At 36.4% G+C, this 142,901-nt stretch overlaps 11 protein-coding genes, 3 long non-coding RNA genes and 1 pseudogene across 22 annotated transcripts in view; 9 read left to right on the top strand and 6 right to left on the bottom strand.

Moving 5' to 3' along the window:
• Positions 1 to 28,299: 28,299 nt before the first annotated feature.
• On the top strand, positions 28,300 to 29,249 carry LOC138137398 (uncharacterized). The gene is made up of 3 exons (XR_011161716.1): positions 28,300 to 28,626; positions 28,682 to 29,064; positions 29,117 to 29,249. It is a non-coding gene; the product is annotated as an uncharacterized lncRNA (long non-coding RNA).
• A 13,631-nt stretch (positions 29,250 to 42,880) lies between these two features.
• LOC138137224 (uncharacterized) lies at positions 42,881 to 44,163 on the bottom strand. The gene is made up of 5 exons (XM_069056535.1): positions 43,926 to 44,163; positions 43,730 to 43,877; positions 43,600 to 43,682; positions 43,405 to 43,546; positions 42,881 to 43,080 (listed from the first exon to the last, which is right to left on the bottom strand). Exons 1-5 carry the CDS (start codon positions 44,010 to 44,012, stop codon positions 42,911 to 42,913), a joined length of 630 nt encoding a protein of 209 aa, XP_068912636.1. The 5' UTR covers positions 44,013 to 44,163; the 3' UTR covers positions 42,881 to 42,910.
• Positions 44,164 to 48,786: 4,623 nt separating this feature from the next.
• On the top strand, positions 48,787 to 49,213 carry LOC138136457 (B1 protein-like). The gene is made up of 2 exons (XM_069055651.1): positions 48,787 to 48,837; positions 48,884 to 49,213. The coding sequence occupies exons 1-2, from the start codon at positions 48,787 to 48,789 to the stop codon at positions 49,211 to 49,213; spliced, it is 381 nt and encodes a 126-aa protein (XP_068911752.1).
• Positions 49,214 to 49,720: 507 nt separating this feature from the next.
• LOC138137110 (B1 protein-like) lies at positions 49,721 to 54,459 on the top strand. 3 transcript variants are annotated; one of them, XM_069056395.1, is made up of 3 exons: positions 51,311 to 51,625; positions 53,715 to 53,987; positions 54,040 to 54,459. In XM_069056395.1, exons 2-3 carry the CDS (start codon positions 53,937 to 53,939, stop codon positions 54,400 to 54,402), a joined length of 414 nt encoding a protein of 137 aa, XP_068912496.1. In that variant the 5' UTR covers positions 51,311 to 51,625; positions 53,715 to 53,936; the 3' UTR covers positions 54,403 to 54,459. The 3 variants fall into 3 exon arrangements, with proteins under 3 accessions (XP_068912497.1, XP_068912496.1, XP_068912495.1); XM_069056394.1 differs by having other exon boundaries at positions 51,311 to 51,799; positions 53,694 to 53,987; XM_069056396.1 differs by lacking the exons at positions 51,311 to 51,625; positions 53,715 to 53,987 and adding an exon at positions 49,721 to 49,824.
• Positions 52,323 to 52,902, top strand: LOC138136488 (B1 protein-like; annotated as a pseudogene).
• Positions 54,460 to 56,867: 2,408 nt separating the features above from the next.
• On the top strand, positions 56,868 to 57,488 carry LOC138136768 (B1 protein-like). Its single transcript, XM_069056066.1, has 2 exons — positions 56,868 to 57,019; positions 57,072 to 57,488. Exons 1-2 carry the CDS (start codon positions 56,966 to 56,968, stop codon positions 57,429 to 57,431), a joined length of 414 nt encoding a protein of 137 aa, XP_068912167.1. The 5' UTR covers positions 56,868 to 56,965; the 3' UTR covers positions 57,432 to 57,488.
• An 806-nt stretch (positions 57,489 to 58,294) lies between these two features.
• On the top strand, positions 58,295 to 60,010 carry LOC138136769 (B1 protein-like). Its single transcript, XM_069056067.1, has 3 exons — positions 58,295 to 58,454; positions 58,507 to 59,533; positions 59,589 to 60,010. The coding sequence occupies exons 2-3, from the start codon at positions 59,483 to 59,485 to the stop codon at positions 59,940 to 59,942; spliced, it is 405 nt and encodes a 134-aa protein (XP_068912168.1). The 5' UTR covers positions 58,295 to 58,454; positions 58,507 to 59,482; the 3' UTR covers positions 59,943 to 60,010.
• A 5,153-nt stretch (positions 60,011 to 65,163) lies between these two features.
• Positions 65,164 to 66,672, bottom strand: LOC138136490 (uncharacterized). The gene is made up of 2 exons (XM_069055684.1): positions 65,734 to 66,672; positions 65,164 to 65,686 (listed from the first exon to the last, which is right to left on the bottom strand). Exons 1-2 carry the CDS (start codon positions 66,505 to 66,507, stop codon positions 65,255 to 65,257), a joined length of 1,206 nt encoding a protein of 401 aa, XP_068911785.1. The 5' UTR covers positions 66,508 to 66,672; the 3' UTR covers positions 65,164 to 65,254.
• Positions 66,673 to 66,777: 105 nt separating this feature from the next.
• Positions 66,778 to 105,508, top strand: LOC138136489 (probable ATP-dependent RNA helicase CG8611). Of its 2 annotated transcripts, XM_069055683.1 has the most exons (8): positions 66,778 to 67,561; positions 68,866 to 69,036; positions 69,085 to 69,942; positions 81,209 to 81,399; positions 82,048 to 82,196; positions 83,653 to 83,854; positions 92,838 to 92,959; positions 103,141 to 105,508. In XM_069055683.1, the coding sequence occupies exons 1-7, from the start codon at positions 67,016 to 67,018 to the stop codon at positions 92,956 to 92,958; spliced, it is 2,238 nt and encodes a 745-aa protein (XP_068911784.1). In that variant the 5' UTR covers positions 66,778 to 67,015; the 3' UTR covers position 92,959; positions 103,141 to 105,508. The 2 variants fall into 2 exon arrangements, with proteins under 2 accessions (XP_068911784.1, XP_068911783.1); XM_069055682.1 differs by lacking the exon at positions 103,141 to 105,508 and having other exon boundaries at positions 92,838 to 93,024.
• Positions 82,732 to 83,315, bottom strand: LOC138136491 (uncharacterized). Its single transcript, XR_011161312.1, has 2 exons — positions 82,918 to 83,315; positions 82,732 to 82,865 (listed from the first exon to the last, which is right to left on the bottom strand). It is a non-coding gene; the product is annotated as an uncharacterized lncRNA (long non-coding RNA).
• A 6,440-nt stretch (positions 105,509 to 111,948) lies between the features above and the next one.
• On the bottom strand, positions 111,949 to 113,630 carry LOC138136297 (box C/D snoRNA protein 1). 2 transcript variants are annotated; one of them, XM_069055442.1, is made up of 5 exons: positions 113,447 to 113,630; positions 113,148 to 113,268; positions 112,836 to 113,100; positions 112,331 to 112,787; positions 111,949 to 112,283 (listed from the first exon to the last, which is right to left on the bottom strand). In XM_069055442.1, exons 2-5 carry the CDS (start codon positions 113,216 to 113,218, stop codon positions 112,126 to 112,128), a joined length of 951 nt encoding a protein of 316 aa, XP_068911543.1. In that variant the 5' UTR covers positions 113,219 to 113,268; positions 113,447 to 113,630; the 3' UTR covers positions 111,949 to 112,125. The 2 variants fall into 2 exon arrangements, with proteins under 2 accessions (XP_068911543.1, XP_068911542.1); XM_069055441.1 differs by lacking the exon at positions 113,447 to 113,630 and having other exon boundaries at positions 113,148 to 113,411.
• A 166-nt stretch (positions 113,631 to 113,796) lies between these two features.
• Mvb12 (multivesicular body subunit 12-like Mvb12) lies at positions 113,797 to 119,644 on the top strand. Of its 3 annotated transcripts, none has more exons than XM_069055445.1 (6): positions 113,797 to 114,315; positions 114,370 to 114,465; positions 114,537 to 114,678; positions 114,733 to 114,958; positions 118,807 to 119,161; positions 119,211 to 119,644. In XM_069055445.1, exons 2-6 carry the CDS (start codon positions 114,394 to 114,396, stop codon positions 119,295 to 119,297), a joined length of 882 nt encoding a protein of 293 aa, XP_068911546.1. In that variant the 5' UTR covers positions 113,797 to 114,315; positions 114,370 to 114,393; the 3' UTR covers positions 119,298 to 119,644. The 3 variants fall into 3 exon arrangements, with proteins under 3 accessions (XP_068911546.1, XP_068911545.1, XP_068911544.1); XM_069055444.1 differs by having other exon boundaries at positions 113,797 to 114,318; XM_069055443.1 differs by having other exon boundaries at positions 113,799 to 114,193.
• Positions 119,645 to 119,699: 55 nt separating this feature from the next.
• Positions 119,700 to 121,880, top strand: LOC138136296 (fidgetin-like protein 1). Its single transcript, XM_069055440.1, has 5 exons — positions 119,700 to 119,902; positions 119,956 to 120,785; positions 120,889 to 121,250; positions 121,360 to 121,551; positions 121,637 to 121,880. Exons 1-5 carry the CDS (start codon positions 119,715 to 119,717, stop codon positions 121,754 to 121,756), a joined length of 1,692 nt encoding a protein of 563 aa, XP_068911541.1. The 5' UTR covers positions 119,700 to 119,714; the 3' UTR covers positions 121,757 to 121,880.
• On the bottom strand, positions 121,814 to 123,924 carry Neb-cGP. 3 transcript variants are annotated; one of them, XM_069055448.1, is made up of 4 exons: positions 123,800 to 123,924; positions 123,410 to 123,746; positions 123,261 to 123,356; positions 121,814 to 121,952 (listed from the first exon to the last, which is right to left on the bottom strand). In XM_069055448.1, the coding sequence occupies exons 3-4, from the start codon at positions 123,348 to 123,350 to the stop codon at positions 121,878 to 121,880; spliced, it is 165 nt and encodes a 54-aa protein (XP_068911549.1). In that variant the 5' UTR covers positions 123,351 to 123,356; positions 123,410 to 123,746; positions 123,800 to 123,924; the 3' UTR covers positions 121,814 to 121,877. The 3 variants fall into 3 exon arrangements, with proteins under 3 accessions (XP_068911549.1, XP_068911547.1, XP_068911548.1); XM_069055446.1 differs by having other exon boundaries at positions 123,414 to 123,746; positions 123,800 to 123,920; XM_069055447.1 differs by having other exon boundaries at positions 123,414 to 123,742; positions 123,800 to 123,918.
• An 18,306-nt stretch (positions 123,925 to 142,230) lies between these two features.
• The window catches only part of LOC138136623 (uncharacterized), a 2,105-nt gene continuing 1,434 nt past the window's right edge, over positions 142,231 to 142,901 (bottom strand). The window contains exons 1-2 of the long non-coding RNA XR_011161369.1: positions 142,521 to 142,901; positions 142,231 to 142,461 (exon numbers count right to left, since the gene is read on the bottom strand). The exon at positions 142,521 to 142,901 is cut by the window's right edge and continues 1,434 nt beyond it. This is a non-coding gene — a long non-coding RNA (uncharacterized lncRNA). The remainder of the gene's footprint in view (positions 142,462 to 142,520) is intronic.

Genomic DNA, 142,901 nt, shown 5'->3' with positions numbered 1-142,901 from the left:
CTCGAGTCTTGATGTGATGGTGTAATGGTGCTAGCCTGTGTGACTCCTGAAAGATCAAGCTGTCCAACGCTGAAAGAATTATGGAAATCAATCAACAGGTTCTCAAGTTTATCGGGAACATGTGAACATACAGAGAACTATTTTTATACGTTAATATATCGGGTGTTCATTTAAATTTCCGGTCACTTTGGCGTTGAAAAGTCGATTGTGAACGCACTACGGATTACAGATCATGGATCAGCTGTTTTGAGCGGAAATTTAAATGAACACCCGATAGATAAATCCATTCTTATTAGTACAAAATATAAAAACATTAAAATTATGAACGCATAGTAACTTGTAATACTCGATTTGACACTTTGGCATTTACAAATCGAAGTCAAATCTTCATTTCATTTCATCAAAATTATGTTACAAACATTGTACCGTATGTTACAAAAAATTTCTGGTCAAGTGGGTCATGAAAATCAAAAGCATTAAAAACGTATTGCTCAGCTTGTCAAATAATAATTGAACTGTCAGAAACGTCATTAACCGCCATAATAATTTTGATAGCGAAATTTTATCTATGAAAATGGTTTTCACTCCTAAACAAAAGATATTTATGATTGAATCTTATTTTCACAATGCTAGGACAGTTCATACATTTCGAAAAAGTGGCAGTGTTCAGCGGAAGCCTGGAAGTGGTCAACCTAAGGTTCGTACTGAGGAACATATTGAGACTGTTCAACGTCAAGTGAAAAACGAACTTCAATTATCTCTCAGGCAACTGTCGCAGGAGACTGAGTTATCAGTATCAACTTGTCAAAGAATTGTTCGAAAACATCTTGATGATTCAGTAACAGCTGAAAGGTACCGGAATAACATTCTTGATGTTTTCATCAATCAACTCCAACGGGCTCAGGTGTATTTTCAACAAGACGGGACTACAGCACGGGAGACTCTTCGTTATTTGAAGCAATTTTTTTACAATAGGTTGATCAACTGAAATCTCTGGCCTGCACTTACACCGCTTGATTATCACCTGTTTCCTCATTTAAAAAACACCATTTTCAAGGAACCTGCCCACACAATTGATGATTTGAAAAGCAGAGTAAGGAACACTGCGAGCGAGTAACACCTTAGACATTGGTGCGGGTTTTTGAGAACATGAAGAGGCGTCTTATAATGTGCATTGAAGCTCAAGGCTATCATTTTCAACACTTGCTCTAGAGTAATTTAAAACGTTATTGTTAATTGTTGTTTATTTATTTATTGTTATTACATTACTTGTTTACGCATATTGCGCGGATTTATTTGTTTTTGTTGATCTGGGTACATAACCTAACTTTAACCTGTTACGTTATACCACATATATGACGAACGGCGGAGCGCGAATCCATTCGCGGCGGCAATATTAAATCTGGGGTCAACGCCAATTTTCGTAGAATCGTAGGAAAGGAACCGTTCTCAAGCTTTTCCTGAAATTGTCATTTTATGACAGTTCGTTCAAAACAATTATTGTGATAAACACATTTACGCCTGAATTATTCAAGTTACGCCATTCGTTTTTAATACTTTTGTTTTTCATAGCCTATAGGTATTTGAGTAGAAATATTTTGAAACATACGGTACTATGATCGGCAAATAAATGTACACATTTCAGAATGTTGAAGCTAACAGTTGGCGAAATTGAGAATTATGTCGTAAATAGCTTAAGATAATTCACCTGGTACCGCATTAGTCAAAACACAGCTGTATTTCTATGTTACAGAAGAATGTGATGATATGAGTATAAGAAATACGTACCTGTACCTATATTTAGCAACATTATGGCATAACGCATTACGGATTTTTAAATATTTAAGTTATTGAAATTTCAAAATTGTAATTGATTTGACATTTATGTGAAGAAAAGGTTAAAAGGATTGGAAGAAATAAATAGGAAAAATGGACAATTCCGACATGATCTAAAATTATGTAACACGTGTTATATAAACAACATCCAGTAGAAGAGAGGAAAGGAAAGATTTTCAGGCGTTATGCCGTACATCTGACATTGCCAAATTTTGACGTAATTGACCAAGGTTGTAATTGACAACTTACTGAGGTTAGACTATGATCGGGAATATCAGACTTCAGTGTTTCTCCATTAAGCATCCAATTAAATGGTATAACTTTTGATAACTGATTTATTTATTATTCTCAAACTAGGCGTCAGATTTGATAAAAAACGTATTGAAGGCATTTGTGTAACATGTATGTATCGGGTGTTCATTTAAATTTATCCTCAAAGTTGGCATAGAAGAGTCGATTGTGAATACACCATTCGTCAGTCTGCAAATTAAAAATACGGACAATGCATAAAGTGAGGTTAGATTTAAATACTAAACTTTGACGAAAAATTTAAATGAACACCCCATACATATTTTATACAAGGTGACTGACGAAAAATCTTTGATGCTGTATCTTAGTTATTTTTTATCCGATTTCAATAAGTAAAACATCAAATGAAATAATTCTGAAAACACTTCAATACCACCTAATTTTTTTTTAAATTCTTACGTCCAGTTTTTGACAGATAAACATCAACTTGTTTTTTTCAAATGGCACTGTACTTTTTTTAATTCAATATTGTAGAGATTTGTTTTCTGAATATAATAGTGTAAAGACCTATGGCCATTCATTAAACAAAAGTCAAGAAATTAAAGAGTCAATGTGCAAAATTTCAAAATCAAGTTACAATAAACACTAGAAAATTTGTTCTAAATGCTAGAATTTACTAAATAAGCTCTGGATATTTGTCAATCACGTCATTTGTCACAATAGTTTGATAATAATAGTAATAATAATAATCATGTTGTTGTGGAAGAAAATTTCCAAAGACGATTTACTATTTAGTGTTAACGTGTGGTGTGGCATTTTTGGAGGTAGATAGATAGATCCCTTTTATTGATGGCAGTCTTAATCAAACAAAATATCATATTATTTATTATCAAACGAAATAAGCAACTTTCTGGATGAGATGCCATTAGTAGTGCTGAACAGAGTTGTGTTTCAAAAGGACGGCGCCATACCACATAATGCACGCATGAATCTTGTATTTTTAAATAATCATTTTGGTGATCGATGAATGGGTACTTACGGACCTATTCGATACCCCCCTAGATCCCCAATCTATTGGATTTCTTTATATTCATTGGAAATATTCGGGACAATGTTTATTTGATTCCACCGTGAAGAGTTAAATAAAGGATAGTGCAATCTGCCAGGAAATACCCTCACATTTTTTACTGAATGCAACGCTGGGCATTTTTAGAAGGTGTCGACAGTGTCTGGAACGCATGGATGCAATTTTGGGCAATTAGAATTGATTTTGCATTGTTTACAAATTTGGTTACATACTTGATTTTGAATTTTTCAATTTTTTTTCGATTAAAATAAATGTTTTGTTCTTTCTTTTATTGTACAGATATTTATAAGAAAATTCTCTATAAGAACGAATAAAAAAAATATATGTATACAATCCAATTGGAAAATAAAAGTTGCCTATCTTCTGTCAAAAAATAAATGCCGAAAAAAATATCGAATCACGTATTGTTGAATTGTTTTTCGAACTAGGTATTTCATTTGATGTGTCATTTATTCAAATCGGATAAAGAATAAGTAAGATACAGGGTCAAAGGTTTTTCGTCAGTCACCCGGTATAAGTAGGTAATATTTTTATCGACTGTAATTACTCAAGAGCATTTTTATTCGAAGGTAAAATAACAACACCTAATTTTTTTATCGGATACATTTTTCAATTTTACCAAAACTTTTTGCTTTAACTTTGAATTTGGGCATTTTTATTCTGGTTAGACTCGAGAGCTTTAGCTCGAGGGTTTAACCTTTGAATAAAAATGCCCAAATATCAACCAGTAAAATTGTCTAGAAATTTATCAGATATAAAAAATTAGGTCGTGCTATTTTTGGCAAGATTAACTCCAGAATACAAACTTTAACGTTAGGTAATTATTTATTCATAATACAGTTATTAAAAACACAATTATTAAAAACAATTTGAGAATCTGACAGGAGCAGCATGCAATTTTAATCACATTTGACAGATGACAGAGTAGTAGGAGGTTTTTATTGTTGATTGGATAAAAACAAGCGCTCTGATTGGCTGAACACACACGTTTGATGTAGGCACATACGTGGGAATTAATCGATAACACTGGTCTACAGTGAACAAATATTCTGAGTAATTAACTAATTTTTGCTTGTCTACCCATGCTGAATACGAGTTGTTAAGTAAAAGTCATTTATTAGTTTAAGTTTTCACGATACCTGATATCAATGACATCTTCCAAATTTAACGATCCTAACTTTCTTGAGCTTGATAATACTGATATTTACTAGTTAGTTGGCATCAAATTTTGAAAATATTGTATTTTAGTGCTCTGTTCTGTATATTCTGATAAAAGTGTTAAAAGTAAAAAAAATAATTATATTTTATAGCAAAATGTCTCTTTTAACACTCTTATCAGTATCACTTAGTAATACAGAACAGAGCACTAAAACACAATATTTTCAACATTTGATGCCAACTAACTAAGTAAATATCAATGTTATCTAGTTCAAGAAGGTTAGGATCGTTAAATTTGGAAGATATCAGGTATCGTGAAAACTTAAACTAATAAATGACTTTTACTTATGAACTCGTATTCAGCATGGGTAGACAAGCAAAAATTAGTTAAAATTATTCCGAATATTTTTCCACTGCAGACGAGTATTATTGCGAGTATTATTGCTGGACTGTTTGTCGAGATGCTACAGAAGCAGAATACAAAATAAACTAGGCAAAAATGAATAGGGAATTTTTGCATTTTTGAATTTTTTATAAATGTAGGGAAAAAGTATGCCATGCCTATGTCAACATCATCTAATATTTCTCTTGACGAAAATGATAGTTTTTTTGAATTTAAATATCCTCAAGACTCAAGATTTCGTTTACGAACTACCCACTGGAAAATTAGTGATAAAGATTTAACCGACGCAGGTCCTTCGAACGTTAATATAAATCTTGACGAAAAATTCGGAAATGTCAAGAAATGTCAAAATACAATTTATGAAGATAAATTAGTTTTTCAATGTGAAGAGTGCAACAGGAACTTTAAAAATGAAAAGGGTCTTAAAATTCATAGAACAAGAATCCATGGACTAATGGGACAATCTTTTTTGTGTGAATCATTTTCATCAAAAATTGATAAAACAAGAAGGAAAAATGAAACAATCCATCAATCTCTACTTACTTCCATGGACTATGAGAAACAATCCGGATCACAAGATAGTCAACCTGATGGATCTCAACGATTACGTTGTACTCTATGTCCTGGAAAATCATTTAAGGATAACAACAGATTGAAAATTCACGTAGATAAGTATCATGTCGATAATAATCTATCAACTTTTTCTACTTCTTCTTCAACCGATTCAATAACAAATTTGCTAATTAATTTGAAACTTCAGTTACCAACTATTAGAAGAATTCCAAAAGCTTGCAGACATTTAGCTGCAGATAAATTAAGTTCCATTATTAATAATTGTCTTTCGACCAAATCATTATCATCCTTTGAGAATCTTTTGCTTTTTTCGTATAGAGCTTTCAATGTAGCAGAGAAATCTGATAAGTCGTTGAATAAGCATATAAAAGAAAATCTTTCTAATTTTGAAGTACCTCAAATACGAACTGGTTCTAAGAAACGTACAAATTTATCATTAGCTAAGAAAGTAGAAGCAAAAGTAGCCGATTTTGATATCAGAGGAGCTGTTAAATTATTGTCCTCGGATGACTCATTAGCTTCATTCAACGAAGATGTTGCTGAAGAACTTAAAAAAAAACATCCTTCACCATCTCGCGAACTTTTTTTCCCAGACCCTTTCAAACCAGGAGACATTAGTTTAATAGTCAATGAGCAAAACGTTCGAGAAGCTATCAATTCATTTCCTGCCGGTTCTTCACCAGGTTTAGATGGCATGAGACCACAATACTTGAAAGATATCATATCTTTGTCAGCGGGTGAAGCAGGTCAGAAGGCACTAAGAGCTTTAACCAAACTGTGCAATTTTTTATTATCTGGGCAACTTCCTTCAGAAATCTGCCATTTATTGTATGGCGCGTCTTTATGTGCCCTTAACAAAAAAGATGGAGGAATTAGACCGATCGCTATCGGAAACTGTTTGCGAAGATTGACCTCAAAGCTAGCCTGTTTTCAAAGTCGAAATATTGTAAATTCGTATTTATCTCCACACCAACTTGGAGTTGCAACTAAACTAGGATGCGAAGCAGCAATTCATACCACACGAACCTTTGTTAATAACGATCAAAACCGTGGCAAAGTTCTTCTTAAATTAGATTTCAAAAATGCCTTTAACTCAGTCGAGCGGGATTGTATTCTGAAAGAAGTCCAATGTCATACCCCACTTCTGTACCCTTATCTTTATCAATGCTATAGAAATCCTTCAACTTTATTTTTCGGTAATCATTTAATTTCTTCTTCTGTTGGAGCTCAGCAAGGAGATCCCTGCGGTCCCATGATTTTTAGTCTTGCCATTCAACCAATTATTTTATCTTTGGATTCTCAAATGAATATATGGTATTTAGATGATGGAACCTTAGCTGATTACCCAGAAGTAGTTTTATCCGACTTTAAGAAAGTTATAAATTTATCTCAGGAAATTGGCCTTGAATTAAACTTTAACAAATGCGAGATCTTTTGCTGTTCTGGAGACACAGATTTAAAAGTCATAAAGGAATTTCAAAATTTAGCACCAGGCATTAAAATCTGTGACCGAGAAAGTTTATCTCTTTTAGGCTCTCCAATCTTTGACCAAGGTTTCAAAAACACCGTCGAAAAAACTATAATTACAGTTGAAAATCTTTTAAACAAAACTGAACTCCTTAACAGACACGTGGCTTATACTTTAATCAAAAACTGTCTTTTCATACCAAAATTTAATTTTTTATTAAGAACAACTCCATTTTGGAAATTTTCTAATTATGTTAATTCAATTGATTCTTCTTTAAAGTCTTGTTTAGAGAGAATACTTAATTTACGTTTAACTGATTTACAATGGCGTCAGTCCACTTTACCGATTAGATTTGGTGGTCTGGGAATTCGTCGCATTTCATTTTGCCTCCCTGCATTCCTATCTTCAATTAATGGGGTTAAAAAGCTTGTTTCTTTATTACTAAACTCAAAGGATAATGAGCTTAATATTCACCATTATGATGAAGCTTTAGCAGCCTGGGGTGTAGCAAATGAGAACGAAATACCAACAATTCCACAATTTCAGAAGAATTGGGATAATATTAATATCAAAGGAATAATTGCCAATGACTTAATCTTTAATTCACCTAGAGACTTGGCTCGTTTTAAAGCTTTGCAATGCAGAGAATCAGGATCTTGGTTACATGCAATACCTTCTCCTAATATTGGTACTCTTTTAGATAACACTTCCTTCCAAGTTTGTATTGGTTTAAGATTGGGTTGTAATCTTTGTACACCTCATATTTGCAAATGCAATGCGAAAGTTGACGAAATTGGCACCCACGGTCTAAGTTGTTTCAAAAGCAGTGGTAGATTTTCAAGACACACTGAAATTAATTCAATTATCAATCGGTCTTTAACTTCAATTCATGTGAATTCAACTTTAGAACCAAACGGACTGTCTCGGGATGACGGAAAACGCCCAGATGGGATGACTTTAGTACCGTGGATTAAAGGTCAACCTTTGGTTTGGGACGTTACTGTTGTAGATACACTTGCAGACAGTTACGTATTGAAATCATCTGAAGTCTCAGGTTTTGCCGCTGAAATGGCTTGCAAACGCAAACATAGCAAATATAGTTCAATCATTTCGTCAAACTACGTGTTTAAAGGTTTAGCATTTGAAACCTTAGGCCCTTGGTGCAAAGAAGCCATCGATTTCATTAATGTCATCGGAAACCGACTTATCGCGGAATCAGGCGATTCAAAATCAAAGAGGTTCCTTTTCGAGAGGATTTCCCTTGCCATTCAACGTGGAAACGCTGCAAGCATTCGAGGCACTTTTCCAGATTCCGCAATATTATCGGAAATTTTTGTATTATAAAACAAAAATGTTTATGTAATTATGTTATACTTAATATAATATTCGTTTAAAATTTGTAATGAAATGTGTTAGAAATATAAATATATACACATTAAATGTAATGTTTCAAGTACCTGTAACATTTTAAATTTATCTAGTGTTTAAGAATACGTGGGAGGATTGGGGTAATTATTTTGCTTTCCAAGAAAAATTGTGGAATTCCCTATTCATTTTGGCCTAGTTTATGTAGAATAATGTATAGAAGAACAGTATGATTTCTGTTAATTTTTGCAAAAATTTTGTAATTTTTTTTTCTAAAAAACTGAAACTAATTTTAAGTATATATTATAAATTTTGTATTCAGCATATGAAGATTAATAAAAAAAGTACTTTATGCGAAGAATACTTTTTTAAAGTCAAAATTTATAGACTAGTGTAATATTCTGTATTTGACGGAGAATTGTGCCCTAGAAATTTGACGAGAAAATTTGTTAGGACAAAGTCATGAGATCAAAGATCGAACGATTTTGTCAGTTGAGAGTGTTTCGAGTTTTGCGTGATTTATTAAAATAGAGCGTCTACTGAACGTGCCAGATTAGTTACATCAGCGACATTAGCTGCCAGTTGTGGAAAATGTTTCAAACCAAATTGTGCAACAAAATCCGTACATTCCGGTGCTTGGTTTATTTCAACAAATAGGTAGATCTGAATTAACAATTCACCTTTTTACATCTAAAATTTCTTTCTTTCATTTTAGGACTTTCCTATGAATCCTCAACAGATATTCCAAAGAAACATTTACATTTTACAAATATTCTTTGTTTCAATAACTCAACAAAACAAATCTAATTTTGTCTTTGGTACAACAATAATTTACTTAACGATGGTACGCAAGACGTTACTTATTTTTTGATGAGGCGTGGTTTCACTTTTCTGGTTTTATTAACTCAGAATTGTAGAACTTGCTCACAATGTTATTGAGGTGTTACTGCATCGAATTAAAATTGGTTTTTGGGTTCCAACGTCCCGAAAGCGAATTATCGTCCCGACCTTTATTAATGAAACTATTACCGTTCAAAGATAGTAAGGACTCCTAGAATGTCAACTGGATGATGTGGAACTAACAAACGGTTATTTCCAACAAGATTCAACTTTTGCTCACACCGTACGAACAACAATTAATTATTTAGGGGAGTTCTTCTTGGGCCGATCGATAAGTGTAGGATTATAGCTAAGCTTGACTTGACCCCCTTGATTTCCTTCTGTTCTCCCATTTAAAGAAACTAGTGTTTATTAATCCAATTAACAATTTGCAAGAACTGCAACAAGCAATTGAACAGGAGAGTTCCATGTTGTTTGCAGTACAGCGGACATCATTTCGAAAATGCCCCTTCTAAGCACGGACGTCTATGTATTTCTATTGTCAACAGAAGGACCAAAGGACCAAGATTTGCATTGCCAACATTATATCATGCGTTCATTTAAATTTATCCTCAAAGTTGGTGTTGAAGACTCGATTGTGAACGCACTATACCGATAACGGATCAAGGTTTAGCTGTTTAAATCTCTACGCTTTTACACGAATGGTGCGTTCTCAATCGACTCTCCAACGCCAACTTTGAGGATAAATTTAAATGAACGCACGATATGTCACAATCTTTTATAATCACTCGGTAATAGAGCAATAAACTTATCGTAATAATTTTATTTTCCAAAGATGTAGTAAACAACTTGTGCAACTTGCGTATACCCCGTATACTCGCTGCGCTCGCGTATATAAACCTCCCACTTGTAACAAAAGTAGAGCAACTATTTAACGAAATTTATTATTGCTATTTTTCCGTTCAGTCTCTTCAAATTTCATCTAGATATAACTCATCTTCACATTTTACATCCTGTCGGTTTTGTTTTTGTAATATTATGCGAAAACTGCGAAAAATAATGATCAGAAAGGAGTTCGAATTGGCTATTCTGGTTGCCGCTTCCAATAGGGCAGTAAATTCGAACGCAGACAATCAATGCTAATAAACAGTCACTTAGTCGGGGTAGTTGGCTGATCCTCCGACAATCCAGTCCATAAAACCGCCATGAGAACGTTAGCGAGCTTTTACGGCGTAATTGCCTTTCCGAACTGTCGTATCCGAGTTGTAAAGCTCGCCTGATAGATTTGCACACATCGCTAATTCTTTATTTTATGCGGCGGATAACCGGAGTTTTTATTTGATGAAGACCGGAATTGTCTCACAACAGAGCTGTTTTCGGTGTCTCTTTCTGCCCTCGTAAACCCGTTTCTTCTTGCTCTCGTTCGGGGATCGTTAATGTGCGATGATATTACACCAGAAATGGAATGGGCTCCCAAATTTACCACAGATAAATCACAAGCAACATCACATTTTAAATTCCGAACAAAAACTCGTTCAGCTGTTATCGCAGAAAGGCACGTCCGAGCTTGAGTCGGCGCCACGTCAAAATTGACATTTCTAGACAAACGTACCGATTCATTCTCTTTTTTTAATCTAATTTACCACTAATTCGGTTCATCACTTCTTTCTTCTTCGTTTTCACCCTTTGTAATGGAATACTAACGATGTACTGTATTTGTTGAGAGCCCTAATGTATCCATTAAGGGGTGCATTTAAATATCTACCGATAAAATTTACTGATTTTATCTAGTTTAAATTAGCATGTATTAAATACTCTGTTGCAAACATACCATATGGTATCTACAGGATTTGAGGGATGTCTGTTACGTGCTAGCAAATCACATTTTGTTTTATCAGCAAACGTTTTGTTTATGAATCTGTTAAAAGCTTTTCTTTTCAATTTCTGATTCTTTTGGGCACTGGTGACATTGCCGCACCCACACGTAATAAATTTTTGATATATTTAAAAATTACAAAAAATTTACAAAGCTATAGAGATTTTGAAGCGAAAGTTGTCACGTCGCGGCATACGTGATATTTCATCCCGCGCCCCCGTCCAACCCCCCCGTGAAGGTGCAGGATCCAGGATGGCGTAAAGTATGAATATATAAAGTGTGTATCTCGGAAACGCTTTTAGAATTAAAGCTAAATATTTATGGGGCGCTGCAAATCGGCTGCTTTTATATTACTTATACAGTAAAACTGAGCTATAAAAGCTCTCTAAAGCTCCGCGCGCCGGAAGCTGCTCTGTATACTTTACACTCCTCGGTTCTGTGTAATAGAAGATAATGTTTATAAATATGCATGTGTAAATGTAAGGCTTTAAGTGAACCCCACACCTTCGCCTGCTGAGAATACGTAAAAACCACCCTGTTCCCGCTTTCCCACCCATCGCTTTCAGCATAGATAAAACGAACGGTGGAGCTTTTTTCGCAGCAAATACGCGACACTCGATTCATTATTTAAAAAAAAGTAAAGAGAAAAATGAAAGGTCGAGACGTGTCAGTCGAAAAAGCTTTTCCGTAGTTTGCAAATGCTTTGGTGTTAAGAGTTAATTCGAGGCTTGGACTAGACAGAACGAAAAGGAAGCGTCCACATTTTCCCACAATTTGTAGCGACAGGATGTCGACCATAAACCTCCATCCTTATTTTTACCATTTTTATCGCGGTCTCCACTAGGTTCACTAGGAATCTCAGGTATTTTAACTGAAAAGTTTTTTGAAAAACTTGCTATCAGCTTGATCTTCTCAGGCTAGCAGGAGCCTCGGTTAATCAAAATCGTAAAAATACTTTTCCGAATGAGTAAGACGCCTGGTCCAGACGGAAAAATCGCTCGACATTTTTAGAAAAAGAAGAGGTCGTTAGCAGGCACTTTGAGACCATCCAGAGAAAGAACGAGACAACTCTCAAGTGATGGACACTTATCATCGGGGTAATTTACATTTATTAACGGAATGGTTATGCCACACTTGCAATTTGTGCTAAAACGAGGGACAAATGAATCACGACCGACATTTTTCTGCAATCATTACCATTATTCAAACATTCATGAATCAAGCGACAACGACATTTGATGTGCCATTAAATGATACCGCGTACGTTATAAAGACCACATAATGCCAACATTCAATACAGCTTCCTGTTGCAAATTGTTGAAACATTGCCGATCTACTTTTGTGCCAGTTCCATCGCAGGTCATAAATTTCGCAGTTCCAGAGCGCTCTTCACAAATCAATACTGGAGTACTTGTCCATGTCGATGTGGACGAGACTTGAAGAGTGACGAAGGAGTGACTGGTGGAGCGTCGTTTTGTCACTTGTCCAAATTTGTATTAGGTATCTGTTGGAAAAATCAAAACGAAAAAAAATTTCTAACGTGAAGTACAAGTGACAAAATTTCATAGAGGAATGACTTTTACTATTTATGACAATGATAATTAGTACAGCGGGTGTAGCTCATTAAAAGTGTTAATTATGATTTGATTAGAGTGGTTCAGCCACACTTTCAGCGGTTAGTACTTGGACGGGTGACCGCTGGTGCTACCCTCGCGTTTTGCGTCAAAACGTGTCTGCCCAATCCGAAACTGACTTTATCTGTCCATGAACTATTTAAAGTGTAACGAGCTAAGCGGTCCAAAACGTTGGCATGGCGATGATTCAGTCGGAGGACGCCGTGGGGATTTTTATTATTATAGGAAGCGGGGTATAGATAATGCTATTAGCATTCATTCGCTTTATGGCCCATGCATAAAAGTTTCCGCAGTCGGGGAAACGTCCGTAATGCGCTGCAGTTTCGAACGTTAGTCGATTCCAAAACAAATCATTTACTTCGCAGTCGGCGACTGGAACATTCTGCAGTTGGTAGATGGACAGGTAGCTGCCCAGCAATGCTGCTGAATAGGTAATAATGAGTCGAGGGGAGATGGTGGTGTGAATTGTTCCAAACAAAAATCGTAACAACTAGATTGAGAGCAATTTACTCTTGTTGTATAATAATAATGATAATAATCCTTCACGTGATTATGTACTTGCTCGTTATTGCTTGGTAGCAATACCTGTAATGACGAAGTTCATTGTGAATGACGGTTAAGCGATGGGTTTATTAGTAGTAGGTGGTAAGCGATTAAAGAAATAATCGAAAAAATATTGAAAAATAATGATAATAATTATACTCATGTCATATCGTGAGGAAATTCCTTAACATTGACACAGAACATAAAACACAAAAAAGTCAAAATGTGGAGGAAAGACGCCGGTAATTATGTTGATAAGCACTGCACTATTACTTGATAGTATTATCCGTAATAGTGTATGTACTCCGGCAAAATTGCCGTGCCGCCGGGTGGAGGTGGGATACAAGCAATGTCGAGCTTGGTCAGTGTTTAGGATGGGTGACCACGGAGGAAATTCTTGTTACATAGCTTCATTACTTGATTTCAGTATTGTATGAATCCGTAATGTTGTGTGAACAAACTTTGTTATGGATATCGTGCAAAAAGTGGACGTGTAGCAAAATAAATCACAATACAGCGTGTTCCAAAACTATCGCCAAGCTATTAACACGAAATCGTAGTCAAACGTTCTTTTTTATGCATCTGTATAGTTTTACAGAGGTTTAAATTCCTATAAAACTGACAACATTGTACAGAAGATGTTCTGAATATGATAATAATTAGCAGCAGAAATTACAGCAACCATTTTATTATACTGTACAGTCATAGTAACGATATATACATTGCAAATTATAAGGTAAATCGATGTTGCCAAATGTAAATTAAAAAAAAAATAAATAAATAAAACGAACGTTTAGAAAGCCTAGTAAAAGGGAAACATTTTTTTAATGGAACATGAATACCTACACATACACACATACCTAGAGTGCTTAGATACATGATCTCTTTGTTCCAGCCTTCACAACTCTTTATTTTCTGGAGACCTACAAAAACTATTTTTTTTTGAATGATTTACGAGTATTATTTAGTATAGCACATTTTATCATGTTCTGTAAAATTTTGTCGGCAGTTTTGAAATACCCTGTATAAAAAATTAAGCTTTCTAAGGAATTGTCATTACTTGATACAGGGTATCCCCAAAAAAAAAGACGAGTCCATAGCTCCCTTATTTATCGGAGGATTTTAATTATCTATACACCAAATTAAATGGTTGCTAATAGGCTACAAAATGGCCTAATAAATTCAAGTATAGCCCTATGGGCTTTAAGGGTAAACTGTCAAAAAAAATTTTTCAAATGGGATTACATACCTTTTATTAGTAATTCTGATCGAGATTTTAATTCTGAAAACAACAATGTATCACAAGTATAACTTCACATTAAAAAAAATAACACTAACTTTTGAAACAAATGACGAGCATCAAGCGAAAAGCTATCAAAATGCACTGCGTTACAGTGTAATAACCAAATTAAGGTAGCTGAAAAAACAAATGACAAATAATAACATGTGGGGTTGCGCAGATATGCCGCCAACGTTTAGCGCAAAATGGAACATAGACGATAGTAGCGTTTTTTTACAATTTTTTTTTGTGAATTTTTGGTATTTAAGTGTATATTTGTGATACATTGTTTTCACAATATAAATCTCTATCAGAATTAGTACAAAAAAGTATGTATTCCCATTAAAAAAAAATATTTTGACAGTTTACCCTTGAAGACCATAGGGCTATACTTGATTGTATTAGGCCATTTTGTAGCCTATTAACAACCATTTAATTTGGTGTACAGATAATTAAAATCTTCCGATAAATAACGGAGTTATGGACTCGTCTTCTTTTTTGGGGACACTCTGTATATGTAAATATTCACAATGGTAAAATAAATCGGGCCTCGATGCCGGGTCGCCTTTTATATTATTATTATATTATTATATTAAAAATATTTATTATTGTAGAAGTTTATTTTAAGGAAATGATAAAAGGTGAATATACCTACTGTCATTTCAAGACATTGCAGCAATTGGAAGACTAGATGAAATGGATAAAATTCAAAGTGCCAATAAAGTAGTAATACCCAATTGGCAAAAATGACTCAATGATAATATTAATGAAATTTAAAAATTTTTGATCAATTAATATCTACAGTTTTTGAAAGATCTTAAAAAAATCATCTAAGAAAATGTTAGATGAGAACAAAATACATTGTAAATGGTACAATGAGTAGAATGGTTCGTGAGTTGAAATTAAAGACAGTTTAAAATAAAGATGAGAGTTTACTCTAAAAGGCTCAAAAAGCAAGAGGTGTCAAATCTGTGCAAGCAAAAAAATTTTAGACATAGACAATAAAACACAATGGCATTTCTAAGAAAACCGAAACTGATTTTTTTTATCCAAGATTTGGTCAAGTGATTTTAATAAAAATGGTACATGGATGAAAAATGAATGTAGACGGAATGAATACCATAAAGATAAAGTAGTACATATTCTCAAATTTTATAAAATATACAGGGTGATTCTGAAATAAGTTTGGAAAAAAGGTGGAGTATCCTTGATACGAAATAATTCTGCGGAAATGACTTTTGGGACTGAAATCAAAAAAATGGGGGGAAACTACCCCATATCCTTGTATTTTCGACGGCTATGAATAGGGAAAATTTGTCAGAATTTATTCACTTCATTAGTAACCATTGTTACATCAACTCCATAATAAAGTCGTAGGTGCAAGCACACTGCTTTGTATATGTTTCTATGAAAATGATCGAAAGGAGTACCTAATGTCACGTTTGTGACTACGGGCACCTTTTACCTTTGATTATTATTGTTGCTAAACTACCAGGATAATCAATTAATCATTTTTAACTCAGCAGCGTACTAGCAATTTTGACCAAATTTTCAATCATTTGTATCTCGAAAACGAAAAACGTTTTTTTGTCTATGACTTCTTGTCATCATCACCATTGTTTTTGTTTATGTTATTGTGTTTGGTTTAATTGTTATTTTGTAATTGTTCTTCCACTGTTAAATGGTGTTTGCCGTTAATAAACATGTATCGTAATCACCAATTACCGGTTTTTTTTCCAAACTTATTTCAGAATCACGCTGTATAGTTGGAAAACTTTTGAAAATGATAACCACAACTTTCAGATTAAAAATTGAAGTGTATGTATTCATTAACTAACCTCTTTAATAAATTTATCACAAAACCTTCAGAATTTTTGGAATTTTTGGTACATGGATTAACATACATATTTAAAACCAAAAATAAAATATGTTGAGTGGAATAATGCTCGCTGTGGACTGCTCGAATTAATCCATAGTTCATAGTTTTTGTTGCTGTAAAAATCAGGAATTATTTAGTTAACCAAAAAAATTTCTCCATATCAACAAATTCTCCTCCAATAAATTCAGCAATGCGATGTAAAGATAATGTTCATTGCATTATATGTACTTATTTGAAAAATAGTATATTATATACCAAGGTGGAGAAGTTCATGATTATAGCCAGAGCGCCAAGATTAGAGCCCGAGGCACGCCGAGGGTTGTAAGGCGCGAAGGCTATAAGGGACTTCTCCGCCGTGGTTTATATACTATTTTTTTCACTACTAGATACGTTAAAACCCTTTCTGATAATAATTATTAATCAAATTATTTTGTCGGATGCGACGGGTCCGAGTCTTGACAGTTGGTATGAAAATCGTCTACGTTAACTAATGAAATAGACGACAATCTTTCGTTGCTAGGTGACGGTTGTTCCATTATTCACCACTGGTTAATAATGAAAAATTATTTACCTGTCACTGGGCCAACGTAGGAAAACGAAACTTCTCAGTGTTCTATGACAACCGATAACGCTAGACTTTATTACTAGTAGTGAAAAAAATATTTTTCCTACTTTGGTATCATAAAGAGCATTTTGTGAAAATAAAAGTTGTGTCATAAAGGAACATTTTGTGAAACTGTTTTTGGGGTTGGTACGTTGGTATTGCTGTAATAGCACGCTCGATGGCGCGGCGTCCTGTTAACAATTAAAACATTTGACATTTGACATAAATTTCACAGAAATGCCACCATAACTCATGCCCCACAAAAATCCCTAGCACTGTGACACTCATTCTGTTGGACCACTCCTCAGTGCGTTCGTCGTGCCTTAACCAACTCGTGTCATAATCAAGCCTCTTATAAAACTCGTTGATAATATACTATTGTGTGTTTAGTAACAAGTAAAAATTTATTGTATCGTCCCATACTAAAGTGGTGGTAGATCTTATACAGGCTGTTGTTAAAATAAGTTTAGAAAATTTAAACATCATCATAAATTAATTTTCTATTTACCATGTGTATTATGCGAATTGAAAACTCCATCTCGAGTAAATCCTGTTTCATCTGTGGCTAAGACGACGCTTAAAAATTTAGTTCTTCGTCGATTTTTTGAAGAAGCCATTGACAAAATGCATTTGACGTGATGGATCTTCTGGTTTTAAGTATTGGACACGTTGAAGATGATAAGGATAAGGATGTAATCCCTGTTCGTGCAGGGCGGCAGCGGAGTTCCTCCCGGCGGTCAGAAATTCTCAGGTCTTGTAGCAGGTAGTGAACGGTAAGGGATTAGCGCTGGTGATAAGAATGATCGGGTTGAGTGATGAAAGTATCATTTTTATAATCGATGGTGGAAAAAATTTTAGTTTAATTATTTCTTTAAAAGCGTCAGCATGGAAACTGAGTGAAAAAATGCGAGATGTTTTCAAAAGTTTTTTTATTACAAAAATAGATATACCTTGAGTTTTTTTTTTAATGACTAGATAATATTATTGTTTAATATAAAAACAGTGCTAGGCTTTGTAATTTCCCAAAAATAAAATTAACAGGGGGTTGAAAAATTAGCATATAAAACCCTATGGCCAGTCTTAAAAAAAACTCACTGTATTACTTATATCATGTACACAAATTTTAATTTACCCTTTTAAATAAAATTGTTTCTTCCTCTCATCAGTGTATTTATTGCCAATTTCAAGCAAAATACTCGCCATGATAATCTAGTCCGGCTACCACTCGTCGACTACGTATCGCAGTAATCTCCGATAACCTCGGGAGGAACTCGTCCGTTAAAAAGGGTTATGCAGGTAAAGAAGTGACCACCGGGAGGAACTCGGATACGCCCTCGTGCAGCGTTCTCCAAATTGTGAAATGCGAATTCGTAATGCGAGTCGTCGGCAACTAACATTCGGTTCTTCCCCAACAGCTTGAAACATTTTTGGCTCCGAATCCGAAACACGGCGAGTTCTTGAACGCCCTCGATCACAGTTAATAGGACGGGTGTTGGTCAGTAGCGCGCCGCGGTCAGTTTACTCTTTGCTAGAAATTTGATGGCCCCAAAAGGTACAGGACACTTGCGCGCAAATGAGGGATTAAGATAATAAAATACACTTATACCGTTAAACAGGTAGGACTACTTATTGCCCTTTGCATTGCACATGTTTCTTTTCATCTTGCTATTCTTAGTAAAATCTGTAGGTAAAGTCGGGTTGTTTTGTGGAATTCTGAAATTTGAGAAAATCTTCAGGGGATGGATAAATACAATAAATAAAGTTTTTACGTTCCACATCCAGATATTTTTAAGTATTGAAGGATGTATAGTTCTCCCAGAGCTGCAGCGATTTTATGGCAGGGCAATAGTAATTATTACGCCTGTTGAGATGCCGATAAGCGACATAAACAGACCCCTGTCAATCATCATTTTCGTTCTAAACCTGTCAGTTTACAGGGTAGTACTTGGACGAATCTACGATTAGGGGTTGTACTTGCGGTTTAAACCTATTATCGGTGTTGTTAACGTTTATACAATGGTACCCTGCCATAAAATCGCTGCAGCTCTGGGAGAACTATACAACCACATCCTTATCTATATTCAAATAAATAGCACTGATTTACCCGTTTCGGAAAATAGGAAGCGTTACAACTATGTGACCAATTTAATTACGTTCTACATGTACGAATAATGCTATCGACCGATTTGATTATGTAAAAAGTGTTTGTTACCAATATAGCAAGAAATAGTATAAATATTTCCCCTTATATTTCAGTGTTTTATATATGTATTATATTTTCAAATCTGTTACCTAGGTGTGATTCGCAGGTAAACTGACCGCCGCGCGCTACTGATCAAAAGCCGCTTATGTACTACTTGGCGCGCAACTGTCCTGTAGGATTAAACCCACCCGTAGATTTTTCTGAGCGCGGCGCGCAAGTGACCCTTGCCCAATAGGATAAAAGTACCATAATCCCTCAAATGCAGGATAGCACTCACAAAGGTATGTGCAGAAGGAAATTGGCGACCAGGAAATCTAAATTTAACGATAATCACGGAAAATTTACTTTCTACTAAATTGTAAAGACAGCTGCATGCAGGAGAAGAACGTGACTAAATTGTGTCAATAAATTTTGCAAAACCTATCTGCCTAGGTTTTTTCCGTATTTACTTTTTGTGCGTTAATCTTTTTCATACGCAGCCGTTGTTCTTTCACTGTCCCATCCATAAACGATTACATTACACGAAATATGGTGAAAATAAATTTGAGTATAAATTTGAGTTTTCAAAAAAATGGTATACCTAATGGTTATATCATTGTATAAATTTTCTCGAGGCATTTTAAGAACATCCTGTATAACACTTTACTTATTAAAATGCCTGCTGGGATTGATGCATTGGGTTTTAGATCATCAACCACATTTGCAACAGCTCTCTGCATAATTTCGGTGATTTCGTCAATACTAACATACAAAACAAATAAATACAGGCTGTAATTAAAATACGTGGAGATATTTTAAATCGTAAATCACCAAGACATTTAAAGACGATTTGTTGAAATTGCGTATTTATAAATTCAAAATTCACCTCATTCCGGCCCATGGTCGGTGGCAATGAAGAGTAAATGAAGGTAAACTGGTAAAAAAGTTACAACGAAAGTGATTACCACGCTGGAAATTTGAACGAATGAATTGTGTCGAAATTTTAGCGTACCTACCTACCTTATTCACAGTCAATGCTGAAAATGTTGTCCTCCGCGCCACTGATCCACGGACCCTTGAAAAATCTTCACGATTTTCCCGAATTTGGGCACCATAACTGCCACGACTCGTTCAGTTAGTTCTGCGACCGAATTTATCGGCTGACTATAGACTAACGACTAACTGATTTAAATACTCCCATAAAAAACACAAGGATTTAAATCCGAAGATCTTAGCTGTCAAAGCTTTGGATCGTTTCATGAAATCCACTTTAAAGGGTAGTTTTGGTTAAAACACTCAATAACTTGGTGGGCATAATGTGCTGGTGCGCCATTATGCAAATACCACATTCTTTGCATGATGTCTAAGGGTAGGTACTTCGTTCAGCAACTCAGGCAAAAAATCATTCAAAAATCAAAAATATTTTTCACCATTTAAACGATTCGGCAAGATGTGTGGTCCAATTAAATTATCACCAACAATACCTGCCCAAATACTAACAGAAAATTGTTGTTGATAACGGGCAAAATAAATTGCATGTAGATTTTCATCACTCCACACGTGCGTGTTATGTTAATATAGGTACATTAACACCGTCTCGGGTGAATCCTGCCTTATCGGTAAATAAAATAGGAACACACAATAAAAATTCTGGTTGTTGTACACATTTTCACAGCATTTGTTCACAAAACTGTCGTCGCCGCACGTCATCTCCTAGTTGCAGGGCTTGTACTTTTTGATTGTAAATTTTGAGGTTATCTTTGACAGATTTCAAGTTCGTATCTCAGGAAACGATCAAAATTGAATTTTTAGTGTTGAAATATTATTTCCGCACTTGTTAGGAAATAGTATTCCACTTTTCCTAACTAAAATTATTATTCAAATACCTATGTTAATTTTCCAAACTCTAGTAGAAAAAGTATTTTTTCGCATTTTATACAGTAATGAATTATATTACTGTACAGTGATAGGTCAATTTACAGCATAGCAACCATTACAGCATAACAACCAACCATTTTGCATTTAAAATATCTGTTCAGTTATTTCCCGCGCTATTTTCGCCTTTCAAATCCATCATTTTGAAATTCGTTTTCAAAAAATTGTTATTTACAATTTTTCTTAGGTTGCTATGTTAATGAAAATCTACCTACTAAGGTAGTAGGTATACGCTCCTCGTCAGAAAAATGATTTTACTGGACTCGTATGGCATTTAAGTACTCGCTAACGCTCCTACTTAAACTTGCCAAACTCGTCTAGTGAACTTTCACTTTTCTGAACTCGTAACGTAGTCTACTATTTCTGAAAGTACCTACCTACATACTTCAGAAAATCACAAAAAATATCGAAACAGAAAAATTAGAGTTAATGTTTAAAATTTTGTCTCTGCTTATCTCTAAATCTGAACTCTTCTTATAATAATAATTTATATTCTTTCAAGTATTTTTTCATCTGCAGCACTAACTACATACCTATTTGTAAAATTCTCTTTATTATTCAGTCCTGCTCCAATAGAATGAATGTATTACCTAGTTGGTGCTACGCTTCCTATTTTTTTTATTTGTCGGTCCAGTCTTTTACATTATTGCTGAGACGACTTCTTGATGAATAGGACCTATCGCGACAAACTCTAGCAGCAGTAGCATTGTTTCAACATTTTCAGATGTCCACATGCATACATGGTTTGAGAAAGGAAAAAAATGTGAATCTTAAGTAAGGTAAATCTTGAAATGAACAGAAAGACATTGACAGTCACAGTGACATATTGCACATTGTGCCTAAACAATTTTTATTTTTAGTCATTTTTGTTGGAATAATTTATAGATGAGTTCAGAAGCAATGTTGCCAAATAGCTTTCAGTCATTTATTGGAAACGCTGCAAATCGCACTGTTAATATATATGTATGTAGTTGCAAACCGGATTATAATCCTTCAAAATTATTATTCTTTTAGCTTATAAAAAAGAAATCATCAAAATCTTTAGCAGTAATCAAATAAAGTCAAAGTGCATATAACAATGAAGTAGGTACTTAATCTCAAGGATAAAATAATCCGGCCTGGAAACCGTGCTACCAAAGTTTCTTTTACATTAAATTTCCACAATACACTCTCCACAATTAATAAAATACCCCATTTTTCTTTTTAATAAAAACAGAAAAGTCGAACCAGTCGACAAATACACTTCCTGACGGTTCAATTCGGTATCGAAAGCTTCACTCGCTAAAGGTAAATTTTAGCAGAATTAAGCAAACTAAGTTGTGTGGCTGATGAATAAAACATTGGGATGAGAGGGCGCCAGAGCGATGCTAATATCGTCAGAGACGAGGGATGAAGTGTTTTAAACTGACTCCAACCAGTATGTCCGCTGTTCAGAACGTTTATTTTTCCACTCAAAATATCAAGAAAGAAAGAAATTCATTCTCTCTCCGAGCCAAACACTCTTAAGCTCTTGTTTAAGTCACTTACGAGACTTGAACAATTTCACGGTTGAGATAGTCACTTGAGAGGGACTAATTTAGTATTTTTTTTTATTTAAAATTTTCTCAGAAACGATAAAATACTTAGTCTTGATTGCCCCGCTTTGAATTAAGAGTCCAGTCGCTCTGTCATTTACATTCGAAATGACACAGGAAGAACGATCCCAAACGAGTACTCGGAGGTAATACCAGCTCTCCGACTTGGAAACAGTAGTTACACTCTTAACCCTTTTTAAACCCTCGACTGACTTTCCCTACGTAATCGAGAAATAAACCACCAAACCGCAACAAACACGTCTGCTAAGTAATGTTTTGTCCGACTCAGATAATTGCTCAGCAACAGCGCGGTCCTCCCTCTCGCTAGGTGAGTCCCCGAGTGAATTGGCGGAGCTGGTGGAGCGTGTAAGTACCGCTAACGACCAATAGAGCCGTCCACAGCGACAAGCGTCTCCCCGCTAACCAATCCCATCGTCCCATTGAGACTACCTGACGATCTCACACACGCCCATCGAATTAACCACGAACTGATTTAAGAACGATTCCGCGGCCTACTCGACGGGAGCGATCAATCCTGCGGCGGCGAGTTGTGCGAGATTAGTTCGGACGGCGTGGACTCCACAATCATTTATAATAATCAAAAAGCTAAAACTACTAAAAGTAGTCTCATTAACGAAATAAATATGTATAAACGTTGTATCATATTGTGTATGAAAAGGGAGACGCGGTATCCAGGCCGGTCAACTAGTGACAATTGCTTCGAAAGCACTATTTTTTACTTTGATCTTTACACGATATCCACACCGTGTATTATTATTATTATTATTATTACAGGGTTATTATAAATGTTTTTCTACTTCGGTGTCACAACGAGCATTTTGTGACACCGAAAAGAGTTTCACAAAGATCAATTTTTGTTAAATGTGATGTCATTTGAACCTGAATCCATGTTTTGGTTCAAAATAAACTATTAAGAGGGTAGATTATTATTGTAACAACATTTGAGACAATTTGAAATTAAATTTTCAATGAAATGACATTGCTTCATCAATATCAACCCAATTCCATTAAAATAAAAGTAACTAGATAATTATTTTATATTTAAAATAATTACATAAATTAATGAAGCCGAAGTAGAAAAAATAGCATGTTACACTCGTTTCACAAGACATGTTGTCGAACTCGTCATGCTCTAAACCCTTTCGTTCGACAATAGACTGTCTTGTGCAACTCGTAGGTATAACAATATACTATTCTAACATTGTAGGTGGTTGTGCACTTTATTTAGCTGTGCCGGTACACCACCTAGATGTTAGAAATAACCCTGTATTATTAATTTATTATCATCATTACTTACTACATACTTATTTTAGTCTTAATTTTCTCTCACAGTTAACTAACGAATGTAATGTTTCTATCTTACAGTCATTAATAGTTATTTGTATATTAAGGCCGCGAAATCATTCTTTAACGTTCCGAGAGAAAAATTGTCGCCTTGGCCACAAGCGGCCGAGGCAGCACAATCTCAAGGATGAAAATGACATAAATGAAACAATTTATTTTGTAAATATGTAATCGTAAAAAAGTGATGTTTCAGTTTGGGGTGCTCCTCCAAAGTTAAAAATCTGAACGGCAGTCTTACGTGGAATCTTTGATTTGTATTCAATATTATGACGTTTACTTTAATGTCCGGCGTTAAAAGCAACGGCCGCGAAATTGGATCTCGCGGGTGGTTTTAGGTCTGCGAAGTGCTTGTTTCGCGTACGATTGCACAAAAAATATTTTATTATAAGAATTATTTTTAATGAAGTATGTAATTATGTACCTAATATAAATGATTCTCTTTCTTTTTCTTCTTCTTTTATTTTTTTACCCAAAACACTATTTTTTTTTTTTTGTTCTCCTCTATACACTTGTAACAATCCAAATTACACTTACCTACCTAGGTAAACTTGAAACTTTAAATTTGTTTCTTATTAAAGCTTTTTAATTGATTTCCCAATTTTTCCTAATTGAATTATTTCCCTCACCGAAGCTTCTCCTATGATTTTGATTTTTTTTTTTGATAATTTCTAACAACAGCTACACCTAAATTAAACAGTCATCAGGAGATATCAATGTCGAGTGCAACAAATGACTCAATGACTCTTTCAGGAGGCTGTCATGTAACCTCGCTACCGGCTACTGGTTAGGTAGCATGAGCGTTCGTGCTCACATCTCGTGTATAAATGGCTTTTAATTGGCCCCCGAACAAAAATAACGAATTCTATTTAGGTAATTACGCTGATGACGTCTCGTCATGTTCGGTTTTTAAATCCGTTTAAATTATACACATCATGGCGAGCTTCATACGTGTGGAATACGCCTAATTTCGGGTCGTACACGTCAAATATGAAAAGCGGCAACTTGAAAACCGGTAATTTAAAAATGTGGTGCACACCGAATCAAATTATCTCGACGGGATGAAGACGTGCTTTGTATAATTGCACACCATGAAAAGACATTGTGTTTTATACTCTTATGGGATGACAATAGCAGAATTAGTTTTTACGACGGTAATGCGTTCGTGGAATGAAGGTAAATGGCTAATGATCACGTAATAACCACTTGTTAACAGTAACGAGGCCAATGATTGTGTATACACATAGGTACGTCGGGCGCGTATACCACGGGAAATGCGTCCAGCAATGTGCTTGAAAAGTCGAACGCAGAAGTTAAGTAAAACTCGTAGCGGTTACAATTTGGATGGGTGGCCCAACTCCCGCGAATAAAATGTTTGGGGTCGCGTTTCGGAATTTTGCAGGGATGCGGTTGTGCAGGGGCCGAGTCGCGGGGGTCCCACCCCCATAAAAAGGATTGGAAATTTTATATTTGAATAACGCTGCTCAGTGAATACGGCTTCGGCCAAATTGATCCATATTTATCTTTTGAAAACATTTTATAGGTTCGGGTCGAATCTGACGTTATGGAGCTCTTAAAGTCGAGCCGGCGAATATTTCAAGCCCTAATATGTTTACCATCGGAGTTGTGCAAGTTTTGGAAGGTGGGGCGGCGACGTCCGCGCGCGTATAATGTATGCCGTACAAAAGCTTAATCAAAGCAAAAGTGATTACTCGATGAAATTGCTTTAAAACGCCCTCCCGTCACATTTGAGCTTTTGCCGCTTACAAGTCATTAGCATGCTCCTGTAGTGTCACTTTTATACCTACGCTACTACTGAAAAACTCTTCATAAATATGCATGTGTATATTAAATATTAAAACAACTTACTTAGTACGAGCCAGGAACTGAAAAGAGAGCCCTGGAGACTTCAAACGGCGCTAAGTGGTGGAGGGCGGATGTTTTCGACGCTTCAAATTGGATCCGGATAAAATTTGCACTTTGTACAAATTAGCGACACCTCGCTTCATGGGAGACGCACGCTTCGGAGGGGCGGGGGGAAAAGGGGAGAGGGAGATTTTTGCAAATGCACTTGTTGGTGGTGATTTCGCATTCGGATCCCAGAGAAAAATGAAAGTTTGTTGTAAAAGAAGCTTTGGCATATCTGTTTGACGCTATAAATGAACAAAAACGGAAATGGCGATCTAAAGTGGTGAAATGCAAATAAGAATGAAGAACATTGTGGAAGACGCTAACGTAAAGTATTTTCATTGAAAACCTTACCAAAATATTTTTCTATAAGTCAGTAGGAAATGTTGTGACATTTATTCTCATGTTAGCAATGCAACTTAATTGGTTGGTAATTCTGATGACAGTTCCATGTTTGACAATAGGCACAGGCGTACGTGATTCAAAAGGGGACGTGAAAAACGTGTAAAATTGTGAATCGGTTGGATTAATTGCAAAAAGAAAAAGCTTTATACAGGGTGATTTTAAAAGTTGTGCCGATATTTTAACCGGTGATAGAACTCCACAAAAGGTATCGATTGAGCCAATAATGCCATATACAAATGTTGATATTTTTCGAGAAAAAAGAGCCATAACTTTTTCAAAAAAAAATTGAGTCACTGAATTTTATGAGAAAATGGCTCAAAAAAAACCATAGTAGACTTTTTTTGTTGTCATTTAGGAATTCAAAATTAAGTCACTTTGACAAGAACCTCAATTTAAATCACCTGGAAAAAACTGATATGGTTTTGATCTAGGGCGAAGCCCGTGGACATTCCTAATGCACGAACCTTTGTCAACGCTGTGGAGCATTTTCGCGATTTCGCGTATCGAAATGAATAGCTAAGCGTGATCTTGGCCGCCAAGAGAAGATCACATTTTAGTTGCATAAGAAGAAATTCTTCACGAAGCTGAAAACCAGCCTTTCTTGGACATATCGTGCTGCAAACGATTCTTTGATGTTTCATTTTACACTTTTACTGACAATTACAGCCTTTTCATTTTGTTGTTTAAGCCTTTGTTGTTTTTTGAATAAGTTGCAGGCACTATTTTATTATCAGTTTATAAATCTTATAAAAAATTCGTGATGAAACGTAAAAAACTTAAACGATAAAAATCAAACTAATCGGCGAATGATATAAAAACTTGTCTTTTTTAGGTTGGTCGTACGTCACAACTGCCTGTGGTTCCCAAACAAACTAATTCCTTTAATTCTCTTCGAGACCATTAACATTTTTATAAGGCAACTTGGGTTATTTTGTCATCTTTTAATACGTATTACCTCAGGTTAAAATATCTGCTAAACTTTGAAAATCAGACTCTATTTTAACAATAAACATACCTAGAAAAGTAACTGATTAGAAAAAATGTTCGAAATGACATGCAGATTGCAAACAAATTATATCTTTCTCCGAAACGTATGTTTTTGGGCCTTTGATCCTACAATCATAACTTCTTTTCGTCCGAAAACACTACACTATTCCAAAAATTTTCCTCCTGAAGAAGTTGAGGGGCAAAGTAAACTCTTTCTTATTTATGAAAATTGGTGAGAAAGCGATTTTTAACCGCATAGTAGTTGCCTAATTCTGATACGAAACACGGTTGATCTAGACGAAGAGAGGTGAGTCTCATTAATTGCGTTTGCAGCAGTATTAATTGGATTTTGTAGGAAAAAATTGATTAGCTGTCTGTCTTGATTTTCGTCTGTCGCTTTTGATCGACCAGAACACGTTATTCGTTTAATATTTCTCTCATATTCCCATTTTTTAAAATTTGCTCCAACTCTAAATTCTGCGGCCAAATTTGCACTTTTCCTATCGCGTTCAAGGTAGGCAGTTATTCTGGCCCTATCTATTTCGTTCAAATGAGGCATTGTAAAAATAATGTAAAATCTGACATTTTAAAAAATTATTTGATAGGTAGGTAGGTATTGTCAAGTAGATAAATAATTGATAAATGGACACCAAATTTACATTAAGAAAATTTTCATTTCCAGTTTTTTTTGCAGCCAGCTGTAACAGTAACAATAATACTGTAGAAAAATTTAAAGAAAGACATTATCAATTTAATGTACGACTTTATTATTACCGAACTATAAAGACCTAGTTTTCTGGTACGTTACTATAGAAATAATCCCCTAGGGCATTATCTTTAAATAACAGGCTCTAGGGCGTTATAAGTTCTTTGTTGCGACCAGGTTTAATGTACAGAGTGATCAACAAGAATCCAAATCAGAGCAAGCGTTGCAAATTATCGGTCACGTCGTAGCAAAATCATATGCACATAAGCGGTGAAAACATGGGCGTAGACAATTTATGGTCTCAAACGCTATTTAATAAAAAATGATACCTTATGAATTTTAGACGTTGGAATTATAATTGTGCATTTTATTATTATTATAAGATAAGGGAAACAATTTATAAGATTAACAAGGGCAACATTTTACATTTGTAAGAGTAAGTAAATTATCATCTTTATAGCCAAACGCGACGCCACTGGTACGGAGATGCTTCGTTGAAATGTCACATTTCAAAATCCAAGGTTGTTGTTGTTGACAATTTAAGTGATTTAACCTAGAAAACAAATCTTCGATTTCGGCAAAGTTTACAGACGTTTATTGAAGTTGTAAGCAATAATTATCCCAGAATAAGTTGTAAAATGGGTTTTACCATTAAAGAGAAGGCATTTTTATTAGATTATTTTCGAAAGAGGGTGAAACAAGAAAATGAAGACTGGCCTTACTTTGTACCCCCTTACACCGAAGAATTTCAAGCCAGATGTCCGAACCTGATGGTATTGGTTATCAACAAGTTTATCAATGTCTTAAAATTATAGTGCCTAATTTTAGCACATCATAATCCATCATTAAGAAGAAGTCAGGTCAGTCCTTAGTTCAAATTTTAGAAATGGTGCAAAATGTTCGACAAATTATCAAGGAACATCCCTCAACTTTCATAAGGCGTTTAAGACAGCAAGTTAAATTGTGTTATGGCAATTATCAGAAAATTTTTAAGAAGGATATTAATTTGTTTCCCTTTGTGTGTTGCAAGAAATAAAACCCACACATTACCCTAAACAAATCGACAGATTCATAAGGGTTTTTGAAATTATGAGAGGCGAGTTTGATTCTGTCTGGACCACAATGGAGAACATTTTGAGCAGTTTTTGTGAAAACTTATTTTTTGACCTTGGAGTAATTTAAATGTTTTAAACATTGCTAGAAAAATACGAGTAAGTTCTCAATTACCCAAAAATGGGAGAATAATAACTTTTACACTTACAGAAAATAACAAAACAAAGAATTGTGAAAAATAATAATTTTTAAAATTTTGTAACTCAAGATTGTGCCTTATGAAGGAATTTTGTGTAACTGTGTGTTTTTTCCCTAATCAATAATAAATAATAATTAATTATAACTTGCTTTTAAATCTATTATTCATGAATTACAAAAAATTTATAAAGGCAATTAATAATAGATTTTTGAGAGGTAGGCAACCAACAAAACGAGTGTTTACAGCAAGTAAATAAAAGCGGCTGATCCATGATAGAAATATGTTTCGATAAAACAAAAGATGAGGTAGCACTCTTGATTTGGTTTCTTGTTGATCACTCTGTATTTGCAAACAACTTTTGACTGATTGGTATAAATTAATCAAATTATTGTCAATTCAAAAACACACGAAACTAGTCGAACATTAAATGTTGAAGGCACCACGAGTATCATAATGATACGCCCTCGGTCGGCGTGCTCCTCTCGGGCCAGAGGCCCTCGGGTTTCACTCTGCCGACCTCGCGCGTTATCAACCTTATAGCACCCTTAATATGGTTAATACTTATGAAATAAACTAAAAAAAAATCATATAAAATTGCAAATGACTGTATATGTCACGGGAGTTTTCTGAATAAGTTATATGTAAATTGCTATACACAGTCGTTTTATTGGTTACCTCTAGAAAAATCTATTGTTATTAATTAATTCATTATTAATACCCATTTTACCACTTATTCTGGGATAATTGTTATTTAAAATTACAGGAAACGTCCGTAAACTTTGCCGAAATCGAAAACTTTTTTTCAACGTTAACAACACGGTTGCTTTAAAATTGACGTTTGTTTGACATTTCATCAAAAAATCTGCTTTGGCAATAAAGCTGGTAAGTTATCCATTCTTACGAATGTAAAATGTTACTCTTGTTTATTTTATAAATGTTCTCCATTATCACTTATCAGATAATAATAATAAAATGCACAATTAGGTATAATTCCAATGTCTAAAATTCATGGGATATAATTTATTATAAAGTAGCGTTTGAGAGCATGAATTGTCTACGCCCATGTATTGAACGCTTATTTGCATAAAATTCCGCTACATAATTTGCAACGCTTGCTCTGATTTGTCTCCTTTTTGATCACTTTGTACATGTGTAAAGAATGTCAAGTGCATCTGCATGCTAACTGTTTTGAAATTTTTCATAGTCGGAAGTGGTAATTGTTGCTATGCGTTTTTGTTTGAAATTAACGTAAACTTTTATTTTTTATGTCTAACTGAAGAGAAATAAATGGTTTCAGTATTAAACTTTTTTTCTAATGTTGGGAATTAATGGGTTAAATTATTATAAACATTAGAAAGTATTTCGGGTCCCACATTTGCTGTGGCATCTTCAGTTGCAACAAAACATAATACATACAAATATTAAAAGTAAAATCGCAGCCACTGAAATTAGATTACTAAGAATAATAAAGGATACCACAAGAAGAGACAGGAACGAGGTATTATAAGACGATTGACATAGAATAGAAATTCTTGGAAAAGGAAGAAACGGGACATTTAACGAAATAAAATTAGGTTAGAAAATATTTTTAATTTTTGTAGTGCATTCTCCCTATTCCCCCTCCACGGAATATGACAATATGAAATTGGGAAAAAGCTTACTATGTAACCTGTGTAACTTCGGAGATTAATTGGTTATCTACTAAAATTACTTTACACTGTTAACAGAATTGTCGCCTACGCCTACTCTAAATATATATTTATTTGAAGGCCCGATACTTCCGTCTTACATATAACGGTACATTAGACTTACTGGTTAAATAAAATCTTCAACTCCTTGTTGTACCGGGTCATTATAAATGATTGTCCCATGGTTGGTAACGTGGTTGAATGTACCGCAAGTTTCATAACATGAGTGAGACTAGTATCGCCGATAGGTGACGCTACTGGCGGTAGTGGAAATCTGTCTAGCGATGCGAGGCTGGCGGCACGTTCAAAATTTGTGTGGGTTTTCAACGCTAACTACGATGGGACAATAATTTATAATGACCCTGTACTTGTAGTGAATTGTTAATCAGATTTTCAAACACTACGCTTTTTAAATGAACGGTAGGTGAATCTTTTAAGCAATTGCAGTTTCTTAGTTCCACATCATTCAATTGATTTATAAATGGCTCGAGAAAAAGCCAGCTGCAATACGTCCATCTGACTTATTTGTAGGAAATTTTGTCCTCAACAAAAAAAGTTTTATCCAATTTTGCTCTGTCTGTCGTAGTTTTCGATGGGGAGACGAATTAATTTCCATTATCGTATTTCTCAAAACTTTAAGTATTTCAGTAAATTATTTGAACTATTTCCTGATTGCTTGTTTCGTCTTATGCAAATGAACCGGGATATCAAAAATTATCTTGGTCAAAGGTGGTCATGGATTTTCAAATAATTGTCGAAGCATTTGTGTTAATCATTTTTTGAATATCAAAATCTGTCAAACAGTTGTATTTTTTAATTGTTTTTCTCCCAACAACTTCTTCTCTTTGGCAGTTTTGTACAAGTCGACAAAAAAAAATCAATCTTCCTGCATTTCGTCGTTTTCCTATGCAAGCAGTCACGCCTCATCTATTGATTTCCAAAAATGTTGGGATTTTGGTCACGCAAGGCGAACGAATCGCATGGAACTTTCCAAAAATCTTCCTGATAGATGTTTCACTCATTGGACAAGCTTCATCTTGCATCAGATAACCTCCTTTCCTCATGTTCAATATCATAACTTTCATACTCTCGTAAATCTTGACTCTGGAAAGTTGCTGAACGGTTCTCTCACACTGTTCTTCTCTTGAAACTGGGCAAAAGTTGCTAAAACCTTCTGGCAGACATGAATCTCGTTCGGGTACGTGGTTTCCAATTATTTTAGTCCATGGTAAATCGCTCTTGCAACTCTTCATAACGCAACTGTACGTTTGGTCCTTGATATCTTCAGTTATCCTTTTACAAAACTCATGTCAGCCAAATCTTTGTCACTGCTTTTTACACATCTAAATATTGATTTGGTATAGTTCATGAAGGCTCGCTTTTGGATGTCCAATTTAACCATTTAGTTAAAATAAGTAGTTGTCTGAAATAGTTAATTTTGTCATTTAGTGTAAAAGCACGACTAAAACCATTTTAGAAATGTTTATTGTTTTAGGAAACTAATCATTAATCAACCATAAAAATAAAAATGACTCAGTACCACTTTTTCACGAACTGAAGAAGTGTTTTATAAGATGACAGCTGTTGTCTGTGTTGCACTGTGTGGACGACGTTTCTGTGCACAGCTACCAATCTACAAGCAACGAATGACAAGTGACATCGTCACAGACAGAATTGTCATTTTTTGCTGTTGTTTTTGTATTTCCTTTTTTTGAAAAATCTACAGAATATTATATGCCAAAACATATACATACTGTCAAATTATTTATAATAATGACCGATTTTTACAACCATATCTATATATATATTTCTTTTATTCTTAGAACGTTACTAGCGTTTGCTAGTAGTCAAAATTTAGGAATCGGTACCATTGTAAATACTCTTTATTTCTTCGTTATGGCAATCAACTTCAATTTGTCAGTGCTCGACCATTAATTAATTGCGTTTCGCACCATTGCGAGCACGTTCCGAAACAGTACCACCGACAAACCTGGTACTTCAGTGGTCGGTAATTAGTACCGGTGCACCGACTAGTTAGTCTATTATGCGAACTAATCGCATGCGGGTGCGTTTAGCAACATTTAGCATTTCATCTGTTCCACAGTACTCATTACGGGTACGTGTGCACCGTTTCAGTTAGTTTCTTAACAATTGTTGGCGGTTTGAGTCTTACATATGTTTCAGAAACGCAGGTGATCGTTGCGTGCAGGCAATAACAGTCAGTATGGTACTGCTACAAAAGAGTCGAACGGCGAGTACCGTTCTGCGGTGTAGATATTTAGGTAATTTAATCATACGCCGTGATCGGTACTTCCGGTGATTACCACAGAGTAAACATGTCATTATCGGTACACATTATTAAATATTAAATGGAAATCATGACAAATACGTTACGACCACAATAGAATACCAACGGACCGTGCAACATGTAAACAAGAGCCAGAGGGCGCCTCCACCTACAACAATTTGCTTACGAATTTAGTACTTGGACGAAAAAATTAATGGGAAAGATCGAATAAATCCTGAAGAAAAATGTGTTTTTGTTGGCCTAAACAGGCACTTTATTATTAATAAGTGCCCGTTTTGCGTGCCGTCATTTTCCGAGTCTCTTCAAAGCGAGCTTTAGAACTCCATTAAGTCCATTGTTATTCCTTTGAGCTTAAACATTTATTTGAATTTCAAATGGCCGCGAGTAATTTATCATTTGGAGAAATTTAAATTCATAAATTAATTGAAGTGTATTCGGGTCTTGTTCCCCTCGTGCATTTCCACTCGATGACGGAAAGTTTGAATGGAAGATTGATTTATACGTGTTTACACGTCTATTTAAAGTTTAAAGAGAACCGTTTGGGGATTTGTGCTTATCATCGCCAAACAAAGCCGAGCTAGTCGTCCTACCATGTTTAAAAAGCTACTTATGTGAGCCAACAGAAAAGATACAAGTTTTAGCTTTGTCAGGCTTTTATATTAGGTGGCAGTTGGCGGTTTTCGAAATTTCAAAATGTTGACAACAGAAAGGAGGAACGAGACGAAATGAGGAAGATGGTGGGAGGAAACCTCAAAGACGAAGGTTCTGGTGACAGAACCAAATCATCACCAAATGTAAATATCTGGGTCATAAATGATTATTTATCGCATCATTGTAAAAATGAGTAGATACTTGTGAAGGTGGTTTAAAAAGAATCCTTCAGTTTGTGCGCTTTGAATGATTAGATTTTTTGTTTCAGTGCTTCTTCTTTTAAAATTAGTACCGTGTTGAGTGCACGTCGGTGCTCAAGTAAAAACAGAATTAGATGAAATTTGAATAGGTACAATCACCTAAAATCTCTAAAATCAAGTTTTTGACAATAGATCCCTCAGATTCAAAATCAGGACAAGCTGGAAATAGATCATTACATGTCAGTTCTTTTGATTTAGAAACTGACAATCTTTCAAATTTCTTCAGTTGTTTTATTCAAATTCAAGAAGATCTTTTAGTTTAGATTCTTTCAAAATCTGGATGAATGTACACATCAGATTCAAAACAAAAAAACTTCAATTAGTTCTTTACAAGAGAGTTCTTTTCATCTTGGAATTTTTGAATTTTGCGTTATTAATTTTAAGCAGTGGAAGAACTCATCAATTGATGAAACTTTTCTCTATAACATTTTGCTAAATTCGCAAAAAAGTTTTCCAAGATTTCTTGCCCCCCAATTTTTACCAACGAGTCGTTTCGTGTAATTAACTAGCCTATTTTTTTTTACTATGAGAATTTTAATTTTATTTATTTAATTTTTTAAATTTATTTGATGGCTAATTTATTCCAAACTTTAAATCAATTTAGGACGTTTTTTCGCAAAAAATTGAAATAGAAAAAACGTTTAATTTAACAAACTCCTACGTGTTAAAATTAACACACGCATTTTGGGTACACCCTGTATATCAATTTTCATATTTTACAACTCCCAAATGATAATTTAAAAATAGTTTAAAATGTTAAATCTTAAAAGTGAAAAATAATAGCCACATTGAAGCCGCTAAGAACTGTTTTGTGACCAAATGGTATTTGGCGAATTATCCTAGGTGTATCTTCCAAGCCAAGACGAAGTTCTTCTTCACCATTTTCAGGTTCCGCGTACACCAATGGTTTCATGTGGCCTCATAGGAAAGAATCACAAGGATTTAAATCCGATAGATGAGGAGGTCATGGTATTGGTCCGTTTCTGCCAAACTATTTATCTGGAAAATTTTCGTCATTTGCGTAGCCCGTTTTTTAGAAAGTTTCTGATTTCCCAAAATCGTATTAATACGAAAATTGATAGCCGACTATAGTCGACTGCTCCAAGTTAAAATAAAATATCTTCAAAATGGCTTCCGGAAATATAGGAAATCGACGCCATCTTTATTTTTTTAAATGGAAAGGCCCCATTTTGGATTCTACGTTAAATTTCGAATTTAGAACGTCCTTCTGTTAATAGGTACTTATCTGTCATCGTTTTTAACCTGTCATTTTTTTCGCAAAAAAAAACGGGGCTGCAGGACTTCATTAAAAAATTTATAACTCCTGAACCATCGGAAATAAATAATTTATTTTCATTTTACTGACTTGCCAAAGATTTGGCCGCTTTTTGCGCTATCAACGACATTTTTTTTATGTTTCATAGGCCTACTGCAATTTTTTAAAATTGATAATCAAAAAATGTTGAAAACTTCATTTTTTTAAATGGTAACTACCATTTCTGACACTTTTGTTTTATTTAAATTTTTACAGAGAAAGTGGGGGTACTTGTAACCCACCCTCAGCCGAAGAAGGGAGAAAAAGTGGTAGTTAGTCTTCCTAAGTAAGATCTGTAGAGACAAACAACAAGCAAGCACAGGTTAACAATAAACCACCCTAAAGCAACAACGACTTTTATTCAAAAACAAACAAAGTATTGAGCATCCCTACATAAGTGTTGGTGTGACAACATCAGGTCGACGCCCCAACAATAGCATTGCAATAAATAGTAGATAACCACAAAATAAGCAAATTAATAAATAGTATATTATATACCAAGGTGGAGAAGTTCATGATTATAGCCAGAGCGCCAAGATTAGAGCCCGAGGCGCGCCGAGGGTTTAAGGCGCGAAGGCTATAAGGGACTTCGCCACCGTGGTTTATATTAGTAATTATACACCAAGGTAGAGAAGACATTTTTTAAGCCGAGGTAGTTTATAATAAAAAGAATTTATTTTATTCAAAAAATTGAAATTACGCCAAAACAGCTTGAAATAAGGCATACACAATGTTAATGAGAGTAGGCTTAGAATTAAATTTTACATTTACATCTGGTGTCAGAAATGGTAGTTGCCATTTAAAAAAATTAAGTTTTCGACATTTTTTAATTACCAATTTTGAAAAATTGCTGTAGGCCTATGAAACATAAAAAAAATTTACTAATGGCGGGAAAGATCGGCAAGGCCTTTAAGAATTCAATTTAAAAAAAAAATCAATGATTTATTTCCAATGGTTCAGGAGTTATAAATTTTTTAATGAAGCCCTGTAACCTCGCTTTAGCAAAAAAGATGATGTAGGTCAAAAACGATGACAGATAAGTATTGACAAAAGGACGTTCTAAACTCAAAATTTAACGTAGAATCCGGTATTTCTGGAAGTGCTGCTATTTTGAAAATATTTCGAACGAACGGTCTACGTGAATCAGCTTGTATACAAGGGTTAAATTTTCTACTAAGATACCTTCGGAATCGCACTGTATACTTCTACAGTAGTAGGTCCCTGAATTGAGTTCACAAGAGGAAAAACATTTTTATTTTTGATTTTACGCAAAAACTTCAGAGGAATACTTTTTTGCTTCATTTGAAACACCCATTTCTGTTATTAAAAAGTCTTCTTCAACACAGAAGTAGACTGAACATAAAACAAAAGAAAATGTAGAAAAAGTAGTTAACTTTATTTTAATAAAAAAAACAAAACAAATTTTAAACGCAAAATACATATTTTTTTGCTAAAAAGATGTCCAAAAATATTAAATCTGATTCCCCTTGTCATTTAAAAAAAATCAAGGCAGCCTTGTTTCTTCAAAATAAATGATGTTAGAAAATTGAAAAGAAGCTGCATCCATACTTTTTAGCGACCCTGTATGTATCCGAAAGAAACAAATAATAATAACAAGTAATAAAATATGTATAGCCCCATATATTTTAATTATTAGAACGTGACAGACAATTAGGGCAACCCTTGGCTCGGATAAAAAACCCAAACCTACCTCCCCTCTGTTTTCCCAACGTTTCACGTTCCCCTCGGTGCGACAGTTGTTCGAAAAAGTGCAACTTCACCGTGCGGAGTTCATCACGTCGGAGTTCATAACAGTTCGAGAAAGCGAGAGGAAGTGTCCCATCAGCGCGTTTACGATACCCAAGCACCATGAAAAATAATTAATTGTGCTTCAAAACCCACTTTTATATTGTAAATGTTTTCGCATTCACAAATTTCCACCGTCATCGCGCTTTGTCCTCAGGCCGCAGGACGTTGGCTTATGGCGGAAGGGCGATGAATATGAATGTACCAGTTTGGAAAATTGATCGTCCGTTTCCTTTGAAACGGGTTCATCGGCGCGTGCATTTGCGGCCGGAAAAAGTTCTCTTTTCGCCGATTTGATTAGGTCTTCGGTGATGGCGGCCCGACGACAAATTTAAAAACTCCCTAACTAGTGTTTTAAAAGTTAGCGTCCGACGTTTTAACAAATTACGCTTTCGTTTCTTTTCATTTCTTTTTAAGGGCGCGTTCAAGTAGATACATTAAAGGGCCTCCACACCGCGCGCTCGGCAAAGTTTAAAGCTTTTTAAAACCTAATTCGATAAAGTGTATTAGCTTTTGCGATTCTTTTTTGAAGGGAAATTACTTTGCCAACATAATTTAACGAGTTGCGAATTTATTGACGATTTCCCAAATTAAACTAGCCAGCTCGCTTGAAAATATTGCATTCCAGATTAAGGAAGTGCGCCTCCAACGGAAACGTAAAATACGTCTTGAGTACTGATTTTGAGGTGAAATTCAAAATATCATATAAATTTACGTATTTAATTACCTATCAGACAAAATTCAAACCAAATTTAAATCAAAATAGTTCTTTATTTAAAGAGTTCGTGAGTAAATTGGGCTTATTTTGGTATATTTTGTTTCATTTTAAATGTTGGGTTTTGTAATAAAACCTGCCTGCTTTGACACTTGTCCGAAACTCAGTGAATCTAAAACTGTGTTCAATATATTCGGGTCCAAAATTAAAGAATGGTGGCATCGAGATTAACTTTTAGAAGACCAAGTGAAACCATTAACATTTGTTGCCAATACTGGTGAATCATCTAGTGAATTTGATTCAGATGACGATTAATTTTTTATTTGTTTACGTATTTTATTATTTATTTTTTACTTACTTTAAAAGATACATGTAATGGATACTTTACTAATTACTCTTATTTCTTTATTAAGTAATCTTATTTGTCAAATACATTATTTAAATTCAACAATCTCTTACATTTTTTTGGTCACTGATCACAAAATGTGTTTAATTTTTTTTTACTTGTGAATATTTTAACGTCTCTTTCTTTTGCTCGTCGATAAGATGGTGAAAGTACGACGTGGTACCAGTTTTATATGAACAGAGGGATTCCTACTTTACGGTACCGATACAATGGAAATTTGCCGCTTTCGTAATTTATGGTGTTTTGAGTTTACAACTTTACCCAACGTTTAAAATGAATGCCCTATATGAGGGTGCCAATTTAAAACGCGAGTAAAACGAGCGCTTTAAAGGTCCACGAGTGCCAAAAAAAACCCAATTTACACAAGAACGAGTTGAATAGATATAGTCCATTCATTTTAAATCTTGGGTTTAGTAATAAAACTTGCCTGCTTTGACACTTGTCCGGAACTCAGTGAATCTAAAACTGTGTTCAATACCGAGTGTCAACTACCAAACCTGACCATAGGAATTTAACATGAAAAATAGTTTTTGCGTGATTTCAGGTACCTACTTCATTAAGAAATTGATTAAATTTAACATTTGTTAAATGGTCAAGTTATTAGAAACATTTTTATTCACATTTATCAAAATGTCGAAATATGTTTGTGTTTAAATTTACTACGAAAATCGCCCAATAATTTGATTATTAAAAATACCATCCCAAACATTAAAAATTTCTGAGGGCATGGCAAGCCCTCCGACAAATTACCCCAGAAATGTGGAGAAATTCAGTGCGGCACACTGAAGACAAAATTAGAGAATGGTGGGATCGAGAGTAACTTTTAGAAGACCACGTGCAACCATTAATATTTGTTGCCAATACTGGTGAATCATCTAGTGAATTTGATTCAGATGACGATTAATTTTCTATTTGTTTATGTAAGTATTTTATTATTTTATTTATTAATTTACTTTAAAGTATACATGTAATGGATACTTTATTAATTACTCTTATTTCTTTATTTAGTAATCTTATTTCTCAAATACAAAATTTCCCAATACAAAATCAACAATCTCTTAACATTTTTTTGGTCACTGATCGCAAAATGTGTTTTAATTTTTTTTTATTTGCGGATACTTTAAGGTCTCTTTCTTTTGCTCGTCGATAAGATGGTGAAAGTACGACGTGGTACCAATTTTATGTGAACAGAGGGATTACTACTTTACAGTACCCACACAATGAAAACTTGCCGCTTTCGTAATTTACGGCGTTTTGAGTTTACAACTTTACCCAAGATTTAAAATGAATGGACTTTACGTTTTTTTGTTCGACGAGCCCCTTAAAGGCTCCAAATCGCTTAAAATCTTTAAAATTAGTTTGACCTTTCGTTTTGACAAGTTGTGACATTTATCAAAATCCGTTCACACAAGAGAAAATTCTCAGTTTCTGACAGTATCGAACAAAAAAAAAAACATTTTCCCGCCAAAAATTTGAAATTCGAATTTTACAAAGACCAGACTCGAATTGCCATATTCAAAAATGAAATAAAAATGTTCAAATCAGATTTTTTTCAAAATTTTCCAATTTTATACAACTAAAAAAAACAAAAAGGTGATTTATTTATTTATTTATTTATTTATTTATTTATTTATTTATTTATTTATTTATTTATTTATTTATTTATTTATTAATCATAAACAGACTGAAAACATTAAAAAAATTGCATATATGTACAGTCGATGGACAAATAAAACTGGGACAAAATGACAATCACATAAGTCAAAATTTACAAATTTGCATCGGTTAATTACGGCTTTATGACAAATAGGTTAACTTTGGTATGACATATTATATAGACACTGACAGATATATTGACAATTCAATGGTCTGATTTACATAGATTAAATTTTAAGTGTCCCAGTTTTATTTGTCCACCGACCGTACCTAGCGATTCTTACTAATTTGATAGTTTTGTAGATGTAAGTTATTCTACTTCTTGTTTAAATTTTTCAGAACCCTGCTGATAAATTTTCATTCACGTTTGTTATGAATAACTCTACTTACTTATTTTTGTAACAATTTAAAAGTATGCAGATTCTGCAGAAATTCTACTAAAAACTATAAATAAAAAAGTAGAAAAACAGAAGAGATTTTTATAAAACAGATTTGTAGATTTTAGATGTGGATTGTCAAACTCAAGTTCGCTCTTGTGAGAAATCTGTCATAAATTCCTTATAAGCGCGCTTAGTTACTTTTTCTGATAGTGCCAACTTAACGACTAGTGCCTAATCCACATCTATAACGTTCCGACTATAGTTTATTTAGTTTATTTATCATTGCATTTTGCATCACACTGGATTGTAAATTCATTGGTTGCAGAGAAAAAATTATTAAGGACATGACAATTTCTTAATCCTTCTAATAACATGAGGAAAAATAAATAGCATGTCAGTTTTTTTAAAGGTTTTTCCACGGTTCGCACAATTGATTGCAGTGCCTCCTTACATAAAATGGATTCACGTTGTTTTGGCATGGAAATTTTACATTTAACTTGGTAGTGAAGCTGTCTATTAAATTAGGTTATGTTTTTCTAAATTTGAGGTTATAAGTAGACGCAATGTCTAGTGCGTTGTTGTCAGGTTTACTAGTTTGCAATAGAAAAATACTCAGACATCGCGAGAAATTCAGCAACATGTTATATTTGTCTTGATAGGTCTGCATATGTTAGGCATTTTAGTGACGGAAATCAAACAGTGTATCCAACGTTAAAAAATAAATCATGCCCTCCAATGGGAGGCCAAAACAACGTGAACGGTGTTTACGTGCTTCAATCAGGTGAAAACTCCATTACAATCGAATTTTAAATTTTGAAAAAAACAACTTGAATGAAGGCTCACCCTGACTTTCCATGACGATTTTTTACTATTACATAAAGTTAAATACCTACTCTAAATTATACTTTATTGAAATTGTCACATGAATTTGCCTACAATTTGTCAATATGCCACCCGTTTCGAATTTCCGAAAAATCAGCGCTATATCTCTTTTTGAAGGCGACATGTCGTCCGGGCAAATCTCAAAAGAGTTAGGTGTACCAAAAAATACGGTACACTACATGATAAAAAAAATGATTGGAAGAAGAGACTCTGGGACGCCGTCCAGGTTCAGGCAGACGTCGAATCACTTCTGCTCAAGATGACGAGAGAATAATAAATATTATTCATAATCGGCCATTTACCACTAGTGTTGAAGCAGTTCATCAGACAAATTTTGCAGCTTCTGTTGTAACTGCTCCTCGTCGTCTCAAAGGTGCTGGCTGGTTTTCGACATCATGCCGCTGTCCAAAAACCTATGCTTACATCTCTGTATAAAGAACTGAGACTTCGTTTAGCTCTAGAGCATTTAGCCCATGATGAGAAATAAATAACATAAAACATATATGTAGTTTCGTAAATTTTAACATAAACGTCATTCGCTTGGCTAAAGGAAATTGTGTAAAAGCTAAGAGTTTTTGAGAAAATGTTTATTGTGTGTATAAATCAGGATCATGTCTCCTCGTTCGAATACATTTAAATCGTCGTATTTTACATATTTCGTAAATGTCGGTTGTAACAAATAAAATTATTGGAAGCAAAGCCGTCGTGGATTCATAATTTTATTATGAATTAAAAATTATTTAAAAAAATATGATATTTAAAATAGCCGTCAACTTTGGAAATGTATTGTGGGTTGCATTTTCAATTCCACCAGACTCATTGTCACACGTGAAATAGGTACCCTGTATTTATACTACATAAGATCATGATTTATATAAGTATTTACATTAATTTTAATCCCAAATTTGCGTCGAGCGTATATGCAACATTTCATGCCATTAGCTCAAAAATTGCGGCGTTGCCAATAATTTATTTACCAAATCGCAATTTCTGCACAACCAAATGAATTTAATTCTAAGTGTAAAATTCAAAGTTTTGTTTATGGTGTTGAAAAAAATTTATGCGATTTGAAATTATTTGGATAATAAATATGAAAATTGATAATAAAATGACAGATTTTGCTGGAAAACTTTTATAAAACAACCACCAAAATAAACTTCTTATTTGAATAAAAATTCTGGAACGTCGCGTTTGTCGCTTCTTTTTACGAGAAGTCTAGTTAGCTTTGCATTCACCGGACTTGCCGTCAAACTTTTGTTCTATTAGGGGATCTCCTCGTCCGATCCAGGTGTCTCGCCGGTATTGAAAGTTTGTCCGCAATTCAATTATCCAATATCCGGTAATGAATACGTATAAAGGGAGCAGAAGCTCTAATAACTAGTCGAGTTTCGATGAGTATTGCCTTGATTAACTCAACAGGAACTTTGTTAATTACGATTGAAGGTGGAGGCGTTGTCGCGCTCCGCGATAAACCAATTAAAATCAACCGAATACGTTTCAATTTGTGCGAGTCTGACTATAAGTTTCCCCTTTACCTTGGGCCCAAATCTAATCGAGTTTCCGTTGGGCCCTTTGAGCCATTATAAATGACATAAAGACGAGCCTTTGAACGCGCGATATTAAGGCGTTTGGGTCCTCTTAGCTTGCCAACTGGTGAAAGGGAAGGTTAAAACGGTTAAGACAATAATACAATCATAAACAGGACGAATTTAATAACGAATTTGCTAAGTTTGTTCGCTTATATGCTCGCGTACAAGGAGTTGGCGTGGTACACTTCCGGGGAGTTCAACAGGATCGAGTTGAATTCGGTCGTGGTGGCGTTGGGGGTGGCGAGTTTGAGGGAGCGGTTGGATTTGGACCAGGTGGACTGCGACGAATACACCACCGCCCAGAACCAAGACATCACCACTGTAATAAAAAAATATTACCATTAAGTCAACAAAATTCTTGGTAGGTAATTTATTTTGTTCTATTAAAGAAGCAATGAATGGAGAATCTAAGTGTGGAAACATTTTGTCTGGTGGTCTCATGGTATGTATAAGGATTTGGGAAAACGAAGATCACGTAGGTGAAGAAAAAAGAAGACTAAGTCTTGATCTGTAAGAGGGAAGAGAGAAAGAATTGAATTTTTTGGTGAGAAAGCAAAATTACAACTTTTTGAAAGTTTTTGTGTTTCCATTTTGTAGAACGTGGAATACTGGCTAGATGCAAAGATAATGTTTGGTGACTTACGTATGTATATACAAGAACCAACAACAAAAACTCTGTCAAATTTGTTAACCTCAGCAACAAAATGGATAACCAGAGCCACAAGTTTAGACAAGCACCCCACGAACTCGCACGTTAACCATGGTATTGCAAGAGTAGGTTTTTCCTAAAATGAGAAAAATTCTTCAAAAGTGAGAAATCTCTTGATGCACTACTTACCAAAATTGCTGCAAGCAGTAAAGTGACATTGATTAGAAAGAACAACAGTGCATAGACCACCACCACGCTTGTAATCATTTTACCTAAAAGTTACAACTGAAAAAAAATATTTGACAATTTTTAACCGCACCTTTAGGATCTAAATTGGTGCCAGCACTGGCACGGGGGTGAAAGTGGCGCCAGTCAAGACCAAGAGACGCCGCAATTTTTCTACTTGTGTCGAAATTCTTCGCCGACAAATCGTTCAACAACACCGTGACCAATACCGCTGAGATGATCTAAAAACAGAGGAGTAATCGCTGCGAGTGGATTTGTTACCGACATACCATTCCCACAAATGCAATCAGTCTCGTGGCCAATGTCAAATCTTTGCCGAAACACAAATATTTCTGCACAAAGTGTTTCTTGGCCATGTTTGATGCTAGAAGCGTTCACAAAAAGAAGACACTGTACGGCCGATCAAGTTTTATTGGGGAAGAGATCTCGTCGGTTCAGATTCGCACCAACTTTTTTTGTTTGATTGTTTCGTTTGTTCAGGTGGTGAAACAAACATCTGGAATTTAGATGGTTTTTCTCTTAAATGGTCAGGAACAAGAAGTGATCTTTGACCTTGTTGTCTCGAAAGAAATGTTTCGTTTGTTTTTATCAGTTTTTTAAGCTTCTAAATCGCTTGGATTATTTCTAACAATGAATGATGGAAATCGATTTATAAGACGATTTATATAGTACGTTTAATTCAATAAGAGTTTTCAAAATTACGATTTTGGATCTTAATTCGCCACTGTAGTATGAAAACTAACACAGAAATAGAGCACAAAAATTTCCACAAAGATTCAGGAACTTTTAAATGCAATGATTTTCTTTTATATTCTTGTTTATAAGATAATAAAAAATAAATCGAGTCGGCGTGTTACCTATGGCAACCCATGCTACTTCATTATTTCCAACATTTCCAAGAAGTGATTTTATGTCCGTTTTACCTCAAATGACGTATGGCAATATGGCTTTGATATTTCTCTCTCATTTCCATATTGGGGTGCATAGAATGTTTTTAAATGTTGCCACATTTAGTGTAACAAATTGGTCTATATCTTCTTAAAAAAAGAAGATTAATTTTTTTAATCATTTTTACCTGATATTTTAATGGCCACTTAACAACGTACTTCTAAGCTGTTCCACGAATTTTGGGGTACCCGGTATAGTCTTTTTGTGCTTCAGACAGTTGCTGACCTTGACTTTGTCTCCGTCTTCAATTTCTGGGCTTAGCACAAAAAGACTTACTTCTACTCTTAATGATATAATCTACTATTAGACACCGATTCATAATTTGCAAGAACTACAATAAGCAATTTGAAGATGCCACAGCAAATGTGGGACCCGAAATGCTCACCAATGTTTTTAATAATTTAAGTAGTCGAGTTCATTGTTGTTTGCAGCAAGGTTCATATCATGTCGAACAATTTCTCTTACACTGTTACATATTTGTTAAAATATAGTTTTTTCTTTTTTCAATTAATTCAGTCTATTGTAAAATATGGAATAATATCAGAATGACCAATATTTACATTGCCAAACGTCACTTGCTATTATAGATTAGACATAAAAAATGTTCAAAAGCGCGCCGCTTCAAATCTCATGCAATTATTGTCCTCGCTGCACTCATCCAATAAATAAACTTACACTCATAAATATACACTTTAGGCTTCAATTATCTCAAGCAAAATTTTACTGGACTGCACTTGATTATTACGTATTTCCGTCCATAATTATAAATTAATTACAGTTTTAAGAAGAAAATGCAAATGCAGTACACCGCAACGTTCCTCGAACACTTCCCCTCGCCTATCGAGACCGTATCTGCGACCGATGTCGCCGATCGCCCAACAATCGCAAAGGGTGACTTAACAGTATCAATCACTCGGAGTGGCAAGCCGACAAGAGCCATTTCGATCCGGCACAGCAAAGACCACTAATGGACCGCTAATGCGCCACTAATTCCCGCAATCCCATTCACCCGAAACACACAAACAACATCGCCAATGAATTTTCCCTCGGAATGGTCATTGATTTGAAGATATTTAGTCGGGCGCGTGCGACCACTCTTGCGGATTATCGGCGACGTTTAATGGCGAAGACCCAGCAGGAGCGTGGATAATTTTAGTGGTCGTGGGGTAAATTCTCTAATGCTGATAAATTGCCGGCCAAATGGACTGGAAATTTTTGCGTTTTTGTTGTGCTAAAAGGAGATTAGTCGAGGGATGAAGTTTTGAATTTTTCAATCTGAATTTGAAAGCTTCGCAGGTCTGGAATGTCATCTCTGATTTGTGCACAAAGTGAGAACTCGAGGCAGAAGAAGAATCGAAAGCAACGATCAGATTCAAAGATTTTCTTGTGGTACCTGTAATAGTAGGGAAGCAAGGGATTAAAAGTTACCTACAAATTTTGAAAAAAAAATTCTCCTAATATATTGTCAATATTTTCATTTTGTTCATCAACTTTAGTGATTTGTTGATTGTGATTACAAGATTGTTACTTTTTGCCCTGACTTGGCGCTAAAAGTTCCAGACTTGGACCAAGTTGTTACAGAAAAACGTAGCAGTAATATCTAGTAATAATGATATAACGTAGTTAAATTATTTCTTTAGAAACCTTTGGCCCATGGAGCCCTGATGCCAAAGAATTTTTTAAGGATATGAGCAACTTGCTCCTTGAAAAATCTGGTGTTTCCGAATCCCATAGCTATTTCCAGCAAAGAATAAGTATTGCTATTCAAAGAGGAAATGCTGCCAGTGTTTTGGGAACTGTGGCGAAAAGCTCAGGACTTGAAGAAGTTTTTTATTTGTTTAAAATTGAGTTTAGTCGTGAAATTTGTAAAATTTTCAAATAGTGTTAATAAAGTTATAACCTGTAATATAAATGATATTAAACAGTCGACAAAAATTACCTATGTAAAAAGAAAATTATCATTACGAAAGGTAAATGCACGAAATAAAAAAAAACTTATAGGAGTATTATTTTGTCTCATTTCGACTGACACAATAAAAAAAAATTAAATAAATCTTCAGAAAACTAAACAAAAATTTCTATAAAACATGTTGCTGTTTAAGATAAGATTAATCTGATGAATGACGAGAGAAACAATCTAGGCAAATAATTCTTTGCAAACCAAACATTCTATCCAATCTTCATCTATCCGCTCTCTGAAAAAGCTTCATGACAAACGACACACTAGTATTTTGCATTATTTTCTTCACTTTCATCTTCTTGCAAAATGTTTCTTCTTGCGTCCTTAACATTTCTGTTTCTTTTCCATTTTCCTTTATCTTAACTCTTTTGATTGCTCTTCCGTTGGAGCGTTTCTTTCGAGAGTGTGAATTGGGCCTTAGCAACGTAGTATAGACTCTAAACACAGTTTCTCGGCGACTACCCACCCAAAAAGCAGCCAATCACAGCGTCTTACCTTCTCCAATTGAAGTAGTGAAATCTTTATTATTTCCAGCATATCACAATCTCGTGCATTCATTCGTTAGAATATTGTTTCTGTGGCGTCAAGGTAGCCTTAGAAATCTACGGGGTGATCAAGAAGGACTGTTTAAGTTGGTAACACTGGATCGTATTTTAAATCGTATAACAGGAGTAACTTCCGGTTGTTGGTGGCTTGTCGTTGTTAATGCTATACCTATATCAGATATTTGTCAAATAAACCAACAAAACATATCCAGTTGCAGTGTTATAAGAAACCCAATTAAAAAATGTTCTTAATTGTATTGCCAACTTAAACAGTCCTTCTTGATCACCCGGTAGAATAGACGCGGAACGTGATTTCTCGGAAACTATCCAACCAAAAATTAGACACTCGTACCATTGCCTAGCTCCTCTAATCGAAGAAGAAGTTGTGAAAAATGTATTTATCATTTCTAAGTTATCAATACTTTGGTGCATTCATTCGTTAGAGGTTTGTTCCTGTGGTGTGAACGGGGCCTTAGAAACGTAGCGTAGACCATAAGCACAGTTTCTCACCGACCGCCTATTCAAAAATCAGCCATTCGCATTAATTGTGAAATCTTCACTATTTCCATGTTGCCAAGAATTTGGTACATTCATTCGTCGAGTGTCGGATTAAAAATAGTTATTTGTACAACTAGTTATGAAAGTCAAACTTTTTTTCACGATTTTGCAGATTGATTAACGAGGGCGTAGCCCGAGTTAATCAAGCAAATAAGTGAAAAAAAGAGACTTTCATAACGTGTTGTACACATTATTTTTTTGCATATCGATGTAAGTTGAGAACTTTGGTCTAAAAGGATTTACGAAAAATTACTAACTTTCACTAAGATTTTTCGTGTAAAAAAGTGCTACTTTCACTACGATTTTGCGTGTAGCAAAGTGCAACTTTCATTACGATATGCAAAAAAGCGAATTTTCGAACTTGATACCAATTGATTCAGGAAGACTATCTTTGATGAGTCAATCTTTATACTTTGATCGTGGGAACCGAAACACTGTTGGAATGCTGTCCCCAGCAGCATTCGCGTGTATTTCCTATGTTGTGCTTTCTCCAGAGGTGATACTTCCAACTTGTTTTACACTTTTTTGAACTTCTGAACTGTCAGAACATCAATCTCACCCAGGTACCAAATTCTTAACGTTGGTGGTTTATACATTTTTACTGAACAAGATCAACAAGAGATTATACTCGAAGCTCGCAACGGTGAGTGGGAGGAGGATCATAAACTGAAACGACAAACTGTTTTGACATCTGATAAAAATCGATTAAAAAAAGTGTTTTGAAGGCTACAATAGCCGATATAAGTTTATGGGACTGAATTAATTGCCCCAGTCGCACTAATTGTTAAACGAAAAGACATAAATTATCTACATTGTGCATGACGTAAGTCGGACTCTCTATGATGTGAAAATGGACGACTTCATCTTCATCGGTATGACTCCAGAAGTTTATACCATGTCGTCTAACAAAAAAAAATTGAAATCCCTTGCAGTTACTTTTGCTCTCTGAAGAGAAGCAACTGATGGTCTTTGACGCATATAGAAACCTATCCGCTATATGATTTTTTTTTTGTGAAAAAATTCACACTGCAGTACTGAAGAGTAGCAGATAAATTCGTGAATAAAAGCGGTACAATTATGATCCTAACTTGCAGTACTTTCTTTGGAAACTTCGAAAAAATGAAACTCCTCTTGTGCTTGGCTTCCGCCGCCTTCGTCATCGCAGCTCAAGTTTCTCCTCATTAACTGTATTTTTTCCGAACAGGTTCATATGTAGGCTCTCTTTGACCAACAGATCCAGAAAAGGGCTAAGGTCAGGAAGGAGTGTAAGGAGTTGACGGAAGTGACCCAAGAATCAATCAACGAAGCCCACAGTGGTGTCGTAAGCGTCGACCCCAAACTGAAGAAGTACATTCGCTGCTTCTCGAAGAAAACTGGAGTAGCAACCGAGGCTGATGACAACAATGTGGAAGTACTCAAAGCCAAGCTGAAGCGTGTGGCCAACGACGAAGAGATGGACAAGATGGTGCAGAAGTGCGTGGTAAAGAAGGTGACCCCAGAGGCCACGGCTTATGATATCTTCAGGTGTGTACTACAGCAAATCTGATTTCACTTCTGTTGATTAATTTCTTTGTACTTGACTGAACTTAGAAAATAAAGGTACTGTCGTTGTGTAACAACAGGTGCATTTTTGCAGGCAATATCTGAACCCAATTTCTAAATGAATTCATTGATTTCAACATTTTGCAAGTCGCTGATTTAATCAATTACGGTACTGCCAAAAATAAGAAAAAAAATGGAGGTTGTCATTTAAAAAAATTATTGATGACGTCATTATTAGGAGATGACAAGCTGTCAACATAAGTAAAGTACTGAACAACATGCACTTTTTAAAAACACAGTTGACCGGTTCGAGAATTTTTCTCAGAAATTAATACTTAATTATTTTACCGAATTTATTCTGAACTTTACGAACGCACTGTATAGAGATATTGTAACCTAACAAATATGTGTATATTTAATCAGCCAAATTCGGAAAAATAATGGCCAAAACAAGACAAAAATACCCTGAATTTTCACCTATAAAAGAGATAATCCTGAGTATATAACATACCCGATTTAGGAGGATCACAAATCATTAGACTCAAATAACACAACACAAACAAGATGAAGTTGCTGTGTTATCTCACTGCTCTCAGTCTGTTGGTCGCAGTTCAGGTAAGCACGTTACGTTCATTAGGGTTTTCCTTGACTGGAACAATTTTCAAGACCATAACACCAGAAGAAGACGCTAAAGCATTGCAAAAGATCAAAGTAGAATGTCAAAATGAAACTGGAGTGTCTGTTGAACTTATAACAAAAGCCCTCAACGGTCACTGGGAGGACGATCCCAAACTAAAACAGCAAGTTCTTTGCATGTGCAAGAAACGCGGACTGGTCACGAAATCGGGCGGATTGGTAGTCGACGCGTGGAAGAGCCAAATGAAGAAGGTGGACGCCAACGACGAAGAGGCTGAGAAAATCATTAATGAGTGTGTGGTGAAGAAAGACACTCCGGTGGAAACGGCGTTCAATGCTTTGAAATGTGTGCAAAGAAGTTTCGCGAAAAATAGATAGTTCAAATAATATGCTTATGTGTTTGTTTACTTACTAAAATAAAATATTTCTAATTTTTTTAAAATCTAATGCAATAAAGAGCAAAACTAGTGGCGATTGAGCAAATATAAAGATAAAAACAACGGTTTGAATAAGGAAAGTGATGTCTTGGCCGAAGATCCCAAGATGAACAAGCACATTTTCCGCCTTCAGAGGAAAACTGGTCTGGCAACAGAAGCCGGCAACACTAGTATCGAGGTACTCAAAACCAATATAAAGCAAATGGTCGGCGTCGAAGGAGTGGACAAGATAGTGCAGGAGTGCATGATCAAGAATACACACCACAGACAGGAGCGAAATTCACGGTGGTAGTTTCTTTCCTGTTGAATGATGCATTTGTACTTGAGCGAACTTGAACAATAAAAACAATAAAGGTACTCTTGTTATTTACAGATTTACATCTCCATCGAGGTGTATCGTAACCCAAGTAAACGCCAAATATTTCTTTCTTCAGTAAGCAACAAAATAAGATGCAAATACCTTGCCATTTGTCTGATTACGCAAATGCTAATAGAGATAATGCTCTGCATATTGATCACATATTATTTATTGGACACTACTAAGATGAAGTTGTTGTGTTGTCTATCCTAACCGAGGAACAAATTGAGAAGCTGAGCAAGATCGGTAAATAAATGAAAAAGGAATGTCGCAAATGATCATAACAAAAGCTCGCAAATGTGACTGGGAGGACGCTCCTAAACTGAAATGACAAACTGTTTCAAATGGCAAACTGTTTCGAAATCTAGAAATCGCTTCCAAAAAAAAAAAAAAAACGATAATGTAGCATCACAATATCCGAGTATATGAGGCTGGATTAATTGCCCCAATAGCACTACCAAATCGTTAAACAAAAAGACATAAATCACCCGATGTAAAAAGTCGGACTCTCTAAGATGTGGAAATGGACGACTTCATGAAGATACGACTCAAGAAGTTTATATCACGTGGTTTGGCAAAAAAAGGAACTGAAATTCTTTGCAGAGTTATGTGTTTTAAGGGGAATGATCCTTGACGAAAATAGAAATATAATATCTAGAGGTTAGCCGATGTTTCAATTGCAGTGCTCTTGGTCATTCGTCCAGAACTTGCACCAATAAATTGGCTTGTCCACGCTATGGCTAATCTCATACCATTAAGGATTGTAAAGCAGTCAATCTGAAATGTGTAAATTGCTTGAATCTTTCAGCTAAAGCAGCAGATTAAATGGATGGCGGTCATGCAGGTTGAGACTCTCGTTATCCAATATACATAAGCGCTTTAGAAAAACTGAGATCAGATATTCTAGGGGCATAGCAACACACTTCTCTTTTCTCTATTTCTACTTGTGACAACACATTTTCCATCGCTAAACCCACATTGCTTGGTAATTTTTCCTGTTCCATTTCTTTCAAAAAATCCTCAAGCTTTACTGACTCAGAAGGTATTGAAATATACCGTCAGAATGTAAGAGGTTTCAATTGTTCTGATTATGTGATTTACAGGCATGATTGCAAACGAACGGAATTTTTCTTGCAAACTGAAAATTGTTTTGAATGTGGCCTTCAGCTGACCTTGAAGACTTCCAGCCTTTGTGTCTTTCCAGTCCAAGAAGATCCTCACCTTTATTAGCTAACAATGTACCTGAACTTCGAGGAAACGAGCGACTCCTAGTCCTAGCGTTTTCTGGATTTCTCAGAAATTAGAGCTGAACGCACCCCACATCCCAAGTTTTTTCTACAACATCTACTTCGTTTGCGGAATCACTAAGATCACTTATTTTTCTTTTTCAACACGACTGGCGATATTTGCATATAAAAACTGCAATAGCGGTAACTGTTTGCGGGTTGCCTTAGAAACGCAATACAAAAATCGACATTATGGCAACATGATGTAAAGGGCAACACGTAGCGCATTATTCTTAATATGAATGTTTTGTAATAAATATTCAATCGCGCAAAAAACGTCAAATAACATCACGAACGTTAAGGACAATGTACCGATCTCAGACAATATTTGGCGCTCCTTCTTCAAACAAGTGTCTTCGATCGGTACATTGTCCTTGCCGTTCTTTATACATACTATTGCGGACTTTTTTAAGTAGAGATGACAATTGAACTCAAAAAACAAATAAATTCGTGTATAAAAGCGGTACAATTATCACACGAACCTGCAGTACCTAAGTACTTCCTTTAAACACTTCGCAAAAATGAAATTCCTCTTATGGTTGGCTTTCGCAACCATCGTCATCGGAGCTCAAGTAAAGGTTCCTCCTCATTAACTGTATTTTCTCCTAACGAGTCCACATCTAGGCCGTCACTGACGAACAGATACAAAAAAGGGATAAGCAAGGATGTGACGGGAGTGACCCAAGAATCGATCGACGAAGCCTGCAATTGTGTTGTGAGCGCCGACCCCAAACGGACGAAGTACATCCTCTGATTCTCGAAGAAAACTGGAGTGGTAACCAATGCCGATGACACCAATGTGGAAGTACTCAAAACCAAGCTGATGCGACGAGGAGGTGGACAAGATCGTGCAGAAGTGCGTGGTCAAGAAGGATACACTAGAGGACACGGCTTAAGCTTCAGGTTTTTCTACTGCAGCAAACCGGATTTCACTTCTGTTAATCAGTTGTTCTGTACTTAGGTCCCTACACACGGACGTGTACCTATGCCTTGAGACATGCATGTGCATACGTGAACGCGTAAGCAACGTCGTTAATATGGACGCAAAATGAAGCCACGTTGTTAAATGCACAATCAGAAGAACAAAGAACACCGCGATGATATTTCTATCTTTGCCAGAAATTTTGCTAAAACGCTGATGTATGCACGTGCATGTATCAAGACATCTATGTCCGTGTGTAACCCGCTCTTGATTGAACTTAGACGATAAAGATACTATCGTTGTGTAACAGCAGGTGCATTTTTGCAGGCAATATCTAAACCCAAAGAGTATTTCTAAATGAATTCAGTGATTTGAACATCTTGTAATTCGCTGATTTAGTCAATAACGGTACCGCTACTATCTTCACAATGACTCCTTTTTATACAGGTGAGTCGGGCGGAACGGCCGAAACTCCATGAGTGTATTTACACATGAAAATAATGTTAAAAGAACTGATATCTTATCCGATTTTCATTTGTTTTCTATACCACCGTTGACCTCTAAACATTTTTTGCTTCGTCTACGAAGGACGCTTGTTGCTCTCCTAATTGCTCATCGCTTTCTTGGCGCAGTATTTCTAATACCTCGATTTAGTGCTTCCCGAGTGTTCACTTGTACTTTGTAAACTTCATTTTTCAACCAGCTAAATGTTTTTTAGCTTCAAAAATGACATACTCTGACCACATGTTTTAAAAATGTAAAAACAAGCGAAAATTACAAGTAGAACGTTAGATAAAATACGCTATAACTTGAAAACAAATGAAAATCGGATAAGAACATATGAGTTTATTTTACATTATTTTCAGGTGTAAATACGTCGTTAAATTGTTTTGTCTCTGTCTAACATAGTGCTTGACATATACTCTCACTTTGTCTAATCAATTATTTATCTAATGAAAGACTTAACGAATGGGAAATTATACGGCCCACTGAACTTTAACCTATAAAAGAGATAAATCTGCGTATATAACATACCCGATTTAGGCGGATCACAGATCATTAGATTCAAGTAACACAACACAAACAAAATGAAGTTCCTGTGTTATCTCACTACTCTCAGTCTGTTGGTCGCAGTTCAGGTAAGCAAGTTACAGTTCATAAGGGTTTTCCTTGACTGGAACAATTTTCAAGAGCATAATAACAGAAGAAGACGCTATAGAAAGGCACAAGATCCAAGAAAAATGTCAAAATGAAACTGGAGTGTCTGATAAACTTCTAAGCAAATCTCTCAACCGTCAGTGGGAGGACGATCCCAAACTAAAACAGCAAGTTCTTTGCGTGTCCAAGAAACGCGGGCTGATGACGGAATCGGGGGAATTGGTATTTGACGTGTGGAGGAGCCAACTGAAGGAGGTGATCACCAACGACGAAGAGGTTGAGAAGATCATCAATGAGTGCGTTGTGAAGAAAGACACTCCGGAAGAGACGACGTTCAATGCTGTCAAGTGTGTGCAAAAGAAGACTTTTTTCGCCCGTGCAACCGAGGGCAGATAGTTCAGATTATATGCTAAGTGTTTGTTTACTTACTAAAATAAAAAATTTCTGTCGTAACTATTTTTTTAATCTTATGCAATAAAGAGCAACACTAGTGGTAATTGTGCAAATAGAAAAATAAAACCACCAACGATTTGAATTGAAGAAAGTGATGTCTTGGGTGAAGATCCCAACATGAAGAAGCACATTTTCCGCTTTTAGAAGAAAACTGTTCTGGCAACAGAAGCCGGTAGGTATAACGAGTATCGATTTACTCAAAACAAATATGAAGCTAATGGTCCGCGACAAATAAGTGGACAAGATGGTGCACGAGTGCGTGGTCATTGGTCAAGAATGCACTGGAAGACACGTTAACAGTTTATGAAATCTTCAAATGTCTGTTGTTTCTTGTTCCTGAGCGAACATTATTTATGTAACGTAAACAACGACACTGCTAAGATGAAGTTGCTTGTTATCTACCCTAACCGAGGAATAAATTGAGAAACTGAACAACTGATCGGCAAAAAATGTCAAAATGAAAGTGTAATGTCGCAAGAGATTATAATGCAAGCTCGCAACTGTGACAGGAAGGACGATCCCAATCTGAAACGACAAACAGTTTCAACATCTGGAAATCGCTTAAAAAAATCTGCTTATGTAGCACTACAATAGCCGATATAAGTTTATGGGACTGAATGAATTGCCCCAGAGGCACTAATTGTTAGACGAAAAGACATAAATCACCTACATTGTGCATGACGTAACAAGTCGGATTCTCTAAGATGTAAAAATGGACGACTCAAGAAGTTTAAATCGTGTGGTTTCGCAAAAAAAAAAGGACCTGAAGTTCTTTGCAGAGTTGTTTTTCCTATTTTTGCTGTCTCCAAGGAAGAGTAACTGATCCTTGACGAATATAGAAATGTGTCTAACGTTCCAACTGTCTCAAGTTGCTCTAATTGTGTGCGTTTAAATAAAACCGTCTGTTCAATAATAAAAATTATTTAACTTTGTGCGATTGAGAGTAAGCTGACCTAAAATTCAACATAAATATTCCTTTGATCTAACCTTACCGCGCCATGTGATTATTTTCGTGAAAAAAATCACACACCTATTACATAACTGGAGCGTAATTCTTGAACTCAAAGAAAACAGATAAATTTTTGCATACAAGCGGTACAAATATCACAAGAACCTGCAATAGATACTTCCTGTGAAGACTTCGCAAAAATGTTTCTCCTCATTAACTGTATTTTTTCCTAACGGGTTCATATGAAGGCTCTCACGGACGAAAAGATACAGAAAAGGGACAAGGTCAGGAAGGAGGGCAAGGAGCTGACGGGAGTGACCCAAGGATGATCGACGAAGCCCGCAATAGTGTCGTGAGCGTCGACCCCTAACTGAAGAAGTTCACCCTTCGCTTCTCGAAGAAAACTGGAGTGACAGCCGAGGCTGGCGACGCCAATATGGAAGTACCCAAAGCCCAGCTGAAGCGCGTGGCTAGCGGCGAAGAGGTGGACAAGATCGTACAGAATTGCGTGGTCAAGAAAGCTACACCAGAGGACAGGGCTTATGATATTTTCAGGTGTGTCTACAACAGCAAACCTGATTCCGCTTCTATTGATTCATTATTGTTTTGTACTTGACTGAATTTAGACGATAAAGGTACTTCATTGTGTAACCGCAGGTGCATTTTTGCAGGCGATATCTAAACCCAAAGAGTATTTCTAAATGTCTAAATGAATTCATTGATTTGAACATTTTGTAATTTGCAGATTTAGGCCCGGTTTCTGAAAACATTTTATTTGGCCAGTTAGTTAACTCTCCGATAAATACAAAAATCATGTAATGTGATTGGTCACTTTCTAGCGTTTCTCTAGCAACACTTGATTTAACTGGCCGTTAAGTTATCGGACCGTTCCAGAATAGTCAATAACGGTAGTGATACTATCTTCACAATGACATCTCTATACAGTGATTTTTTTTTAAGACAAGGCCAAGGTTTTACATACTAATTTTTCAACCCCCTGTTAACTTTTGTCCTCATGAAAATATTGAACCCAGTTTTGTAGTCAAGTTGTAGGATATAATAATGTATTGAAACAATTTCAATTTAATAACCAGAAGCAAGGAATCAGCTAGCAAAAAGACGTTTTTTGAATTCCGTTTGCTTGAATTTTAAATTTTCAATAGGCTAAAATTTTATCTAACATTTGTTATTTTGATATGTAATTTATTGTGTGATTGCTTTACTGCCTATTGAGGCGATTTTGAACATTTCATTTAATTTCTATTGAAGTAAAGAACCTTGTTATAACATAAATAATCAATCTATCGTTATTAGTCCAATAGAATTTTTTTAACATTTTTCTGACGTTTACGGTAATCTCTTTTACACCGTAGTGCACCGTTAGTACGCCATTTTTGGGACACCTGTATATATACCAGCCAGATTCAGTAAAATAATTGACAAAACAAGATACAAACACATTGAACTTTCACCTATAAAAGAGATAATCCTGCGTATATAACATACCCTATTTACGCGAATCATAGATCATTAGATGTGAGTAACAACACAAATAAGATGAAGTTCTTACTGTGCTATCTCACTTCTGTCACTCTATTGGTCGCAGTTCAGGTAAGCACGTTACAACTCATTTGTATTTTCCTTGACCGGAACAATTTTCAAGACCATAACTCCAGAAGAAGACGCTAAAGTAATACACAAGATCCAAGCAAAATGTCAAAATGAAACTGGAGTGTCTGATGAACTTCTAACCAAATCTCTCAACCGTCAATGGGAGGACGATCCCAAACTAAAACAGCAAGTTCTTTGCGTTTCCAAGGAACGCGGACTGGTCACGGAATCGGGCGAATTGGTGGTCGACGCGTGGAGAACCACGGTGGCGAAGGTGATTGCCAACGACAAAGAGGCTGAGAAGATAGTTAATGAGTGTGTTGTGAAGAAAGACACTCCGGAAGAAACGACATTCAATGCTATGAAGTGTGCGCAAAAGCAGATTTTCGCCTATTCAAACGGAGGTAGATAGTTCAAATTATATGCTAAGTGTTTGTTTACTTACAAAAATAAAATATTTCTGTCGTAACTATTTTTTTAAATTTTATGCAATTAAGAGCAACGCTTGTGGTGATTGAGCAAATATAAAAATAAAGCCAACGATTTGAATTGAAGAAAGTGATGTCTTGGGTAAAGATCCCAAGATGAAGAAGCACATTTTCCACTTTCAGAGGAAAACTGCTCTGCCAACAGAAGCCGGTATAACGAGTATCAAGGTACTCAAAACAAATATGAAGCAAATGGTCCACGATGAGCAAGTGGACAAGATGGTGCAGGAGTGCGTGGTCAAGAATGCACCGGAAGACACATTAACGGTTCATGAAATCTTCAAATGTCTACACCACAGACAGGAAAGAAAATCGGTTTGGAAATTTGTTTGTTGTTCCTGAGCGAACCTGAGCAATAAAGTTACTCCTGTTATCTGTAGATTTACATTTTCATCGAGAAGTATTGTGACCCATGTAAACGCCAAACATTTCTTTAATCTGTCAAATTCTACACAGTAAGCAACAAAATAAGATGCAAATACTTGACCATTTGACTCATTACGCAAATGATAAAAGAGATAATACTCTGCATGTAAAACACTCGATTCCTGTCGATCACATATTATTTATTGGACATAAACGACACTGATAAGATGAAGTTGCTGTGTTGTCTACCCTAACCGAGGAATAAATTGAGAAACTGAATAAGATCGGCAAAAAATGTCAAAATAAAACTTGAGTGTCACAAGAGATTATAACCTAAGCTTGCAACGGTGACTGGGAGGACGATCCCAAATTGAAACGACAAACTGTTTCGATATCTGGAAATCGAAATAAAACACAGACACCGTGAACTTTCACCTATACTCGTAAAAGAGATAATGCTGGGTATATAACATACCCGATTTAGGCGGATCACAGATCATTAGATGCAAGTAACAACACAAATATGAAAGATGAAATCCCTGTGTTATCTCATTTCTCTTACTCTGATGGTCACAGTTCAGGTAAGCACTTTACAATACATTTAGGTTTTCCTTGACCGGAATAATTTTCAAGACCGTACGAATAACTCCAGAAGAAGCTAACGCGATGAACAAGATCAAGTCACAATGTAAAAATGAAACTGGAGTGTCTAATGAACCCATAGCAGAGCTATGAAAGGTGGCTGGTGCTAGACGTGTGGAGGAGCTGGGTGAAGAAGGTGGGCGCCAAACACGAAGAGGATGTGAAGATCCTCAATGAGTGTGTGGTGAAGAAAGACACTCCGGAAGAAACGATGTTCAATGCTTTCAAACGTGTGGAAAAGAAGGTTTTCGCTCATTGAACCGGGTGCAGATAGTTCAAATTATATGCTAAGTGTTTGTTTACTTACTAAACTAAAATATTTCTGAGGTATTTTTTTTTTTAATCTTAAGTATGCAACGAATAGCAGCAGTAGTTGTGATTGAACAAATATAAAGATAAAAACAACGGTTTGAATAAGGAAAGTGATGTCTTGGGCGAAGATCCCAAGCTGAACAAGCATATTTTCCACCATCAGAGGAAAACTGGTCTGGCAACAGAAGCCGGTAATACCAGTATCAAGGTACTCAAGACCAATATGAAGCAAATGATCGGCGAGCGGCAACGAAGAAGTAGCCAAAAAGGTGCAGGAGTGCGTGGCCAAGAATACACTGGACTACACGTTAACGGCTTATGTTATGAAATCTTCAAATGTCTGCACTAGAGAGAGGAAAGAAATTTCCAAAGCGAATGATGCGTTTGTACTTTGTACTTAAGCGAACTTGAAGTACAAAGGTACCTACTGCTGTTATCTACAGATTTACATCTTTATCGAGATGTATCGTAACCCAAGTAAACACCAAACATTTCTTTAATCTGTTAAATTCTACACAGTAAGCAACAAAATAAGTTGCATACACATTGACTTTTGACTCATTACGCAACTGGTAAAAGAGATAATGCTGTGTATATAAAACATTCGATTCCTGTCGATCACATATTATTGGACGTAAACAACAACACTACTAAGATGAAGTTGCTCTGTTGTCTAATCTCCCTCATTCTGTTGGTCACAGTTCAGGTGAGTACCCACTTTACATTTTTTCCGTTCCTCCTTAACAGAAACGATTTTCAAGGCCCTGACCGAGGCACAAATTGAGAAACTGAACAAGATCAGCAAAAAATGTCAAAATGAAAGTGGAGTGTCGCAAGAGATCATAACCAAAGCTCGCAACGGTGACTGGGAGGACGATCCTAAACTGAAACGCCAAGTTTTTTGCGTGGCCAGGAACGCCGGTCTGGCCACGGAATCGGGAGAGGTGGTGGTCGACGTGTTGAGGGAGAAGGTGAGGAAGGTCACTGACAACGACGAAGAAACTGAGAAAATCATCAATAAGTGCGCCGTCAAGAGAGATACTGTTGAAGAGACGGTGTTCAATACTTTCAAATGTGTCATGAAAAACAAGCCAAAGTTCTCACCAGTTGATTGAACCACCACGACTAGTAGATGGTTCAAATGGTGTGCTTTACATATAAAAATAAAGTGTTTCTGATGTAACTGATTTTGTATCATTTTATACAAACGAAATTGCATAATTAATGGTGTTTGTAACTATGTCAAGATAGTATTATTTTTTTTATTTGTTACTAAATTGTAAACGTCATTTACCGGTTTCAGTATAGTAAGCCTTGGTTTACATTCACAAAAGTTGGATGGTAGGTGAGTCATAACTGTACTAGTACAGTTATGCTGTAGGGTAATATTGCCAGAGTGACATGTCAACAACAATCAACAAATGAAGACAATATCTAACTTTATTCATTTATTAATTCAATCAGACGGAACTAAAAACAATAATTACTTAAATAGCATGGGGCATCGGGTAGTACCTACGTCCATAATGATGAGGGGGAGAGGGGCTATATTTATTCGACTCTATAAACAAAAAGATAAATACGCTACGGAACTAACACTATGAGCACTTACCAGTTCATGAAAATACGCCAACATCACTCTCATTTACACTTGTAACCTTATTTAAATCCTGCCCTTGTTTGAGTGTCTCTACGATTTCAGATAAGTACCTCCTGCCTTTCGATTTTTCCGGTATTAAGTTATTTAAAGCTTGTTCTTCTTCATTTAAGACGTTTTCCGGTAAAACACTATCATTCAAACTCATTTTCCGAAATGTCTGTTTGTATAAACAACCAAATGTAACTATGACACTCGAACATATCATGCAAACGCGATCAACTCAATCTATTTTAAGACGAGTGTTGGGATTTAATTGTTTTAAATTTCCTTGGGCTTATTCTGAAACCGGTAAACTATTGAACAAACCGCGGATGTTATGAATCATAACAACCTTAGATGTCTTAAAATCGACATGATGTTATGATAGTCATAACATCGCTAGGTATGTTAATAGCTATTATTCGAACTGTCACTTGACGTTGAAAAGTCATTTTAACTGGCTAGTAGCGTTAAATTGACAGCAGACCAGTTATGAATTTAACAAGTTAGTAGAGAAATTTGAAATTTGGAAAGGATAGTAGCGTTTTTAACATTTAAACATTTTTATTTCTTTGTTTCATACAAATTAAAATTAAATGTACAATTAGAATTTCCGCTAATGTCGAACATTCCTGAAGCGGAAGTGAATTCGCTCGTCATTGGACAATTAATTGTAGAACCTCCCGAAGTAGAAGCCACATTTGTCGAAGTGGAAGCCACATCTGTTGAGTTTCGTCCAGGAAACATTTTTTTCGCAATTTCAATTTTTTTATTGATAGAATCATCCACATAACCTTCCGCAATTCCACTACTTTTCCATCCTCCCGCACGTTTTAGTGTCAAAATATCTCCACCTGCATCCACAACCATCGTTGCTGCTGATCGGCGAAATGAGTGACCTGTGTATAATTCAAGTTCTTGTAGCCCTAAGTATGTTGCAATTTTTTTCGGTACACCACCAATAGTGTGCTGGCCAACATTGAGGGAAATACATTTGCCATTACGGTAGGTTAAAAAGAAACGTAATTGGTCTGCTTGACGAGGACGAAGAGCTGCATATTTTCTGTACAAAGCACAAGGTTGAAAACTGCAGCCCTCATCTGTGATCATAAATCTCCTTGTTGTTAAATTCTTTGTATTCCGTAAAGTGACGATAATATATTTCTCAACATCTTCTACGTCCTTCACGGTCAACGAGAGAAGCTCGTCACACTGGCAAGCACCAAAAATTCCAAAAATTGTAATCACTTTATATAACAACCAATAGTCATCAGGAGCTTCAACAAGAAATTTTTCCACTTGCTCTTTTGTTAAAACCCTTGCCTTCTTCGGCACGTAACGCTCATTTTTTCTCTTGAGAAAAGCAATTACCTTATGAAATCTACAAATGTCAAGTTAAAATATCACTTTTTTGACAACGTCTGTAATAGGAAAACAAACCAGCGAACTTCAGCATTTTCTTTAATTTCCAGGCAGGTTTTTAACATGGACCATTTCGACCATAAAGAATTGGGGCTGAATTTGTCTGATAGTTGGTGAAGATACACCAAAAGAACGTCTTCCGTTACACCAGTTACGTTATTGTTTTTCTGCCAATTTTTAAATTCTTCATATTCTCGTTCATATCTTGCTAAAGACTTCGCTGGCAGTAAACTGGAAGCCACGTTTATAGCTTCCTTTTTTATTTCTTCTGGCACGTTCATTTGAGAAAAAATCTTGACGGAAATAAACAATTTGAACAAACGGCGCGTTGTCATAGTAATTGTACTTCTAAGGTTTCTGAGTTTTGAGCAATAATTTGGAAAAAAACAGAATTTGATCATTTTAAATTTTATTCGATTTTTATTTAGTTGTTTACAATTTAGTAACAAATAAAATATTATACAAGACACGCCAGGTAACTGGTTTTACTGGCTCAAGGAGGTAACTGACTCGTCTTCGACTCGTCAGTTATATCCTCCATTCGCCAGTAAAAACCATTTTACCTGGCTTGTAATGTAAAATTCTATTACATTAAGAAATATGACAGATGTAACAACTTGTCACTGTAACTTCCAGCCCCTCGCCCCCTGACTATACTATCATAAGGATTAAGTAATGTGATTACTTGGTTGCCTTAAAACAAGAAGGTTTAAGATAATGTAACTTACTACTTGTAATTAACTTCATCAGTAGTAACGTTTTGTAGGTACAAGATGGTTTTCAATAACTTGTTAGAACACTTTGAAAAATCATAAACAATGAAAACTTGTAGGTAAAGTGATAAGTGTGAGCTGTCAAATGTCAAATTTACACATCCAAAAGAGTCGGCACATCTACATCTGTACAATAAATCAAAGTCAACTACGATGTATTAAACATTTATAATAAAGCTGTAGAAAAAGAAGAAGAATCAGAAGAAGCCCAATCTTTTTAAAGTTGTTGTGAACCACCACGAACGAAATTTTCAAATATCTAAAGAGAAGAACAGGTTCGCAATGTCAACAGTTACCTATGCATTTTGTGAAACTTTCTTCTGTTGATTTTTTGTTAAACTGGTGGGGGTCTCGGCCGTCCCCGGAAACACATTAGGTGGTGCAGAGTGACGGCGTTCCGGTCCCGATCGGGAGAGAAGCGCCACTAAAAGTTTGCAACTGTACGTATTTTCCATTTGGACTAAATCCAATTTTTAGGCGTCCATTATTCAAATGCGGAGATTTATAGGCGACGCGCGGATATAAATCCACCGAAAATACGAGAAAATGGTTTGACTCGATGCTAATTTATTACCGCAACGCTTGGGTGCCAACCAAATTGTTACAAAACTCGCAGCGAACTCACAAAGACGTGAACGCCGACGATTTCGGTTTACTACCGACTCTTTCACTCGGGATTTATAAGGTATCGGTTTTTGTCCTTTCCAAATAAAGCCCCTTCGAACTCTATCGGTTTTCGTGACGCCGAATTGTTTGATGCATTGACCACAGAGCTCGCTTCGCGATTTTTTTCATTTTTACGAGATGTCATCATAAATCCGGAAGCAGATCTTGAAATGTTGGTGCTGGTCCAAGCAAACTAAAATGATCCTAACAGTAAAAAAAAAATATGTGACTGGTGCAAATACTATATCGGAGGACATATTAAGGAAATTGTTTACACAATCTGTGGGTTATGCAGAGTGTCTATAGTAGAAGATTGTGACGTTTCTTCATATGCAGCGGTCAATGGAAATGTTGGTTATTCTGATGACAGTATCGTATTTGACAATAGACAGAGATGTACGTCCTTAGAAGGGAGCATGATAAGCATAAACGAAAATTATTTATTTATTTTATTGGCAGCAAATCGGAAGAAGAAATTAATGCAGAAATCGAAGAAAATGTTTCCAACAACACAAAAAAGACACGTGAGTCCATTTGGAAGCTGCATTCATTTGTTAAAAATTATCGCTGGGATCACTAGTGGTATTACCGTTACAATTTTCACGAGTGGGAATATTCGGTCCAATTTTTTTAAACCATGGTAACAAATGTGTAAAATTGTGTTTTTATTGGTCCATTTTTAACAAATGACAGGTGAATGGAATAGTCAGTTATAATACCACGAGTAGTCAAAGATTGTCGAATATTTTTGTGGTGGTATCACGAATGGTCATTCGCTTTATGAACACCATGAGTGCGTAGCACGAATGGTGTTCGAAAGCGTAATGACCATGAGTGATATATTATAATTCAGAATAAGTGGCATCGCGGTAGGCGTTGGAAATTCAAATTTACGTTGGCAGCAAGACTCGTGCTAATAATACCCTAGTTTCGATGCTGTTGGTAATCTTCGCTTTTAATTTGGCCTTGATATTATCATTGGAATCATTTTGTGTTTATTTTCTTGTTATAAGTATTTGGAATTTCCTTGTTTCATTTATGAAAACTGTATTATTTGTCTGGGGGTTATTTCTGCTGTGGGTGAAAACCATGTTAAAATTATGTAACGCATAACCTCAGAATAAAGTAATGACGGTTTCACATGTTTACTAAATTTTTTGACATAACATAAAGCTCACTTTAGAGAATCAACGCCTACCGCTATGCCACTTATTCTGAATTATACTATACCATCGGAAAAATATTCTACTATCTTTAGCTCGCAAATCTGCATTACACATGCTTACATTATTCAGTTAACTTCGTAAGAAAGTAATAATTTCCTTGACAATTTAATTCATGTATAAAAAATCTCATAAGGCGCTGTGATTTTGTCACTTTGACAGCGGATAAAAGTTTGCCCTAACTTTTATCCGGCAAAAACACTCAGGTAACTTATACATTTAGTTGCTAGGCATCTAATACTTTTAATACCAAATAAAAAAATTAAATTTGTATTGTTCATTCATTAAATTGTCTCGCCGAATTACACAAGAGGTTTCATTTAGTCGGATAAATATTTTTTGCAACTCAAACTAATTGCTTGACAATTAGACTCGAAAAATTGGCAGGATAAAATCAACTCCGGCCTACGGCCGTCGTGCTTTTATCGTGCCAATTTTTCTCGTCTAATTGCTAAGCAATACGTTTTCGTTGCAAAAAATATTTATCCGACTAAATGAAACCTCTTGTGTAATTACAGTCGAATAAAAATAATAATCAAAGTTTGTTTAAAATATTCACCTCGACCACTGTGGAATAGTCACAAATATTCTTTTGTAAATCAAATACTACACATTTTGCATCGATCAGATTTTTATTTAAAATGTTGTCAAATATAAAACCGAGTAAAACAGTAAAACACAAATACACAAATTGACTCACACAACTAGATCATTTCCTTGTCTATTGCTAATTTGATCATGGGAAAAATTCGGTCGCCACACTTTTCGACAGCTTTGGTCGAAAAACTAACCTCAAGAATCGACTCCAACACTTCTCCCAAACTAAATACGTCTTCCTGATCCAACAAATAATTTTTTGTCACCGTAACCATCCTTCTTAACCCGAACTTTCCGTACATCTTCCATTGGTTTTCCAGCTCGTCGAAAGGAAACATTTTGTCTGGATCACTCCCCAATTGTCTCAAGAAATCGGAAAGGCTCTCATAGTAGAGTTTGTTAAAATCGTCGAAATTTTTCACGTCATCTCCAGACATGCAAGAGAAGAGGAGACAAGACAAGTCGTAAACTGGAGACGCCAGTCTACTCCTCTGGAAATCCAAAAAACACACTTGGTCCAATTTTGACCTTTCGTTGTCCTGAAAATCGCGTTTTAACTTTTGGATGTACAAATAATCAAGCTTACAGTGTATTTGAAGAGAAAATTTCCGGGTTCGGCGTCTCCGTGGACTATGACAGCAAAAGAATCAGTCGAATCTACCGTGTCTATCATATTAGGTAGCTTGAAGAGTTTGTTGGAAATTTCCAACAACTTCTTCTCTTTCGCGATTTTGTACAAGTCGACCAAGAATCGATCTTCCTCCATTTCGTCATCTTCATCTGCAAGCAGTCGCGTTACATCTGTCAAATCTCTGGCAAAGGTTCGAAAAATTTTGGGATTTTGGTCACGCAAGGCGAACGAAATCGCATGGAATTTTCCAAAATTCTGAACAATCTTCCTGATAGATTCTTCACTCATTGGACAAGCTCCATTGTGCATCAGATAACCTTCTTTCCTCATGTTCTTCAATATCATAACTTCTATACCCTCGTAGATCTTGGCGTAGTAACACTCCGGAAAGTGGTAGAACGGTTCTCGCACACTCTTCTTTTCTTGAAACTGGGCAAAAGTTGGCAAAACCTTCTGGTAGAAATAAATCTCGTTCTGGTACATAGTTTTCGTCCCAATTATTTTTGTCCATGGTAAGTCGCTTTTGCAACTTTTCATAACGCAACTGTGCTTTTGGTCCTTGTTGCCTTCTGTTTTCCTGTTGAGATTTACAAAAGTGATGTCACCCAAATCTTTGTCACTGCTTTTTACACCTCCAAATATTCTTTCGGTGTGGTTCTTGAAGGCTCGCTTTTTAGATACCGAATTTAACCATTTTGTTAAAACAACTAGTTTTCTGAAATTATTCATCTTGTTGTTTAGTGTAAAAGAGCGACTAAGCGACTAAGCAGTTCTTGCACCAAGACTAAAAAATTATCACAACTTTTTCACTGTATTGTTTACTTGAATACAATTTTTTGCAATCTTACAACAATTTACGTATTTTAATAGCTAATTGTCTTGAACATTTCATCTAGACAATAAAAAGAAATTTTTTAAAAATATTTCTATATAATTTTTTTACTGTTATCTATTATAACTTATGGGATTTCGAACTGTTGCAACTACCAGATTGTTGACATCCACGTGCGTGTATTCTAACCTGTTTTAATTTGAGCAAATCGTACGACAAAATCGATTAAAAACGTTAAACATTTTTGATAATCATTTTAAATTACGATTTACATATTGTGCCGTACTTTGTATCAGATTTTATGTAATAAACGTTTACATAACCTCAATTTTCTTAAAACACTTGGTGCTTCGAGGAATAATTTTCAAACACATTTATCGTGCTAAGTGCAAACCAATAGTTACAATGACCTCATTCGAGTTTACGTGGAACAGCAATGACAAACCTACTGGTAAAGTGTTTGCGCGGAAGAAAACCACTGGTTCTAAACTTCCGAAAGAGAAGAGTGACAGAATCACATCAGAGGCGAAAACAAACCTGGCGAAGACATCACAGTCGACGAATGAAATTCCTATATCTCGCAAATCAATACAATTAGAAAACGTACAAGTTTCAGATGAGACATTGGGATATGTGAAACGGAAGCAAAAAAAAGATAAGTTAGCCATAAAGAATGTGCAGATAGAGTCAGATGAGACAAGTAAGGACGTTGTACATAAAACGTCCAATACGTCATACTCGTTGTTTTCGATGAGACGAAAAGAGATTTATGTCAACACAGATATACCTGGAAAATCTGTTGTCGAGAAAGTTTTCAGTGCTGAAAAGAAGTTCAGTGATTTGGAGATTCACAAATATTTGGTGGCTAATTTGGAGAAGAGTGGGTTCACGACGTTGACAAAGGTGCAGGAGAAGTGCATTCCGGAGATATTAGCCGGGAAAAATGTTTTAGTAAGTCTTTAGTATCATTTGACTTCTGAAATTTCTTTTTTTTATTCAGTTGGTACATTTTTTTTTCAATCTGACACGTCAAGATAAAGTTTGGTTAAAGTTGAGAGGGCCGTGACAGTCAAAATTAATCGTCAGATTTACAGTGTGTCCAATGCTCACATTTACCGAGTTTCCCAACGTAAATAAGGGCCAATTTCATAATAAAATTAAAGTGTCTTTAAATTTTTAAAGTCCCTTTATGTATAAGAAACAGTTTCATAATCGTAGGCTTTATTTTAATGGCGCTTAACGTACCTTTAACTTAAAGTGACATTGTAGTGCCTTTAAATAATTTAAAGGAACTTTAAGTAAGCACACTGTGGAGCAGACATGACAGTTCGCCGTCTTGGATGTGCAGTCTGCAGTGTTAAAATTTGTGATTAGTATAAAAAGTATGGACGTAATAAACAATTCATTAAGTTCACCATCATCAGAAGATGAAGAATTTTTGTTTGTCAGAAGAACGAAAGTCTACAGACAAAGGAAAAATTACTTTGAACACTATGATGATCTCGATTTCTTTGACAGATTTCGGATTACAAAAGCAACTGTGATGGCTTTGTTAAATTTGCTAATTTCTTCTAGCAATAACAATTCTTCCTCTTTTCTATAATTATTAGAGCGCATTCTCTTGGCACTAGCCATAATTATTGAAAAATATAAATAGAAAAACGCAAAAACCCGCAAAACCGACAATGTGGCTAACAATAACCACACAAAACAGAACCTTACTTTCTCACGTGGTTAACACGAAACAAAGACGCGTAGAAGTGGATACAGTAACAACGGAAGATTCAGGCATACCAACATAATGCTCGACGGTTGTCAGAATCGATAAAGGTTACTTTAGTTAAAAAATGCTGCTATCGTTTTATGAAATGCATTTGACTTTAGTGCTTACTTAAAGTGGACTTTATTTTAAAGTTCACTTTAACAAACAGGCCGTTAACGGCGTGATTATGAAATTGGGCCTAACAGATGTAAATGAATTTGATCAATATAATAAGGTCTTTTGACGCTATTTCTCCGCATTTTGACACTTCAGAATAAAATTATGATCAAGAGTGCTGTGACCTGTGAGTCCTGTGAAATTTTAAATGTCAAAATCAACTGTCATAGGCTTACAGTGTGTCCACTGTTGAAGTATACAGGTTGCTCGTCTTACCCAATAATTGAAAATAAATCTGATTAATGTAATAGTTTGCAACAATTTAGAGAAAATTTATTTGAATCATTTTTTAAGTAAAAATTATGTGTTGTTCTAGACTCGCTCACAGACCGGTTCTGGTAAAACTTTGGCTTACGCAGTTCCAATTTTGAACGCTTTGCAAAGCATAAATCCTCGCCTGCAACGACAAGATGGCGTCCAAGCCATAATAGTGGTGCCTACGAGAGAACTAGCGCTGCAAACGCACGAATTATTTGGAAAAATAAACGTAAGAATGTATTATTCTTTTTTTCTTCGTCATAATCGAATTGTTTAGACTTTCCAATGGATCGTGGTTGGACATCTTTGCGGTGGCGAAAACAGAAAAACCGAAAAAGACAGGTTGAGAAAAGGAGTTCACGTTGTGATAGGGACTCCTGGTCGTTTGTTAGATCACATTTCACACACGACAGCTTTCACAACAAATAACGTCAGGTGTTTGGTGTTGGACGAAGCTGATCGTCTTCTAGACATGGGGTTCAAGAAAGACATTGTTAAGCTGGTAGAGGAGTTGGACAGGTCTAAAACGAACGCCGAGTATGACCCTATGTCCTTGTTGAAAGGCAACAAGTCAAAAGAAGAAACGAGCGAAGCTTCAGATGAAGCAATTTGTTCTTTGAGAAATCCGAAGAGCAAGACTCGCCAGACTATCCTTTTGTCTGCGACTCTCAACAAAGGAATCGCGGAGTTGGCAGATTTTACAATGAAGGACCACGTCTACGTTGACAGTATGGATGACTCTTACAAGCTGAATCCCGCCCACATGGTCATCCCCAACACTGTCAAACAGGAATTCATCGTAACTTACGTCAAACACAAACTCTTCACCTTGTCGGCCATACTGTTGGCCAAAGCTAAGCATAAAGTGTTTGTGTTCATGGCGACGAGTCAGATGGTGGACTACCACTATGACCTCTTCAGGAAGTACTTGGTCAACATGCCGAAAAACAGAGGCCAAATGAAGATCGGCGAGGTGTCGCTGCTGGAGAATTCGGACTTCGAGGATAGCGACGAAGAGGAAGAGGTGGTTTTGGATACAGAATTCTTCAAGTTACACGGGTCCATGGACCAGAGCAAAAGGAAGGAGGTTTTCAGTGGGTTCAGGGCAGCCAAAAAAGGCGTTCTCCTGTGTACGGTGAGTGTACTGTGTATGTATGTATGAATCACTTGTGCGCTTATAACTACAAAACTACTAAACAGATTTTGATGGGATCTTCACTAGTTCTTGCACAATACTGTCAAATTAGTAAAATGTGAAGAGGAAATAGTTTGCAACAATTTCTCAGGTTTTTATGAATTACGTTTTTTTTTACTCTCGCAGTCCCTAAGCTAAACATCGCAGGTGGTCAAAATTGCGCCTTGAAGTTCCGTTGATGAGTGTGTAAAAAGATTTAACGTAGCCTCATAAATATTGGAGAAATGGTAGGTACGTCAAAGAGTATGTTCAAAAAATTACACAAGAACAGTTGTTGAACTCTTTTGTCGATTTCGACGAATTGTACACAGTTTAATGAAAAATGTTAGTTATCGGCACGCCACACGGGCATCACGATTCTTACGCCGATTTTTTCGCAAGTTGTCGGTTTGGTCCAAGCGTTTGTCTTGTAAAAATATTTGTCGTATCTTCATTAGTGTAGGAAAAATAGCACGTTAAAAATTAGTTGCACAAAAATCGTTATATCTGACAATCTACAAACGTTGAAGATGTTTCATCAAAGACTATTGTAGATCTGGACGAGCTTTACACCTCTCATTAACACTCTTTTGCAGCTTGATTAGAATCGAATAAAATGTGCCTCAGAGTATAATGAAGGATTTGCACAAAGACGGTTATAAACTCAAAATACATCAAATACATCAATCAGCTCTACATTTCTCATTAATATTTTTTTCGTCTAACATTTTAGTAAACGCCACGCCACACAGGCACCACGATGTTCACGCCGATTTATTCTTTCAAGTTGTCGACCCGATCAAAATACTGTTGATAAATATGTAAAAATATTTGCCGTAGCTATCTTTATTAGTATCTGAGAAACGAATGACACGTCAAAAATATGTTCAACGATTTACACAAAAATTGTTATATCTGATAATCTATAAACGTTGAACCTGTCATCCCGGAGTTTATTGTAGATCTCGACGGGCACTATATTTCTCATTAACACTGTTTTCGTCTAACATTAACGGTTTCAGTCGAAAAATGTTAGTAAACACCACGCCTCGCAGGCACCACGGTGTCCATGCCGATTTTTTTCGCAAGTTGTCGAGCTGGTCAAACTGTTCGTTTTGAAGTGTCATTAATAAATATGTAAAAATATTTGAGGGGGCTTCATTAGTATCGGAGAAAATGTGCCTCAAAGAGTAGGTATGTTGAAGAATTTGCACAAAGACGGTAATATGTAACTCAAAATCATACATGTTAAACATGTGGTGCTAGGACTCTTTTGTAGATCTCGACGAGCTCTACATTTCTTATTGACACTGTTTTCTTCTCACTTCTTATTAACGCCGTTTTCGCCCCTAACACTGACACTTCGGTCGAAAAAGTCAGTCAACGCCACGCCACGCGGGCACCACTGTACCCACGCCGATTTTTTTTCCGCAAGTTGTCGACCCAACCGTAGAATGTGCGAGCACAATGCTGTGCATTCTGGAGTTGATTAGATATTTTGGGCAACAGTAGCGCTCAAAAACCATCGCGCTCATTCCGGATCGCAGTCGGCGATCTGACGTTAGACGTGTGGACAATGGACGAAAATGGACGGACCGTTTTATTCCCATGATCGGATTTAAATGACAGTTTGATGACTTCGAGCCGGACAAACATCGAAAACTTTTGATAGAGCCGTAGAGAGAAAAAAACGAACCTCTCCATTGTGATCACCAACAAAAATACCAATTTCCGACAAGATCGAAAGGAAATAAAAAACTAATATTGGCTAAACTATTATGGTGTCATGTAGATTTGATAACCGCACGGTTACAATGCGAGGAATCGACGTTATTTGTTGGTGGAGAAACATCTAATGGCGTTTCGATGGGAGCAATCGTCCAATGTGGGCCCCCTGCTGGTTCTGACACGTTCGGTGTAATTTATAATGTATCGAGTGGCCCAAAACATCTAGACAAGTTGCAATGCGAAGCAAATCTAGGTCTACATCCGAATCAAAATACTTACTTTTGTAATTTATCTCTTTCTGTTTTACTTTGGCGCCAATGCTTTGAAAACCAGGATTTGGAAGTCACCATTGGTGAAAAATCCATGCGGGGCGCTAGTGTATCATTTTCTTATCTTCTTGTAGATTTGTAAAAAAAAAATTCTTCTCTCCTCGTCGGATGAGTTGTCGGTTCGCAGGTGGTGAAACAATTAGGAGGGGGTAAAAAAAAACACAACGCTTCAATTACGATCCTAATCCTTTACGGCAATTTAAATGCGTTCATTATTCGTGTGGAATTAAGTGGCATTATGTTTGGGGCACCCGATGAGATAACATTTTTGTCGAAAATGAACTAATATCTTTTGTGGCCGGTCCGGAGAAGGTACCAAATCACTCGCCATTATTCGTATCGGATAGTTAATTATCTGTGCCGATTAATGTTATTGGATTTCTTAAGTGGCCTGCTGTTAAGTGACGGCTAGATCTCCCGCCGCTTTACAATCACACTCGTTTATCCATTCAACGGCCGAATTTAATTCCAGACAGAAATTGTTCAACGAAACGTGTATCATTCTACGCTAAAAGAACGCACTTAACATTTTTTACGGCGGCCACAGAACGTACACATTCTTCTCTCTGCGGGCGACGCCTCTTCGTTCGTCCATTGTGCGTCGACGGTCGCTGGATGGGACATAAAGGAATCTAATTCGGAAGGGGGTCCCGATCGAGATAGGCCAAGATGAGAACAAAAATGTTTTAACACGGGTAGAAACAATTTTCCGGTTGAAACGTTAGACATTTCTGCAATTCAACGAGATGAAAAAATAAATAGTATATTATATCATAAAGAGTAGAAGTGAGTCTTTTTGTGGTAAGCCCAGAGATTGAAGACCCAGACGAAGTCGAGGTAGCAACTGGGCGAAGCACAAAAAGACCTTCTAGTCTGAATTATATAATACTATGTATCTTCAAGTGGATTAAAAAAACCATCGGACATGAACTCATTTTTTTTTCCTGCAGTAATTCCTACTTCCCTTGTAATATTATTGGTACTTGAAGTTTCCATAATATTAGTAAAGTCTACAACACTATCTAAATTATCCGTAAGGCTGCCTTCCAAGAATGTTGCATTGGACATAGCGTTCATTTGGTCGTCGAATTACTCTTACACGTCTGTCAGATGACTCCAAGCAAAATCTGGACTCATCTGAGAACAGTACTCGTGCCCAATCATTATCATTCCATCTGGCATGGCTTTCGGCAAACTACAGACGTGCTTGCCGATGAGCTGCTGTTAATAAGGGTCCAGTAGCAGGGCGTCGGATGTACAAGTTGTCTTCTAGAAGACGTGGACGAATGGTTTCGGGGCCAATTCGAACGTTAGTTCCTCGGGCTAACTGCATTTGCAGACCTCGGGTGTTGGTGAAGCGTTTCCGGACAGCGAGCAATCTCAGATATCTGTTCTGTGCTGGTGTTGTAGCCCGATGTCTTCCGGGTTGTGACCGGTATGTCGTCCTTGTCCAGGACGCCTAACATGGTCTCCAGTTTTCCTATAACGTTGCATGACCCGAGGAATGGTAGATTGCGAAACACCAAAATGTAGACACTTCAAGGCACTCATCACGGCTTAAATTGCCAGAAACTCGGTTCATTGTGACCAAAACTTGTGATTTTTTACAAATCGCTAGCAAGACAATATAAATTATGATTCAGTTTGATCAAAAAGGACAACCGTTTACGTGTATGTAAACACTTTATCTTTTAGTATGTCTTTTTTGACAATAAATAAGCAGAAACAAGCTATCTACGAGTATTTTAGTTTTTGCACGTACTTTTTTAACAAATCATAGCATCCATGTTTGGAAATTTTTGTAGACTTTTCGATTACATATTCCAAAAAATGTTAGTGATGCGTTAATTTCTGGAAGCAGTGTATAAATAATATATTACAGTACGAGTGGAGAAACTAAAAGATTCACCCACGCGTGTGTCGGAATGACACACAAGTGGGTGAATTAGTTTCTCACGAGTGCTGTATAGCGTTTTGTTCAATCCTGCCAGTGAATTTTGGAACACAATTGAAATTTTATAATTTGTGCAATTTATATCATAAAACATAGCGGCCACTTTCGTTGTCATAATCTCTAAAAAAAAAACAGTAAATATACTTGACAGAAATTACAATTTGACGTTCTTTCCCAAAAAACGTGCAATTAATTAAGCAAGATGGAGCAACAAAATGGTTTCATTGTTCCTGATGATATATTAGAAGAGGCCGAGGCCGCTACCTTTAATTTACTGCCTGCAAAATCTAAAGAAAGATATTTGAAAGTGTTGGAAAAATTTCGTGACTGGATGAGAAAGAAAAACGTCGATGTTATAACGGAGGAAGTAATACTGACTTATTTTAATGGATTAATGGGAAAATTGGCGCTCCCTTCTTTGTGGTCTACGTATTCAATGTTAAAGTCGACCTTATTCGTTTATGAAAAAGTAGATATTAGCAAGTAAGTGATATTTATTTTAAAGTGATATTATTATCACAATATAGATTGTCGATTTCGGATTTATTAGAACTTTTGAATAAACATGTTGAGCAATTCTAAACGAAAGATTCTTCTTTGAGTGGGGTAAATGAGTGGGCAAATGGTTTTACCTCACACTTTTACCTCACGTTGTCATAGCAAACAATATGAGTGAGCAAAATAAGTACTTTCTCGTTTTGTATCCCAGTGAGAAACGACAAGTTTCGATAACAGGATTGAACAAAAACATTATCAAAACGTAAATAGCAAACGATTACACTACCCGACATGATTTTTCTAACTGACCCAACTATGAAAATTTCTTATACCTTTCATTTATTAGAACTATATGATTGCCGATTTCCATATTCCATCACGTAACGTTTGCGAACAAGCTACCTATGAACATTTTTTATATACTCGTGTATAATAATGTATTCATTGTAAATTCATTTCTCTTACAAGCATGAAGAGTACACTAGAAGGTGGAAAATTAAGTAAAGTCCATTCAAAAAACATTTGAACTGTCAAAATCAAAATTGCAGTTGTTAGGTTGGTTAAATCACTAGTTATTTTTATATTGCCCGGTCGGTATCTATGATTTTTTGATTTTTCAAACTATTCATTTGTTTAAATTGACATCTATATACATATATAAAACTGAATGTCTGTTTGTATATTTTGTACGCAAATCTACAGTTTTACTCCGATCTTGATGAAATTTTGTACACTTGATCTTCAAAACAAGAAGAAAATTACTGTTTAATTTAATTTTACAACTACCAACCCCTACTACCATTTTCAACCCTGTTAAGAAAAAAAGACAGTTTTTTCGAGTTGGAAATACCCTCACCTTCGCCGCTTCACCCCTATTTCATCCTCTGAGTATATCGTCACCTTCGCCGCTTGACACCCACAAAAACCCCTATTATCATTTTTAAGCCTGTTAAGCACAAAAAAAGTTTTTTCGAGTTGGAAATCGCGTTTGCATGATATGTTCAGGTGTCATAGTTACATTTGGTTGTTTATAAAAGTAGCAATTTCGCAAAATGTGTTTGAATGATTGTGTTTTACCGGAAGATGTCTTAAATGAAGCAGAATAAGCTTCAAATAGCTTAATACCGAAAAAATCAAAAGGGAGGTATCTGAAATCAAACGAGACAATCAAACAATAGGAAGATCTAAATAAGGTTACATGGTTACAACTGAAAATAAAAGTGTTATGTTGGCGTATTTTCATGAATTGGTAAGTGATCATAGTGTTAGTTTCTTATCGTATTGATCTTTTTTGTTTATATAGTCGAAGAAAAAAGTAGTCTACAGTAAAGTTTTAATTATTCTTCGTAAAAAGACAAACTTCATATTGAAATTACTGCGTTTATAGCAACACATGAAAGTAGAAACATAATTTTAAAACATTCTGAAATTTGCGGGCAAAGCCGCGGGTAAAAGCTAGTTGTCAAATAAATTGCAAATTATTTAAGTGCATTTTGTGAAAAGGTTAAAATGGAAAGTTCAAAACGAACTATGGTGGTTCACTGGTTCTATTTGCGCGAGAGAAGAGGGCCATAACAAATTATTATACGGGGTGATCAAGAAGGACTGTTTAAGTTGGTAACACTGGATCGTATTTTAAATCGTATAACAGGAGTAACTTTCGGTTGTTGGTGGCTTGTCGTTGTTAATGCTTTACCTATATCAGATATTTGTAAAATAAACCAACAAAACATATCCAGTTGCAGTGTTATAAATAACCGAATGAAAAATTTTTCTTAATTGTACTGCCAACTTAAACAGTCCTTCTTGATCACCCGGTATTATAAAAAAACAAAAAACGTTTCTGATTTTAACCCAACTGTGGAGAAACAGCATCTTGCATTGTGAAAATGAAAACCTAATTAAAACTGATTGGTTAACCATGTGGGTATTAAAGATGTTTCACCCAATATATCCTTAGCGGAATCCGGGAATCAGACTCAGACAGGTATGGGAAGAGATTTTAAATTTTGGTTATTGTTTAGTTTTTAACGGTTTTCAGTTTGTTCTGTGTCACCTTCTGTTTTTCTTTGTGTTTTTTATAAACTTGATTAAATTGCTCCAGTTCTTTAAGTTGCTGCATTTCGTTTCAAATGTCCAAAATATTTTTAGTTCAATGATTAAAAAGGAAAACATAACCTAAATATATTTTGTAACTAGACTAGATTTTGACGTAAGTACACTCTAGCGAAAATTTTTTATACCCAAGTACAGTCAAAACAAGCATTTTATTTAAAATTTAATTTTGACAGTCCTGGAGTTTTTTGAATTTACTATAGGCTTAAGTTGTGTTTGGCATATGTACCAGAGGAGATGGTATCCCGCTACGATGGGTGATTTTTGTTGGGTTCTTCAAAAGGAAGATGATAGCCTGCATAAGAGAAAAAAATATGTTTGTTTTGGGCCGGATTGTACTGGTACTTAATCGTCCTTTCTGTATTAACATTTTGCAATAGATTTATTATTGGTTTTTAAGTTTTTTTATTGTTTTAAAGAAAATAATTAATGCATAATTATGGGTTGTCACATGTTGTTCATAACTCGGAATCTAGACGTGCTAGAATAGATCTGTTGACGTTTATAGAATCAGCAGACTCTAATTACCCCAGATTAGGTGGTTTCACTGCAGTTGTAAAAAAAAATCAAAAATGTCGGGTAGTGTTACCTTACATTTAACTCGATCGAGCCGCCTATGGATACTTCTACTCCCCTCAAAAAAAAAATGCCATTTTAACCGCCTTCAGGTGTTACGATACTGTTTTTGGTATCATAACAGTTCTGTTACGAACGCAAAATAGAAAAAAAAAAGAAAAAATAATAAATTATATAATGCTTGTTTGTAACATTTTTAATCATTAGTTAATCCCGCCTGAATAATGTCTCGAGCGTGTGAGGGTTTTTACAACACAGTAATAACTAGCATACAGTGTGGAAACTTTAACTGGAATAATAGTAGTTTATTTGACGAGTTTGTGTGTAAACTGGGCCTTTTTTGGCATGCGTGGGCCATTTTAAAACGCGAGTGAAACGAGCGTTTTAAAGGCCCACGAGTGCCAAAAAAGGCCCAATTTACACACGAACGAGTTGAATACAACGTTTTTTTGTTCGACGAGCCCCTTAAAGGCTCCAAATCGCTTAAAACCTTTAAAATTAGCTTGACGTTTCGTTTTTACAAGTTGTGACATTTATCAAAATCCGTTCACATAGGAGAAAATTCTCAAATTCTGACAGTGTCGAACAAAAAAATTCATAACTTGGACATAGGTGATTTTTGTAAGAAGTCCCGAAACAGGTCGATTTTTGTTTTTCCCTGCTCATATTTTGGCGCATATGGTTTTTGCATATCTGCTCCCGGAAGCTCGCAACCACCCCTAACTTTTTTTTTCAAATGGAAGGGTATGCCATGTGAAACCAAGCATTAACGTCAAGTCAACATTTTCTCTTGTCAAAAATATGGCACCTTCCATCGTTCAAAAATTTAGAATTGTCTCCCTCGCTTCTGAGGGATTGTCCATCAGCCAAATTGCCTTGTGGAAACCTTTTCAATTTTTCCTCCTTGGAAAAATGATGACTAAGGTAGTTTGTCCTCAATAGTACAGTCGATGGACAAATAAAATGGGGACAAAAATTACAATCAGATAAATTTAAAATTTGCATCGTTTAATTACGGCTGTGTCACATATAGGTTAACTTTGGTATGACGGGTGTGTCAAAAAGGACGGACAGACGTTTTAGCAGCATTGCATAGCATAACATAGACCCCGATTTTGTACCAAAATAATATATTGTTATAGGAGTTGCACAAGACAGTCTATTGTCGAACGAGAGGGTTTAGAACACGACGAACGAGTTCGGCAACATGTCTTGTGCAACGAGTGTAACATGCAATTTTTTCTACTTCGGCTTCATTAATTTTTTTTTTTTAATAGAAAATTATTATCTAGTGACTTTTATTTTAATGGAATTGGGTTGGTGTTGGTATTGACGAAGCAATGTCATTTCATTGAAAATTAAATTTGAAATGGTCTCCCAGATGTTGTTACAATAATAATCTACCCCTTTAATAGTTTATTTTCCAAATTATCCAAAACATGGATTCAGGTTCAAGTTTACTTTCAATACGAACCCCAAATTCAATTATCACTAGAAACGATGCTATAAAATTGATCTTTGTGAAACTGTTTTTGGTGTCACAACATGCTCATTGTGACACCGAAGTAGAAAAACTGTGTTGCAGCTTTCAGTTAAAGAAAAAACTATGAGAAAGTAAAATACCCTATGTAGGTAGTCGTCATGGTTACATTTTTCTTCTCTCAGTCGTTGATTAAAACGCCTAATAATATTCACACTACGATGCCTTTCGTTAGAAAAACGCATGGTGTATGTCCGTGCAGCTAAATGCCGCGTTCTTTTCTGCGGCACCAAGATCTAAATACATGTTACAATATTCATTTGCGGTAAAACTCATTTTGAAATCAATTTGAAAACTGCCACCATTTCATTGACATTTATTTTATGAGGGTGTTTTGTTTTTCGTTGCTATGATATGTTAGCAGGTAGTTTAGTTGTAATTTCCAAAAGCTCTTGCGCGTTAACGAAAGATCTGATACACATATAGTCTGTCTCAATTCTAAATTTCCACCACTTGTTGAATTATGTTAGCAAAGTAAAAATACATATTTCTAAATTGGGGATTGTTATAACCAAAGTTGGCAATATTTATTTTATAAACATGATTCGAAAACAACGTAATTTACTTCACGCTAAAATGAAAAATGCTCTAGTAAAATGTTTCGAAGAGATAAAAAGGTTGCCACCGTTCTTTTCCTTTATTATAAAATCTTGAGTTGTAAAAACGAAAAATGATAGACACAGAGAATGATAAACCTCATAAATACAACCTGACACATTTTTCACCAAACAGTGTTGCCGGTTGTATTTCTAACGTAGAATGCAGTGTTGGTGGAAATTTAGAATTGAGACAGACTATAGATTAAATTTTAAGTGTCTCAGTTTTATTTGTCCATGGACCGTACACCGGGATTTAAAAAAAACGGGACACGCAAAAAAATGCGATACCATTTTTTTGGTTTTTTAATAATTTGAAAAAGGTTTATTAGAAATTGGTTAGAATTATTTGAGGGTATGTCAATTTATAAATAAATAGGTTAGACTTTAACAAATTATATTTTTTATAGGTAAGTACTCATTAACAGTGCAAGAAAAAATGAGTTTTTTGTTGTTTGTCCTGTTTTTTTTTTAATCCAAGTGTAGGTACAGTGGCGGCCATTAAATTGGAAACACCGGCCTAATCTAGTTTACTGGATATTTCTAATATTTGATAGAGATATTTTCATATTTGGTGGCGGAAACAAAAGACTGAGAAATGTCACAAAATTGTATTGTCAGTGTCAAATTTCTCATAAACGCCGTAAAAAGGAATGTTTAGGTAAATTTAAATTTTCACTAAATAGATTGAAAAAATAAATTCTAAGGAAACCAATTTTTGTCAGTGCTTCAAAAGGAAAAGTTATTCTCATATAATCAAACGTATTACAAATTATGTCTCTAGTTCGACGATTAATAACTTTCTTATTTCCAATTTGCTGCATTTCTGTCGAGATCACGAACGTCTTTAAGAAATTTGACACTGACAATACAAATTTGTGACATTTCTCAGTCTTTTGTTTCTGCCATCAAATATGAAAATATCTCTAGTGTAAGCGTTATGTCATGAACTCATGTCGCCCACGTCATCGTTGAGCGCATTCAACAGACTGTCGCAGCCGAAATTGATATGTCAATAGCAAAAAAAAAGGTCGTCAAAATCATGATTTGACACAGTGGACAATGCTCCATTGTAAAATAGTCGTAAATTTTATAACCTATCATCATGTTGTATGACGTTAATTAACATTAGTTAATTAATTTTTTTTTTTCATTTTGTTGATATGGGCATAATCAGGCAGGGATTTTTTTTTAAATTTGTAAAAGTCAACCAAATTTTGAAATGACATTGACGACAAGGATTTTTTGCTCGCGGCAGTGAGAAGTTTACATGCACGAGTTAGAAATTCAATTAACATTTTGCAAGAACTGCAACAGGTATTGAAGATATTACAGCAAATGTGGCACCTGAAATGCTAACCAATTTAAATATCGAGCGATCCATTTAATTTGTTATTAAAGTCAGTGGAGTCAAACGAAGGACCCGTTTGTGCTTAGAACAAAGTGGTGAACACTTTCAGCATCTCTTGTGTTGTAACATTGTTTAATAAAATAAACATTACCATTGTAATTTTTCTCTTAATCCCTCGAATCCTTAATTCGCCAGTTTCTGTTTTACAATTGTCATTAAATGTGACGTTTGCCGCGATAGTTCAAAATTAGACATGCGTTGACAGTTCCAGCACCAACTCTAATTACAAATTCAATGGATCGCAGGATAGAAGAGTTCAATGTTACTTTCAGGAAGGTGAACATTTCGAACGTTTTCTTTAATCACTTATTTTTACAGGTTTTTTAACAATATACAGAATTAGAATGACCAAAATTTGCATTACCAACATAATATGAAAAAACATCTCAACCTTTTATAGTCACTTGGTGCTTATTTCTTTTTTTTTTCTTCTTCTTTCAATGGTGATGTAAAACTATTTTTTATTTACCACCATCACAGGATGTCGCTGCACGTGGAGTCGACGTTCCGGAAGCCGACTGCATCATCCAATATACTGGTCCTCAAACAGACGAAGATTACCTCCACAGAGTGGGTAGAACCGGCAGAGCAGGCAAATCTGGATCGGCATTGATTTTTCTCACTCACGAGGAACAGGAGTACATCGCCAGATTACAAGATCACAAAGTATTGTAAGTAGTCATTTATTTTATAACAACAAAACAATACAAGTGATTCACGAATAGTGTCTGATTTAGCACCTTTATTCCTGCAATATAAATTACTCTCTCATAGATTACTTCGCTGTTTTTCAATTTAAATCGGATATTCAAATACAATTTTGTGATCATAGTAATCCGGTTTCAGAAAAATGAAACAATAGTGTCAATCAAATCTGTCAAAATAATTATATTTTTGAAAATAAATCACACTATTCGTGAATCACCCTGTATACTATTTTATGAGTTTCAACTTCAAAAAATTAAAATTCAAAATAATTATGTAATTGTTTAACAATGAAATACTCTATATGTTTTTTTTACTCGGTTCTTGCCTTCAGGGTTAAATTTTCCTGATAAAAATTTTTTCAACATTTTCTTCAGAAACATAACCTCACTTTGAGCATCATTTTAATGTAAATTAAGGCACTATCAATTTAAATTGAAAACCAGGACGCATTTATTGGACCACGTAAACTTTCGTTCATGAGTTTTGAAAAGAATTGTTTGTTTGCAAAGAAATAATTCACGACTGTATAATTTGACATTTGACATTTACGGTTTGACGCTTGAAGCAACTTGGATGCAAGTTGTTTTTTTTTTACACGTAATGATTCACAGCTTGAAAGAGCGCAAACCGGAAGACTTCCTCCACCACTTGTGCGTCGTGATGGAGGAGCCCGACCAGGAGAAGGCCGCCACCGCCCTCCAGCGCCGCTACGAAGCAGCCCTCTCCAAAGACAAGGATCTCCGCCGGGCGGCGTGTTTCGGTTAGTATGATTAATACTGTTGTTTTAATTGTCTCAATAATCTATCATTTCCGACCACTGATTAGCGGCGGTGGTGGTGGCATTTTATCAAATGGACGTCCGTTTGACTGATTACTGGACGGCGTGAGTGGCGTGGTTGTTGCCTACACAGAAAGGCACTTTTGCTTGTCAACGGTCCAACGTGAAATGGACACTCGTCAGTCACGGTCAGCCGGTCGGGTTACCGGCGCCGTTTCCACCGCTCTTTCCTTCTTATTGTGCATCTAAACTCAGTTTTGTATGACTTAAGTGTATCGCTTTATGGTCATAATCGATACAGGGTGGACGGTGAATTCATTTTTCAAAGACTCCAAGTTTTTCACTCGACTATCGACCTAACTGTCAGCTTCACCTGGGAAGTTATTTCATCCTTCCAAGTCCACAAAAAAAGAAAAAGAACATTGCACCCCAGCAGGACTCTTTGTGTTACTCCTTAATTGGTCCGCCCACATTTAAAAATTATTTGAAAACAATTATTCACTACAGCAAAACGAAATTTCTTTCAAATCGTTTATTAACGTTTTTGAAAATGTAGAACCACGCCAGCTTCTTCGGTACAAATTCAAAGTACCATTGAAGTTTTCTCCTTTTCGAGGCTACACCCCAGGACTTCTTTTAGGTGGTGCTAATCTGCATAAGATTTATTATTATTTTTGTAAATTTCACTCCACGAAATAATTACTTAATAGTGAGTGGCAGCCTTAGTAGTGCTCGTTTCAACCCTGCACGTCCTCGTCCCCTTAAACTGACTCCTACCCTTGAACGAACTCTTCGGGGTGGACCATTTTGTTCCTCCTCGGCTACCCCCATATTGACTTCATTGTTGTTTACCATTTTGAATTCTTTTGGACACTTCTCCGACAAATAAATCAAGAGATACCTGTACTTGACTCTCAAAAATAATATTTTTCCGTAATCAAAACAATTTCTAAGAATGTTTGCGCTTGTTGCAAACAGTACAAGATGAGAAAACACTACGGCACTAGCAAAACAGATCAATTAGGAGTAGATCAGACGAATTTAAAATGTTAAATCACATTTGATGTTCTTTTTGACGTTTAATTGACATTTGTCGCAGACTACGTTGATCATATTTATTTTAAAAATTGTTAATTAGTATGACCAGTGGTGATTATGAATTGTGAGAGTGGGAAAATTAAGCCAGAATAAAATAAAAAAATGAAAATCGTGCAAGAAAATGTGAATTATCGATCTTCGTTTTGGTTTTTAGACCGAAAGAGCTTAAAAATTAAGCGAATCGACGTTCATCGTAATTTTTGACATCCAACAGACATTTGATACTTGTCACGGATCACGTTGGATTTAATTATTATGACCGGTGGGAATTATGAATTATGAGAATGGGTAAATGTCACAACTTTTGGTTGTCGTTATTTACAAATTTTACTTTTTCCAGCTTATTCTTCGTGGTCGCGGTTCTACAACACGTACCCGACCAAATTGAGGTCAATTTTCAACTTCAAAAATGTCAATTTGGGCCACTACGTGACGAGTTTCGCCCTCAAGGAGACTCCCAGTGCCGTGGCGAAGATTGTGAGGGGGCAGCTGACGACGGCGGAACCCCGACGCCTCAACAAGAAGCTGGCCACCCATCACGGGTGAGTGAAAAGAATTGTTTAAATTTCGGTGAATTTTATGGTCCGGTGCTCCCTCACAAAGATTTCGTACATTGCGATCAATGTAAATTGATCCTAGGTGGTGACAGTGTGACCTTTGGAGTTGTTCGACAAATTGGCGTGGTTATTATTTGATCGGCGTGGAATAAGTGTAACCTGGGGGCCATTCGAGTCGACGTAATTGTCCGATTACAATCATTATTATTATGGTTTTTATTATTTTTATGCCACTTTAACAAATCTATAATAAAGCGCGACTAACACGGACAGTTGTGCACGTTTCAATAGGGAAAATTGTCTCCTCATTTTCTAACAAATGTTCCATTATTAAGGTTAATTTGAAATACGGTCTGAAATGTTTCCCATTATCGCACATAAAAGATTCATTATAGACCTGTTACACCTGCAGGTCGTATTCGAATGAGCGGACGGCTAGCTGCACATATCAAATAATACAAAGGGAATCGCGAAACGGTCCTCCCGTGCTCGTTAATGTACGAGGAGCGAGAGAAAATGCAAGGAACGTGATAATAATAGAATATTTTTTCATGATCACTTGTTTTTTTTTATTGCGGTTCGGGTGCTTTCTCTTCAGGAAAAGCGGAAGTTTTTCGAAAAAATGATCTGTCGCCGAAAATAACGAAAGACGTGACATTTAAATCATTTAAATCTTTGGAGGAAGAAGGTAAAAATAAAAAACCTGACATTTGTGTGTTTGTTACGAATTGCCCAACCAACCCACTTTCTAACCCCGAATCTGATCGAACGCCCAATCATTTCGAGAAAATTTAAAAATTGTCCTTTTGACGGAGTCACATTTTGGGTTTGGGTTTGTTTCGGTATCTGTAGAAATGTCGATGGTTTAAATTTGAGTTTTTTTCATAGAACTTATAATTAAAAAATTTGAAGTCACATAGAACAAAAAAAAATCAAAATTTTTTGATATTTTACATTTGACAGTTGTCATCTGATTTGAGGGTTTAACGGCTCGACATAGTTCGACACAATAAAATTAAAGAGCCGCACGGCGATTCCACAGGACTCTTGATCTTTTAGACACTTTGTATTATATTTATATCGAGCGATCAAATTAATTTTCGTGCCTCCGGCCGAAATTCGGTAATTTGTAGATCTCGAAATGGCCCAGAAACACATGCGTTGCCGGCATAGTCTGGCAAAACGTAGGGATTTTGAGTTGTCATCGGTTTCGGTTGGCATGTGGTATCAGAATTCTGTCAAGCGTCAACGTTAATTCTGTGTATGGCTCGTAAAAAAATATTTTTCTATTTACAATAACGTACAAACTACAAAGAAGCAATATTTAACTAAAATTAATTAATTAAAATTATGTTTTAAGTGTTTTGATTGTTTTGAGCCACTTCTTGAATATGGGCTGGTGTATCCATTACATCAAATGTTTCAGGAAAATCTCAAAAAAAACAACAAATTAATTAAATTTAATAAATGTCAGGAAACAAGAGCGATGTTGATTTTACATTTTAAATGTTTAAGTGTTGCCAACACGAAAAAGTCCCTAATACCAATTAAAAAAAAATTAAAATAAGTGCTTTAACTTTTATTTCACAAAACTCCGCAGAAGTCGGCACAAAAAATTGTGTGTATCACACGTCCAGAAACTATTTTGCGAGCATTCGTATTTGCTCCGTATGTCTTTTGCGATTGATATGTCGAGATCTAACCTGTGTTTCGCGCTGTGATTATTGTAGCATGGAGTTCAATAACGACATACGGTTTCGGATTCATGGATAAGACAATATTATAATTTATAGACAACATCCAGATAATTTTTATTCAAAAATGCCTTTCCAGATGATTTACTACAATTTAATTTTTAAAAATGACTTTATTTTTTAATTTTATTGGAAATTTCAATTTTTCAACTCCCGTCCTATCGTCTGGAATGCCACAAGGTTCCAACGTAAATCCTGCAATATTCAGAGAATACCTACCATACACATTGTTTCTTCGGTTATATGTTTGTAGCTGCCCAGATCACCCCCCATACACGACAGGAAATGGAATCGCCAGTACACCGCCGCCCCCGGCGGTGGGTCAATTCCCGACCACGTCGCCCCATCCACCCTGCTTCTCTCCTCGCGCCCCATTTGACGTCTTACTGCGTCTTCTGTCGGGTTAATAAATAAGAGGCGCGACAAACAATGCGTTCCTCCGGCTTTTGTGTGTTGGCATAGACAATGGCGTCTCTAACTTGGGCCACAAAAACATCGAACAGCTATCGCAAATTGCCCGTGAAAAATGGCCTTAACAAAAGTTTGATACGGGGCAAAAAAAAACACCGTTATTTATGTGTTTGAAGTAGCGCTTTGTGATCGCGCCATCTGGCGGCTGAACGCATTAACCTAACCGATTCACGGCCGATCCGGTTTAACGCGATAATGACCCCCGCATTAATCAAATCGCCATTGCTGCATACACGAGTCCTTGCCGAGGAATAATTACCGACGCGATTTGTATCTGGAGTAACGCTGGTGTTTGTCTACGAAATGAGGTTGACGTTTCGCCCGATTGAAGTTTGCGTTCGTAGGGTAGGAGGCGCTGCAGGGCTGCAGCCTTGAAATCAGTTGTGCCAATCGTGGAAAGAAAAAAAAAACACAACAGTACTGAACACGTCATTTCTTATTTCTCGCGATCCTTTTTAGACGTTGTTTATCGGCAGGATTAGTAAATTGTGATATGATTGAATATTTTTTGTAAGAATAAAATGTATGAATGAGTGAATGAAAATTCATCAACAAGGTTTAGGAAATTTTAAACAAAAAGTATGGTACATTCTTGAACGAGCGTATAATGATGGTTATTATTGAAGAGGATGAAAATTCCAACACGAGCCGTAAGCGAGTGATGGTATCGTCCAAGTGAATAATAGCCATTATACGCGAGTTGAAGACTACTTTCTCCACGACTATACCAAGAAAAAAACAATCTTTTAAAATTGAATTCAATTTGATTTTTAATATCTGACAATTAACTTATATGTATAATAAAATTTGAAATTACATATTTGGAAAATTACAAATAAAAAATTGTATATTATACACCGTGGTTTATATACTTTTTTTTCACTACTAGATACGTTAAAACCATTTCTGATAATAATTATTAATCAAATTATTTTGTCTGATGCGACGATCCGAGTTCTCATTTTTCAACGGTTGCTATGAAAATCGTCTACGTTAACCAATGAAATCAACGAAAATCTTTCGTTGCTAAGTAACGGGTGTTCATTATTGACCTAGGTTTATAATGAAAATTATTATTAACCTAGGGAGAGAAATTCTACTTCTGGGGTCGGTTCGAGAGTCAATAATGACGCCTTCTGAGACTAGTAGTGAAAAAAAATATTTAATTCAAGTTTTTCTTAGATTTTTAAAAATTTCGGATTTTGTACAATTTGAATATACAAAATACTGAATAATTTAATGTTTGAATCTCAAAAGGATTCAAAAATTAAAAAAAAAAAAGTTATTTTTCGAAAACTGATAAAAAATGGTGACATTTACATGACGTAAATCGGTTGTCAAAGTGACTGTTTTTTCTTCACTGGATGTAAAAGTACAAAATTAGAAATTATAACGGTTGCTATCATAATTAGTTCGTTAGAGCATACCAGATTTAAAACGTCAACATCATAATTGTAGACAAAATTTTCTTTAAGTTTCCACTAATGTGGAACTGTGCAGTTTTCGAAAAAAACGTTTTTTCTAATTTGCTGTTTTAACAAAGCTGTTAACGCATTCGTTTTGAATGGGTTAATAAGCTATTAACACATCCGAAATCTAGGAACTTTTTTCAGTTGGTAACACACACTGCCTACAGCAAATTGACTCTGGTATTCTCTGCTATTTGCCGCATTTCTGAATAATTCATCTTTAATTGCAATTATGTTTTAGTCTAGATTCAAATTTAGAATTTTACTTTAAATGTTAACCATGAAATAAATGTCACCAACTGTCACAAAATTCACTAAATTACCAAAATTGATTTTATTTGTAAAAAACATGTATTTAATATGCAAATTAAAAAAAATAGCATAAAAAACCCGTTTTATAAAACATAAGAGCACTCGTCATTTACAGGCACTCCTGCCTGCGGCAGTCGTGCTGCAAATCTGACTCGTGTCTTAAGATAAGTTTTATAAAACTCATGTTTTAATATACTATTTTGATACTCGATTGCGAAATTCTTTTGCATTCTCGAATGTTTTTTTGCTCTCGATACTCACAAAAAATAAACTCGTTCTCGAATGCAAAAGTAGCATTTCGCAATCTACAGAGTGTCCCCAAAAAAGAAGACGAGTTCATAACTCCGTTATTGATCGGAAGATTTTAATTATCTGTACACCAAATTAAATGGTTGTTAATAGGCTACAAAATGGCCTAATAAATTTAAGTATAGCCCCGTGGGCTTCAAGGGTAAACTGTCAAAATATTTTTTTCAAATGGGATTACATATATTTTTTTAATAAGTCTGATAGAGGTTTTTATTCTGAAAACAACAATGTATCACAAGTATACACTTAAATACCAAACATTCACAAAAAAAATTTTAAAAAAACGCTACTATCGTCTATGTTCCATTTTGCGCTAAACATTGGCGGCATATCTGCGCAATTCCACATGTTATTATTTGTCATTTGTTTTTCCAGCTACCTTAATTTGGTTATTACCAGTGTTCGGACGAAATAGTACCGAACAAGTCGACCAGTACAACTTTGCGTAATACCCCACTCACATATAAACACGATTCAGCTGGTTCGTTTTCAATAACAGGGAACCAGCTGAATCGTGTTTATGTGCGAGCGAGGGAGTACGCAAAGTTGTACTGGTCGACTTGTTCGGTACTATTTCGTCCGGACACTAGTTATTACATTGTAACGCAATGCATTTTGATAGCTTCTCGCATGGTGTTCGTCATTTGTTTGAAAAGTTAGTGTTATTTTTTTTATGTGAAGTTATACTTGTGATACACTGTTGTTTTCAGAATTAAAATCTATCAGAATTACTAAAAAAAAGTATGTAATCCCATTTGAAAAAAAATATTTTGACAGTTTAGTCTTGAAGCCCTTAGAGCTATACGTGAATTTATTGAGCCGTTTTGTAGCCTATTAACAACCATTTAATTTGGTGTATAGATCATTAAAATCTTCCGATAAATAAGGGAGCTATGGACTCGTCTTTTTTTGGGGGACATCCTGTATAATCAAAAATAACTATATGCCGTTCACGATTATTTTAAACACGCAGGAGGCCGCGATATTTTTTTGTTAGATTGGCGTCAGGTCATGTCATATGACGTTTCGTTTTTAAATATTCGCATTGTTGTCAATTCCGTCATTAATGTAGTTAATAAGAATTTACCCAGAACTGCCCTACAAATATGTATGTTTCATTTCAATTACAATTTTACGATTATTGTTCCTAATGCGTTCAATTATTTAAAAAATGTAACAACTTGGGAGCAGTGTTCGGTTGAATTATAACCTAAAATAGATTTATTAAGACAAATCACAGTACTGCCAACTAAAATGTCAGATTTTCATAGATAGTCCGAATTTGAAATAATCGTGAATGGTTTATATTTACAATAACGACGAAAAGACTGACATGATCCTCATTTATGGAGAGTGTGGAAAGAATTCTGTCGTCACTGCGGATGTTTACAAGCCTATGGTAGACACTTCGAACACCTTTTACATTAACTTAATTTGTTAATTTATTTGTTGAATTTTGATTAAATACAGGTTACCTCTAATCTGACATTTCTGACAAATCTATCCAACTTACTTTCGTTACATTCGTTTAGTAGTAGTTACTGTCATTGGTATTGCTGGTTACGTGAATAACCCTGTATTTTTATTCATGTTGGTTTTTTCAAGATTTAAAATTTTTGTTGTATATTTTGAGAGCTGTCAAAAATCATTGAAACATATTTTTGATTGTGCAAGTAATCAAATAGATTTTCTTCATCGTTTTAATTCAACTTGAAAAAATAAAGAAATAGAGCAAGTCAAAAGTTAAGTTGAAAAAAATGTGATTTGAAATTACTCACGTGGAAACTAAAAATTCAATCCCGTCATTTTATGATTCAATCATGATAAAGAGCGTCCAAGAAAAATTGTGGTTAAGTGGCCTGGTACTTGGTCTTGTAGTTTTGTTTTCGTTAACGTATGATGTAGCTTTATCATCTCTCAAATCGCAAACGTCAAAGTAATTTATTCAGCAAATAAGCAGTGGTGTCGAATTACATAATTCTTTTGCAAGAATTTTTTTTTAAGAATCAACAATTTTCCTGATTTCGTGCTGCCACATGATTGTTTTTACTTTTTAATTTACTAAAGTGAGGTTATAAATATAAAAAATATATGTACATAATATTCAATGAAAAGCAGATAGTGGCCAACAGAAATCCAAGCAAATGTTAAAGAAAAGAAAAAAAGAAGGAAAAAACAACTGTAGACAAAAATGGAAGAAGACAGCACGAAATATAAAGTTATCAGAAGTCAAACACTTAATAAAGCAAGCGAAAAAACAAACCTGGGAAGAATTTGGACATAAGATGATAGAAAACAGAAATGACACAGCCCATAGATAAATTAAAATTAGGAAAAACCCCTAGACAAGACAAAATCACAGCTGAAATGATAAATATACTATGGGAGAATGGCCAAAAATGAATTACTAAACGCTACATTAAGAGGGAAAGAAATACCCAAAGATTGGAATACAGAAATGATTATGCCAATGTTTAAAAAAGGTGATCCAAAATCCTGTACAAATTATACTGTACAAGTATACCTAGCAAAGTATTTACCAGAGTAATACAAAAAAGATTAAGGGAAAAATTAGAGACAGCTATGGAAGAAACACAACATGGATTCAGGAAAGGAACGAGTACCCAGGACCCGATATTTATACTGAGACAAACAGGAGAAAAGCTGCTGCTTATGTTTTATACATAGATTTAAAAAATGCCTTCGAGAGAATAAGAAGAAATGTTATCTGAAAGTCAGTCCTATACCTACCTAACGGTAGGTATGTACATTAGACTTACTGATTAAATTTAAAAAAATGATTAAAATGAAGTTATGTCCTTGAAAGAAATATCAAAGGATGCTGACCGAACAGACAACCTTTGAACCCTCATTATAAACGTGCAAGTTCATTTAAATGATACTTTAAATTTGATCGCATTGAAAGTACAACCCAGTGTTAAATTTACTTCGACAATTTCCGTGGCGATAAATCAAATCCAACAACTTGCCGAGATCCAATTTTGGGATGAAGTTATTAACTGTCAATACAAAAATGAGACTTTAATATTAAACATACAATTTTATCACGTGGAGCCCCTCAAGGCTTCCACTTTGGTCACGCGCTCTTGACACTCCCAATTCGACTACTTCCCGTCTCTTAACCTCTTATTGCAGCGTATTTTTCCCATCGAAATCGGTCCGTCGTTGTACCTTTTGCGAGGCATGGAAACCATTGCCGAGGCGAACGGTTTGATGGATGTGGCCACTAATTGCGCTCCAGATTAGATATTAATTATTTTTACGTCGGTAGCGTCACTGCCATAAACGGCAGTCCTTCCCACTTACCCGCGGTGTTTTTCATCCGGTAGGTTGTCGGCACTGCTTTTGCCTCGGTCCAGCGGCGTACCCGCTCATAATCATCTATAAATGTAATTAATGAATCCCGGTGATTAATCGTTAAGTCGTTGGGTCAAAAAAAAAAACACCACCACCGGCTTTATTAGATTTATTACTTTTTACATTTTTATACGTTATTGCGTTCGCATCCAATTTAGGTTTGAAAACAATGAATTATAAATTACCGAGGCGGGCGGCGCGGCCTTCTCTCGCTCTTCTTCTTTTCTCTTCGTTTTTTTTTTTTTTGTTGGTACTTTTGCTTCTGGTTCCACTTAATGCAGGTGGTTTGTTTTTCTGTCATCGAGCTATTCTGGATTTTAACGTTGCAAGTAATGACGCTTACCAGAATAACGTTGCAAGTAATGAGGCTTACCGGAATAATAATAGTGATGATAATAATAACAAAAATACTCGTCAAAAAAATTACAAATTTCAAGGAATTAATTTTGGTGTACCACAAGGCTTCGACTTGGGACTTTTCTTTTATCTATTAGTTTTCAAAAGGATATCTCAGAAATAAATTACACAGACACCTCTCTCTATTCGTTTCTTGTTTTTTTCTTAGTACTCTTGCGTCTGTTCCCACTTAATGCATATTGTTTTTGTTTTTCCGCCATCCAACGATTCTAGAAATTAACATGAATAAACGGGTGTTTTTTTAAATTTGGCGTCGAAGTTCGCGTTGAAGAGTCGATTATGAACGCACCACCGGATTACAACTCAGCTGTTTAAATCTAACCGCACTTTTTGCGTGTTTTTAATATGCACTATGCAGTTTGAAAAATCAGTCTTTTTTAAGATGACATCAGCTGTTTAAATCTAACCTCGCTTTTTGCGTTGTTTGTTTTTAATCTCAAATTTGAAAAATCAATGAGTGGTTCATTCACAATCAACTCTTCAACGCCAACTGCGACCCCACATTTTAAAAAACATCCTTTACATTTTGTTTTGTTTTATTTTTGGCTAAGTTCAAACAGTTTTTAAACACTCTTTTAACCTATTGACATATATTACAAAGTGTTTTTCATTTTACTACAGCTTCTTGTGATGTTTTATTGTCCCATTAAAATTGTTCTTTCTTATTTAACGCGTCGCATACAGAACCTAACGTTGAATGATACTTCATCAGGTCTGCATATTGTTGCTTATGAAGTACCTCAAGGTTCTACACTGGACCCAATGTTATTATAGAATTTATTCTTTGTAGATTTAAGTAATAGATTTTAAAAATCGCACCAGTGGCTCATTTAGAGCAATATTTTTCTTCTATTTCAGAGGAGATGAACCAGTTAAGCCGCAACAGAAACGCAAAATTAAATCGATCAGTTTGACCACTTCGGAGTATGGGAGTGGTCTAGGGCCAACTAAGAAGAAGAAGAAGAAGAATAAAATCTAATGTACGTATACCAACTCGCTATATTTTATTTTAAAAGAGATATAATAAATGTTTTGTCCAGTTTTATTTCTCACATTCTGTTACTTCTCCTTGTGGTGTCGTCGTTTCAGTATATTTACGTTCATTTTGATTAGAAAATTAATTGCAGTAAATTTTTCCACTGAAATAGTATTTGTTTTAGTAGAATTAGTTGCGAAAGAAATTCTAAGAAGAATGTGCTCCAATTCAACTTAAAAAAAATAGTTAAATGTCAAAAAAAATGTAATGGAAATAGTTTTCGACGAACACGGTCCGGTTTCGTTAATCGCTTATTAAAAATAGACAAAACTCTGATTGGCTGTGGTGAAAAAAGCACCTACCGCTTCTTAATTAATTATCGTCGGTAATAAAGCTCCGCATGATCGATTCGATTTATATTTCATAAAAAAATAAATAAATACCGGCCGGCCGTATTGGGGGAATCGTTCGGGCACTTTGTCGGTTATTAATTGAACCTTTCATAAAAAGTAACAAATTAATATTTTGAGGTAGAAAACCGCGCCCTCAAACCACTAATGATTCCGTGTAATCATTAAAAAAATTCCTTCGGCCCTCCACAAAGCCGGGTTTGCGTCTATTGTATCGGCGATGGATTACCGCCATTGTGACGGCAATCGCCTTTAATTAGTTTGGCGGGGAGGCGAGAGCACAGAGGTCGCTGGGGTCGCCGAATTTGTCGGGCGACAGCGCCGCGATGTTCGCGCGCCGAACTACTCACCAAACCTGCAGAGCGGAATGGTCGGCGATTTCCTTTCTGATTTTCGAATTAGTGACGCCTAAATGTTGTATGTTCTGAAATTTCAAGGATCGTCCGTCCGATCGCACAAAATAAATAAAAACTATTCGGAGCACCTGTGGCAGGAAGGAAATTAATTGGAAAATCAGGGCGGCATTTTGCAGGTAGCTCTCGAGGGCTCGACTCAAACAAATTGCCGGGGAGCTTTACGAGCACGCCATTTCTTCATTAGGACTAATTAATGAATCAAATGTAAAATTGAAACGACTGTAACAATGCGGGAGTCGGTGTAGAACGCGACTGCTTTTATGATTTGCATTAAGCACCGTGGAAATGATTGTTTCTGTTGTTTTGTAGTAATCACGTAAGGAATCGATACGAGCTTTTGTGATAATCGTCGTGAAAGGCTTTTCCAAGCATTTATTCTGATATGATTTATATTTCGTTCCGTCGAGGTTCCTAATAGTAATGCGCACTTATTGTCGTAAGTGAATGGGAAAGAATTAATGGTTAGCGTTCGGGGAGCGATGCGAACAGTAATTAAAGAAAATTTTAAATTTTGTTTTGGAGATGGAAACGTGGGAGATTATGGTGCGAAAGGAATCGGAACGAGGAGAGGGATGTACCTACAAGAAAGAGGTGGTTAATAAGATTTATTTTAATGTGTTTGCACGGATGTATGTTGAGAATGAAAGTGATTCGAGATTTCGAGTGTACCTAGAGAAAAAAGGGTTAGTGACAGCAAAAGATGCAGAAAAGATTAAAAATGAATAGTGAACACTCTAAGTAAAAAAATTAATGTTGGTGTACGGTGGAAATAAGTTTATTGGTAGAGTGGAAAAGATAAAAATGGATGAACTGTAAATAGGAAAATAAAAAAACACAATAGAAGAGAAAAAGTGGAAAAATATGAAAAAAAATTAATAATGAGATAGGAATGAGAAAAGGAGCAGAAGAAAATCGTTAGAATATAGTACAATCTTCAACGAGTGTATAATGATGACCATTATTCAAGAGGATGAAAATTCCAACACGAGCCGTAGGCGAGTGATGGAATCGTCCGAGTGAATAATAGCCATTACACGCGAGATAAAGACTATAACGGGTTGATTGTGAATACGCTATACGGATCACGGATCAGCTGTTTAAATCTTACGTTTTTACACGAGCGATGCGTTCTCAATCGACTCTCCAACGCCAACTTCGACGCCAAATTTAAAAAAACACCCTTTACTTTCTTCACGACTATATTTGACTTTTAATACAGCTTGACCAGAATGAGATGCGCACAAGAGGAAACGAGCGAGTCTCTGTAAGACAAGGATATGGCTACGGTTGTAGGTACGGTACACTCAATGAAGCAAATCTGCTCAAAACAGCCCAGACATGCTGTTCACTTGAAGCTTTGACAATAAAAATTGTGCCTCGTTTAGCGGTTGCTACACGATGCGCGACTTGTTGTTTACAAACGCATCCGATTGGCGATCTGCCGGTGATAGAATGTAAATACGAAGGATGGGCAGCCGTGAATTTTAGTATTTTCTATCACTGGGTGTGGAATTGATATCATTCTTTCATTGAATATTCAACAGGAATGCATTCATTCTTTAATAGTCAAGAAAAATGGGAAGAAATTTAACATGAGAAAGAGACGAATAAACGAAGATTTAGGGAAGTCGAAAATATAAAAAGAAAAAACAAACAGTGAGATGGAGAAATAACAGATTGTTTAAAAAGTTTAAAGAGAAATTAAATAATTACAATTTAAAATAATGACAAATGAAAGAAATTAGAAATTTCGAGATTTTTTGTGCACAGGCTTTGGTGCATCTAAATCCGAAAAACTTAGGTCAAAATGTTGTTTATCTGCTTCCCGGGGGCATTCTCGAGTAAGTACGGGGGACGCTCCGCTGCCGTGTTTCCAACATAAAATTCAAGTGATCATAGTGTAAAAACAACGTGGACGATTTTGATTTTATAAAATGGAAACCGATCAGCAAGATATGTAGAATTATTGTATGTACTTTAATTGACAAAAAATTTTTTCGCGTTTTAGCGGCCGACCTGTGGTTTTTCTTCAGTAAACGCCTCCAGTTTCACGAAACAACTTTGTACACCGGCTCAGATTGTCTTCGAAGGTTTTCCGGTCAACAATAACATTGGGAAATTCGGCGATAAACTCTCTTCTAAGCAGTTTTGTACGGAGTGGATCCATGAATCATTCACTTTCAAACCATTGCGAAAATAACTTTCAATCAAAAACGTTTTCTGCTCTAACGTGAACACCAACAAACAGTAAACTCTCTGAACGCAAATGTCAAAATATGACAGTTCTACTCTAATTTTACTAACTGGAAGTTCAAACGACGACATGCCTTAACAAAAATAAAATATTTCCATAGGTAATGCTACCAGAATATTAAATGAACACCCGATACATACTTTCAGAGCCATAACTTTTTTTTTCAAAATATATACGTCCGCCATTTGGGTCCGCCATCTTGAATTTGATAAATTTTATATCAGATTTGTAAGCAGCGACCCCGAAAAGCTTATAGTAAATACTTTCAGCACAATGACTTATTTTTTTTCACAATAAGTCTGCCATTTTGAATTTGACAAATCTGATATCAAGTTCGTAATCAGCGACCCCGAAAAGCTTATAGGGCATTCTTTCAGGACAATAACTAAATTTTTTTCAAACTATATCCGCCATTTTGGGTCCGCCATTTTGAATTTGATAAATCTAATATCAAATTCGTAATCAGTGACCTCGAAAAGCTTACAGTATATACTTTCACGACAATAACTTATTTTTTTTTCAAAATACATCCGCCATTTTAAATTTGATATCAAATTCGTAATCAGAAACCCCGAAAATATTACAGTACATATTTTCAGAGCGATACACTCACTTTTCGAGTTTTGTCCAGCGAAATAGGCCATTCGCCCCACTGTGCGGCGTAATGTACTGGTGCTCCATCCAGTTGAATTCACATATCCCTTAAAAGCCTTAATGGCACGTCTTCCAAGAGATTATTCAATTCATGATTTAAGATTTAAAAAGTTTAAAATGTGCTGATGATTTATTCGATTCGGTAAAATAACAGGTCCTAGGAAATTATTATCAATGATCGCGGTCCACAAGTTTACGGAGAATTGATGATGATTACGTCTTTGTCGAATTTTGTTAGGGTTCTCTACAGCCCAATAATGAGAATTATGCGAGTTAAATATGCCTTCCCGTGTAAACGTGGATTCATCTGTCCACAAGATGCGTCGTGTAATATTTGTTCCTGCTGAATATGATCTATTAACCAACGGCAATAATTAACTCTCTTTGGGAAGTTATCGTCCTGCAATGCCTGAACTCGAGAATAATGATGAGGGTGATACCGCTCATTTTTTATTACAAAAAAAGGTCAGTCTATGACTTACCTACTTATTCTAACTTGTGCACTCCAACGAATCCTGCTTGTTGCAGATCATTCTTGCGGTGGTGTTACTCATGTCAACGGCGCTTTCGAATTCGACTCGTGCTGCGCATTCGTCAAATTCATATCCCAGCGCCGTAAACATTCGTAACACCACCACAAAAATAATCGACATAACATTGACTACTTATCATATTACAACTCACAAGAGAGTTGCCCTGGAATAATTCAATTCTTGGATTCATTGTTAGCTTTAAACGTTGCCGCATCGATTTTTTGATAATTTTCAATAATTTAGAACAGGTAAATCGCATTTAATATCAAAGACTACAGAGATTGCGTTAAAGATTATTAATCAACCTTCCATTCTGTATATTTTAGTCGCATCTTGGGTGTTATTTAGTAATAATAATTACAACTAACACGTTTAAAGATCCTTGCACAAAACACCCCTTGCGCAGAGAAATGAAGACCAAGAATTGTTTAAAATATTTTTCCCTCACCCACCAAATGCTGCTGAACACCGTACAATAATTTTAGTGCTGCACTTTTTAAACACCCTGTATATATTACTACTACATACCGGGTGTAGAGTTGGTTTACGAGACATAGGATTTTACATGTAAAAATAAGGAGATCCAATTATTGGCCCCCCTAATAGTTTTATGGCAAAATGGTTAAAATGAAAGTTAGAGAGAATTAAAACTACTGTCTAATTCCACTCTTTGTTTTTTTCTAACATCTTGTGGTACTGAAAGAAAAGCAAAAAAGGAGTTAAGACAAAAATACTAAAAAGCAGTACTAGCAATGAAATTCTCTTCAAATCTTTAAAATTTAAATAAAGATGATAAGCTGTCATATGTTCGAATTTGTTCGCAACATTTCAATCCTTTGGATTTTGTTGAAGACCCATTGCAAATGTCCAGAACTAAGAGACAACTCAAGATCACTGCAATACCTAGTTTAAAGCGTACAGCACTAGTTACATGCCATGAAAGACCATCTGCAAAAGTTTTATATTATGAAGAAGCATCCAAATCTACATATCTTCCAGTTCAAACGCCAACAGTGGAAATGTCGTCTGGAATCGCTGAAATGGAGCAAACAAAGTCTACACCAGTTGTGTGTGTTGATGAGAGTATTATACAATATTTCAAAATGATATGGTATTGTATGTTTTTATTTATTTTTTTAGGGTTTTCTACTCCAAAAACATTCTGAAAAAAATTTCAAATAAATTATCGATTATGTACATAAAGTTATTGCTCACTTACATAAACCAATTACAATAAATGTTCGAAATGACAATCTTCTTGCTCTATGCAGAGCCGTATAGGTACGTCTTTTAAAATTCGCTTGAATTCGTGCTGCAAGATTTAAACAATTTAATTCTTCAAAAGCATTAATAATACGTCATCATATTTTCACATGTACTTGGTCTTTCTCGAAATACTCGCTCCTTAGTTGTACCTACCCCACAAAAAAAAAATCGAGAGGAGTTAAATCAGGTGACCGAGCTGGCCAATTAATAGGTCCTCTCCTTCCTATCCAATTCTCTCCAAATTGCATTTGAAATTCTTCTCTGGCTAGTACACTGTAAGGGGGAGGTGTACCATCATGCTCCAACCATAATTGATATCTCTGGTTAAGAGGAACTACTGCATCTAATAAATTATTTAAGTGGTCTCGTAAGACGTTCCTGTGCATATCGCCATCTAAGTGGCCTTCAAAAAAAAAATGGACCGACTATGCGGTTGTTGACAACACCTCTCCAGACATTAAGGGACCAACGATTTTGGTGGTCTTGTTGATGCATCCAGTACGGGTTGTCTACAGCCCAATAATCCATATTGTGCTTATTTACAGTTTCATTATTTTTGAAGGTGCTTTCATCCGTAAATACATCTCTTTCAAAAAAATTTTCTTCATTTCGAATCCCCCATTCACAAAAAGCTATTCGATTTTGAAAATCATCACCATGAAGTTCCATGTGATATGGATGAAATTTGTGCTTAGATAAAATCCTGAGAACACTGGATCTGCTGATTTCAACTGTTTCAAGGGCACTGATATCAAGGCAGCTAATGTGGGGATTATTTTCAATCATGTTGGTGACAACATTCTAAGACATCCGCCATAAATAAGGATCATTCGATCTTTTCTTCAAAAGAATATTGAAAAGGCATAATTAATCGCAGATGTTCTAATGACACTGAAATATGTAGCAATGATGTAAGTATATTAAAGTATAAAGACAAAAATCTTACGTTGACATAGCTTAATGAGTATGATGTGAGTCAATTTTCATAAAAGTGTATATTAAATCTTTATAAAGTTGAACGAAAGCAGGAGCACAAGAACAAAAACGAACTGAAAAACACAAGTACCAAGGACCAAGCAACTGAAGAGTCTAATAACCAGACCATTGCACTGTGACAAACACTAAAGTCCGGCCAATGAACAGATATAGTAATACAAAAAAGAGGATGTGGCCTAGTTGCGCAGAACGATATCCGCCGAAGCTTGTTTCACAATGAAGCAGGTTCTTTGCCATTTGCCATTGTTACGAGAATGTGATATAGTTGATAGACTGAGAAAAATGTTGCATTCATTGACGTGCACTTCTTCTCCAATCATGAACACGTGATCAAACTGCCGAAGCGAGGTTAAAACTAATGAAATGCCGTCAAATAATTTTTGTGCACGTTTTGAATAAGCAAGTGGAAGCCGCTATTTAAAATACGCGGGCACTAGGGGACGGTTTTATTCACTCTTTTAACGAAATTACACTACCTAATTATTCCTGGAAGGTTTGTTTAGATAATAAAAATTTACCTGTAAACTGCAATTCAACCCTACTTTGTTACAATAATACAATAATAGAAACAGTTGCTTGTAGTGAATAATTTTAAGTTTTGTGTGGCAAGGAAGTTAAACGACGATGAAATTCGGTGGGGTTGTGTCAACAAAAAATCAAACTGCCTTGCAAAAGTGTAAACCTTCGGTTCCGAACCAACGAATGTGATCAGCAGTGATCTTATTCATAATCACCCGGAAGAAGAAAATATAGAGAGGCAAGCACTGAGTAATGGCGTCAAAAGAAAAGCTCTAGACAATTTAACACACAAACCTGCAAAACTATGACGTGGATCGTGCGCTGAAAAATCTGTGGCAAGCCAGAAGATCTGTTCAACTTCCTCTCCCAAAAACTTAACTTGAAGCGAATAATTCCATATCCTGGTTAGATTTCGTTATGCTGTTTGTTATAATACGCTCTAACAGTAATTAAGAAATAATAATTGACTTATTTGTTTGTATCTACGAGTATCTATATATCTAATGTTTTTTGTACATTCTTATGTAAAATAATGTAAATATTTCTGAAATAAAAATGTTAATTTTGAATCATTCTATTGCTATGGTATAACCGTAAATGGATAGAATTGTCAAAGGATTACCTCAAGTAGGGTACTGAATTCCGATGCCGTCAAGACGGCGCGGCGCGGTGGAGGATTATTACAGGTAGCCGGGCCCAACTCGAACATCGGATTACAGGGCATTAACGCGCGGGCCCAACTCGGACACACCGAAAAACACATGCCCTTTCAACTGGTAATGTCAAATTTCCATGTCACCTCATTATTTTTTCGAGCAACCCCCACCCTCTTCCACCCCTCGTAGTCGGATTGACACCAAACTCTATTTGGTGGTCACTATTACAGAGTTATTTCCAATGGCAAGATCCGAGATTATTTTGTTAAAAGTTTCAGCAGTTATCGTCGTCGATCTATGAAGACGTAAATAACCTTATAAGTCCGCCATATTTAAAAGATCCGCAAATGGTAAACATCGTTTCCGACATAAAAACAGATGCTATTTCAAACGGTAAACTCAAATTTCCATGTTCCCTTTTTATTTTTTCTACCTACCCCCACCCTCTTCCACCCCCCGTGGTCCAATTGACACCAAAAGCTTTTCAACTCGAGAGACCATGGGTAAGTTTGTGTTGGTTAAATTTGAAAGCAATCGGTCAAAGCGTTTTTGAGTAATCGTGGGAGAACGAAAAGTGGGACAGACAGACGCATAGACAGACATCATTCTAAAAACTTCATTACCGTATTCAGGGGACCTCAAAACGTAAAGATCTGATGAAATTAGCAATTCGAAATTTTGGACCGATCACAATAACTTACCTACCTTTGGTCGGGTAAGTTAAAAAATTAGATAAAATAGATAAATAATTTTTTCTAACACTAATATCTTATACTGTTTCCATGGTGCATTTGAGCTCACACCTTATGTTTCCCATAAAATACGCTTTCCTCTATAAGACACGTCGTCAATAGCAACGTATCTTATAGAGTCATAAAATACGCTCACATTCAAGTAACATTTTATTCATCATTTTTACAGTAATTATCACAAAAGTGAAAAGTACAATTATTGAATTGGAACTGCCATATTAGCTTCGTGCTCTTGTTCCTAACATCTTCTTCTTTAACTTCTGCTGTTTCATCCAATGCAAGTGCCCGGCCATGGAAAATGGCAATCTTTACATTTTCTTCCAATGATTCTTACCGTAGTGTGAATTAACTTTTAATGAAGTTCTACACGCTTACCCCATATCAAGAAAAGCCAAAATGACATCTTCCGTTACCTCCGTGATGTTTTTTTTATTGTTCCGGCCTTGAAACGAAACATACACCTTTTCGTATGCACTTTTAGACTTCATTGGTAACAAATTTCCACTTTTTTCTCATTTCTTCTGGAACGTTTTGGCACATTTCAACGATGAAAATTGTTTTTTTCCAAATTTGTTGATATTATTACCATTGTACCCACGGCAACCTCCGCATTTTGTGGATTGTGACGCGCCTCGATTAATTTCTGAATTTATTAAAATTTCTGATAAGATGTTAGTGTTAGAAAAAATCTTGAAGACAACGCGTGTTTTATAGTTTAAAAATCTCGATCTATTAAATCCTCGCTCCCTGCGGTCGCTCTGATTTAAACTACGATCTCGATTTTTAAATCGTCTATAAAACACTTGTTGTCTTAATAGCTATTAATAGTGTGCAGGAAATACGAGTATGTTAGGTATTTTAAATTACGGATGAAAAGGTGCTGCAAATCGTTTCTATAATACACTGGAATTTCACCAGTACAAACCTGAAAAATGGTTTTAGGGGAGCCGACAGCCCTGCGTCAAAAAGATTTCTTGGGGGCCATCATCATTATGAGCTGTTCTATTCAGCCCTACCATAAACGGTCTTGGATTCCATCTTTCTATAGCTTGATATTTGATCGCAATTTTCATTATTACCTAATTATACCGGGATATCAAAAATAATCTTGGTCAAAGGTGGTCATGCATTTTCAAATAATTTGCGAAGTTTTGTGTCAAATCATTTTTTGAATGTCGAAATCAATTTTCAAGAGGACTTCCCACACTTTGCAGTAATGCCAAAGGATTTTTGTGCATGCCTTACAAATTGTGTTGGTGTACAGTCGCCAACAAAAAAAAGTAGGTCAATGTTTTTTCGCTAATGTAAATTTGCTTGCCCTTTCTATGGTTACTATGAAAATATTTATTTATTTATTATAGTAACCCCGGTTTACTCAACTCAACTTTGGCTAAATTTCTTAATAATACTTGTCCTACTTTTTTTGTCCGCGACTGTATTTTACGAAACTGGCTCTGTGACTCATAAAAAAGGTGCCGGTAGGCCAATCGTTCGTACCGAAGAAATCATCACACTAAATAAGTTGAGACGGACGTTTTCAATCCATGAGCGCCCTTAACCAAAATAATTTTTGATGTCCCGGTAATTCAAAGTCGTAAGTGTATCAATCAAAAAGGTGAGGAGCTCTCGAGTAAAGAAAAAAAACTTTCAGTATTTGGACCAATTTGATGTTAAATCGCTATAAAGTTAGCTCCATCACAAAAATTTAACACCTTTCTGTCTTTTATAGGGATTGGTTCCCCCTACAGTTCAGGAAGCAGTCACCAGAGCTATGAGACGACAAAGAAAATTGAGGGTTGCGGACAATAAAAATAAAGGGAAGAACACAATATGCAATATAGTTGTTGATGAGATGGCTATAAGACAACAACTTTTATTTAATGACAACAAATTTTATGGCATTGTGGAATTTTGCGCTGATCACAGCAAAGATATAGAAAATGTTCCATTGGTAAAAGAGGCACTGGTATTTATGGCTGTTTGAATTAATGATTCTTGAAAAATACCTGTTGGGTATTTTCTAATTAATGGATTACCTGGCAAAAAACGATCTAGGCTTTTAAAACAATGCATCGAACTGTTGCGTGATACAGGAGAAATTATAAGTTCTGTAACATTTGATGGGGCAGCCTGTAATTTGTCAATGGTTACAGAACTTGGAGCTAATTTTGCATTTGGGACCTCTAGTTTTCAGCCATATTTCCAAATTCAACCAAGTAATAGTAACATTTATGTTTTTTTTTTTAATATCTGTCATATGATAAAATTAATCCGTGATTGTTTAGGCAAAAGAAAAATTATGTATACTCATGCTGGTGTGGTCGATTGGAGATATTTCGAAAGTCTTCATAAATTACAAAAAATAGAAGGTCTCAGATTAGTAAATAAACTCACAAGGAAACAAAATGAAAGTGAAACTTCCAGTGCAAATTTTTAGCGACAGTGTTTCCAAATCCAAATATATCGCCGTAAATTCCATAAATTTAATTTTTTTAAAGGAATATGTAATAAAGCTATGGAATATATTTCTAATTTAATTAATCAATCAATCTATTTTAAAATGCAGTAGAAAAACTGTATTTTTGGGATTCATAATCGCCATGCGAAATATATTTTGCTTACATGAAGAATATGACTGTCAGGATTTGGAATACCTACTATACTTACTGACATTCAAACTATCTCAAGACTTCTTAGAAACGTTTTTTTGTGCAGTTAGAGGTAGGAGAGTTTTCAATAATAACCCAAATGCTTTGCAATTCCAGTCTGCCTACAGGAGGCTACTAATGCGCCATGGAATAAGAGAGTTAAATATCTGCACAACTTTCAAAATCAGACTGTATAAATACGGCCTCGATGCCGTGCCGTTTTTTATGATAATAAATGTAAAAAATAGCATTTATTACGGCAAAAGATAAGAACATTGTTGAACAGTAATGAAGAAGAAAATTGGCAAGAAACAACGTAGAAAATAGGAAACAAAATAAAGAATTTAAAAAAAGTCACAAATCTTGAATGAAGTGGAAAGAAAATAAAAATCACAAAGACCAAGAAACGAATGTGGAATAAATAACGAAGAAAAATGTAAACAAAAATATATAAGACAGAAAATAAAAACAATAATTATATAATACTCCTAATAAATAAATATGTAATATAATAAATATTGCCCTTTAAAAAAGAACGGAGAATTTAATGTCAAAATATAAAGACTACGAAAAAATTACAAAAAATATAGATTTGAAAAAAAGAAATTAAACAAAGATCAGCAAGTGCGTGGTAATGAGAGAACTTAGAAACAAATAATTAGCGTAATGTAAAAATCAAAAAGAAAAGCAACAATGAAACTAGACTATTTTCATTTTTTATTTTCCTTTGTTCAACCACATTTTGCAAATTTTCTTCCTTCTTCCGGCGCCTCGACAACAACGTCCCATTTGTCTCCAACCGTGTCCGGCGCACCCGACCTGAACACCGTGCCCCTACCCGGCCTCTCCTTTTGCCAAGTCACAATCGAGACGAGCCCCCCAACATCGACACCGCATTCCTGATTTCCCGGGGCGCTGCGCCCCCCGCCTCCCGAATTGGGCCTTGTCGGCGGTGCTGCGACTGTTTTGTGCGTCGACATTAATTAATTACAGTTGCGGTGAGTGGCCATTGTGGCCTGATGGGGGCCTAATAGCCCGGCTGCCGTACATCGCGAAGTAGCCAACTCCGAACATCATTAGTTACCCATTGTCTCAGTTAATCTCAAAAGGGCCCCGCCAACTTTCAAACGGTCCGCTCCGCCGGAGGAATTCCATCGTGAAAATTTTGTCATAGGAAAAAAATTCTTCGGAGGTGTTTGTCGACGAAAGTGGTATTTTTTTGGGGGCGGCACTTAATTAAACGCCGCGCCGTCGGATCTAATGAGGGTCAAATCGGTCGGGTTTGTTGGTCGCTCATTGTTAAAGTGAACTTGTGAGAAAGAATAATCATAGGTTGCTTACGATTTCTATTGGTAATAATTGTTGCACTCGATTGAGCCTCCTGTTAGTTCTTTTTTAATCTCTTGTTGTCGTATTGTTCAATTTGCTGCTACACAATCAATTTGAAATTCATTTATTTTAACAACAGATAATCATCTGGCATTATTATTCTACTGTATGTCCTAATTTATTTCAATAAACAATTCTCCTTTCTTATTCTTATTTCTCACCCATGTGTCCTAATTTATTTCAACAAACAATGCTCCTTTCGTCCTTAACACTTATTTCTCTCCCCGTGTCTTAATTTATTTCCACAAACAATTCTCCTTTCGTCCTTACATTTATTTCTCTTCCGTGTGTCCTAATTTATTTCAGTAAACAATTCTCCTTTCGTCCTTACAGTTATTTCTCTCCCTGTGTCTTAATTTATTTCCACAAACAATTCTCCTTTCGTCCTTACATTTATTTCTCTCTTGTGTGTCCTAGTTTATTTCCACAAAGATTTCTCCTTTTGTCCTTACACTTATTTCTCTCTTGTGTCCTAATTTATTTCAGTAAACAATTCTCTTTTCGTCCTTACACTTATTTCTCTTCCGTGTATCCTAATTTATTTCAATGATCAATTTTCCTTTTTCCATATACAATTCTCCTCTCGTCCTCACTCTTATTTCTTTTCCTTGTGTCCTAATTTATTTAAACAAATAATATTTCTTTTGTACTTACACTTATTTCTTCTGGTTGCATTAGCGTCTTACGTTCGATTGTGTTCATGGTCCTTCGAGCCGGATTTTTATTATTACTATTATTTTCAATATTTTAATTTTTTCGACCAAAACAGAATGTTAATGAGCACCGGTCCGTTCAGACGTCTTCCACTGCGTGAGCTAATAATCAATGTGTCAATTACTCGGCGGCGGCGTGCACGGGGATGGGATTTTTAATATGCAATTAAGGCCATAATGGAGGTGGCATTGTGTGAAGTACAATGAACACAGGTAGTAGCCGCACACAACCGGGCCGCTAATGAAACGTATTACTCTAATTGGGGTGCGGCCGGCCCCCGTCGACTCGATGCAACTGCATTGTCCGAATGCAGTCCCACACCTGACTCTTTAAATCGACGAAAACCTAATTGGCCTGTTTTAATTAAGACTCCACAGAGATGCAAAGCGAAATGGAATTGAGACGTACACACCGGATCTGTGACAGTCGAGGACTTCCTTCTGGTGCAGCTGACCGCAAATTTGCAATAAGTGACATTTTGTGGAGCGAAATTCGCTCAAACTTCAATTTGTGTTTTTGGAAATTGATCTGGAGCGGTGCTCAGACAGCCGTAGAAGTTTTTCTCTTTTTCTTGTTTTTATTATTAAACGATGAAGCCTGGTTGAGTTCACATACATCATACACGGACTAGTGAGAGTTAATATTTCTCCCACAGGCGATTTTCTCTCTGTAATGAGTTTCAAGTTGTGATCGGGTGACAAGCGGCTGATTGATGAACGAACCAGTAATTACACTCACATTATTAACTATTAATGTCCAATAACCCTTGGCATAACACAGTAAACCGGACGGGAATCGTCTCGGACTGAACTCGCACATTTTCTTCGCAAATCTAGATCATTCCTTGGCCAAAACTTGTGTTTTGTAAGTCAGATGGGTTATTTTCTTGCGTACCACGAAGCGACGCCCGTCTAGAAATGAAAGTGGTCGAGAGCTATATGGAAAAAGAATCAAGCTTCATCAGTGAAAAAAGTTTTGTTTAGGGTTGCATGTTCATTATGCGGCGTGTTTAGAAACCATTCACAAAACTGGAGCTTTTGGATGATTAATCAACAGTTCTGAGTCCTGAGGACATAAATGTACTTTTTTTAAACTAATGTGCCAAGGTTCCACAGAAAGATTCACTTGTTAAGATAAATGGCGGAAGGAAGTTTTCGGTACATTATCCATAACTTCTATAGTCCCAGCTTGAGTATGTCTTAAATTGGTTCATACAATTCACACCAGATGTCTCACTGATAGCTGGAGTCGCCAATAGCTGAAACATTTAAAAATCCAATCACAATTCATTCTCTGACGTCGTTAATTAAAAATATAGACGTAACATTTTGATCACCACGGTGCTAGACATAACCCCAAATTAGAAATTAGTGAGATGCTCCAAAGATTGTTGACCCACTGTGCTAACAAGTAAGTGAAAATATTTTCCATTAAATTCTCAATAATAAATTGTGTCCTTATTTGGCACCTCGTCCGCCTAATTTTACTTCTCATAATGCAGACATCAAACTGATTGTTTATATCCATCGACCTAAATTAGACTCCAGCTCTTGCACCGTATCCGTCCGCCTTTGAGGAAATTAAGACATCAATAACTCGGCCGTGAGTAACTACACGAAATCCATCATGGCCCTGAAAAAACGAAAAATTTACACGCATAACACTTCTTTGGTAGCCGGAACATTAAAACGTAAACGATGATTTGAATGGTTTTCACATGACACAAGTACAAATGTGGGGGCGGCACTCTTATCAGAACCTCTTCTAAATTGCGTTTGTTCATGCGGCAATCGGTGGTGCGAATTGTGGCGGCGGAGGCGTCACCAGTGGAACATCAGAGGTGTCTGGACCATTTGTTGTTGTAACATTTAAGAAGACGATTTTTTTCTGTCGAAGACTCCTCCATCTTGAAAACCCCGCCTCAATTTTGTACGTGAGGAGTGTGCCCACAGCGGCGTGAACATCCCGTGTACGTATTAGTCGCGAAACCATCAACAGAAATAATCCGAATCGGAGTGCTCTTGATGATGTACGTTATTTAAAATCAAAGTCTTCTCTTCAAAAAGTAATCAGATTTCGTTGAACCGGAAAAAAATTCAAATTAACTTTAAATCACGTTTTTATAAAAAGTCCTCCGGTGCGACGAAATAAAACACTTTTAACGTGTTTTTATCTAATTTGGAATTCTCTTTGTGGCAAAACAGAGTGACCCAAACTCGAAAAAAGTTGTTAACGGGGAGAGCGTCCCATTTGGTCGGAGATCAAAAGTCGAAAAATGTGGACGCACTGTGTGCGGAATTGACAGCAACTTGATAAAAATGTGACGAACGGAGGGGGCTAATAACGCGGTTAGCGGTGGACAAAGCACCCCCGATGCGAGTTCGAATGGGGGGTGTCTTGTTTTCGTCGTAGACATGTTACTGCTTTGATGTGATATTTCGGTTAGTTAGTTCGCATCTTAGACCTCCCGGAGCGTGTGTGCCTCCCGATAATGCGATTACGTTGCCATATAGCCGACATTCTAATAGGGTAAGCACAGAGCCCCAAATTAGGTTACAACCTAACCGAGAGACAATACCTCCGCATTTATATAAGCAAAATCAAAGTGGATGGGTCTTTATTTCGTTAGTGGCGTACATACGGTGTTCGGTTACCAACTAAGAGGATCGTTCCACTTCCTCCGGCTACGCCATAATTCGATCGTCGACGAACAGATTATTTTACTCGCTCGTTTCGTTATTGGATTTGCGCGGACATTTTTCGACCGTTGTTGCCCTAATAGCGTATTTACAAGAGACGTTATTGCATTTGCCTGCAACTCGTACAAATTTATCTTGGCACAATGCGAAACGTAGACGTTCTCAACGAGATAAGGGTGTCTGTGGGAAACATGAACGTTTCTTGCCAAATTTAATCGTGTCAGATTCTTCCAAACTGACAAAAAATTGGGTTTTACACGACCATTGCAAAGAGTAGTTGTTTGTTTAACCAATGTGTCTAAAGTGTAGAGTAACTTTATGCAGGGAGGGCAATGATCACGCGAGGGATGAAAGGGAACTTTCACACACTTCAACGTGGTGACAATTTTTTTACTTTTAGCCGGTTACCCAAGTTACTCGATGGCAGTAGAAGATTACAAGAGTCGCTGCGGCCGTGAGTGTAAACTTCCCACTTGTACAAAAAGGTGATGTTTTATACAGGGTGACTTTGAAGGTTATGCAGATATTTGAACCTGTAATAGAACCTCACAAAAAGTAACGATTGAGCCAATAATGCCTTATACAAATGTTGATATTTTTCGAGAAAAAGGGGCTATAAGTTTTTCAAAAAAAGTTTGGGAGCCACTGAATTTTATGAAAATTTGGGTCAAAAATATTAGTAGACTTTTTTGTTGCCATTTAATTCAATATTAAGTCACTTTGACAAGAACATCAATCTTAACCCCAATTTAAATCACAATTTTCCTTCACTAACAGGAGAAAACCGATATGGTTTTTGATCTATGGCGAAGCCCGTGGATATTTAGAGCTAGCACGGCAAATCTACGGTGAAAGGTTGCCTCAAAGGCAGACAATGTCGAGGATGTTAAAGGATTTCGCGGCGAAGGTGTACCTACACAACATTTTTTGTGCAACCGAAAATTTGTAATTACGTATTATAAAATGAACAAGTAAAATTTACTTCACTCCTTCACTGTCAATAAATACATATAAATTCTGCTTACATGTCTCTATGGAAATGACATAAATAACAATTAATTTTGTAAATAATCGTAAAAACGTCGGAACAGAATTGTAGTGAAAGTGATGTTTTAGTTTCGTGTAGGTCCTCTATGGTGTAGGTACAATGGCGGACAAAAAATTTCGTCCACATATGCTGTAAAGCAGCCTTTAGAAACGAATAACCTCACTTAAGATTTTGACACATGTCAATCAAATTGAAAATTGTGTCTATGTTCTTATGGGTGACAGTTATAAATTTCCAGTTTTATTAGTTAGTTCCAATGTTAGTTTCGTCTGTCTCCGCTTCAATTGTTTTTTTTTTCTCTTTTTCTTCTTTACATTTCTTCTCATTGTGTCGTGTTTGGTACCTATTCTTTTTGTTTTACATTTCATTTGACTCTATTAATGGGCTCTGTCTGTTGAGTCAGTCATTACTAAAGTAATTTTAATTTAAAAACGTCAATCATAATGGCAATAAAGGTTAAACTACACCCAATTTTTGTGAAATGACAGGAAAAGGTTGGAGGAAATTTTTTGGCCGCAATGGTACTCGTCCAGAGTACGTATTATAAATTCTGCGGTTTCTAATTTCATACCCAAAAATCTAAACGCTAGTCTTACATGGAAACTCTGATTTGTATCAACTATTAAAATGACGTTTACTTTAACGGCTGTCGTTAAAAGCAACGGTCGCGAAATTGGATTTCGCGGCCTGTTTTAGGTGTGCCAAATGCTCGTTTCGCGTACGGTTGCACAATAAATATTAATTAGACTTTAAATAAACCCCATTTTGGCATTATAAAATAAAAAACTGCTTTTATTTATGATTTGCGTAATGAACGGTCGTACTTACATTTTGCTTTTGTTGATAAATAATATTACCTACTTTGTCATAAATCATTTGATTGGTTTGTCTTGCAATACAAAAACGCAATTATTTAACAAACTAATTCAATTTTTGTCATGTTGATGCCGAATTAAATACACTACTAGATGAAGATTCACCCAGCTTAAAACTGAATACAGGGTTATTATAAATGATTGTCCCATCGCAGTTGACGTTGAATCTGCCGCAAGCCTTATAACATGAGTGAGACTCGTATCGCCGATAGGTGGCGATACTGGAAATCTGTCTACAAGTTTGTCTAACGTTGCGAGGCTGGCGACACATACAAAATTAGTGTGGGTTTTCAACGCCAACTGCGATGGGACAATCATTTATAATAACTCTGTAGATAAATTAACAGATTCTACAACAAAAATGCTTTACATTTTTTTACACTTTGCCGATTGGAATGCAGTGTTGCTGTGTTGGTGATTTTTTCATTGACTGACATAAGAAACAGTTTAAAAGTTGTCTAGATTAAAATTTGTTATTGCGTTGCTAATGAGTAAAGTGGCACTTTTCTTTATTGATTTCTACGTAGTAAAATTACTGTTTTCCATTGAGTACACAACAGTAGTTTATTTAACAAATTCGTGTGTAAATTGGGCTTTTTTGGCATGAGTTGGCCAGTTTAAAATACGAACGAGTTGAATACGTTTTTTTGTTCGACGAGCCGCTTAAAGGTTCCAAATCGGTTAAAATCTTTAAAATTAGCTTGACGTTTCGTTTTGACAAGGTGTGACGTTTATCAAAATCCGTTCACACAGGAGAAAATTCTCAAATTCTGAGTGTCGAACAAAAAAATAAATAAATAAAAGAACTTTTTGTTCGACACTCAGAATTTGAGAATTTTCTCCTGCGTGAACGGATTTTGATAAATGTCACAACTTGCCAAAACGAAATTTTAAAGATTTTAAGCGATTTGGAGCTTTTAAGGGGCTCGTCGAACAAAAAAACGTTGTATTCAGCTCGTTCGTGTGTAAATTGAGCCTTTTTTGGCACTCGTGGGCCTTTAAAACGCTCGTTTTAATTACTTTTTAATTTTAATTAATTTAATTTACACACAAACTCGTTAAACTACTATTTTAGACAAATGCCTAAACTCCACTCTTACGAAATTAACAAGTTTACATTCCCCCCTCCAAGTACTGTGGTGTATATTTGGTTGCCTGCATAAGTTCCTTGAAAACAAATTTATTTTCTTATCAAATAAACTGATTGGACAACTTTTCCAAAAAAAAAACACAATCGTATAATTCCTGTAAAATTTTCTAAACAATTAATTTATTTAAACAAAATCTAAACTTATTTTTTGGTCTTCGACCTACTTGAAAACAACCTCAAAATGACTAAACTTAATCTGAGTCTTCATTTGAACCTTCTGTCGCAAACATCAAGTTCCTAAATGAGTCATACAAACTACCATCACTCTCAGCTCTTTTTATTATCTTGTTTATAACTTCCTCTCCACTCTTCCCTCTGTTCTGTACCTCTCTTTTACAATCTTCATCATCTAAAAATAGAACATTTTATACTCTCATTACAAATTTTTTAATCTACCTGAATCCACAATGTCATAACAGTTGCCATGATCCTTCAAGACTAGGTGAATCACAGGATATTCGATTATTATTTTATTTTTTAAGCAGTCCTTCAGTGTGAAGGTTGGGTCAAGTTCATAAAACTTTTTCCCAGATTTTTGTTCCGCTTGCAACAATATTTTTATTCCTGGCAGATCTGCCGACTGATAATATTGCAATTTCTCTTGCAACTCAACATCTTCTTGTTTACTCAAGTACTTGTCAAGTAACAAACTAAGCCTGACATTTTCAGGCACATTGTTCTCACTTATTTTAAAATTCTCACTGTTGACAAATATCCACTCAACATGCCACTCGATCAATTCCTTCTCTATATTAAAATAAGTACTGTTATTCTTGTGCCTGACAAAAGTTTTTGGTAAAAATTTCAAAACCATTTTTCTCTTGAGCGCTTCTTTTTCCAACCGTCGAAACCTCTACAAATCAATCTCACCATCATTTTCTCCCTGCTTCACATTACTCACTTTATTTAGAGGAAACCCCAATCCAGATCTTCCTTTTTTCGAAACTTCTACCACTCGGGTCGTCTCCTCGAGAAGGCGATAGTCGCTCGCCAAGTCCAAATTCGTGAATTTGTTGATCGGAATAAACTTCGTCTTGTCTCTAATCCCGTTGCACTCGACTTCCAATTTGTGAATTCTATTGCAATTCAGCGAACAGGTTTTTATCTCGCACCTCGGACAACAATATCTGGCGTTTTGTTTGGAGCAAACTTCGCAACTTCCCAATCTAGGGAGCTAGCATGAGAACGTAACCTCAAAAATGCAAAACTTTACCTGTTGTTCGGTTTTGAAGATGAGTCGTCGCTGGACGTCGAACACGAGGGTGAAGGCGTCTCGCTGTCCATCTTAAGGGGCGCAAATGCGATTTCGTTAATTAATTGGGTTAATTTCTAACCTAAAAAAACAAATTAACTTTGACAGTTCGGCGCACGTGATATTTGAAATTTGGGGCTGTGTTGTCGGATGGTGCGTGCGGCGGTGTTGCTGTGTAGATGGCGCTGCACGTTTTAAGCGTAATTTGTTTAAACAATATTGTGTATTTAATTGAATCTGTTAATAAACTGCTCACTTACAAATATTTTATATTATTTGTTAGGAGGACTTTTGAACATTGTGCCGCCCTCCATCGGAAGATATGGACATTCTGCACGAAAACGTTGCTTTGATTTTTTTTATGTTGGAAATTCAAATAAAAATGTGTAAAAGTAACTTGTACTGATTTCTCCGTGTGTAGGAGAAATGGACCCATGGACCACTAGAGACCATTCTAACGTAACCAACATGATGAATTTGGGACATCGTAGGTTAATCGGTCGGATCGATTAGAGTAGATAGATTAGATAATAGAAAGAGGACGTATGCGGGTAAATAAATAGACTTGTAATTAACGATGTCGAAATAAATAGTTTTAAATGTCAAATGTCAACAAACAAAGACAGTGTTGCCAATGGCGGAAAGATGAAACAAAGACTGGGAGGCTTCGTCTGCGGCCTGCGGTGTTCGCAGACCATCTGAAGCAGTTTAAAGTGGGAAAAGGCGTCGTTCCGGAAATGGGGTGCATGCCCTTTTAATGTGTGATTAACCCGTAACCCAGAAAAGGTCGGGATTGGTTGATCGTAAAATGACTAATTTCACTCAGTCGGCGGTGAATTTTCCAAGTGCGGGCGTCAATTGTTTAGTGAACGTGATAAGATAAGAGTCTATGGTGCAGATCGAACGAAATAAATCGCATTCGCAGCCGATCGGTAATTAGAAAATGTACAGAAAATAATTCGACCGTAACCAAATAAACTCAGACAAGGTCAAAATTCTGAGTGAAGGTAGGTGCTTATCAGTGAACAAAAACGTCTTCGAGTTGCGTCACTGTGATTTTTCAAACTGAGTAATCCTTTATTAATAGCTATTTAAATATTAATTTGTCGCTATTTCCGTACCATGGAAGGTGGTAAATGTTACGGTGCCGCAGCCGACGATGTCACCAGTTTGTTTTTTCCAGTGATACCCCCCAAGACTGACTACGATGTTAAAATCATCCGCGGAGCATAAAATACTGAAATTGTTGCCGAACAACAAGCCCATCACAGCAATTCAAGTGAGTTTTAGCAATTTTCGCACAAAATCCGACCTCTCAACTCTACCTGTCAATCTGTCATGATCTCCTAGATCGTCGAGAACTTGGACAAATGCCCCAAGGGATTCCACCCCATCAGCAGGACCTACGACCAAGACCAGGACGCTGACCTGAGGGAGAGCTCAATTTTCAAGAGCAGCTCGGCCAGATACCTTTGCGTGTCGAAAACTGAAGGTACCACTGTCTCTCCGACATGTCACCACCACGTCTTGACTGTGACGCTTGCAGGTCTGCCCGATTTTGTGGTACAAGAGATTTTCGTGTTGACTGACAAGTTCAACCCGCCGAGGGGTTTCAGTTTGCTGAATCGGACTGTAGACAGCGAACAGAAAGCCTGGAAGAAGAAGCAGTTGTGTTATAAGTTGGTGAATGCGAAGGAGGCGAAGGTCGCGATTACGGATATCATCGTTTGCAGCCGGCTAAAGAAGGCACCTGAAGGGTTCAAGCTAGCGGGGTGAGTCGATCGTTAAGTCAAGGTCACGCGGATGTTTTACTTTCATTGATGGTCATGCCGCGGATTAATTTTATTTCGGTTGATGGTCTCAGTAATGACTTAAGTCGGGTTTACTAGATTAGCGCTGTGTCCCTCTCTTGCACCAGTGGCGCGTTTCGCGTTGTCTCGCATCACGTTGAAACCTTGAACAAGTTATGCTTTGTTCTTTCATTTCTTTTGTCTCGTCGTGGGTAGGATAAAAGTATAGATTTTTTCCCACTCAAAAGTAAATTAACGGTCGACTTGACTAAGCAAAATAAAATATTGGTGTCTTTTTTTCTGTTCTGTTCTTATCAGCCAAATTAACCCACATCAGATTTTCATTTCGTCGAGCATTGATAAATCGATAAAATTCCTGTCAGTGAGAGCGGTAACACAAATAATTAGCGCAATCGATGCAACCTTGTGTACAAGGTGGGATGAAATTATTACATACTGGGTGCCCAAAATTCGCGGAACAACGTATTAATACGTTGTTAAGTAGTCATACCTATTTTTTCATTATGAGGAAGTCTTTTTCGCACTTCAAAAATTGTCACAATACAGGCTCATTTTGAAAGTTGTGCAGATATTTTAATCACGAGCTACTGGCTTCATGTAGAACTCGGAAAAAATGTTTAAAAAATTCTATGTCAAAAAATAAAATGACATTTATTTTGTGAGCTACAATTTTTTTTAATTGCTTTTAGTCTTCTACGTTGTCAAACAACCTCGTAGGTAAAATTTCGGCACATTTAAAAAATACACCCTGTATATCATATTTTATAAAATATTTAGTTATATACCACTTTCCCGGTTATACAGTGAGTTTTTTTTAAGACTGGCCATAGGGTTTTACATGCTAATTTTTCAACCCCCTGTTAACTTTTGTTCCGATAAAAATATTCACACCATTTTTGGAACAAAGTTGGAAGATTTTTTAAACTATCGGATAGATTACAATTTAATATCCCAAACTGTCGAAAAAGTTGTAAAAAAAATTTTTTTAGGGCTCCGAAATAATAGCACGTCGAGCGGCCGCCAGATTAGCGCCATTGTCGGCTCAACCAGCACCTGACGATCTTCACTTTTGGACGCTTTCGGCGCGCTAAAAAATATTTTTTTCACAACTTTTTCGACAGTTTGGGATATTGAATTGTAATCTATCCGATTGTTTAAAAAATCTTCCAACTTTGTTCCAAAAATGGATTGAATATTTTCGTCAGAACAAAAGTTAACAGGGGGTTGAAAAATTAGCATGTAAAACCCTATAGCCAGTCTTAAAAAAAACTCACTGTATATCCCAGGAAACGAACACGAAAAACATTTTTTTGTAGAATCGTATCAAAATGAAGTCATACATACATACAGTAATTTGCGGGCGTAAATAATGCCTTTTGCGCCATAAGGCCTCAAAGAACAACAATTAATTTTAATAGCTGTTTTATTTGTTGATCCCTCTACGGTTGCATCACATTGGCAACCAACAACATAACTCTTGATTTTTGAGAGCGAATCATGTCATTTATTTTTTCAAAGCTTTAAGGTGGATTTAAATGATTTATGATTTTACAAAAAATAATGTTTGCATTTCGGGCGTGAACGGCGATTTTGGCCCTTTGGCGTCGTATAATCCCTCGGCCCTTCACGCCCTTAATACAAAATAACTATTTGAAAAAAGATTTGAAAATGAAATCTGTACAGAGTGCTCGAAATAATATGGTGAAACATTTTTAATGAAACAAAGTGTTTTAAGAATAGCATTCCATAAATGAAAATAATCTTTCGTTTTCAAAATTTGAATAACAAAACTGACAAGAATTATAGATAAGTAATGGCGGTATGTTTGTCAAGGACAGTATGTAAATTGTCCTGTTTGCAATTAATTCCTGTATGCAATTAATTACATACGTATGTATTACTTACATCATTTAAGCAATTAAAAATTTTATCAGTTTGGAAATGTCTGTATAAAAAAGTGGTGAACAAATTTAAAATGTTTTTATCTCAAAAATAGATACATATTGAAATATTGGATAATGCATCGATTATACGCGTTGATTCTTTGATTCATCATTTTGTTTGCCCAAACTGAACATAACTTTAAAACATTTTTATAATTAAATTAACGTTAACAGGAGTCACCGTGTATTTAAAGAAACAACAAAAAGAAACAGAGAAACGTTGTTGTTTCATTTTTTCTTTGCAGATAATTCCTTTCTGTTTTTGTGAGGTCGATTTTCATCATCCCACTAATCTTCAATGGGACTAAGATCTGGTGGTTCCACCTCAAATTAATTTTCTTTTACCAAATGGAGCGCCTAACTCGGAGATATGTTTAAAGAAGTTTTTGGTGCAACCCACATACTTACGTGGAACTTTCAAAAATGACGCCAGCTTGATATCAGTGTGAATTCCAATTTACGTTTAAAATTATGAATTGTGCGATGATCACGTAAAATCCCACTCATCGAAAACTTTCCTTTCGCTTCTCAACTACCGATGACATCCTACTTTGATTCGTCGGTAATCTTTTTCGGTGACTATTTGATCAGCGGATTCTGACTCATCATTGTGTTGTACGAATTTAAATTCGTACAGCAAATACTTTTGTTTTTGACAAACCGTGACATAATCTCGTATAAATTTTTATTCGGCCTACAATGAAGGAGGGGTATTGTTTCACATACTACCGTTTCAAATTACCGTTAACAACAAAGTTTAGTGGTCACCTTGTAAATTGTGTTATACTTGATTGTACTAAAATCGTTAAAAGTCGACCACCTCTCGACGCCCGTTATTTTTTCTTTTTTTCTCTTCTATTTATACAATTAGCAGAACGCTAAATTGGTTAAAATTTCAAGTTTTGCGTTCGAAAATGCACATGCTGAGAGAACAGGTGAATCTGTGACAAGTGTCGGAGAAAATATTTAAATAATGATAATTTTAAAGTGAAGATGAACAGATTCACGTATTTTTTCTTCAACAAGATTTTATCGACATTTTTCGTTGCGTGTGTTTGTGTAGGTACACACACATACTCAAACACACAAACACTAGTGTTATCATATCACTAAACGTTGCCGAATTAGATAAGTAACTGAGAAGAGTGCGCTTCATTCGAATAAAAAAAAACTATACTTCGTTCTTTGGGCGATGTAGTAGTCACGTGCACGTCACATTGACTGTCGCGAATCGTGTAAAACATAGTGGCGTACGGTATCGGAAATTCGCTATTACTAAAAATTTGAATGTAAAGACTTTCACACAGATTAGATTTTAGAATAAATAGATTGTTAAAAATTTGCGCTTGTTAGAACCTTCTCGATTTTTTTCCAGGTGTATTACATCATTCAAAAATAAATCAGAATAAATTTTTCTTGCTTTGTAGACTTTAACCTTTTCGCTGTATTAGATAATTGAAAAATGAACATCACAAGACCATCTGTTTATTATTTTTCAATTTTACACAAACGCTGTGATAATATATGTTTTCTTTTCATTAAAGGCGTCCTTTGAAGGTATTTCCGTTTGTTGCAATTTATCAGGAATGTCGTCACCTTCTGTGTGATTTATTTTGCATTCTTGTAACTACCAAGGACTGGTTTGACCGTGATAGTAATCTTCACTCTCAATACGTCAAGACGGTAATTTGGATCTTGTCTGACAAAATCCATCACTCTACTCACTCTGCGGTGTAGGAAATTGTTACTTACGCAACACGTTTGTAAAACACTTCCTTTTTTAAAAGTGGGAAGTTTACGCGCGCGAGCGCAGCGAGTAAAACATATGTCACAAATTGTTTTCATTTTCTCTTTCGACGTTTTCAGCGAGCTAAACGGCGTCACCGTCTGTTTCAAAATGGGCAATGTCCAAGACAGCCAGACCAGCCCCGACGCGAACAGTCGCAACGTGGCCGGTAGCCCTCCTGACAGGCCATCCAGACCCGCTCCACCCCTGGCGGGCGGCGGCCCCATGTACCCGAGCATCGGTACCGAAGGCGGCGACCACGACTATGAAATTCTAAAACCGCCAGGCTACCCCACACGACCGGCACCGAGACCGCCGCCGCCCGTTCCCCGTCAGAATTCCGCCACTGCCACGACGGTAAGCACAGTCAACAATCTGGACGGAGTGCCGTTCGTGATCAACCCGAAGTTTTTGAATTCGAGCACTGCCGACAGGGTAAGTCCTGAGGGTTAGACGGAAGAAGAAGTGAATAATTTTGTTGCAGTTTCAGTTTCCCGTCATCAGGGCGAAGACAATGCAACAAATCCTGAACGAATACGACTATCCGTTCAGCGTCGAAAGACAAACTTAACTCGTCAGGATGGGTTTTTCTTTTTTACAAATGGAACTGAGATCTTGCAGGAATGTTTCTGTTTTACGTCTAGTTATTTTTCTAATTATATTTCCGTCATAATTGTTCTATATTTTATTGTATTTTATATATATAGCGGTTTATGAAGTGTGTACGGTTAGTCACTACTGTTAATGGAATAGCTCATGAAGTGATTTTAAATTAAGTCAGAATTTAATGAGATTGTATAGTGTCATTATACTCAATAAGTGCCCATTAGAGTGTTTCATCACACATTATTACGTTTTATTTTAGTGCCAATGTTTTATATTTAATAAATCGTTTATGTACACAAACAATTTCATAACCTTTGTTGTTTTGATGAGTACGGTCCTGTTGCGCAACATATAGTGACTTTTCTAGGGACATTTGCTTTTTATGGCGCAATTATTTGAAAGTAAGATTGAGGTTAGGTTTTTAAAAACTGGAAAAATGGATTCCGACGATTTAGATTTTTTAAACAATTACCAAAAGTCGTTGTTCACTGATGATAACGAGACGCCAAACCAACGAGCTGGGATTCAACGCAAGTGTTTAGCACAAATGTACAACTACGGCTTAACCAAGTAGGTCCATTGTGATTTGTTAGTTTTAATACCTAAATACTTACACGTTCTAGACTGGATGAACACAGTTCTTGTCATCTACTTGAGAGAAATCTAAACAAGTACTACGACATTTTGGACGGGGACCCGACGAAGAGTACTTTTTTGTACAACGATCGTGTGAAAAATATCCTGGAAGAGTGCGGCGTCCACACTCCCGTGGCTCTCAAAAGCAATTTGTCGAACGTCGATGTGAAATCTATGCTAAAACCGCTACCTTGCAGTGGGAGTTTGGTCTGTCCTAAATCAGAAACTTTCACTGAGAGCGACGTGAGAAACTTCCTGGAGTCTGTGCGTAAAGGCAAACAGGAGGTGCCTGCTGTGAAACAGAGAACCATCGCCAAAAGCTTCGCTCCCCAGACGTCCAACAGAAGCCAAGCATTTACCAGGACCAAATCAGAAGAGGCCCCGAAGACGAATCCGTTCAGAACTGCAAGGGACGAATTCAACGCGCAGAATGCCAAGAAATTCGGAAATCCTGGACCTTCAGGACAAAAACGCAAATTGGGAATTCGGCGAGGCGTCAATAGCAAGTTTGTCCCACCCATGTTGTCAAATTACGACAGCAATGAAGAACAATCGAAGAGCGAAGAGTGGGCTACGGAGGGCGACGAACGCCTCAAAAACATCGACCCCAAGATGGTGGAACTGATCAAATCTGAAATCATGGATGTTGGCAGTGCTGTCGAGTGGAATGATATTGCAGGGTTGGAGTTCGCCAAAACCGCGATCCAGGAGGCGGTGGTGTGGCCCATGCTCAGACCTGACATTTTCACGGGGTTAAGGCGCCCCCCCAAAGGGATTTTGTTGTTTGGGCCTCCTGGCACAGGCAAAACTTTGATAGGTTAGAATCACATGAAAAATACCTGTTGAGTATGAGCAGCCAACTCCAAACCTGCCCGTTTTTGAATGTTGCCATTCACGAAAAAACATTTCTGTTTTTCAAGGTAAATGTGTCGCTTCTCAGAGCAAGTCGACCTTCTTCAGTATAAGCGCATCGTCCTTGACGTCAAAATGGGTGGGCGACGGCGAGAAGATGGTGCGAGCGTTGTTTGCAGTGGCTCGTTGCCACCAACCTGCGGTGATCTTCATCGACGAGATCGACTCGCTCTTGTCCCAAAGAAGCGAAACCGAACATGAAAGCTCCAGGAGGATCAAGACGGAGTTTCTGGTGCAGCTAGATGGCGCCACCACCGATAGCGAAGAGAGGCTGTTGGTGATCGGGGCGACGAACCGGCCCCAAGAACTAGACGAGGCCGCCAGGAGGAGATTCGTGAAGAGATTGTACATTCCCCTGCCCGAGTATCAAGTAGGCACACATTTTTGACAGCAAAAAACAAATCGCACTTGTTTTTTGACAGCCAAAAACAGTCTCCGCTTGTTATGACAGTTACGAATTATGATGGTGTCTGTTGTAGGCGCGTCTGCAGTTGACGGAGAGGTTGATATTAAGGGAGAGACACAGTTTGAGTGGTGAAAATTTTGCGGAAATTGCACAACTGTCTGATGGATATTCTGGGGCTGACATAAGGAATCTCTGCTCGGAGGCGTCTTTGGGGCCCATCCGGTCCATCGACATGAGTATGATCGAAAAAATTCAAGCTGACGAGGTTGGTAATATTGCGACGATCATTGTGACGTTTAATTCGACACTTTATCTTCTTTATCGTCGTAAAATATTTTTTTCGTGTACAGGTTCGCCCCCTTGTTATGGACGACTTCCGCAAGGCGTTCACGAGAGTCCGGTCGAGTGTGTCTCCCAAAGATTTGGAACAGTATACAGTGTGGGATAAAACTTACGGGTCAGGTTTATAATTTGTTTTTTCCTCGTGACACAGTAATTTTTGAGTTTATTGAAATAAACGAGAAAAGTAGTCGTCGATCTAATTTATTTGTATTATGTTACGTGACGGAAATAATATATTACAGTTGTGCTCTACTTCTTCTTCTTTGGTTTCATTACAAAATAAGCAATTATGAGTCCTACTGAAGCGTAAGTGGCCATTGCAACCTGCAAAAACATGTTTAAATTGCAATTTAAAATACCAAAACTGACATCTATTGTTTAATATTTAAATTTTTGTTTAGTTAGACAAAAACATTCTTGATGACAGTTAAAAACATTATTCAAAAATGAACTGCAAATGCTCATTAATGGTGCTGCAAAATACCTTCTATTAAATTAAAAGAAAAAACTCAATTTCGGATAAAAAAAAGATAGTGGGTAACAGGGTGTTTCACGAGTGATAATGAGCCTAACGGAATTGCAAATGCAACCCACAATACATTTTCGAAAAAAGGTGGATATTTTAATTTCAATACCCAGCTTTTTCGGAATTGTAGTGTGGGTTGCATTTTCAATTCTGTCAGGCTCATTATCACTCGTGAAATACCCTGTATACAATATAGAATATGAATTAAAAAAAAAGAAATCAGGGGCCACCTTGCAAACAAAAGTTTTGAAAACCTAAGGTGTCAGCAATGATGGAGAGCAGTTTTGTACAAACTCTAAAAAACAGGGTTGTGTGTGGCAAACCTTGTCATCATCGTCATTTCCATTTTGAAAATGCAAAATGTTATAAACATAAATTGTGTTTTGGAGTGAAAATCATATTTAAATAAAATTCATGTAAAGTGGGTACAGGTTGCAAAGACACACTCGTCATTTGCAACAGCACTTTTATAGCATTAGTCATTTGAAATTACTTCAAAACTGTACGAGTAATTATATGGAAAATATTCAATCGAAACTATGATTTTCTGGTCCCTTTGTGCCTTTATTTGGTTCAGAAATATTGAAAAAATGCTGTTGCAAATGACAAGTGTGTCTTTGCAACCTGTACCAACTTTACATAAAAGTCACAACTGACAATCATCAGCTCATTCAAATATGCAACATGTTTTGAGAAATTTTGTTGTCTACAGCTGCCCCTTATCTCTCTTTTTGTTGATCCTGTTGTACAAACAGTCCATATTTTCTTATTAAAATAACAATATTGGATGAACTTATTTTCCACCTACACCTAATGATACAGGCGACTTTATCAGTTTTCTTAAATTTTATATTCTGCAATTAAACAATCGCAATTACATTTACTTCTTTATGTAACATTTTTCAATCCATACATTTATGGCATTGTTATGAATATCATTTGTTTTTTCATCATTTTAGAACAAATCTGTCAATTAAAAAAAAATTCTATTTAGAGGTTATGTATGTGAGGAATAAACCTTCCCTCTTTCCATCGTCCACAGGGTACAACTTTAAAGCGTCCAAGCTTAATATTAACATTACAAACCATTACGTAACAAAACTCACATTCGCCCTTCCTCGTGTGGTAACCCCGTTGAAAATTTTGCTCAACCCCGTGAGCTTGGCTTCTTCGGCGGCTTCGCTACCTCCCGCCATCACTTTCTGTAAAAGAAACTACCTATTTACAAGAATTTAACAAAATACCTCCACCGTACTTACAAATTTATTCTATTTTGAAGGAAAAACTGCAATTTTGCGACGATAATCTAAAGTTATAAAGCAATTGCCTACGAATTCGAAACGTTACGCTTTTCTGTCTTCGTCTCGACCATCGAATCTAGCTTGGAAAAAAGAGACAGAAGATAACACCTTAAAGTATTCTAAACTGTGCCGGTTACGTAAGCACTTTCCAGAGCAGCCAACAAAAGAATTTTTCATCTAGCGGGAATTTTGAACCACTTCTCTTTATTTCTCAGCGGGTTGTCCACGATTTTTGGTTATCACCTTATAAATGCAAAACGCACCTAATGATACGAAAGTTGCAATTGCTACCTTAAAACTTGACAGTACTGACTAAAACACAAAGAACAATACAACGATCTTACATTCGCACGACCTTTGATCGTTCTATTGTTGAAATATCGGGAGAGCCCTTTTAAAGTGGGGTCGTCGTAGGGCTCAAACTCATCCGCCATAATTTTGACACGACATGACAACACACAACCAAGATGTTTTTTTTTGCACAGGTTTCTACGTGAAAATTGTAAATACCGGGTGATCAAGAAGGACTGTTTAAGTTGGTATAGTACAATTAAGAAAATTTTTTAATTCGGTTATTTATAACACTGCAACTGGATATGTTTTGTGGGTTTATTTGACAAATATCTGATATAGGTAAATTCACGACCTGCTGTATTATAACCGGCCTGTTCAAAAGTGTAATTTGTGTGATCCCCGCAGAGCGCTAGTGTACGGGCGCTTTTTGGGGATATTATTCATTTTTGTCACAGAGAGTTTTTCTCGTTCAAATGACAATCAAATTTAAAATCAAAAATACAAAAATACACTTGTATTCAGTATTGTTTTAGAAAGAAAATATGAACTTACTGTAATCAATCTTAACTCTAAAATCATGTCTAAACATATTTTTCCGCATTTTTATTCTTTAGAACCGCCCGTACTGTGGGGCCCTCATCGGCGAAAATTGGCTCTTTCTCGGAAACATTTTCGTAATGCTTTTTTAATGAAATGAACAGGCCGGTTATTATACAGAAGGTCGTGGGTATATCATTAATAACGACAAGCCACCAACAACCGGAAGTTACTCCTGTTATACGATTTAAAATACGATCCAGTGTTACCAACTTAAACAGTCCTTCTTGATCACCCCGTAGTAAAGTCCATTTTTAAATTATAGTCCGATGGATCAGAACAAATACACAGGGTTGCGATTATGAATGGAACCGATTTCGTCCTGTTCAAACATCAAACGGTTTGAGTTACAAGCCTGAAATTTTAAACAGACCTAGGACTCATTAAAAGCTACTTATCAAATTAAAAAATATATACAGGATGTGCCAAAAATGGCGTACTAACGGTGCACTACGGTGTAGAAGAGATAACCGTAAACATCAGAAAAATGTTAAAAAATTCTATTGATCTTATTTGCCGATTTGGCGGTCTTTGAAAGTGGCACTGAACACGTCAATTATTTTGAAATATATACAGGGTGTCCCAAAAATGGCGTACTAACGGTGCACTACGGTGTAGCAGAGATTACCGTAAACGTCAGAAAAATGTTAAAAAAATTCTATTGGACTTATTGTTGATTTGGCGGTCTTTGAATGTGGCACTTAACATGTCAATTATTTTGAAATATATGTATAATTTTATTTTTATTTTTTTTTTTTAAGTCAGTAAATAAATTATATTATAACATAATTACATAAACATTTTTGTTTTATAATACAAAAATTTCCGATAATATTGCGGAATCTGGAAAAGTGCCCCGAATGCTTGCAGCGTTTCCACGTTGAATGGCAAGGGAAATCCTCTCGAAAAGGAATTTCTTTGATTTTGAATCGCCTGATTCCGCGATAAGTCGGTTTCCGATGACATTAATGAAATCGATGGCTTCTTTGTATAAAATTGTCATGGCAGCTACCTCTCATCGTACATATTATCACAAAGTACAAGATCACTCACTACCAATATCTAATCTTGCATAATAGAGAATTTAGAAGCTTTGGAAATCGAAAAAAATATTTTTCTCCCTACTGGTTAGAAATGTAGGCTGTGGATACCTCATTTGAGGTGAGAAAATTCAACTTTCTCGCTAAGGTAAGAAAGTTAATCATGAAATGTTTATGGTAAAACTGTACCAAAATACAAATGTCAAAAGTGTCAAAAGTGAAATAAGTTATTGATAAATGAAAGCCAATTCAATGAAGTAAGTTGGTAGGTCAATCATATAATCTGGAAAATAAACAGATAAGCTTGGTAGGTAGATTACTTTACCCTGTTTATATCAAATTTTCGAACAAACCTCAAATCTTCAAATGCGATGACAAGTTAATTAAACAAATAACACAGCCTACTATTCAATTCTCAAAATTTTCGTTTTAATCACGAATATAACCATCTTTTTTGACTTTTTTCAACAAAGTTGTGCCGGTAGGGAAAAAAATTGTATTCAAACCTTGTTAAGAAAGTGTCCTTGCAGACCTTAGGCACTTACAAACCTCGTCTACGACTCGGTTTATAATCTTTGCCTGCGGTCTGCAAGAAACCACTTTCTTACCTTGGTTTGAAATATACTATTAAATCCACTACGGTAACATTTCAAGGTAATGATGTACGAATATATCTTTGTTTACATTGTATTACCGTTAATAATAATAATAATAAAAATAATTGATTCTTTTGTCCGAAACATTTGTTCCATATTTTTTTTTATGTACATTTAAACATCCTCGATAAGGTAGTAAGCAGTTTGTACGCCGTTTTTGGGACACCTGTATATGAAATTGTCATGACAGCTACCTCTAATCGTACATACTCGTATTATCACAAAGTACAAGATCACTCACTACCAATATTTAATCCTGCATAATAGAGAATTTAGAAGCTTTGGAAATCGAAAAAAATATTTTAAATCCACTACGGTAACATTGCAAGGTAATGATGTACGAATATATCTTTGTTTACATTGAATTACCGTTAATAATAATAATAATAAAAATAATTAATTTTTTTTTGTCGGAAAATTTTTTTCCATATTTTTTTCATGTACATTTAAGCATCCTCGATAAGGTAGTAAGTAGTAGTAGTAGTAGTAAATACGGCAATTTTGAGACAGCCCTGTATATTTTTATTCATAAAATTTCAAAATACAAAGCCAACTTATTTTTTTTTTTAATGGGAACGTGTGTTAAATGGGGCACCATTAAAAAGCTTATTTTTTTTTAGAATTAAATAATATAATAGGTTTGATGATTTGTTCGACAGGTTCTCAAACATGAAAATATCCACAGTTAATTTTTAGTTAACATTGTATTAGCAAATAAGATTATTGTCAGAAAGTAAATGGAGAGCAGTTTGAACATCTTTTATAATCTAAATCTTGAATTGACGTTTTGTTTATGTATAAATTTGAGACGTAAATTGTTTAAATATTAATTGAAACATTTTATTATACAGGTGATTCTGAAATTATCCTGGTAGTTTAGCAACAATAATAATCAAAGGTAAAAGGTGCCCGTCAGTCACAAAGGAGACATTATTTATTTCGATCATTTCCATAGAAACATTTACAAAGCAGTGTGCTTGCACCTACGACTTTATTGTGGCGTTGATGTAACAATAGTTGCTAATGAAGTGAAAAAATTCGGACAAAATTTTCCTATTTATAGGCGTCGAAAATACAAAGATATGGGGTAATTTCCATCCTTTTGCGCTTTTGCGGATCAGGATCTCGTCGAGTCCGCCAGTCCAGGTCGTCCTCGGACTCACCGGAAGGTGCCGGATCTACCCACCAGCAAGTCCGGAGCAGTGGTGACACCCCATTTTCTTCCAGGCCGTGGCTACCACAATTACTCAGATTTACTACTCAGTTTTCTCTCATCTCTCATTTTTTATTGCATTTCTTTTCATTTCATATTCATTGACAAACTCATTTATTATTATTTTCGTAACTGTCTTATTGGCAGTTGTTTATAATCCATTTTGAATAAAATTTTAATTTTTCGTCAAGGGTAAAACTTTTTATACACGGTCACCGTATCAGCTGGGACTGACCTCGTCAGCATCGTGCTATCGGCGAGTACCACTATTTCTTGCGACGGTTCTTCATCGGGCTGAAAAAGTTCATCGACTCCAGTTGTCGACCGGCAGTGAATCCGGAACTCGCTGAGGGGTAAGGGGAACAGTTCGGCGTCCTAACCCTCAACGGAGGGCGGTGTAATCATTTTAGCGCCCGAAAAAGGGTCGGCCTTCCACCCCCTCATATTTTCGCGATTTGCTGTCAAAGGTGTCGGAGGATTCGCTCGTTGGGTTCGCGTCGAACCGGAAGCACGTGAGATAATTAGTCACCCTGTATTTTAGTCCGGGTTAAGGTAGAAAAAAATTAGACAGTATTGTGTTAGGTTTCCTTTTCAGTTCGTGGAGTTTTATTTTTGCAGATTGTATCTTTTTTTCGTTGTACTCGATAAGAATTGTATTTTTCTAGGTTACATTCCTTTTATCGTCATCTTATCTTGTAATAACAATTTCACGTATCAGTGTGTAAATAAAACCCCTTCTCCACGAATTGTTGTGTACCATTTCCCGTAGTCCGGACAGTTCTCACCATTTTTCAGCTTCAGTCGACGATACTCGTGGTTCGCATTGTAAACCGAGACGAAGCCCACGACCTGTTCGTTATACCCCTGAACATTCCGGATTTGTAACCGGTAACAGGGTTGCCCAGTTTCGGGAGCGTAATTTATAACGTAACACTCCACTTTTTTTTCCAAACTTATTTCAGAGTCATGGTGTATTTATTTTCGTTGCTTCGTTTAGTTTTATCATTTTAGTTTCATCGAAAGCAGTTACTGCAAGGTGTGGGAAACGATATTAAATTTTAAGAACACAAAACTTAGAAAACAATTACTGTATGGGATGACTTTAGTACCATGGATTAAAGGTCAACCTTTAGTTTGGGAAGTTACTATTGTAGATACACTTGCGGATAGTTACGTTTTGAAAACTTCTGAAGTTTCAGGTTTTGCCGCTGAAATGGCTTGCCAACACAAACGTAGCAAATACCTATAGTTCAATTATTATTTGGTAAAATTACATATTTAAAGGTTTAGCCTTTGAAACCTTAGGCCCTTAGTGCAAAGAAACTGTGGGGTTCAAGAAACACCCCACCACGGATCGAACGGACCTGGGTAACCAGGAGAACGAACCTGGGTAACGAGAAAAAAAAACAACAACAACTCTCAGCAGGCGTTCCGGAGTGGAGAAAAAATCGTGTGACACTTTAAATTAATTAATATTAAGTAGTAAATTAATATTCAATACTGTTGTTTTCTAAATAAAATGTTTGTTATTGTGGATCATCTCTATTGATTGAACGGCCCACGAGACAACGCTAAATTGGTGACCCCGTGTGGAAACAACATTTTCCTTCCAAAGAATTCCAGTAAGTAGAAAATGCCAGACGAAACACCAACGGCCGAACCAGCCCAGATAGCTGCCGCCGTAGGCACCCTACCGCCTCTTTGGAATACAAAACCGGAGTTATGGTTCGCGATCGCTGAAGCGAAATTTAACTTGGCCGGCATTACTCAGGAAAAGACCAAGTACCATCACGTATTGACGGTACTTTCCCCAGAAGCGGCTAACGAGGTTTCAGACGTGATTATCGACACAAAACCAAGCGATGAAACTCCCTACACGAAGCTAAAGAACGCCATAATCACGAGACTCTCGCAAACCGAGACTCAGAAACTAAAAGAGCTGCTATCAAATTGTGAGCTAGGGAGCAGAAAACCTACTCAACTGGTACGGCATATGAAGACGCTGGTAGGCGCCGGACCGACCAAGCCTGTCAACGATCAGGTACTATCGGCGCCATCGAAATGTGAACGCCAAATTTTCCTAGTGTGTGTTGTAGCATCAATCATAGGCGTGCGTTAATGTGTCAGATTTGTGACAATTTTCACAAACATAATTTGTCAACAGATTTAATTCATTTTTAAACAATATACATGCCACGACACTTGACCGATATGGGAAAAGCGAGGGCTGTTGCCAAACTCGAGGAAAATTGTAAAATTGTAATAGAAAGTTATAGGTAATATGTAGAAATCTTTTCTTAACTTTCATACATATAGTACGCCACTGAACAAAGTTTTATTTAATGTAGAACAAAACAGAAGACGTTTCTATGGCACCAGAAATTCGTTCACATTTCGTTGGCGCCGATAGTACTAAGGGAGTTGTTTCTACAAAACATGCCGCACGCCATACAACCCACTCTCATCGCATTAACAACCCTTACGCTAGACCAGCTCGCGGAAGTGGCAGACAAGATCGTCGAAGCTACGCCAGCACTCGCGATTTCAGCCATGAACGACAGGGGACGTCACCTGGTGAGACATGAGGAGCCATCTTTGACAACCACGCTAGACGCCATTAATAATCTCGCCGACCAGGTAAACCGTTTAATGAAACGGCTCGAGGACGCCTCACCTAGACTTGGTACGAGCGGTTACAGATCCAGAAGCAACTCACGAGGACCAAAGGAGAGAGCCTGTTGGTATCATCACAAGTTTGGCGCTGCAGCGAAGAAATGTGTCGAACCCTGCAATTTTCAAAAAAACGTTTCAGAGGAGCAGAATTAGGGGCGACTTTTGCTCCAACACAACGGTCGCGCCGTATGTTCGTAATCGACTTACGTTCAAAAGTACATTTTTTAGTCGATACTGGCGCCGACCTTAGCATAGTCCCAAATAACTTAAAAAAAAAATGTAACGCCGACCAGGCAAGTGCGCGTTTTGATTTAACAAACGGCCGCGTCAAGACAACGAACCAGTTCGGAATCCGTGCAATTTTTGACAGTGTGGACGAGCGTTTACAACAATTGCTGCGAAAATACCCGGACGTTTTACGGACGACCATCATGGTGTGCGAAACGAAACATTCAGTTGTGGACCACATCCAAACAAAGGGACCACCGGTACACTGCAGACCCAGACGTCTGGCACCGGACAAGTTTAAGGCCGCCAAAGAGGAATTCGACAGCATGTTAGCATCAGGCATCATTCAACCATCTTCCTCGCCCTGGGCCAGTCCACTTCACATGGTGCCCAAAAGTGACGGCACCTGGAGACCATGCGGTGACTATCGAAGCCTGAACGCAGCCACAGTTCCCGATAGATACCCAATATCGCATATTCAAGATTTCACCCTGAACCTACAGGGTAAGCACATTTTTACAACCCTTGATCTCATCAAAGCATACTTCCAGATACCAGTCAATCCTGCAGATAGAGAAAAGACAGCACTCACAACCCCTTTTGGTCTCTTTGAATTCGCCAGAATGCCATTCGGGTTAAGGAATGCTGCACAAACGTTCCAACGTTTCCTGGATCAAGTTCTCCACGGGTTAGACTTCGTTTACACATATGTGGACGACATTCTCATCGCTTCGGAAAATATGCAGCAGCACCTCGAACATGTCGAAATCGTTCTAAATCGTCTGAGCCAACACGGAATAGTGATTAACCCCAAAAAATGCACCTTTGGAGCACAGGAATTGAAGTTTCTAGGAGTCAAGATCACACCAGCCGGAATTGAACCATTACCTGAGAAGATAGAAGCTATCTCAAAAATGGAATTTCCAAAAACGTCTAAAGGATTACAGAGGTTTTTGGGTATGATTAACTACTACAGACGCTGGCTTCCGCACGCAGCCGAATTACAAGCACCTCTGAACGCACTTCTTAATGGTTGCACAAGAAAGAACGTACCAATCAAGTCTACCAAGGAGACAGCATTGGCTTTCGAAAACTGTAAAAAGGCAAGAAACAAAACGTTTCCATCGACCGGTTGAAGACAGCAATTGTTGAAAGTAGCCCAAGTCTACAGAACTCGACAGAACGACCCACAGAAGAAGGGAACAACAAAATTAATCAACCCGCCCACAACATTGACAACCAGGTCAAAGTATCCGACAACGGTAACCATAGCACCGATCAAGGTTACATAACACGTGCATTTCATTAATGTCATCGGAAACCGACTTATTGCGAAATCAGGCGATTCAAAATCAAAGAAATTCCTTTTCGAGAGGATTTCCCTGCCATTCAACGTGGAAACGCTGCAAGCATTCGGGGCACTTTTCCAGATTCCGCATTATTATCGGAAATTTTTGTATTGTAAAAATAAAATGTTATGTACGTATGTTATTATAATATATTTTATGTTCGATTGTATTATAATTCATGATTTATGATATCGTTTAGTGTCCACAAACTATCTGCTTATGGACTAGTCCATAAAGATAGTAAAACGGCCGCTTGTCAATTTTGGGTATTACTTCAAAATAAACGTCAAAATTTTCCTGATTTTATTTAAATCAGGAATGAATAGAATTAATAGAAAACTTTCCAGTCAAGATTCTTTAGCTTTTGCCGCAATTTCACTTACTTTGCTCATTATTACAACTAGAAATAAGGACGATTTCAGTTCGTATTTCAAACACAAACACTGTTCGCTTTCAAATAAATAGTAATAAATAATTTCGTAACCACAGAAACAAAAACAAAACACTTCGAAATTATCGTAATTTTTAGAATCTATTAATTTTGTATCTAAAAGAAACTTAACTTCACAATCGAACATAAAGCTTTGTATGTAATTCGTACATAATTAGGCTTTGTGAACTTGCCCTTGAGATAACCGCTTTTGAATTCAAAACTAACCGCCAATGAAAGCTATAGAATTACCGGCGTTCGGTACCGTCGGCGACCGCTTGGGGGCGTGGGTGAAAGTCGACAGGGGATGAACGGCCATGTTTTTTTTGGAGGGCACTTTTTCTTGACCGCAGAGTAGTACAGAAGTACCGTGTATTTTTCTGTGCGCTAATTGTGCGATTTTAGTTGTTTTTTTATTGAACTGTGCTAAATGTTGCTGTCCAACTTCTGTTTTGAACTAGGTATGTGTTTGGGGTACTAAAATTAATTCTGCTTCGCGCGAAATGTAGTTTAACAATAATAAGACACAAATGGGTCGCACGTGGGTTTCCACCATGTTTTACAAAATCCACATTTATCTCGACCATCCCCATGTATTATGTTTTTAACATTATAAGCTTGCGAAGGAGCGTAAGGCAGCCTGGTTCTAGTTTTGCTAAATTTATAAAATTGACGGATCACGTTTTCCTTTTGTTGTCAAAGCAGGTTTTACAATTCACTAATTTTCCTAAAAGAAAATGACTCCAAGTTTTAGCGTGGGTCTGTGGTTTTCACTTTTTATCAGCGCACTCCCTCACTTTGATCCCCTTTCTAATTATTCCGAGTGACGCTTTTGGTGTAACAAGTATTTATTTATTGCTTAACATTTTTAATCAAAATTTGAAAGTTTCCACTTTCCATCCCGGTAGCAACCAATTGGGTTTATATTTCAGGTATCTGCGCGGGCTTTTTCCTTATCCAGGGATCTTCTACATTTAGGTATTTTCATCGTTTAGTCCCGGGGCGCCCTCCATATTATCCAAGGGGGGGGGCCCTTGTCGATGATCCGGCTCTAATAGGCTAGGGTCGACTGGACTGTGTTTTTTTGTTTTATTGTTATGTATGTGTTATTGGTTGTTACCACTTTTCCATCCCAAACTGAAAGTGTTCTTAGATTACTCCGTCAACAAAGTTTTGTCGCGGTTTCGTTTACATTTTCCAGTTGCTGTAAATGTCAATTCTTCCTTATCGCGAGGGTCTCTCTCTGTTTGAGGGGTTTAGTTGCTCCTAACATCCAATCGTTGAACACGACCCCGCGGCCCCTCGTTTAACATGTTGTGCCCCAAGAGAGACCCGAAAACCATAACGCTTGGCGGGGCTTGCTGAATGCTGGTCCGCAACGTCGCTCATGGTGTAAGTTGAATCCGAGTTCCTTGGCACAGAACTTCCGGAATGGTAATCTGTTCTCGAAGTTTGTGATACTTGACAAGCGTCGTTTGTTTTTGCTCTGAAATAGTCATATTCAACTCAACCGATAAACTTAGAGTACCACAATTTGTTGACTTAACGTAAAGCAGTTAGGATTTTTTTCCCCTTAGCACTAAATCACGGGTAGGCGGGAAATGATAAAGTCGTAAGGATAGGTACCACAGACCTCCGGACCACCCAAAGCCACTCACTCCATCTATAGCGTATCTGCCGTATTTTGTAAATTAACTTGGAAAAGAAAAAAAAGAACATGCTGAAGTTCTCGCCTAGTGCCCGCTCTCGCTCGAACGGTCCGAAGTAACTGTTTTGTTTGTAATGTACATGACCCTCCTGTTTTTTTCTGAATTTGAATTGTGTTGTTTATGAAATCAGTTTTGCTCAATTCTCACTAACTGTCCCGTCCACGTTGTCACTTCGGACTTGTTCGTATTTTCAGGAGAGGTTTTAGCGGAGCCTCATTCGGGGGTCTGGGAGAATGGCCAGAGCTCACCATTTTCCTAGAGTTCTAAATGAGTAGTCTTCTCACATTTGAGGAGACTTGGGTGCCCTCTCCCGAGACGTTTTATTATTCATGAATCCCGGCGTTAACCAAAATCATAACTTTGAATAAATAGCTGGTTTTAATTATTGTGTTGTTTTATTTGCACTCTTCTGTGTGGTTCACAAACCCTGTTGGAACGAATCTGGTAAGGTTTCATTTGTAAAAAAAAAAAAAAAACAACGTAGGGAAATTAACGAGGTACGATCACGCGCTCTTGGCCATTTTTGGATTTCGCGGGTGTTATTTTCATTGCGTATGTTGAAAAAAAAATGAGATGGACGCTTGGTGGGAAATTTGAATTACCCACTTGGTTCATCACACCCTATTTATTAGCCTCGCTCGCAAGCTCGCTCTGCCATAAACTATAGGGCTCGTCCACAAAGACCTATATTATGTACTTATTACATAAATAGCTATTATGTTCGATTGTATTATAATTCATGATTTATGATATCATTTAGTGTCCACAAACTATCTGCTTATGGACTAGTCCATAAAGATAGTAAAATTTTGGGTATTACTTCAAAATAAACGTCAAAATTTTCCTGATTTTATTTAAATCAGGAATGAATAGAATTAATAGAAAACTTTCCAGTCAAGATTCTTTAGCTTTTGCCGCAATTTCACTTACTTTGCTCATTATTACAACTAGAAATAAAGACGATTTCAGTTCGTATTTCAAACACAAACACTGTTCGCTTTCAAATAAATAGTAATAAATAATTTCGTAACCACAGAAACAAAAACAAAACACTTCGAAATTATCGTAATTTTTAGAATCTATTAATTTTGTATCTAAAAGAAACTTAACTTCACAATCGAACATAAAGCTTTGTATGTAATTCGTACATAATTAGGCTTTGTGAACTTGCCCTATTTATTAGCCTCGCTCGCAAGCTCGCTCTGCCATAAACTATAGGGCTCGTCCACAAAGACCTATATTATGTACTTATTACATAAATAGCTATTATTACTGTATACCTGACTGAATGATAAAGTTTCCAATATCAGACCTATTTACCCAACTAGGTACTCCCATTATCTACAAAATTTTAATATTCTCAATTAGATGTTTCAATGAGAAATGAAATAATCGAATTGCGACATTCTCTACTAATTTTCTTCCAATTTTTGACGGATTTGCAAATGCTGCTTAATTTACGTGTTTCCGTTTTATTTAAATTTTTTTCTAAAATTCATCATAAAATTCAGGTATCAATCACCAAACCTGGCCATAGGTACTGTTACGTTATAAATTACGCTCCCGAAACTGGGCAACCCTGTTACCGGTTACAACTCCGGAATGTTCAGGGGTATAACGAACAAGTTGTGGCTTCGACTCGGTTTACAATGCGAACCACGAGAAACGCCGACCGAAGCTGAAAAATTGGTGAGAACAGCCCGGAGTACGGGAAATGATACACAATCTTCCAACTAATCGTTTATTCAGATGTCAAACAATGAAAATAATGATATAAATGAAAAAGAAAACAACGAAGCCTGACTAGCCTAATGGCGTGTACAAATTTCAATAACCTAACTCCTCGGAGGGTCCTCCGGGTCCCAGACGTTCAACAAACGAGTACCGGCAAAACAATAAAAAAATCCTTTCTTTAGCGAAGGAGGAAGGCCGACTGATCCTACGTAACGTCGCTATTCGGCTACGCCGCCCGCATAAGCGGAGAAGTCCTCTAAGCCTTTCTTCGCTCAAAAAAAAATTTTTTGAAGTCAAGATGTTTTTCTTCGTGAAGAACCACGCGCAAAAAAATGTTCGGTGAGCGCGATACACAACTCCCGGCGAGGTCGCTCACGGATTGATAACACAGGCCTGCAAAACAAAACTTTTTAATCGATGTTTTGATTTTGATAACTGATTTTGCATAACATTGGAGCCCTGATTACAAAAATACAATTCATTTTTTTGTATCACGTCAGGTTTTTTCACAATTAACAAAAAAAAATTAAGCAATTTATTTAGGAAAATAAGATGTTTATAATAATTCATATTAAGCATAACAGACCAGACATTATAATTTTAAATAAACAACAAAAGCAAGCATATCTTTTAGATATAGCTGTTCCAAATTCACATAATATAACACAGACATATAACACAAAAATTAATAAATATTTAGAGCTGTCCGTTGCAATGAGAAATCTTTGGTGTTTAGAAAAAATTTCGATTTTACCACTTGTAATTTCAGCAACGGGAATAGTACGCAATCTCTTTTTAAAAATTTAAAAATTCTGGATTTAGATAACACATTGGTAGTTGAAATTCAAAAAGGTATATTATTATACTCATGTCACATCGTGAGGAAGTTCCTTAACATTGACACAGAACATAATACACAACAAAATCAAAATGCGGAGGCGAGACGCCGGTAATTATGTTGATAAGCACTGCACTATTACTTGATAGTAATATCCGTAATAGTGTATGTACTCCGGCAAAATTGCCGTGCCGCCGGGTGGAGGTGGGATAGTGATTCTTGGTTAATAATCTAACTAAATTTTTTATTCCTTATGAGAATGGCATCTTTAACGCTTTGTGAGGAAACTTCTTTTAATTGATTGCCTGCTGTATATTTTTTTTTGGGTACATCGCGCTGTAACATCCAGCAAAAGTCTACCATCATTGATACGCTCCATCTTCCTTGATATCACCGCTCCATTTATTTTATATCTTGGTCAAGACGTTCCCCTTGTTCCTCGCTGACAGCACCAAGATTTTTAGGAAAAAGATTTAAGTGCGAAAAGAGGAAATTCACTTTCAAACTCATATTACATCCCAAGATGTGAAAATTTTTAAACATGATTCTTACAATATTTTCGTAGTCTTCATCTTTGTGATTTCCAAGCAATTTTTCTATGACGTTCTTAAATGCCGTCCAGGCATTCCTTTCAACAACATTAATAGAATTTTGAAAATTATTACCTTTGTACAGAGATCTTATTTGAGGTCCTAACCTCTTTTCATTTGGCATTGGAGAGATCTGGTAACTTTGTACATTAATACTTGTAACATTGTCCATTTTTATCAAGAGGCTTTACAAATTGCGCTTCATCAAACAAAGTTTGATATGCATTGGTGGTACCTAATACTACTTTTTTAGGATACAACTAAATTATTTTTTATTATTGCTTCCCGGTACAAGTCTAGTTCTTAAAGTCCAATGCTTGTCTCGTGCCCGGCAGTCCCACTCGCAAATAAAACAAGGAAATTTCGAATATCCATATTGTTGTCCGATATTACAATATCGAAATTTTGAAATAATTCATTCATTCTAGGTGAACATTTCAATTTTAAGAAAAAACGATTTGTAAAAAAACTAGACGTGATAGCGCAAAACCAAAATCATTTTCGTAATCAGGGGGTCGAAATTGTTCAAAAACTGTCAATTTTATGCAAACATCGAAATCAGTGCAGGCTTGTGTAATCGTTCGTGAATATAAAAAAAAAACCCGACGGACTTGATAAGGAAATTTTTTCTTAAGTTAGTACAATTATTGAAATCACGCGCCTTATGACAAAACTGGAACTTTAACAGTCGAACAAATTATAAATCCTAAACGCGATATACAAATTAAATGAGTTTGATAGAACTATTCACCCGTCGAAATAATGAGTGACAATGGAAATTTGACTATAGTTAAATACAAACGCTCAATTAGTTCGACGGAGTGACAAAATACAACCGAAACTTTGGGAAGCCACGGCCTGTGGAAAATGGGGTGTCACCACTGCTCCTGACTTGCTGGAGGGTAGATCCGGCACCTTCCGGTGAGTCCGGGGACGACCTGGACTGACAGGACCCGACGAGATCCTGATCCGCAAAAGCGTTCGGTCTGGAACCTTCCGTAGTGAAGTCCGTGATCCGCTTGGCGATGTGGGCGGTGGTACTTAGACGAATCGTCTCCAACGGCCCTCGTGAACTCCACTACGTCGTCTCGTCGGCCCTGCAAATTCACTCGATCACTGTCCCCTTGACTCTCCCCAGGCACTGACAACATTCCCGGCAAAAGGTCGTGAAAAATCCCCGTTCCGTCTCTGGTTCCACCGATTTATAGCTTCCACCCCCTCTGTGCGCAGATTTTTCGGCGGAAGTCCGAGTACGTTTCCGTCGCGATGGATTCTAGAACATTCTAGAAAAATCGCGAAGATTTACAATCGCGCGGCGATTTAAATCGTAACAGTACATTTAAAATTACACATACCGGGTGTATTATGAAAAACCTTTGGTGCTATAACTTCCTTATTTTTTATCCGATTTTAACAAATGATACGTCAAACAAAATCGTTTTTTTTTTCTAACACTAATAGCTTAATAGTATTTTACAGTAGAAGTCCGTTAGGATAGCCTTTACTGCAGAGCCAGAGATTTTGTGAGACGAGCTCGCAGAGCGAGTCGAATAATACTGGCGAGGCTGTAAAGGCCCTAACGGAACGGACGTGTATTGTACAATAGTTTTTGTAATATCTCTACGATTCGTTCACAATTATCTTTTTGAAATACATTTTTTTCAACGCCATCGAAAAAACCGAATGATTAATAAGTGCGCGGAGGACGTCGTCATGTCAACCGTTGTTTGTGAAAAAAAAATGTTTCAATGTTGTTTGTCAGATTTGTTCAACGCTTAACTTTCCGTTGAAAATAAACGATGCCCGGAAGTGAGGTATCGTTATTGCCTGCAAAATCGTGCTTGTGTTAGTCTTAAAATTGTGAATCATGCCACGGTACAATCTGGCCAAAAGGGCATAATTTGGCTAGCTCGTTTAGTGATGGTTAGGGCGCCACCCGCGGTAGAGCTGGGTTCGATGAGGTACCTCCGCAGGTAGGGACTCAATCTAGGCCAGATGATGTTAAATTACTATAAAGTTAAAAATAAACAACGTAGTTGGAGAGGGGGGTCCTCGAACTTGGATTTATTAGTGAATTAGTTGTTACTAAGCGTTAAATTACTGATATGCACAATTAATGATTATAGATTAAACGCGGAGGTTGATAGCTATCAAGGCTCTTACAGAATTATTAGTATGTATAACGAAATGATTAGTCAGTAAAATATGAAAGGCTACGGTAAGGTTGCTCTGAAGGAGCGGTTGGAAAAAGGGTAGTGACAAAGTTGAAATTATGGGAACTCTTTGATCATTTGCTTGCCGTTCCTCCTAGTGCAGGTGAACTTAACTCCTCGGTTATAGCGATTGCTGCAGGTCGTGGCGAGATTCGTAAGTCGAAAATGTTGAGATAGTTGAGATTGTCGATATAGTCGGGATAGTCGGGATAGTTGAGCTTGTTGGACTTGTTGAGATAGTTGGAATTTGTTGGACTGAGGTTGTTGGGCTTGTTGAGATAGTTGGAATTTGTTGGACTGAGGTTGTTGGGATATTCTACAAAATAAAAAATCTGCTGTAAAGAGGCGATATCTAACATCATCCGCATATACCTCTTGGCAGAGAAAATACCCAGCGGGTAGTTATCGACTGGGAAACCAGAATACTCGCTCTGTTGTGCTCAAGACTGCTGGTGATGGTCAATGGCTAAAAGAGTATCGTGAGGGCGCGGTGATTTTATGCGAGAGACACATACCTCTAATGCCTATATCCGTAAGATCCTCCAAATGGAGCTGCAGGATGCAAGGCGCGGTAATTCTAAACAGACGGTATACCTTGACCCTTGAAGACTATGGTACTTTGGAAATCCCAATTTAATGGTAAAGTTTGCCGAAAATAACCAATTCAGATACGGCACAGGTTAGTGTCTCTGTTTTCTGACAGGCAAGATTTTTTTTAGAATAACAAATTAAAAAAAAGAAACGTCCGTTGCTAACCATAGATTTCTTGATGTTGCAAAAACCAAACGATAGAAAAAAAAAGTGGTGACAATCATCATCTTCGATCTTGTCTACATTTGCTGCTGTTTGTCAGATTTGTTCAACACTTAACTTTCCGTTGAAAATAAACGACTGAAATCAATAAAAAATCGCGATCAAGATATTCCCGATGTCCGGAGAGCAAGTGAGGTCAAAGTTATTCCCTGCAAAATCGCGCTTGTGTTGTGGTGTTAGACTAGGAATAAAGTGTAAAGGGACGGTCACGTGATCTGCGCGCAAAACCAATTTGTGTGGTCGAGTCCATTCGACGGAAAATAGGGGAGATTTGTCAGAGATTTGTTTACATGTTCATGCAGTGCAACTTTATTTATGATTTTGCTTTATACGCATACCAAATTCACCCAAGACTTCAAATCTGTCTTCTCGAGACAACTGAAGATAACTTTAGTGTTTTCGTAAGTACAAAAAAATAATAGGAAAATTAATTTTATAACCTCACTTTCAATAACAATGGACTTGTAAATGAAATGAAATGAAAACTTAACTAACACTACTGGAATTTTGTAGGTTTTTTTAGCAGTTGATTGGAACGGCTTCGCATCAAACTTTTTGCCAGCACGGGAAAATTTTACACAGTCGAGCTCGCGAAATTATCGCCAACGTTATCGCATTTATAAAGCACGAATGAGAATGTGTTCTGTGTTAGAAAAAATCAGGAGTTATAAAATGTAATAAAAAGTTGATTTTACGTGTAATACTTTTGTCCACAATTATATTAGTATTATAAAATAATGATGCTAGAGTTCGCCCTCAAATCTGACAAAAATCCCCTATTCATTATTATTGATTATATCACAAACTGCTTAAACGTTTTATTCTACGGTGAAAATTTCCTATTACATGATGCGCCACTGTCGTGGTTCGAGGTGATTCTCATTTTCCCTACGCCACTGACGTGTTAAAGGCCGCGCAAGCTAAGCTCCGCCCCAGGTCCTTTACAGTTTAATACGATTCTAATAGTCTGAAGCATCATCTTCGATCTCGTCTACATCTGCTAGCGGCTTAAGGATTTCGATTAATTCAAGGTGTGTCCCATAACATTAAACATTAATTATTGTACCAATTGTAAAAAAGTTGAAAAATAAAGTTTAGATCTACGTTGCTATAGTTATTTTGTCATTCATAACGGCCGCTCCCGCTCATAACGGACACCCTTAACGGACTCCGGCCGTTATGAGGTTGTTTACATGGTGACAAGCAGTCCGGAAAGCCACCTTTAACAACTAGATATTACAAAAACTGTTTTTATAGTGCATTTGAGCTCACACGTTATGTTACCTATAAAATACGTTTTCTTTATAAAACACGTCGTCAGTAGTAACGTTTTTTATGAAATTATAAAACACGCCGTCAATAGCAACTTATTTTATAATTATATGTAAGAGAATTTTAAAAACGCAACAAAAAACTACCTCTTCCACCCCAAACATGTAGCTCATAAATTATGTTCTGAAAGGTCCTTGACTCGGGGATGATTTTTAAGAGTTCCACAGGCGAGACAGGGCCAGTGTCGCTTGGCAGCTGCAACCGACGGGCTGTCCAAGGTACGAGTACGAGAGTGACGGCAGGTGAATAATTGTGGCCCGGAAGTGGTGTAGTGAATTAGACATAGAGATACAGTTACCAGGTGTGTTGGTAACTGGGTGATAGCAGGTTTGGGCAACCTGGGCTATAAATCAGTACCTTAATGCGTAAAACCTCCCTATACCATGGTATGATTCCTGAGCACCGGATGTCCGGGTGGGGCACCTTTGGCTCATGACACGGCTAGGCCGTTGACCGGGCGCGTCCCGTCGGGACGGCCGGTGGTGGCAACCAAATGCACCGATCATACGTTGCTGGTCAAAAGGTTATGAGGTCATCCCGGTTCCCAGGTACTGAGGGGACATAGTGACGTATGGAAGTGGGTTGTAGGCTCATACTCTGGCCGTGGCGGTCTTCCTCTGTGGAGACTGCGGGCGGGCTGTGCACCCCAAACTGCACACGGGGCCGTTACAGGTGCTGCCAGACCATCCAACGCAACCCCGGAATGTAGCGCTCTGAAGACGACGCCAGTGGTTCGAGCCCCTCATCATGTTAGAAGCTAGGGGGAGGAATCCCCCGGGTGAGTCACTGTATGACCTTGATTCACGACAGATGTATCAGGTGTTTATCGTTTACATGTTTGTACCGTCCCATTGAGCAAACCCGAGTCCGGACCTGTGCTTTACCGTTTGAATGACTGAATGAGGTGGAGGTGAGTCCGATTGTAGATTATCGTATGACTGTAGCTGAGATTGTCTAATTTAATGTGTATCGATGAGTCTGATCGATTAATTATCAAATATTGAGGGATAACGCCCTTGGGCAAAAACCAAGTCTTACATATAAGATTGTTAAATAGGCAGATGCACATTATTCAAGTAACATTTTATTCATCATTTTTACAGTAATTATTTCAAAATGAAAAGCACAATTATTGGATTGGAAACTCAGGCCTGTACTTGAGCTAGAACTACCACATTCCTTCCTATTGCTTAGCTTGGTGCTCTCTTGTTTATTACATCTACTTCTTTAACTTCTGCTGTTTCATCCAATGCAAGCGTCCCACCACCCAAGACTTTTCTGGTAATCTTTACTTTCTCTTCAAAGGACTCTTGTCGTAATGTGAATTAACTTTTCAATAAAGTTCTGCACACTTACCTTCATATCAAGAAAAACCAAAATGACATCTTCGGTTACCTCCTTTACCTCTTTTATTCTTCCAGCCTTTCGTACGAAATTCTTTTCCCTTATTCCTATTTCTTCTGGAACGTTTTGGCACATTTCAATGATGAAAATTGTTTTTTTCAAAATTTGTTGATATTATTACCATAGTGCCCACGGCAATCTTCGCATTTTGTGTATTGTGACGCGCCTCAAATAATTTATGACATTTTAGAATAATTTCTGAATTTATTAAAATTTGTGATAAGATGTTAGTGTATTAGAAAAAATGTTGAAGATAACACGTGTTTTATAGTTTAAAAATCTCGGTCTATTAAATCCTCGCTCCCTGCGGTCGCTCTGATTTAAACTACGACC

Source organism: Tenebrio molitor, chromosome 8 (genome assembly GCF_963966145.1).
Source record: "Tenebrio molitor chromosome 8, icTenMoli1.1, whole genome shotgun sequence".
NCBI classification, from domain to species: Eukaryota; Metazoa; Arthropoda; class Insecta; order Coleoptera; family Tenebrionidae; genus Tenebrio; species Tenebrio molitor.
This window is presented reverse-complemented; position numbering and strand designations above follow the sequence as displayed.

What these genes read in the sequence shown, in the direction of transcription:
- LOC138137224 (XM_069056535.1), bottom strand. Translation starts at nt 44,012, where the DNA reads ATGGCCAAGAAACACTTTGTGCAGAAATATTTGTGTTTCGGCAAAGAT. An exon ending in CACCAATTTAGATCCTAAAG is followed by an intron (nt 43,683 to 43,729) that starts GTGCGGTTAAAA and finishes TGTAACTTTTAG; the next exon opens with GTAAAATGATTACAAGCGTG. An exon ending in TACTGCTTGCAGCAATTTTG is followed by an intron (nt 43,547 to 43,599) that starts GTAAGTAGTGCA and finishes TTCTCATTTTAG; the next exon opens with GAAAAACCTACTCTTGCAAT.
- LOC138136457 (XM_069055651.1), top strand. Translation starts at nt 48,787, where the DNA reads ATGAAACTCCTCTTGTGCTTGGCTTCCGCCGCCTTCGTCATCGCAGCT. An exon ending in CCTTCGTCATCGCAGCTCAA is followed by an intron (nt 48,838 to 48,883) that starts GTTTCTCCTCAT and finishes GTTCATATGTAG; the next exon opens with GCTCTCTTTGACCAACAGAT.
- LOC138137110 (XM_069056396.1), top strand. Translation starts at nt 49,774, where the DNA reads ATGAAGTTGCTGTGTTATCTCACTGCTCTCAGTCTGTTGGTCGCAGTT. An exon ending in GTCTGTTGGTCGCAGTTCAG is followed by an intron (nt 49,825 to 54,039) that starts GTAAGCACGTTA and finishes ACAATTTTCAAG; the next exon opens with AGCATAATAACAGAAGAAGA.
- LOC138136768 (XM_069056066.1), top strand. Translation starts at nt 56,966, where the DNA reads ATGAAGTTCTTACTGTGCTATCTCACTTCTGTCACTCTATTGGTCGCA. An exon ending in CTCTATTGGTCGCAGTTCAG is followed by an intron (nt 57,020 to 57,071) that starts GTAAGCACGTTA and finishes ACAATTTTCAAG; the next exon opens with ACCATAACTCCAGAAGAAGA.
- LOC138136769 (XM_069056067.1), top strand. Translation starts at nt 59,483, where the DNA reads ATGAAGTTGCTCTGTTGTCTAATCTCCCTCATTCTGTTGGTCACAGTT. An exon ending in TTCTGTTGGTCACAGTTCAG is followed by an intron (nt 59,534 to 59,588) that starts GTGAGTACCCAC and finishes ACGATTTTCAAG; the next exon opens with GCCCTGACCGAGGCACAAAT.
- LOC138136490 (XM_069055684.1), bottom strand. Translation starts at nt 66,507, where the DNA reads ATGAATAATTTCAGAAAACTAGTTGTTTTAACAAAATGGTTAAATTCG. An exon ending in ATTTTCTCTTCAAATACACT is followed by an intron (nt 65,687 to 65,733) that starts GTAAGCTTGATT and finishes CGCGATTTTCAG; the next exon opens with GACAACGAAAGGTCAAAATT.
- LOC138136489 (XM_069055683.1), top strand. Translation starts at nt 67,016, where the DNA reads ATGACCTCATTCGAGTTTACGTGGAACAGCAATGACAAACCTACTGGT. An exon ending in AATTATTTGGAAAAATAAAC is followed by an intron (nt 69,037 to 69,084) that starts GTAAGAATGTAT and finishes CGAATTGTTTAG; the next exon opens with ACTTTCCAATGGATCGTGGT. An exon ending in CCGCCGGGCGGCGTGTTTCG is followed by an intron (nt 82,197 to 83,652) that starts GTTAGTATGATT and finishes TACTTTTTCCAG; the next exon opens with CTTATTCTTCGTGGTCGCGG.
- LOC138136297 (XM_069055442.1), bottom strand. Translation starts at nt 113,218, where the DNA reads ATGGACAGCGAGACGCCTTCACCCTCGTGTTCGACGTCCAGCGACGAC. An exon ending in TGGGGTTTCCTCTAAATAAA is followed by an intron (nt 112,788 to 112,835) that starts GTGAGTAATGTG and finishes ATTGATTTGTAG; the next exon opens with AGGTTTCGACGGTTGGAAAA. An exon ending in TTATGACATTGTGGATTCAG is followed by an intron (nt 112,284 to 112,330) that starts GTAGATTAAAAA and finishes TTCTATTTTTAG; the next exon opens with ATGATGAAGATTGTAAAAGA.
- Mvb12 (XM_069055445.1), top strand. Translation starts at nt 114,394, where the DNA reads ATGTTAAAATCATCCGCGGAGCATAAAATACTGAAATTGTTGCCGAAC. An exon ending in TTGCGTGTCGAAAACTGAAG is followed by an intron (nt 114,679 to 114,732) that starts GTACCACTGTCT and finishes TGACGCTTGCAG; the next exon opens with GTCTGCCCGATTTTGTGGTA. An exon ending in ATTCGAGCACTGCCGACAGG is followed by an intron (nt 119,162 to 119,210) that starts GTAAGTCCTGAG and finishes ATTTTGTTGCAG; the next exon opens with TTTCAGTTTCCCGTCATCAG.
- LOC138136296 (XM_069055440.1), top strand. Translation starts at nt 119,715, where the DNA reads ATGGCGCAATTATTTGAAAGTAAGATTGAGGTTAGGTTTTTAAAAACT. An exon ending in CACAGGCAAAACTTTGATAG is followed by an intron (nt 120,786 to 120,888) that starts GTTAGAATCACA and finishes CTGTTTTTCAAG; the next exon opens with GTAAATGTGTCGCTTCTCAG. An exon ending in TTCCCCTGCCCGAGTATCAA is followed by an intron (nt 121,251 to 121,359) that starts GTAGGCACACAT and finishes TGTCTGTTGTAG; the next exon opens with GCGCGTCTGCAGTTGACGGA.
- Neb-cGP (XM_069055448.1), bottom strand. Translation starts at nt 123,350, where the DNA reads ATGGCGGGAGGTAGCGAAGCCGCCGAAGAAGCCAAGCTCACGGGGTTG. An exon ending in CCACACGAGGAAGGGCGAAT is followed by an intron (nt 121,953 to 123,260) that starts GTGAGTTTTGTT and finishes ATGTTTTTGCAG; the next exon opens with GTTGCAATGGCCACTTACGC.